The sequence below is a fragment of the Balaenoptera ricei genome, chromosome 16, assembly GCF_028023285.1.
Source record: "Balaenoptera ricei isolate mBalRic1 chromosome 16, mBalRic1.hap2, whole genome shotgun sequence".
NCBI classification, from domain to species: Eukaryota; Metazoa; Chordata; class Mammalia; order Artiodactyla; family Balaenopteridae; genus Balaenoptera; species Balaenoptera ricei.
The window spans coordinates 99,593,324-99,737,502 of NC_082654.1; positions in this window are offsets into that span (position 1 = coordinate 99,593,324).

Below are 144,179 nucleotides of genomic sequence, written 5' to 3' on the forward strand. Positions count from 1 at the left end.
TGCCGCTGGTCACCACAATGCTCCATGACTTCTGTCATCACAATGCTCCATGTCCCTTGTCATTAAAATGCTCCATGGCCCCTGTCATCACAATGCTGCAGGATCCTTATAATCTCAATGCTCCATGGTCCTCGTCATCACAAATCTCCATGCATTTGTCATCACAATGCTCCATGACCCCTGTCATCCCAATGCTCCATAGCACTTTTCATCACAATGCCACCTAACCACTTTTATCACAATGTTCCATGACCACTTTAATCACAGTGCTCCATGACCACTTTCATCACAATGCCCCATGACACCTGAAATCAAAATGCTCCATGGCCCTTGTCGCCACAATGCTCCAGGACCCGTCATCACAATTCTCCATGGCCCTTGTCATCACAATGCTCCATGGCGCTTGTCATCACAATGATCCAGAGCCTTAGTGCTTGAGTTGGGAGTAGTGTCATTGCCTCAGTTAGGGACACTGTCATTGCCTGAATTGGGAGTAGTGTCAGAGCCTTAGTTAGGGACAGCACCAGGGCGAGCTGGGAGTAGTGCCAGTGCCTTAGTTAGGGACAGCACCAGTGCTTGCGTTGGGAGTAGTGTCAGGGCCATAGTTAGGGACAGTGTCAGTGGCTGAGATGGGAATAGTGTCAGGGCCTTAGTTACGGACATTGTCAGTGCCTAAGTTGAGATTTTTGTCAGGGTCTTTATTATGGACAGTGTCAGGGCCTGAGTTAAGAGTAGTGTCAAGGCCTTAATTTGGAAGAGTGTCAGTGTCTCAGTTTGGAGTAGTGTCAGACCCTTAGTTAGGAACAGCGTCAGTGCCTGAGTTGGGAGTAGTGACATGGCCTAAGTTATGGACAGTGTCAGGGTCTGAGGTAGAAATAGTCTCAGGACCTTAGTTAGGGACAGTGTCAGTGACTGTGTTAGGAATAGTGTCAGGGCCTAAGATAGGAGTAGTCTGAGACCAGTAGTTAGGAACAGTGTCAGGGCCTGAGTTGTGAGTAGTTTCAGGGACTTAGTTAGAGAAAGTGTCAGTGCCGGGTTTGGGAGTTATGTCAGGGCCTTAGTTAGGGACAGTGTCTGTGCCTGAGTTGGGAGTAGTGTCAGGGCCTAGTTAGGGACAGGGTCAGTGCCTGAGCTGTGAGTAGTTTCAGGGCCTTAGTTAGAGAAAGTGTCAGTGCCGGAGTTGGGAGTTATGTCAGGGCCTTAGATAGGGACAGTGTCAGTGCCTGAGTTGGGAGTAGTGTCAGGGCCTAGTTAGGGACAGGGTCAGTGCCTGAGTTGGGAGTAGTTTCAGGGCCTTAGTTAGAGAAAGTGTCAGTGCCGGAGTTGGGAGTTATGTCAGGGCCTTAGTTAGGGACAGTGTCAGGGCCTGAATTGGGAGTAGTGTCAGGGCCTAGTTAGGGACAGTGTCAGTGCCTGAGTTGGAAGTAGTGTCAGGGCATTAGGGACAGTGTCAGTGGCTGCAATGGGAGTAGTGTCAGGGTCTTAGTTAGGGAGAGTGTCAGTGCCTGATTTGGGAATAGTCTCAGGGTCTTTTTTGGGGACAGCATCAGGGCATGAGTTAAAAGTAGTGTCAAGGCCTTAGTTAGGGAGAGTGTCAGTGCCTGTGCTGGGAGTAGTATCAGGCCCTTCGTTAGGGACAGTGTCAGGGTCTGAGGTAGAAGTAGTCTCAGGGCCTTAGTTAGGTAGCGTGTCAATGCCTAAGTAAGTAGTAGTGTGAGGGCCTTAGTTAGGGACAGTGTCAATGCCTGTGTTGGGAGTAGTGTCAGAGACTTAGTAAGGGACAGCGTCAGTGCCTGCGTTGGGAGTAGTGTCAGGGCCTTACTTAGGGACAGCGTCAATGCCTGAGTTAGGAGTAGTGTGATGGCCGTAGTTAGGGACACTCTCAGTGCCAGAGTTGTGGGTAGTGGCAGGCCTTTGTTAAGGATTGTGCCAGGGCCTGAGTTAAGAGTAGTGTCAAGTCCTTAGTTAGGGAAAGTGTTAGTGCCTGAGTTGAGAGTAATGTCAAGGCCTTAGTTAGGGACAATGTCAGTGCCTAGTTTGGGAGTAGTGTCAGGGCCTTAGTTAGGGACAGTGTCAGTGCCTGAGTTGGGAGTACTGTCAGGGAGTATTTAGGGACAGTCTCAATGCCTATTTTGGGAGTAGTGTCATGGCCTTAGTTAGTGACATTGTCAGTGCCTGAGTAAGGAGTAATGTCCGGGCCTTAGTTAGGGACAGTGTCAGTTGCTTAGTTAGGAGTAGCATCACGGCCTAAGTTAGGGCCAGTGTCAGTGCCTGAGTCAGGAGTAGAGTCAGGGCCTAAGTTAGGGACAATGTCATTGCTTGAGATAGGAGTAGTGTCAGGGCCTTAGTTAGGGACATTGTCAGGGCATGATTTAGGAGATGTGTTAGGGCGTGAGCTATGAATAGTGTCAGGGCCTTAGTTAGTGACAGTGTCAGTGCTGAGTTTGGAGTAGTATCAGGGACTTAGTTAGAGACAGTGTCAGGGCCTGAGTTAGGTGTATGTCAGGGCCTTAGTTAGGGACAGTGTCAGAGCCTGATTTAGGAGTAGTGTCAGAGGCTTTGTTAGGGACAGTGTCAGGGCCTGAGTTAAGAGTAGTGTCACAGCTTTAGTTAGGACCAGTGTCAGGGCCTTAGTTAACTCCAACATCAGCGCCTGTGATAGGAATCAGATCAGGACCTGTGTTCCAGGTAATGTCAGGGCCTTACTTAAGAACAGTGTCAGGGCCTGAGTCCTGACTTACTCCTTACTCTCCTCACTAAGGACTTTGGACACTACTGCTAATTCAGGCCCTGATAATGTCCCTAACTAAGGCCCTGACACTTTCCCTGGCTAAGGCCCTGAACTTCTCCTAAGTCAGGCCCGCCTACTGTCCCTAACAATGGCCCTGACACTACACCTAACTGAGGCCCTGACATGATACTTAACAAAGGCTTTGTTGCTAGTCCAAACTAAAGCCCTAAAACTGGTCCTAAATAAGGCCTTGACACTAATCCTAACTCAGGCCCTAAAACTGTCCCTAACTAGGTCTCAGACAGTACACCTAAATCAGACCCTGACACTGTCCCTAAGCAAGGCCCTGACACTACTCCTAACTCAGTCCCTTACACTGTACCTAACAAAGTCTCTGATGCTAGGCCTAACTTAGGCCCTGACACTGCCTCTAACTAAGGCCCTGCTGCCGTCAATATCTGAACACCTGATATTATCCTGAGCTAATAGCCTGACCCATGTCTTACCAAGGGCCTGAAACTTTCCCAAAGTAAGTCCTGACACTGTCCCTAAGTGAGGCCTTGAGGCTATCCCTAACGGAGGCCCTGATAATAGCTTTAACGAAGACCCTAATGCTGATCCTACAGAGGCCTTTATGCTGCTCCTAAGTCATGCCCTGATACTGTCCCTTACTCAGGCCCTAAAGATAGGCCTCACTTAAGCCCTGTTGCTGTACCTCAGTTAGGCTCTGACGCTGTCCGTACATCAAGCCCTGGCGCTTGTCCTGATTAAGGCGCTCACGCTGCTGCTAACTAAGGCCCTGATGCTCTCAATAACTAAGGTCTTCTCGTTATCCCTTGGTCATTTCCTTTCACTATCTCTGGCCTGGGACCTGACTCTGTCCCGAGATAATCTCCTGCATCTTCTGCTAACTGAAACCCTAATGCTCTCCCTAACTAAGGCCCTGACTACTCCTAACGAAGGCCATGACACTGAATCTAACAAAGGCCCGGAATCTGTCCTTAATATAGGCCCTGCTGCCAGCAATAACTAAAATCCTGACACTCTCCTGAGCTAATATCCTGACTCATTTCTCACCAAGGTCCTGACACTGTCCCTAAGAAAGCCCTGTCGCTGTCTTTAAGCGAAGACCTGAGGCTGTCTGTAACTCAGACCCTGAAGCTTTCCCTAACTGAGGCCTTGACGCTGTGACTAACTTGGGCTCCGGTCATGTCTTTAACTAAGAGCCTAAAGCTGATCCAACAAAGGCACTGGTTCTGCTCCTAAGTCGTTTCCTGACAGTGTCCCCAGCTAAGGGCCTGACATTAGGCCTCACTCAGGCCCTGTCGCTCTCCCTAAGTCAGGCCCTGATGCTGTGCCTACCTGAAGCCCTAACACTGCTTCTGAATAAGTCCCTGAGAGTCTCAGTAACAAAGGTCTTCACACTCTCCTTAGGTCATTTCCTGACACGATTCCAAGCCTTTACCCTAACCCTGTCCCGAGCTAATGTCCTACCTCTTAAGCTAACAAAAGACCTTATGCTGTGCCTAATTCAGGCACTGAATTTAGTCCCAAGGCCGCTAGACTGTCCCTAACTCGGCTCGATGCCCTTATCGTCACAATGTTCCATGACCACTGTCATCACAATGCTCCACGCCCTTGTCATCACAATGCTCCATAACCCCTGTCATCACAATGCTCCATGACCTTTGTCATCGCAATGCTACATGCCATTGTCCTCGCAATGCTCCATGCCCTTATCATCACAATGCTCCATGACCCCTTTCATCACAATGCTCCATGACCCTTGTCTAAAATGCTACATGTCTGTGAAATCACAAAGCTCCATGCCCCCTGTCATCACAAGTCTCCATGACTCTTGTCATCACAATGCTCCATGACCCTTGTCATCACAATGCTCCATGATCCTTGTAATCAAAATGCTCCTTGACCCTTTCTTCACAATGTTACAGTACCCCTTTCTTCACAATGCTCCATGCCGCTGGTCACCACAATGCTCCATGACTTCTGTCATCACAATGCTCCATGTCCCTTGTCATTAAAATGCTCCATGGCCCCTGTCATCACAATGCTGCAGGATCCTTATAATCTCAATGCTCCATGGTCCTCGTCATCACAAATCTCCATGCATTTGTCATCACAATGCTCCATGACCCCTGTCATCCCAATGCTCCATAGCACTTTTCATCACAATGCCACCTAACCACTTTTATCACAATGTTCCATGACCACTTTAATCACAGTGCTCCATGACCACTTTCATCACAATGCCCCATGACACCTGAAATCAAAATGCTCCATGGCCCTTGTCGCCACAATGCTCCAGGACCCGTCATCACAATTCTCCATGGCCCTTGTCATCACAATGCTCCATGGCGCTTGTCATCACAATGATCCAGAGCCTTAGTGCTTGAGTTGGGAGTAGTGTCATTGCCTCAGTTAGGGACACTGTCATTGCCTGAATTGGGAGTAGTGTCAGAGCCTTAGTTAGGGACAGCACCAGGGCGAGCTGGGAGTAGTGCCAGTGCCTTAGTTAGGGACAGCACCAGTGCTTGCGTTGGGAGTAGTGTCAGGGCCATAGTTAGGGACAGTGTCAGTGGCTGAGATGGGAATAGTGTCAGGGCCTTAGTTACGGACATTGTCAGTGCCTAAGTTGGGATTTTTGTCAGGGTCTTTATTATGGACAGTGTCAGGGCCTGAGTTAAGAGTAGTGTCGAGGCCTTAATTTGGAAGAGTGTCAGTGTCTCAGTTTGGAGTAGTGTCAGACCCTTAGTTAGGAACAGCGTCAGTGCCTGAGTTGGGAGTAGTGACATGGCCTAAGTTATGGACAGTGTCAGGGTCTGAGGTAGAAATAGTCTCAGGACCTTAGTTAGGGACAGTGTCAGTGACTGTGTTAGGAATAGTGTCAGGGCCTAAGATAGGAGTAGTCTGAGACCAGTAGTTAGGAACAGTGTCAGGGCCTGAGTTGTGAGTAGTTTCAGGGACTTAGTTAGAGAAAGTGTCAGTGCCGGGTTTGGGAGTTATGTCAGGGCCTTAGTTAGGGACAGTGTCTGTGCCTGAGTTGGGAGTAGTGTCAGGGCCTAGTTAGGGACAGGGTCAGTGCCTGAGCTGTGAGTAGTTTCAGGGCCTTAGTTAGAGAAAGTGTCAGTGCCGGAGTTGGGAGTTATGTCAGGGCCTTAGATAGGGACAGTGTCAGTGCCTGAGTTGGGAGTAGTGTCAGGGCCTAGTTAGGGACAGGGTCAGTGCCTGAGTTGGGAGTAGTTTCAGGGCCTTAGTTAGAGAAAGTGTCAGTGCCGGAGTTGGGAGTTATGTCAGGGCCTTAGTTAGGGACAGTGTCAGGGCCTGAATTGGGAGTAGTGTCAGGGCCTAGTTAGGGACAGTGTCAGTGCCTGAGTTGGAAGTAGTGTCAGGGCATTAGGGACAGTGTCAGTGGCTGCAATGGGAGTAGTGTCAGGGTCTTAGTTAGGGAGAGTGTCAGTGCCTGATTTGGGAATAGTCTCAGGGTCTTTTTTGGGGACAGCATCAGGGCATGAGTTAAAAGTAGTGTCAAGGCCTTAGTTAGGGAGAGTGTCAGTGCCTGTGCTGGGAGTAGTATCAGGCCCTTCGTTAGGGACAGTGTCAGGGTCTGAGGTAGAAGTAGTCTCAGGGCCTTAGTTAGGTAGCGTGTCAATGCCTAAGTAAGTAGTAGTGTGAGGGCCTTAGTTAGGGACAGTGTCAATGCCTGTGTTGGGAGTAGTGTCAGAGACTTAGTAAGGGACAGCGTCAGTGCCTGCGTTGGGAGTAGTGTCAGGGCCTTACTTAGGGACAGCGTCAGTGCCTGAGTTAGGAGTAGTGTGATGGCCGTAGTTAGGGACACTCTCAGTGCCAGAGTTGTGGGTAGTGGCAGGCCTTTGTTAAGGATTGTGCCAGGGCCTGAGTTAAGAGTAGTGTCAAGTCCTTAGTTAGGGAAAGTGTTAGTGCCTGAGTTGAGAGTAATGTCAAGGCCTTAGTTAGGGACAATGTCAGTGCCTACTTTGGGAGTAGTGTCAGGGCCTTAGTTAGGGACAGTGTCAGTGCCTGAGTTGGGAGTACTGTCAGGGAGTATTTAGGGACAGTCTCAATGCCTATTTTGGGAGTAGTGTCACGGCCTTAGTTAGTGACATTGTCAGTGCCTGAGTAAGGAGTAATGTCCGGGCCTTAGTTAGGGACAGTGTCAGTTGCTTAGTTAGGAGTAGCATCACGGCCTAAGTTAGGGCCAGTGTCAGTGCCTGAGTCAGGAGTAGAGTCAGGGCCTAAGTTAGGGACAATGTCATTGCTTGAGATAGGAGTAGTGTCAGGGCCTTAGTTAGGGACATTGTCAGGGCATGATTTAGGAGATGTGTTAGGGCGTGAGCTATGAATAGTGTCAGGGCCTTAGTTAGTGACAGTGTCAGTGCTGAGTTTGGAGTAGTATCAGGGACTTAGTTAGAGACAGTGTCAGGGCCTGAGTTAGGTGTATGTCAGGGCCTTAGTTAGGGACAGTGTCAGAGCCTGATTTAGGAGTAGTGTCAGAGGCTTTGTTAGGGACAGTGTCAGGGCCTGAGTTAAGAGTAGTGTCACAGCTTTAGTTAGGACCAGTGTCAGGGCCTTAGTTAACTCCAACATCAGCGCCTGTGATAGGAATCAGATCAGGACCTGTGTTCCAGGTAATGTCAGGGCCTTACTTAAGAACAGTGTCAGGGCCTGAGTCCTGACTTACTCCTTACTCTCCTCACTAAGGACTTTGGACACTACTGCTAATTCAGGCCCTGATAATGTCCCTAACTAAGGCCCTGACACTTTCCCTGGCTAAGGCCCTGAACTTCTCCTAAGTCAGGCCCGCCTACTGTCCCTAACAATGGCCCTGACACTACACCTAACTGAGGCCCTGACATGATACTTAACAAAGGCTTTGTTGCTAGTCCAAACTAAAGCCCTAAAACTGGTCCTAAATAAGGCCTTGACACTAATCCTAACTCAGGCCCTAAAACTGTCCCTAACTAGGTCTCAGACAGTACACCTAAATCAGACCCTGACACTGTCCCTAAGCAAGGCCCTGACACTACTCCTAACTCAGTCCCTTACACTGTACCTAACAAAGTCTCTGATGCTAGGCCTAACTTAGGCCCTGACACTGCCTCTAACTAAGGCCCTGCTGCCGTCAATATCTGAACACCTGATATTATCCTGAGCTAATAGCCTGACCCATGTCTTACCAAGGGCCTGAAACTTTCCCAAAGTAAGTCCTGACACTGTCCCTAAGTGAGGCCTTGAGGCTATCCCTAACGGAGGCCCTGATAATAGCTTTAACGAAGACCCTAATGCTGATCCTACAGAGGCCTTTATGCTGCTCCTAAGTCATGCCCTGATACTGTCCCTTACTCAGGCCCTAAAGATAGGCCTCACTTAAGCCCTGTTGCTGTACCTCAGTTAGGCTCTGACGCTGTCCGTACATCAAGCCCTGGCGCTTGTCCTGATTAAGGCGCTCACGCTGCTGCTAACTAAGGCCCTGATGCTCTCAATAACTAAGGTCTTCTCGTTATCCCTTGGTCATTTCCTTTCACTATCTCTGGCCTGGGACCTGACTCTGTCCCGAGATAATCTCCTGCATCTTCTGCTAACTGAAACCCTAATGCTCTCCCTAACTAAGGCCCTGACTACTCCTAACGAAGGCCATGACACTGAATCTAACAAAGGCCCGGAATCTGTCCTTAATATAGGCCCTGCTGCCAGCAATAACTAAAATCCTGACACTCTCCTGAGCTAATATCCTGACTCATTTCTCACCAAGGTCCTGACACTGTCCCTAAGAAAGCCCTGTCGCTGTCTTTAAGCGAAGACCTGAGGCTGTCTGTAACTCAGACCCTGAAGCTTTCCCTAACTGAGGCCTTGACGCTGTGACTAACTTGGGCTCCGGTCATGTCTTTAACTAAGAGCCTAAAGCTGATCCAACAAAGGCACTGGTTCTGCTCCTAAGTCGTTTCCTGACAGTGTCCCCAGCTAAGGGCCTGACATTAGGCCTCACTCAGGCCCTGTCGCTCTCCCTAAGTCAGGCCCTGATGCTGTGCCTACCTGAAGCCCTAACACTGCTTCTGAATAAGTCCCTGAGAGTCTCAGTAACAAAGGTCTTCACACTCTCCTTAGGTCATTTCCTGACACGATTCCAAGCCTTTACCCTAACCCTGTCCCGAGCTAATGTCCTACCTCTTAAGCTAACAAAAGACCTTATGCTGTGCCTAATTCAGGCACTGAATTTAGTCCCAAGGCCGCTAGACTGTCCCTAACTCGGCTCGATGCCCTTATCGTCACAATGTTCCATGACCACTGTCATCACAATGCTCCACGCCCTTGTCATCACAATGCTCCATAACCCCTGTCATCACAATGCTCCATGACCTTTGTCATCGCAATGCTACATGCCATTGTCCTCGCAATGCTCCATGCCCTTATCATCACAATGCTCCATGACCCCTTTCATCACAATGCTCCATGACCCTTGTCTAAAATGCTACATGTCTGTGAAATCACAAAGCTCCATGCCCCCTGTCATCACAAGTCTCCATGACTCTTGTCATCACAATGCTCCATGACCCTTGTCATCACAATGCTCCATGATCCTTGTAATCAAAATGCTCCTTGACCCTTTCTTCACAATGTTACAGTACCCCTTTCTTCACAATGCTCCATGCCGCTGGTCACCACAATGCTCCATGACTTCTGTCATCACAATGCTCCATGTCCCTTGTCATTAAAATGCTCCATGGCCCCTGTCATCACAATGCTGCAGGATCCTTATAATCTCAATGCTCCATGGTCCTCGTCATCACAAATCTCCACGCATTTGTCATCACAATGCTCCATGACCCCTGTCATCCCAATGCTCCATAGCACTTTTCATCACAATGCCACCTAACCACTTTTATCACAATGTTCCATGACCACTTTAATCACAGTGCTCCATGACCACTTTCATCACAATGCCCCATGACACCTGAAATCAAAATGCTCCATGGCCCTTGTCGCCACAATGCTCCAGGACCCGTCATCACAATTCTCCATGGCCCTTGTCATCACAATGCTCCATGGCGCTTGTCATCACAATGATCCAGAGCCTTAGTGCTTGAGTTGGGAGTAGTGTCATTGCCTCAGTTAGGGACACTGTCATTGCCTGAATTGGGAGTAGTGTCAGAGCCTTAGTTAGGGACAGCACCAGGGCGAGCTGGGAGTAGTGCCAGTGCCTTAGTTAGGGACAGCACCAGTGCTTGCGTTGGGAGTAGTGTCAGGGCCATAGTTAGGGACAGTGTCAGTGGCTGAGATGGGAATAGTGTCAGGGCCTTAGTTACGGACATTGTCAGTGCCTAAGTTGGGATTTTTGTCAGGGTCTTTATTATGGACAGTGTCAGGGCCTGAGTTAAGAGTAGTGTCGAGGCCTTAATTTGGAAGAGTGTCAGTGTCTCAGTTTGGAGTAGTGTCAGACCCTTAGTTAGGAACAGCGTCAGTGCCTGAGTTGGGAGTAGTGACATGGCCTAAGTTATGGACAGTGTCAGGGTCTGAGGTAGAAATAGTCTCAGGACCTTAGTTAGGGACAGTGTCAGTGACTGTGTTAGGAATAGTGTCAGGGCCTAAGATAGGAGTAGTCTGAGACCAGTAGTTAGGAACAGTGTCAGGGCCTGAGTTGTGAGTAGTTTCAGGGACTTAGTTAGAGAAAGTGTCAGTGCCGGGTTTGGGAGTTATGTCAGGGCCTTAGTTAGGGACAGTGTCTGTGCCTGAGTTGGGAGTAGTGTCAGGGCCTAGTTAGGGACAGGGTCAGTGCCTGAGCTGTGAGTAGTTTCAGGGCCTTAGTTAGAGAAAGTGTCAGTGCCGGAGTTGGGAGTTATGTCAGGGCCTTAGATAGGGACAGTGTCAGTGCCTGAGTTGGGAGTAGTGTCAGGGCCTAGTTAGGGACAGGGTCAGTGCCTGAGTTGGGAGTAGTTTCAGGGCCTTAGTTAGAGAAAGTGTCAGTGCCGGAGTTGGGAGTTATGTCAGGGCCTTAGTTAGGGACAGTGTCAGGGCCTGAATTGGGAGTAGTGTCAGGGCCTAGTTAGGGACAGTGTCAGTGCCTGAGTTGGAAGTAGTGTCAGGGCATTAGGGACAGTGTCAGTGGCTGCAATGGGAGTAGTGTCAGGGTCTTAGTTAGGGAGAGTGTCAGTGCCTGATTTGGGAATAGTCTCAGGGTCTTTTTTGGGGACAGCATCAGGGCATGAGTTAAAAGTAGTGTCAAGGCCTTAGTTAGGGAGAGTGTCAGTGCCTGTGCTGGGAGTAGTATCAGGCCCTTCGTTAGGGACAGTGTCAGGGTCTGAGGTAGAAGTAGTCTCAGGGCCTTAGTTAGGTAGCGTGTCAATGCCTAAGTAAGTAGTAGTGTGAGGGCCTTAGTTAGGGACAGTGTCAATGCCTGTGTTGGGAGTAGTGTCAGAGACTTAGTAAGGGACAGCGTCAGTGCCTGCGTTGGGAGTAGTGTCAGGGCCTTACTTAGGGACAGCGTCAGTGCCTGAGTTAGGAGTAGTGTGATGGCCGTAGTTAGGGACACTCTCAGTGCCAGAGTTGTGGGTAGTGGCAGGCCTTTGTTAAGGATTGTGCCAGGGCCTGAGTTAAGAGTAGTGTCAAGTCCTTAGTTAGGGAAAGTGTTAGTGCCTGAGTTGAGAGTAATGTCAAGGCCTTAGTTAGGGACAATGTCAGTGCCTAGTTTGGGAGTAGTGTCAGGGCCTTAGTTAGGGACAGTGTCAGTGCCTGAGTTGGGAGTACTGTCAGGGAGTATTTAGGGACAGTCTCAATGCCTATTTTGGGAGTAGTGTCACGGCCTTAGTTAGTGACATTGTCAGTGCCTGAGTAAGGAGTAATGTCCGGGCCTTAGTTAGGGACAGTGTCAGTTGCTTAGTTAGGAGTAGCATCACGGCCTAAGTTAGGGCCAGTGTCAGTGCCTGAGTCAGGAGTAGAGTCAGGGCCTAAGTTAGGGACAATGTCATTGCTTGAGATAGGAGTAGTGTCAGGGCCTTAGTTAGGGACATTGTCAGGGCATGATTTAGGAGATGTGTTAGGGCGTGAGCTATGAATAGTGTCAGGGCCTTAGTTAGTGACAGTGTCAGTGCTGAGTTTGGAGTAGTATCAGGGACTTAGTTAGAGACAGTGTCAGGGCCTGAGTTAGGTGTATGTCAGGGCCTTAGTTAGGGACAGTGTCAGAGCCTGATTTAGGAGTAGTGTCAGAGGCTTTGTTAGGGACAGTGTCAGGGCCTGAGTTAAGAGTAGTGTCACAGCTTTAGTTAGGACCAGTGTCAGGGCCTTAGTTAACTCCAACATCAGCGCCTGTGATAGGAATCAGATCAGGACCTGTGTTCCAGGTAATGTCAGGGCCTTACTTAAGAACAGTGTCAGGGCCTGAGTCCTGACTTACTCCTTACTCTCCTCACTAAGGACTTTGGACACTACTGCTAATTCAGGCCCTGATAATGTCCCTAACTAAGGCCCTGACACTTTCCCTGGCTAAGGCCCTGAACTTCTCCTAAGTCAGGCCCGCCTACTGTCCCTAACAATGGCCCTGACACTACACCTAACTGAGGCCCTGACATGATACTTAACAAAGGCTTTGTTGCTAGTCCAAACTAAAGCCCTAAAACTGGTCCTAAATAAGGCCTTGACACTAATCCTAACTCAGGCCCTAAAACTGTCCCTAACTAGGTCTCAGACAGTACACCTAAATCAGACCCTGACACTGTCCCTAAGCAAGGCCCTGACACTACTCCTAACTCAGTCCCTTACACTGTACCTAACAAAGTCTCTGATGCTAGGCCTAACTTAGGCCCTGACACTGCCTCTAACTAAGGCCCTGCTGCCGTCAATATCTGAACACCTGATATTATCCTGAGCTAATAGCCTGACCCATGTCTTACCAAGGGCCTGAAACTTTCCCAAAGTAAGTCCTGACACTGTCCCTAAGTGAGGCCTTGAGGCTATCCCTAACGGAGGCCCTGATAATAGCTTTAACGAAGACCCTAATGCTGATCCTACAGAGGCCTTTATGCTGCTCCTAAGTCATGCCCTGATACTGTCCCTTACTCAGGCCCTAAAGATAGGCCTCACTTAAGCCCTGTTGCTGTACCTCAGTTAGGCTCTGACGCTGTCCGTACATCAAGCCCTGGCGCTTGTCCTGATTAAGGCGCTCACGCTGCTGCTAACTAAGGCCCTGATGCTCTCAATAACTAAGGTCTTCTCGTTATCCCTTGGTCATTTCCTTTCACTATCTCTGGCCTGGGACCTGACTCTGTCCCGAGATAATCTCCTGCATCTTCTGCTAACTGAAACCCTAATGCTCTCCCTAACTAAGGCCCTGACTACTCCTAACGAAGGCCATGACACTGAATCTAACAAAGGCCCGGAATCTGTCCTTAATATAGGCCCTGCTGCCAGCAATAACTAAAATCCTGACACTCTCCTGAGCTAATATCCTGACTCATTTCTCACCAAGGTCCTGACACTGTCCCTAAGAAAGCCCTGTCGCTGTCTTTAAGCGAAGACCTGAGGCTGTCTGTAACTCAGACCCTGAAGCTTTCCCTAACTGAGGCCTTGACGCTGTGACTAACTTGGGCTCCGGTCATGTCTTTAACTAAGAGCCTAAAGCTGATCCAACAAAGGCACTGGTTCTGCTCCTAAGTCGTTTCCTGACAGTGTCCCCAGCTAAGGGCCTGACATTAGGCCTCACTCAGGCCCTGTCGCTCTCCCTAAGTCAGGCCCTGATGCTGTGCCTACCTGAAGCCCTAACACTGCTTCTGAATAAGTCCCTGAGAGTCTCAGTAACAAAGGTCTTCACACTCTCCTTAGGTCATTTCCTGACACGATTCCAAGCCTTTACCCTAACCCTGTCCCGAGCTAATGTCCTACCTCTTAAGCTAACAAAAGACCTTATGCTGTGCCTAATTCAGGCACTGAATTTAGTCCCAAGGCCGCTAGACTGTCCCTAACTCGGCTCGATGCCCTTATCGTCACAATGTTCCATGACCACTGTCATCACAATGCTCCACGCCCTTGTCATCACAATGCTCCATAACCCCTGTCATCACAATGCTCCATGACCTTTGTCATCGCAATGCTACATGCCATTGTCCTCGCAATGCTCCATGCCCTTATCATCACAATGCTCAATGACCCTTGTCTAAAATGCTACATGTCTGTGAAATCACAAAGCTCCATGCCCCCTGTCATCACAAGTCTCCATGACTCTTGTCATCACAATGCTCCATGACCCTTGTCATCACAATGCTCCATGATCCTTGTAATCAAAATGCTCCTTGACCCTTTCTTCACAATGTTACAGTACCCCTTTCTTCACAATGCTCCATGCCGCTGGTCACCACAATGCTCCATGACTTCTGTCATCACAATGCTCCATGTCTCTTGTCATTGAAATGCTCCATGGCCCCTGTCATCACAATGCTGCATGATGCTTATAATCTCAATGCTCCATGGTCCTCGTCATCACAAATCTCCACGCATTTGTCATCACAATGCTCCATGACCCCTGTCATCCCAATGCTCCATAGCACTTTTCATCACAATGCTACATGACCACTTTTATCACAATGTTCCATGACCACTTTAATCACAGTGCTCCATGACCACTTTCATCACAATGCCCCATGACCCCTGTAATCAAAATGCTCCATGGCCCTTGTCACCACAATACTCCAGGACCCGTCATCACAATTCTCCATGGCCCTTGTCATCACAATGCTCCATGGCGCTTGTCATCACAATGATCCAGAGCCTTAGTGATTGAGTTGGTAGTAGTATCATTGCCTCAGTTAGGGACACTGTCATTGCCTGAATTGGGAGTAGTGCCAGTGCCTTAGTTAGAGACAGCGCCAGTGCTTGCATTGGGAGTAGTGTCAGGGCCATAGTTAGGGACAGTGTCAGTGGCTGAGATGGGAATAGTGTCAGGGCCTTAGTTACGGACATTGTCAGTGCCTAAGTTGGGATTTTTGTCAGGGTCTTTATTATGGACAGTGTCAGGTCCTGAGATAAGAGTAGTGTCAAGGTCTTAATTTGGAAGAGTGTCAGTGTCTCAGTTTGGAGTAGTGTCAGACCCTTAGTTATTAACAGCATCAGTGCCTGAGTTGGGAGTAGTGACATGGCTTAAATTATGGACAGTGTCAGGGTCTGAGTTAGGAATAGTCTCAGGACCTTAGTTAGGGACAGTGTCAGTGACTGTGTTAGGAATAGTGTCAGGGCCTAGGTTAGGAGTAGTCTGAGACCGGTAGTTAGGAACAGTGTCAGGGCCTGAGTTGTGAGTACTTTCAGGGCCTTAGTTAGAGAAAGTGTCAGTGCTGGAGTTGGGAGTTATGTCAGGGCCTTAGTTAGGGACAGTGTAAGTGCGTGAGTTGGGAGTAGTGTCAGGGCCTAGTTAGGAACAGGGTCAATGCCTGAGTTGTGAGTAGTTTCAGGGCCTTAGTTAGAGAAAGTGTCAGTGCCGGAGTTGGGAATTATGTCAGGGCCTTAGTTAGGGACAGTGTCAGTGCCTGAGTTGTGACTAGTGTCAGGGCCTAGTTATGGAGAGTGTCAGTGCCTGAGTTGGAAGTAGTGTCAGGGCATTAGGGACAGTGTCAGTGGCTGCGATGGGAGTAGTGTCAGGGTCTTAGTTAGGGAGAGTGTCAGTGCCTGAGTTGGGAATAGTCTCAGGGTCTTTTTTGGGGACAGCATCAGGGCATGAGTTAAAAGTAGTGTCAAGGCCTTAGTTAGGGAGAGTGTCAGTGCCTGTGTTGGGAGTAGTATCAGGCCCTTCGTTAGGGACAGTGTCAGGGTCTGAGGTAGAAGTAGTCTCAGGGCCTTAGTTAGGTAGCGTGTCAGTGCCTAAGTAATTAGTAGTGTGAGGGCCTTAGTTAGGGACAGTGTCAATGCCTGTGTTGGGAGTAGTGTCAAGGCCTTACTTAGGGACAGCGTCAGTGACTGAGTAAGGAGTAGTGTGATGGCCGTAGTTAGGGACACTCTCAGTGCCAGAGTTGGGGGTAGTGGCAGGTCTTTGTTAGAGACTGTGCCAGGGCGTGAGTTAAGAGTAGCGTCAAGTCCTTAGTTAGGGACAGTGTTAGTGCCTGAGTTGAGAGTAATGTCAAGGCTTTAGTTAGGGACAAAGTCAGTGCCTAGTTTGGGAGTAGTGTTAGGGCCTTAGGGACAGTGTCAGTGCCTGATTTGGGAGTACTGTCAGGGCGTATTTCGGGACAGTCTCAGTGCCTATTTTGGGAGTAGTGTCACGGCCGTAGTTAGTGACATTGTCAGTGCCTGAGTAAGGAGTAGTGTCCGAGCCTTAGTTAGGGACAGTGTCAGTTGCTTAGTTAGGAGTAGTGTCAGTGCCTGAGTCAGGAGTAGAGTCAGGGCTTAAGTTAAGGACAGTGTCATTGCTTGAGATAGGAGTAGTGTCAGGGCCTTAGTTAGGGACATTGTCAGGGCATGATTTAGGAGTTGTGTTAGGGCGTGAGCTATGAAGAGTGTCAGGGCCTTAGTTAGTGACAGTGTCAGTGCTGAGTTTGGAGTAGTATCAGGGCCTTAGATAGAGACAGTGTTAGGGCCTGAGTTAGGTGTATGTCAGGGCCTTAGTTAGGGACTGTGTCAGTGCCTGATTTAGGAGTAGTGTCAGAGGCTTTGTTAGGGACAGTGTCAGGGCCTGAGTTAAGAGTAGTGTCACAGCTTTAGTTAGGACCAGTGTCAGGGCCTTAGTTAAGTCCAACATCAGCGCCTATGATAGGAATCAGATCAGGACCTGTGTTCCAGGTAATGTCAGGGCCTTATTTAAGAACAGTGTCAGGGCCTGAGTCCTGACTTACTCCTTACTCTCCTCACTAAGGACTTTGGACACTACTGCTAATTCAGGCCCTGATATTGTCCCTAACTAAGGTCCTGACACTTTCCTTGGCTAAGGCCCTGAACTTCTCCTAAGTCAGGCCCTCATACTGTCCCTAACAATGGCCCTGACACTACACCTACCTGACGCCCCGACATGATACCTAACAAAGGCTTTGTTGCTAGTCCAAACTAAAGCCCTAAAATTGGTCCTAAATAAGGCCTTGACACTAATCCTAACTCAGGCCCTAAAACTGTCCCTAACTAAGGCCCTGATAGTATGCCTAACTCAGGCCCTCATACGATTCCTAACAATGGCTCTGATGCTAGTCCAAACTAAGGCCCTGAAATTGGTCCTAAATAAGGCCTTGACACTAATCCTAACTCAGGCCCTAGCACTGTCCCTAACTAGGTCTCAGACAGTACACCTAAATCAGACCCTGACACTGTCCCTAAGCAAGGCCCTGACACTACTCTTAACTCAGTCCCTTACACTGTACCTAACAAAGTCTCTGATGCTAGGCCTAACTCAGGCCCTGAAACCGTCTGTAACTAAGACCCTGCTGCCATCACTATCAAAAGTCCTGACATTATCCTGAGCTAATATCCTGACCTATGTCTTTCCAAGGTCCTGAAACTGTCCCAAAGTAAGCCCTGATGCTGTCCCTAAGTGAAGACCTGAGGCTGTCCCTAACTCAGGCCCTGAAGCTTTCCTGAACTGAAGCCTTGAAGCTGTGACTAATTCAGGCCCTGATCATGTACCTAACGAAGACCTTAATGCTGATCCAGCAAAGACGCTGATGCTGCTCCAAAGTCATGCCCTGAAAGTGTGCCCAGCTAAGGGCCTGATGCTAAGCCTCACTCAGGCCCTGTCGCTCTCCCTAAGTCAGGCCCTGACACTGTCACTAACTAAGGCCCTGACTCTACTCCTAATTCAGTCCCGTACATTGTATCTAACAAAGGCTCTGATGCTAGTCGTAACTCAGGGCCTGACACTGTCTCTAACTAAGGGCTGCTGCCATCAACATCTAAAGTCCTGACATTATCCGGAGCTAATAACCTGACCCATGTCTTACCAAGGTCCTGAAACTGTCCCAAAGTAAGCCCTGACGCTGTCCCTAAGTGAGGCCCTGAAGCTTTCCCTACCTAACTCAGGCCTTGATGCTGTGACTAACTCAGACCCTGATCATGTCTTTAACTAAGACCCTAAGGCTGATCCAACAGAAGCCCTGATGCTGCTCCTAAGTCATGCCCCGATAGTGTCCCCCACTAAGTGTCTGATGCTAGGCCTCACTCAAACCCTAACGCTCTCCCTAAGTCAGGCTCTGATGCTCTCCCTACCTGAAGCCCTAACACTGGTTCTGAATAAGGCCCTGAGAGTCTCCGTAACAAAGGTCTTCACACTTTCCTTAGGTCATTTCCTGACACTATCCCTAGATGTTAAACTGACACGGTCACTAGCTAATGTCCTGCCTCTTATGCTAACTGAAGCCCTTAGGCTGTGCCTACCTCAGGCACTGAATTTAGTCCCAAGACCATGAAACTGTCCCGAACTAAGGCCTAGATGCTCGCCCTACATCCGGCCCTGACACTGTCCCTAACTAAGGCCCTAACACTATTGCTAACTGAGGATCTGACACTGGACCTATCAGAGGCCCTCTACTCCTAACTAACGCCTTGAAACTTTCCCTAACGTAGGCGCTGCTACCATCAATATCTAAAGTCCTGACATTATCCTGAGCTAATATCCTGACCCATGTCTTACCAAGGTCCTGAAACTCTCCCAACGTTAGCCCTGACACTGTCCCTAAGTGAGGCCCTGAGGCTGTCCCTCACAGAGGTCCTGATAATGTCTTTAACTAAACTCTAATGCTGATCTTACAGAGACCCTTATGTTGATCCTATGTCATGCCCTGACGCTGTCCGTAGCTAAGGCCCTGACTCTAGGCATCACTCAGGCCCTGTCGCTCTCCCTACGTCAGGCTAAGACTCTGTCCCTACCTGAAGCCCGGACACTGGGCCTAAATTAGGCACTGATGCTCTAATTAGCTATGGTCTTGACACTATCCCTAGGTCATTTCCTGACACTATCCCTAGATCTTAACCTAAACTTGTCTTTAGCTATTGTCGAGCCTCTTATGCTAAGTAAATCCCTGATGCTGTCTCTAACTAAGAGCCTGAAATTAGTCCCGAGGCCGTCAACCTGTCCCTAACTGAGGTTGGAGGCTCATCCTAACTGAGGCGCTGACACTGTCCCTAACTAAAGCCCTGACACTACACCTAACTCAGTCCCTGACACTGTACTTTACAAGGGCTCTGATGCTAGTCCTAACTCAGGCCCTGACACTGTCTCTAAGTAAGGCTCAGAATTTGCCCCTAATATAGGCCCTGCTGTCAGCAATAACTAAAAACTGGACACTAGCCTGAGCTAATATCCTGACATATTTCTAACCAAGGTGCTGACACTGTCCCTAAGAAAGCCCTGTCGCTGTCCCTATGTTAAGAACTGAGGCTGTCCCTAACTCAGGTGCTGAAGCTTTCCCTAACTGAGGCCTTGAAGCTGTGACTAAGTCAGGCCCTGATCATATCTGTAACAAAGACGCTAAGGCTGATCCAACAGAGGCGCTGATTCTGTTCCTAAGTCATACCCTGACAGTATCCTCAGCTAAGGGCCAGACGCTAGGCCTCACTCAGGCCCTGTCGCTCTCCCTAAGTCAGGCTCTGATGCTGTCCCTACCTGAAGCCCTGACACTGGTTCTAAATAAGGATCTGATACTCTCAGTAACTAAGGTTTTGACACTATGCTTAGGTCCTTTCCTGACACTATCCCTAGACCATAACCTGACCCTGTCCCTAGCAAATGTCGTGCCTCTTATGCTAACTACAGCCCTGCTGCTGTCCTTAACTAAGGGCCTAAAATTACTCTCGAGGCTGTGACCCTGTCCGTACCTAAGGCCTCGATGTTCGTCCTAATTCAGGGCCTGACACTGTCCCTAACTAAGGCCCTGCTGCCGTCAGTATCTAAAGTCCTGACACTATCCTGAGCTAATTTCTTGACCCATCTCTTACCAAGGTCCTGAAACTGTCCCTAAGGAAGCCCTGATGCTGTCTCTAAGTGAGGCCTTGAGGCTGTCCCTAACAGAGGCCCTGATAATATCTTTCACATAGCCCCTGAGGCTGATCCTACCGGGGCTCTTAGGCTGCTCCTAAGTCATGCCCTGACACTGTCTCTAGCTAAGGCCCTGACGCTAGGCCTCACTCAGGCCCTGTCCCACTCCCTAAGTCAGGCTCTGACGCTGTTCCTACCCGAAGCCCTGACACTCACTGCTCCTAAATTAGGTCCTGATGTGCTAAGTAACTAAGGTCTTGACACTATCCCTAGGTCATTTCCTGACACTCTCCCTAGATCTTAACCTAACTTTCTCTTTAGCTAATGTCGAGATTAGCTAAAGAGATTCTGTAGAACGAGATTCTTTCATCTTCTGAATATAGTTTTCTTCAAAACATAATTTTTATAGTGTTACTAACTTTAAACAAAATGTACTCAACTGCTGTGGAATATTCCTTCATAGGAGCGTGCATGGTTCACTTCTGCATCTGCTTGTGGTGGTGTTCAGGTTGCTTTCAGCTGTAGATCCCCTTATGCTAGCTAAATCCCTGATTCTGTCCCTAAATGAGGCCCTGAATTTAGGTCCGAGGCCGTGAACCTGTCCCTAACTGAGGCCTGGAGGCTCGTCCTAATGCAGGCCCTGACACTGTCCCTAACTAAGGCTCTGACACTATACCTAACTCAGTCACTGACACTGTACCTAACAAAGGCTCTGATGCTAGTCCTAACTTAGGCCCTGACACTGCCTCTAACTACGGCCCTGCTGCCGTCAATATCTGAACACCTGATATTATCCTGAGCTAATAGCCTGACCCATGTCTTACCAAGGGCCTGAAACTTTCCCAAAGTAAGTCCTGACACTGTCCCTAAGTGAGGCCTTGAGGCTATCCCTAACGGAGGCCCTGATAATAGCTTTAATGAAGACCCTAATGCTGATCCTACAGAGGCCTTTATGCTGCTCCTAAGTCATGCCCTGATACTGTCCCTTACTCAGGCCCTAAAGATAGGCCTCACTTAGGCCCTGTTGCTGTACCTCAGTTAGGCTCTGACGCTGTCCATACATCAAGTCCTGGCGCTGGTCCTGATTAAGGCGCTCACGCTGCTGCTAACTAAGGCCCTGATGCTCTCAATAACTAAGGTCTTCTCGTTATGCCTTGGTCATTTCCTTTCACTATCTCTGGCCTGGGACCTGACTCTGTCCCGAGATAATCTCCTGCATCTTATGCTAACTGAAACCCTAATGCTCTCCCTAACTAAGGCCCTGACTACTCCTAACAAAGGCCATGACACTGAATCTAACAAAGGCCCGGAATCTGTCCTTAATATAGGCCCTGCTGCCAGCAATAACTAAAATCCTGACACTCTCCTGAGCTAATATCCTGACTCATTTCTAACCAAGGTCCTGACACTGTCCCTAAGAAAGCCCTGTCGCTGTCTTTAAGTGAAGACCTGAGGCTGTCTGTAACTCAGACCCTGAAGCTTTCCCTAACTGAGGCCTTGACGCTGTGACTAACTTGGGCTCCGGTCATGTCTTTAACTAAGAGCCTAAAGCTGATCCAACAAAGGCACTGGTTCTGCTCCTAAGTCGTTTCCTGACAGTGTCCCCAGCTAAGGGCCTGATATTAGGCCTCACTCAGGCCCTGTCGCTCTCCCTAAGTCAGGCCCTGATGCTGTGCCTACCTGAAGCCCTAACACTGCTTCTGAATAAGTCCCTGAGAGTCTCAGTAACAAAGGTCTTCACACTCTCCTTAGGTCATTTCCTGACACGATTCCAAGCCTTTACCCTAAACCTGTCCCGAGCTAATGTCCTACCTCTTAAGCTAACAAAAGACCTTATGCTGTGCCTAATTCAGGCACTGAATTTAGTCCCAAGGCCGCTAGACTGTCCCTAACTCGGCTCGATGCCCTTATCGTCACAATGTTCCATGACCACTGTCATCACAATGCTCCACGCCCTTGTCATCACAATGCTCCATAACCCCTGTCATCACAATGCTCCATGACCTTTGTCATCGCAATGCTACATGCCATTGTCCTCGCAATGCTCCATGCCCTTATCATCACAATGCTCCATGACCCCTTTCATCACAATGCTCCATGACCCTTGTCTAAAATGCTACATGTCTGTGAAATCACAAAGCTCCATGCCCCCTGTCATCACAAGTCTCCATGACTCTTGTCATCACAATGCTCCATGACCCTTGTCATCACAATGCTCCATGATCCTTGTAATCAAAATGCTCCTTGACCCTTTCTTCACAATGTTACAGTACCCCTTTCTTCACAATGCTCCATGCCGCTGGTCACCACAATGCTCCATGACTTCTGTCATCACAATGCTCCATGTCCCTTGTCATTAAAATGCTCCATGGCCCCTGTCATCACAATGCTGCAGGATCCTTATAATCTCAATGCTCCATGGTCCTCGTCATCACAAATCTCCACGCATTTGTCATCACAATGCTCCATGACCCCTGTCATCCCAATGCTCCATAGCACTTTTCATCACAATGCCACCTAACTACTTTTATCACAATGTTCCATGACCACTTTAATCACAGTGCTCCATGACCACTTTCATCACAATGCCCCGTGACCCCTGTAATCAAAATGCTCCATGGCCCTTGTCGCCACAATGCTCCAGGACCCGTCATCACAATTCTCCATGGCCCTTGTCATCACAATGCTCCATGGCGCTTGTCATCACAATGATCCAGAGCCTTAGTGCTTGAGTTGGGAGTAGTGTCATTGCCTCAGTTAGGGACACTGTCATTGCCTGAATTGGGAGTAGTGTCAGAGCCTTAGTTAGGGACAGCACCAGGGCGAGCTGGGAGTAGTGCCAGTGCCTTAGTTAGGGACAGCACCAGTGCTTGCGTTGGGAGAAGTGTCAGGGCCATAGTTAGGGACAGTGTCAGTGGCTGAGATGGGAATAGTGTCAGGGCCTTAGTTACGGACATTGTCAGTGCCTAAGTTGGGATTTTTGTCAGGGTCTTTATTATGGACAGTGTCAGGGCCTGAGTTAAGAGTAGTGTCAAGGCCTTAATTTGGAAGAGTGTCAGTGTCTCAGTTTGGAGTAGTCTCAGAACCTTAGTTAGGAACAGCGTCAGTGCCTGAGTTGGGAGTAGTGACATGGCCTAAGTTATGGACAGTGTCAGGATCTGAGGTAGAAATAGTCTCAGGACCTTAGTTAGGGACAGTGTCAGTGACTGTGTTAGGAATAGTGTCAGGGCCTAAGTTAGGAGTAGTCTGAGACCGGTAGTTAGGAACAGTGTCAGGGCCTGAGTTGTGAGTAGTTTCAGGGCCTTAGTTAGAGAAAGTGTCAGTGCCGGAGTTGGGAGTTATGTCAGGGCCTTAGATAGGGACAGTGTCAGTGCCTGAGTTGGCAGTAGTGTCGGGTCCTAGTTAGGGACAGGGTCAGTGCCTGAGTTGGGAGTAGTTTCAGGGCCTTAGTTAGAGAAAGTGTCAGTGCCGGAGTTGGGAGTTATGTCAGGGCCTTAGTTAGGGACAGTGTCAGGGCCTGAGTTGGGAGTAGTGTCAGGGCCTAGTTAGGGACAGTGTCAGTGCCTGAGTTGGAAGTAGTGTCAGGGCATTAGGGACAGTGTCAGTGGCTGCGACGGGAGTAGTGTCAGGGTCTTAGTTAGGGAGAGTGTCAGTGCCTGAGTTGGGAATAGTCTCAGGGTCTTTTTTGGGGACAGCATCAGGGCATGAGTTAAAAGTAGTGTCAAGGCCTTAGTTAGGGAGAGTGTCAGTGCCTGTGTTGGGAGTAGTATCAGGCCCTTCGTTAGGGACAGTGTCAGGGTCTGAGGTAGAAATAGTCTCAGGGCCTTAGTTAGGTAGCGTGTCAATGCCTAAGTAAGTAGTAGTGTGAGGGCCTTAGTTAGGGACAGTGTCAATGCCTGTGTTGGGAGTAGTGTCAGAGACTTAGTAAGGGACAGCGTCAGTGCCTGCATTGGGAGTAGTGTCAGGGCCTTACTTAGGGACAGCGTCAGTGCCTGAGTTAGGAGTAGTGTGATGGCCGTAGTTAGGGACACTCTCAGTGCCAGAGTTGGGGGTAGTGGCAGGCCTTTGTTAGGGACTGTGCCAGGGCCTGAGTTAAGAGTAGTGTCAAGTCCTTAGTTAGGGAAAGTGTTAGTGCCTGAGTTGAGAGTAATGTCAAGGCCTTAGTTAGGGACAATGTCAGTGCCTAGTTTGGGAGTAGTGTCAGGGCCTTAGTTAGGGACAGTGTCAGTGCCTGAGTTGGGAGTACTGTCAGGGAGTATTTAGGGACAGTCTCAATGCCTATTTTGGGAGTAGTGTCACGGCCTTAGTTAGTGATATTATCAGTGCCTGAGTAAGGAGTAGTGTCCGGGCCTTAGTTAGGGACAGTGTCAGTTGCTTAGTTAGGAGTAGCGTCACGGCCTAAGTTAGGGCCAGTGTCAGTGCCTGAGTCAGGAGTAGAGTCAGGGCCTAAGTTAGGGACAGTGTCATTGCTTGAGATAGGAGTAGTGTCAGGGCCTTAGTTAGGGACCTTGTCAGGGCATGATTTAGGAGATGTGTTAGGGCGTGAGCTATGAATAGTGTCAGGGCCTTAGTTAGTGACAGTGTCAGTGCTGAGTTTGGAGTAGTATCAGGGCCTTAGTTAGAGACAGTGTCAGGGCCTGAGTTAGGTGTATGTCAGGGCCTTAGTTAGGGACAGTGTCAGAGCCTGATTTAGGAGTAGTGTCAGAGGCTTTGTTAGGGACAGTGTCAGGGCCTGAGTTAAGAGTAGTGTCACAGCTTTAGTTAGGACCAGTGTCAGGGCCTTAGTTAACTCCAACATCAGCGCCTGTGATAGGAATCAGATCAGGACCTGTGTTCCAGGTAATGTCAGGGCCTTACTTAAGAACAGTGTCAGGGCCTGAGTCCTGACTTACTCCTTACTCTCCTCACTAAGGACTTTGGACACTACTGCTAATTCAGGCCCTGATATTGTCCCTAACTAAGGTCCTGACACTTTCCTTGGCTAAGGCCCTGAACTTCTCCTAAGTCAGGCCCTCATACTGTCCCTAACAATGGCCCTGACACTACACCTAACTGACGCCCCGACATGATACCTAACAAAGGCTTTGTTGCTAGTCCAAACTAAAGCCCTAAAATTGGTCCTAAATAAGGCCTTGACACTAATCCTAACTCAGGCCCTAAAACTGTCCCTAACTAAGGCCCTGAGAGTATGCCTAACTCAGGCCCTCATACGATTCCTAACAATGGCTCTGATGCTAGTCCAAACTAAGGCCGTGAAATTGGTCCTAAATAAGGCCTTGACACTAATCCTAACTCAGGCCCTAGCACTGTCCCTAACTAGGTCTCAGACAGTACACCTAAATCAGACCCTGACACTGTCCCTAAGCAAGGCCCTGACACTACTCCTAACTCAGTCCCTTACACTGTACCTAACAAAGTCTCTGATGCTAGGCCTAACTCAGGCCCTGAAACCGTCTGTAACTAAGGCCCTGCTGCCATCACTATCAAAAGTCCTGACATTATCCTGAGCTAATATCCTGACCTATGTCTTTCCAAGGTCCTGAAACTCTCCCAACGTTAGCCCTGACACTGTCCCTAAGTGAAGACCTGAGGCTGTCCCTAACTCAGGCCCTGAAGCTTTCCTGAACTGAAGCCTTGAAGCTGTGACTAATTCAGGCCCTGATCATGTACCTAACGAAGACCTTAATGCTGATCCAGCAAAGACGCTGATGCTGCTCCAAAGTCATGCCCTGACAGTGTGCCCAGCTAAGGGCCTGACGCTAAGCCTCACTCAGGCCCTGTCGCTCTCCCTAAGTCAGGCCCTGACACTGTCACTAACTAAGGCCCTGACTCTACTCCTAATTCAGTCCCGTACATTGTATCTAACAAAGGCTCTGATGCTAGTCGTAACTCAGGGCCTAACACAATCTTTAACTAAGGGCTGCTGCCATCAACATCTAAAGTCCTGACATTATCCGGAGCTAATAACCTGACCCATGTCTTACCAAGGTCCTGAAACTGTCCCAAAGTAAGCCCTGACGCTGTCCCTAAGTGAGGCCCTGAAGCTTTCCCTAACTAACTCAGGCCTTGATGCTGTGACTAACTCAGACCCTGATCATGTCTTTAACTAAGACCCTAAGGCTGATGCAACAGAGGCCCTGATGCTGCTCCTAAGTCATGCCCCGATAGTGTCCCCCACTAAGTGTCTGATGCTAGGCCTCACTCAGACCCTATCGCTCTCCCTAAGTCAGGCTCTGATGCTGTCCCTACCTGAAGCCCTAACACTGGTTCTGAATAAGGCCCTGAGAGTCTCCGTAACAAATGTCTTCACACTATCCTTAGGTCATTTCCTGACACTATCCCTAGATGTTAAACTGACACGGTCACTAGCTAATGTCCTGCCTCTTATGCTAACTGAAGTCCTTAGGCTGTGCCTACCTCAGGCACTGAATTTAGTCCCAAGACCATGAAACTGTCCCGAACTAAGGCCTAGATGCTCGCCCTACATCCGGCCCTGACACTGTCCCTAACTAAGGCCCTAACACTATTGCTAACTGAGGATCTGACACTGGACCTATCAGAGGCCCTCTACTCCTAACTAACGCCTTGAAACTTTCCCTAACGTAGGCGCTGCTACCATCAATATCTAAAGTCCTGACATTATCCTGAGCTAATATCCTGACCCATGTCTTACCAAGGTCCTGAAACTCTCCCAACGTTAGCCCTGACACTGTCCCTAAGTGAGGCCCTGAGGCTGTCCCTCACAGAGGTCCTGATAATGTCTTTAACTAAACTCTAATGCTGATCTTACAGAGACCCTTATGTTGATCCTATGTCATGCCCTGACGCTGTCCGTAGCTAAGGCCCTGACTCTAGGCATCACTCAGGCCCTGTCGCTCTCCCTACGTCAGGCTAAGACTCTGTCCCTACCTGAAGCCCGGACACTGGGCCTAAATTAGGCACTGATGCTCTAATTAGCTATGGTCTTGACACTATCCCTAGGTCATTTCCTGACACTATCCCTAGATCTTAACCTAAACTTGTCTTTAGCTATTGTCGAGCCTCTTATGCTAAGTAAATCCCTGATGCTGTCTCTAACTAAGAGCCTGAAATTAGTCCCGAGGCCGTCAACCTGTCCCTAACTGAGGTTGGAGGCTCATCCTAACTGAGGCGCTGACACTGTCCCTAACTAAAGCCCTGACACTACACCTAACTCAGTCCCTGACACTGTACTTTACAAGGGCTCTGATGCTAGTCCTAACTCAGGCCCTGACACTGTCTCTAAGTAAGGCTCAGAATTTGCCCCTAATATAGGCCCTGCTGTCAGCAATAACTAAAAACTGGACACTAGCCTGAGCTAATATCCTGACATATTTCTAACCAAGGTGCTGACACTGTCCCTAAGAAAGCCCTGTCGCTGTCCCTATGTTAAGAACTGAGGCTGTCCCTAACTCAGGTCCTGAAGCTTTCCCTAACTGAGGCCTTGAAGCTGTGACTAAGTCAGGCCCTGATCATATCTGTAACAAAGACGCTAAGGCTGATCCAACAGAGGCGCTGATTCTGTTCCTAAGTCATACCCTGACAGTATCCTCAGCTAAGGGCCAGACGCTAGGCCTCACTCAGGCCCTGTCGCTCTCCCTAAGTCAGGCTCTGATGCTGTCCCTACCTGAAGCCCTGACACTGGTTCTAAATAAGGATCTGATACTCTCAGTAACTAAGGTTTTGACACTATGCTTAGGTCCTTTCCTGACACTATCCCTAGACCATAACCTGACCCTGTCCCTAGCAAATGTCGTGCCTCTTATGCTAACTACAGCCCTGCTGCTGTCCTTAACTAAGGGCCTAAAATTACTCTCGAGGCTGTGACCCTGTCCGTACCTAAGGCCTCGATGTTCGTCCTAATTCAGGGCCTGACACTGTCCCTAACTAAGGCCCTGCTGCCGTCAGTATCTAAAGTCCTGACACTATCCTGAGCTAATTTCTTGACCCATCTCTTACCAAGGTCCTGAAACTGTCCCTAAGGAAGCCCTGATGCTGTCTCTAAGTGAGGCCTTGAGGCTGTCCCTAACAGAGGCCCTGATAATATCTTTCACATAGCCCCTGAGGCTGATCCTACCGGGGCTCTTAGGCTGCTCCTAAGTCATGCCCTGACACTGTCTCTAGCTAAGGCCCTGACGCTAGGCCTCACTCAGGCCCTGTCCCACTCCCTAAGTCAGGCTCTGACGCTGTTCCTACCCGAAGCCCTGACACTCACTGCTCCTAAATTAGGTCCTGATGTGCTAAGTAACTAAGGTCTTGACACTATCCCTAGGTCATTTCCTGACACTCTCCCTAGACCTTAACCTAACCTTCTCTTTAGCTAATGTCGAGATTAGCTAAAGAGATTCTTTAGAACGAGATTCTTTCATCTTCTGAATATAGTTTTCTTCAAAACATAATTTTTATAGTGTTACTAACTTTAAACACAATGTACTCAACTGCTGTGGAATATTCCTTCATAGGAGCGTGCATGGTTCACTTCTGCATCTGCTTGTGGTGGTGTTCAGGTTGCTTTCAGCTGTAGATCCCCTTATGCTAGCTAAATCCCTGATTCTGTCCCTAAATGAGGCCCTGAATTTAGGTCCGAGGCCGTGAACCTGTCCCTAACTGAGGCCTGGAGGCTCGTCCTAATGCAGGCCCTGACACTGTCCCCAACTAAGGCTCTGACACTACACCTAACTCATTCACTGACACTGTACCTAACAAAGTCTCTGATGCTAGTCCTAACTTAGGCCCTGACACTGCCTCTAACTACGGCCCTGCTGCCGTCAATATCTGAACACCTGATATTATCCTGAGCTAATAGCCTGACCCATGTCTTACCAAGGGCCTGAAACTTTCCCAAAGTAAGCCCTGACGCTGTCCCTAAGTGAGGCCTTGAGGCTATCCATAATGGAGGCCCTGATAATAGCTTTAACGAAGACCCTAATGCTGATCCTACAGAGGCCTTTATGCTGCTCCTAAGTCATGCCCTGATACTGTCCCTTACTCAGGCCCTAAAGATAGGCCTCACTTAGGCCCTGTTGCTGTACCTCAGTTAGGCTCTGACGCTGCCCGTACATCAAGTCCTGGCGCTGGTCCTGATTAAGGCTCTCACGCTGCTGCTAACTAAGGCCCTGATGCTCTCAATAACTAAGGTCTTCTCGTTATCCCTTGGTCATTTCCTTTCACTATCTCTGGCCTGGGACCTGACTCTGTCCCGAGATAATCTCCTGCATCTTCTGCTAACTGAAACCCTAATGCTCTCCCTAACTAAGGCCCTGACTACTCCTAACGAAGGCCATGACACTGAATCTAACAAAGGCCCGGAATCTGTCCTTAATATAGGCCCTGCTGCCAGCAATAACTAAAATCCTGACACTCTCCTGAGCTAATATCCTGACTCATTTCTAACCAAGGTCCTGACACTGACCCTAAGAAAGCCCTGTCGCTGTCTTTAAGTGAAGACCTGAGGCTGTCTGTAACTCAGACCCTGAAGCTTTCCCTAACTGAGACCTTGACGCTGTGACTAACTTGGGCTCCGGTCATGTCTTTAACTAAGAGCCTAAAGCTGATCCAACAAAGGCACTGATGCTGCTCCTAAGTCATTCCTTTACAGTGTCCCCATATAAGGGCCTGACATTAGGCCTCACTCAGGCCCTGTCGCTCTCCCTAAGTCAGGCCCTGATGCTGTGCCTACCTGAAGCCCTAACACTGCTTCTGAATAAGTCCCTGAGAGTCTCAGTAACAAAGGTCTTCACACTCTCCTTAGGTCATTTCCTGACACGATTCCAAGCCTTTACCCTAACCCTGTCCCGAGCTAATGTCCTACCTCTTAAGCTAACAAAAGACCTTATGCTGTGCCTAATTCAGGCACTGAATTTAGTCCCAAGGCCGCTAGACTGTCCCTAACTCGGCTCGATGCCCTTATCGTCACAATGTTCCATGACCACTGTCATCACAATGCTCCACGCCCTTGTCATCACAATGCTCCATAACCCCTGTCATCACAATGCTCCATGACCTTTGTCATCGCAATGCTACATGCCATTGTCCTCGCAATGCTCCATGCCCTTATCATCACAATGCTCAATGACCCTTGTCTAAAATGCTACATGTCTGTGAAATCACAAAGCTCCATGCCCCCTGTCATCACAAGTCTCCATGACTCTTGTCATCACAATGCTCCATGACCCTTGTCATCACAATGCTCCATGATCCTTGTAATCAAAATGCTCCTTGACCCTTTCTTCACAATGTTACAGTACCCCTTTCTTCACAATGCTCCATGCCGCTGGTCACCACAATGCTCCATGACTTCTGTCATCACAATGCTCCATGTCTCTTGTCATTGAAATGCTCCATGGCCCCTGTCATCACAATGCTGCATGATGCTTATAATCTCAATGCTCCATGGTCCTCGTCATCACAAATCTCCACGCATTTGTCATCACAATGCTCCATGACCCCTGTCATCCCAATGCTCCATAGCACTTTTCATCACAATGCTACATGACCACTTTTATCACAATGTTCCATGACCACTTTAATCACAGTGCTCCATGACCACTTTCATCACAATGCCCCATGACCCCTGTAATCAAAATGCTCCATGGCCCTTGTCACCACAATACTCCAGGACCCGTCATCACAATTCTCCATGGCCCTTGTCATCACAATGCTCCATGGCGCTTGTCATCACAATGATCCAGAGCCTTAGTGATTGAGTTGGTAGTAGTATCATTGCCTCAGTTAGGGACACTGTCATTGCCTGAATTGGGAGTAGTGCCAGTGCCTTAGTTAGAGACAGCGCCAGTGCTTGCATTGGGAGTAGTGTCAGGGCCATAGTTAGGGACAGTGTCAGTGGCTGAGATGGGAATAGTGTCAGGGCCTTAGTTACGGACATTGTCAGTGCCTAAGTTGGGATTTTTGTCAGGGTCTTTATTATGGACAGTGTCAGGTCCTGAGATAAGAGTAGTGTCAAGGTCTTAATTTGGAAGAGTGTCAGTGTCTCAGTTTGGAGTAGTGTCAGACCCTTAGTTATTAACAGCATCAGTGCCTGAGTTGGGAGTAGTGACATGGCTTAAATTATGGACAGTGTCAGGGTCTGAGTTAGGAATAGTCTCAGGACCTTAGTTAGGGACAGTGTCAGTGACTGTGTTAGGAATAGTGTCAGGGCCTAGGTTAGGAGTAGTCTGAGACCGGTAGTTAGGAACAGTGTCAGGGCCTGAGTTGTGAGTACTTTCAGGGCCTTAGTTAGAGAAAGTGTCAGTGCTGGAGTTGGGAGTTATGTCAGGGCCTTAGTTAGGGACAGTGTAAGTGCGTGAGTTGGGAGTAGTGTCAGGGCCTAGTTAGGAACAGGGTCAATGCCTGAGTTGTGAGTAGTTTCAGGGCCTTAGTTAGAGAAAGTGTCAGTGCCGGAGTTGGGAATTATGTCAGGGCCTTAGTTAGGGACAGTGTCAGTGCCTGAGTTGTGACTAGTGTCAGGGCCTAGTTATGGAGAGTGTCAGTGCCTGAGTTGGAAGTAGTGTCAGGGCATTAGGGACAGTGTCAGTGGCTGCGATGGGAGTAGTGTCAGGGTCTTAGTTAGGGAGAGTGTCAGTGCCTGAGTTGGGAATAGTCTCAGGGTCTTTTTTGGGGACAGCATCAGGGCATGAGTTAAAAGTAGTGTCAAGGCCTTAGTTAGGGAGAGTGTCAGTGCCTGTGTTGGGAGTAGTATCAGGCCCTTCGTTAGGGACAGTGTCAGGGTCTGAGGTAGAAGTACTCTCAGGGCCTTAGTTAGGTAGCGTGTCAGTGCCTAAGTAATTAGTAGTGTGAGGGCCTTAGTTAGGGACAGTGTCAATGCCTGTGTTGGGAGTAGTGTCAAGGCCTTACTTAGGGACAGCGTCAGTGACTGAGTAAGGAGTAGTGTGATGGCCGTAGTTAGGGACACTCTCAGTGCCAGAGTTGGGGGTAGTGGCAGGTCTTTGTTAGAGACTGTGCCAGGGCGTGAGTTAAGAGTAGCGTCAAGTCCTTAGTTAGGGACAGTGTTAGTGCCTGAGTTGAGAGTAATGTCAAGGCTTTAGTTAGGGACAAAGTCAGTGCCTAGTTTGGGAGTAGTGTTAGGGCCTTAGGGACAGTGTCAGTGCCTGATTTGGGAGTACTGTCAGGGCGTATTTCGGGACAGTCTCAGTGCCTATTTTGGGAGTAGTGTCACGGCCGTAGTTAGTGACATTGTCAGTGCCTGAGTAAGGAGTAGTGTCCGAGCCTTAGTTAGGGACAGTGTCAGTTGCTTAGTTAGGAGTAGTGTCAGTGCCTGAGTCAGGAGTAGAGTCAGGGCTTAAGTTAAGGACAGTGTCATTGCTTGAGATAGGAGTAGTGTCAGGGCCTTAGTTAGGGACATTGTCAGGGCATGATTTAGGAGTTGTGTTAGGGCGTGAGCTATGAAGAGTGTCAGGGCCTTAGTTAGTGACAGTGTCAGTGCTGAGTTTGGAGTAGTATCAGGGCCTTAGATAGAGACAGTGTTAGGGCCTGAGTTAGGTGTATGTCAGGGCCTTAGTTAGGGACTGTGTCAGTGCCTGATTTAGGAGTAGTGTCAGAGGCTTTGTTAGGGACAGTGTCAGGGCCTGAGTTAAGAGTAGTGTCACAGCTTTAGTTAGGACCAGTGTCAGGGCCTTAGTTAAGTCCAACATCAGCGCCTATGATAGGAATCAGATCAGGACCTGTGTTCCAGGTAATGTCAGGGCCTTATTTAAGAACAGTGTCAGGGCCTGAGTCCTGACTTACTCCTTACTCTCCTCACTAAGGACTTTGGACACTACTGCTAATTCAGGCCCTGATATTGTCCCTAACTAAGGTCCTGACACTTTCCTTGGCTAAGGCCCTGAACTTCTCCTAAGTCAGGCCCTCATACTGTCCCTAACAATGGCCCTGACACTACACCTACCTGACGCCCCGACATGATACCTAACAAAGGCTTTGTTGCTAGTCCAAACTAAAGCCCTAAAATTGGTCCTAAATAAGGCCTTGACACTAATCCTAACTCAGGCCCTAAAACTGTCCCTAACTAAGGCCCTGATAGTATGCCTAACTCAGGCCCTCATACGATTCCTAACAATGGCTCTGATGCTAGTCCAAACTAAGGCCCTGAAATTGGTCCTAAATAAGGCCTTGACACTAATCCTAACTCAGGCCCTAGCACTGTCCCTAACTAGGTCTCAGACAGTACACCTAAATCAGACCCTGACACTGTCCCTAAGCAAGGCCCTGACACTACTCTTAACTCAGTCCCTTACACTGTACCTAACAAAGTCTCTGATGCTAGGCCTAACTCAGGCCCTGAAACCGTCTGTAACTAAGACCCTGCTGCCATCACTATCAAAAGTCCTGACATTATCCTGAGCTAATATCCTGACCTATGTCTTTCCAAGGTCCTGAAACTGTCCCAAAGTAAGCCCTGATGCTGTCCCTAAGTGAAGACCTGAGGCTGTCCCTAACTCAGGCCCTGAAGCTTTCCTGAACTGAAGCCTTGAAGCTGTGACTAATTCAGGCCCTGATCATGTACCTAACGAAGACCTTAATGCTGATCCAGCAAAGACGCTGATGCTGCTCCAAAGTCATGCCCTGAAAGTGTGCCCAGCTAAGGGCCTGATGCTAAGCCTCACTCAGGCCCTGTCGCTCTCCCTAAGTCAGGCCCTGACACTGTCACTAACTAAGGCCCTGACTCTACTCCTAATTCAGTCCCGTACATTGTATCTAACAAAGGCTCTGATGCTAGTCGTAACTCAGGGCCTGACACTGTCTCTAACTAAGGGCTGCTGCCATCAACATCTAAAGTCCTGACATTATCCGGAGCTAATAACCTGACCCATGTCTTACCAAGGTCCTGAAACTGTCCCAAAGTAAGCCCTGACGCTGTCCCTAAGTGAGGCCCTGAAGCTTTCCCTACCTAACTCAGGCCTTGATGCTGTGACTAACTCAGACCCTGATCATGTCTTTAACTAAGACCCTAAGGCTGATCCAACAGAAGCCCTGATGCTGCTCCTAAGTCATGCCCCGATAGTGTCCCCCACTAAGTGTCTGATGCTAGGCCTCACTCAAACCCTAACGCTCTCCCTAAGTCAGGCTCTGATGCTCTCCCTACCTGAAGCCCTAACACTGGTTCTGAATAAGGCCCTGAGAGTCTCCGTAACAAAGGTCTTCACACTTTCCTTAGGTCATTTCCTGACACTATCCCTAGATGTTAAACTGACACGGTCACTAGCTAATGTCCTGCCTCTTATGCTAACTGAAGCCCTTAGGCTGTGCCTACCTCAGGCACTGAATTTAGTCCCAAGACCATGAAACTGTCCCGAACTAAGGCCTAGATGCTCGCCCTACATCCGGCCCTGACACTGTCCCTAACTAAGGCCCTAACACTATTGCTAACTGAGGATCTGACACTGGACCTATCAGAGGCCCTCTACTCCTAACTAACGCCTTGAAACTTTCCCTAACGTAGGCGCTGCTACCATCAATATCTAAAGTCCTGACATTATCCTGAGCTAATATCCTGACCCATGTCTTACCAAGGTCCTGAAACTCTCCCAACGTTAGCCCTGACACTGTCCCTAAGTGAGGCCCTGAGGCTGTCCCTCACAGAGGTCCTGATAATGTCTTTAACTAAACTCTAATGCTGATCTTACAGAGACCCTTATGTTGATCCTATGTCATGCCCTGACGCTGTCCGTAGCTAAGGCCCTGACTCTAGGCATCACTCAGGCCCTGTCGCTCTCCCTACGTCAGGCTAAGACTCTGTCCCTACCTGAAGCCCGGACACTGGGCCTAAATTAGGCACTGATGCTCTAATTAGCTATGGTCTTGACACTATCCCTAGGTCATTTCCTGACACTATCCCTAGATCTTAACCTAAACTTGTCTTTAGCTATTGTCGAGCCTCTTATGCTAAGTAAATCCCTGATGCTGTCTCTAACTAAGAGCCTGAAATTAGTCCCGAGGCCGTCAACCTGTCCCTAACTGAGGTTGGAGGCTCATCCTAACTGAGGCGCTGACACTGTCCCTAACTAAAGCCCTGACACTACACCTAACTCAGTCCCTGACACTGTACTTTACAAGGGCTCTGATGCTAGTCCTAACTCAGGCCCTGACACTGTCTCTAAGTAAGGCTCAGAATTTGCCCCTAATATAGGCCCTGCTGTCAGCAATAACTAAAAACTGGACACTAGCCTGAGCTAATATCCTGACATATTTCTAACCAAGGTGCTGACACTGTCCCTAAGAAAGCCCTGTCGCTGTCCCTATGTTAAGAACTGAGGCTGTCCCTAACTCAGGTCCTGAAGCTTTCCCTAACTGAGGCCTTGAAGCTGTGACTAAGTCAGGCCCTGATCATATCTGTAACAAAGACGCTAAGGCTGATCCAACAGAGGCGCTGATTCTGTTCCTAAGTCATACCCTGACAGTATCCTCAGCTAAGGGCCAGACGCTAGGCCTCACTCAGGCCCTGTCGCTCTCCCTAAGTCAGGCTCTGATGCTGTCCCTACCTGAAGCCCTGACACTGGTTCTAAATAAGGATCTGATACTCTCAGTAACTAAGGTTTTGACACTATGCTTAGGTCCTTTCCTGACACTATCCCTAGACCATAACCTGACCCTGTCCCTAGCAAATGTCGTGCCTCTTATGCTAACTACAGCCCTGCTGCTGTCCTTAACTAAGGGCCTAAAATTACTCTCGAGGCTGTGACCCTGTCCGTACCTAAGGCCTCGATGTTCGTCCTAATTCAGGGCCTGACACTGTCCCTAACTAAGGCCCTGCTGCCGTCAGTATCTAAAGTCCTGACACTATCCTGAGCTAATTTCTTGACCCATCTCTTACCAAGGTCCTGAAACTGTCCCTAAGGAAGCCCTGATGCTGTCTCTAAGTGAGGCCTTGAGGCTGTCCCTAACAGAGGCCCTGATAATATCTTTCACATAGCCCCTGAGGCTGATCCTACCGGGGCTCTTAGGCTGCTCCTAAGTCATGCCCTGACACTGTCTCTAGCTAAGGCCCTGACGCTAGGCCTCACTCAGGCCCTGTCCCACTCCCTAAGTCAGGCTCTGACGCTGTTCCTACCCGAAGCCCTGACACTCACTGCTCCTAAATTAGGTCCTGATGTGCTAAGTAACTAAGGTCTTGACACTATCCCTAGGTCATTTCCTGACACTCTCCCTAGACCTTAACCTAACCTTCTCTTTAGCTAATGTCGAGATTAGCTAAAGAGATTCTTTAGAACGAGATTCTTTCATCTTCTGAATATAGTTTTCTTCAAAACATAATTTTTATAGTGTTACTAACTTTAAACACAATGTACTCAACTGCTGTGGAATATTCCTTCATAGGAGCGTGCATGGTTCACTTCTGCATCTGCTTGTGGTGGTGTTCAGGTTGCTTTCAGCTGTAGATCCCCTTATGCTAGCTAAATCCCTGATTCTGTCCCTAAATGAGGCCCTGAATTTAGGTCCGAGGCCGTGAACCTGTCCCTAACTGAGGCCTGGAGGCTCGTCCTAATGCAGGCCCTGACACTGTCCCCAACTAAGGCTCTGACACTACACCTAACTCATTCACTGACACTGTACCTAACAAAGTCTCTGATGCTAGTCCTAACTTAGGCCCTGACACTGCCTCTAACTACGGCCCTGCTGCCGTCAATATCTGAACACCTGATATTATCCTGAGCTAATAGCCTGACCCATGTCTTACCAAGGGCCTGAAACTTTCCCAAAGTAAGCCCTGACGCTGTCCCTAAGTGAGGCCTTGAGGCTATCCATAATGGAGGCCCTGATAATAGCTTTAACGAAGACCCTAATGCTGATCCTACAGAGGCCTTTATGCTGCTCCTAAGTCATGCCCTGATACTGTCCCTTACTCAGGCCCTAAAGATAGGCCTCACTTAGGCCCTGTTGCTGTACCTCAGTTAGGCTCTGACGCTGCCCGTACATCAAGTCCTGGCGCTGGTCCTGATTAAGGCTCTCACGCTGCTGCTAACTAAGGCCCTGATGCTCTCAATAACTAAGGTCTTCTCGTTATCCCTTGGTCATTTCCTTTCACTATCTCTGGCCTGGGACCTGACTCTGTCCCGAGATAATCTCCTGCATCTTCTGCTAACTGAAACCCTAATGCTCTCCCTAACTAAGGCCCTGACTACTCCTAACGAAGGCCATGACACTGAATCTAACAAAGGCCCGGAATCTGTCCTTAATATAGGCCCTGCTGCCAGCAATAACTAAAATCCTGACACTCTCCTGAGCTAATATCCTGACTCATTTCTAACCAAGGTCCTGACACTGACCCTAAGAAAGCCCTGTCGCTGTCTTTAAGTGAAGACCTGAGGCTGTCTGTAACTCAGACCCTGAAGCTTTCCCTAACTGAGACCTTGACGCTGTGACTAACTTGGGCTCCGGTCATGTCTTTAACTAAGAGCCTAAAGCTGATCCAACAAAGGCACTGATGCTGCTCCTAAGTCATTCCTTTACAGTGTCCCCATATAAGGGCCTGACATTAGGCCTCACTCAGGCCCTGTCGCTCTCCCTAAGTCAGGCCCTGATGCTGTGCCTACCTGAAGCCCTAACACTGCTTCTGAATAAGTCCCTGAGAGTCTCAGTAACAAAGGTCTTCACACTCTCCTTAGGTCATTTCCTGACACGATTCCAAGCCTTTACCCTAACCCTGTCCCGAGCTAATGTCCTACCTCTTAAGCTAACAAAAGACCTTATGCTGTGCCTAATTCAGGCACTGAATTTAGTCCCAAGGCCGCTAGACTGTCCCTAACTCGGCTCGATGCCCTTATCGTCACAATGTTCCATGACCACTGTCATCACAATGCTCCACGCCCTTGTCATCACAATGCTCCATAACCCCTGTCATCACAATGCTCCATGACCTTTGTCATCGCAATGCTACATGCCATTGTCCTCGCAATGCTCCATGCCCTTATCATCACAATGCTCAATGACCCTTGTCTAAAATGCTACATGTCTGTGAAATCACAAAGCTCCATGCCCCCTGTCATCACAAGTCTCCATGACTCTTGTCATCACAATGCTCCATGACCCTTGTCATCACAATGCTCCATGATCCTTGTAATCAAAATGCTCCTTGACCCTTTCTTCACAATGTTACAGTACCCCTTTCTTCACAATGCTCCATGCCGCTGGTCACCACAATGCTCCATGACTTCTGTCATCACAATGCTCCATGTCTCTTGTCATTGAAATGCTCCATGGCCCCTGTCATCACAATGCTGCATGATGCTTATAATCTCAATGCTCCATGGTCCTCGTCATCACAAATCTCCACGCATTTGTCATCACAATGCTCCATGACCCCTGTCATCCCAATGCTCCATAGCACTTTTCATCACAATGCTACATGACCACTTTTATCACAATGTTCCATGACCACTTTAATCACAGTGCTCCATGACCACTTTCATCACAATGCCCCATGACCCCTGTAATCAAAATGCTCCATGGCCCTTGTCACCACAATACTCCAGGACCCGTCATCACAATTCTCCATGGCCCTTGTCATCACAATGCTCCATGGCGCTTGTCATCACAATGATCCAGAGCCTTAGTGATTGAGTTGGTAGTAGTATCATTGCCTCAGTTAGGGACACTGTCATTGCCTGAATTGGGAGTAGTGCCAGTGCCTTAGTTAGAGACAGCGCCAGTGCTTGCATTGGGAGTAGTGTCAGGGCCATAGTTAGGGACAGTGTCAGTGGCTGAGATGGGAATAGTGTCAGGGCCTTAGTTACGGACATTGTCAGTGCCTAAGTTGGGATTTTTGTCAGGGTCTTTATTATGGACAGTGTCAGGTCCTGAGATAAGAGTAGTGTCAAGGTCTTAATTTGGAAGAGTGTCAGTGTCTCAGTTTGGAGTAGTGTCAGACCCTTAGTTATTAACAGCATCAGTGCCTGAGTTGGGAGTAGTGACATGGCTTAAATTATGGACAGTGTCAGGGTCTGAGTTAGGAATAGTCTCAGGACCTTAGTTAGGGACAGTGTCAGTGACTGTGTTAGGAATAGTGTCAGGGCCTAGGTTAGGAGTAGTCTGAGACCGGTAGTTAGGAACAGTGTCAGGGCCTGAGTTGTGAGTACTTTCAGGGCCTTAGTTAGAGAAAGTGTCAGTGCTGGAGTTGGGAGTTATGTCAGGGCCTTAGTTAGGGACAGTGTAAGTGCGTGAGTTGGGAGTAGTGTCAGGGCCTAGTTAGGAACAGGGTCAATGCCTGAGTTGTGAGTAGTTTCAGGGCCTTAGTTAGAGAAAGTGTCAGTGCCGGAGTTGGGAATTATGTCAGGGCCTTAGTTAGGGACAGTGTCAGTGCCTGAGTTGTGACTAGTGTCAGGGCCTAGTTATGGAGAGTGTCAGTGCCTGAGTTGGAAGTAGTGTCAGGGCATTAGGGACAGTGTCAGTGGCTGCGATGGGAGTAGTGTCAGGGTCTTAGTTAGGGAGAGTGTCAGTGCCTGAGTTGGGAATAGTCTCAGGGTCTTTTTTGGGGACAGCATCAGGGCATGAGTTAAAAGTAGTGTCAAGGCCTTAGTTAGGGAGAGTGTCAGTGCCTGTGTTGGGAGTAGTATCAGGCCCTTCGTTAGGGACAGTGTCAGGGTCTGAGGTAGAAGTAGTCTCAGGGCCTTAGTTAGGTAGCGTGTCAGTGCCTAAGTAATTAGTAGTGTGAGGGCCTTAGTTAGGGACAGTGTCAATGCCTGTGTTGGGAGTAGTGTCAAGGCCTTACTTAGGGACAGCGTCAGTGACTGAGTAAGGAGTAGTGTGATGGCCGTAGTTAGGGACACTCTCAGTGCCAGAGTTGGGGGTAGTGGCAGGTCTTTGTTAGAGACTGTGCCAGGGCGTGAGTTAAGAGTAGCGTCAAGTCCTTAGTTAGGGACAGTGTTAGTGCCTGAGTTGAGAGTAATGTCAAGGCTTTAGTTAGGGACAAAGTCAGTGCCTAGTTTGGGAGTAGTGTTAGGGCCTTAGGGACAGTGTCAGTGCCTGATTTGGGAGTACTGTCAGGGCGTATTTCGGGACAGTCTCAGTGCCTATTTTGGGAGTAGTGTCACGGCCGTAGTTAGTGACATTGTCAGTGCCTGAGTAAGGAGTAGTGTCCGAGCCTTAGTTAGGGACAGTGTCAGTTGCTTAGTTAGGAGTAGTGTCAGTGCCTGAGTCAGGAGTAGAGTCAGGGCTTAAGTTAAGGACAGTGTCATTGCTTGAGATAGGAGTAGTGTCAGGGCCTTAGTTAGGGACATTGTCAGGGCATGATTTAGGAGTTGTGTTAGGGCGTGAGCTATGAAGAGTGTCAGGGCCTTAGTTAGTGACAGTGTCAGTGCTGAGTTTGGAGTAGTATCAGGGCCTTAGATAGAGACAGTGTTAGGGCCTGAGTTAGGTGTATGTCAGGGCCTTAGTTAGGGACTGTGTCAGTGCCTGATTTAGGAGTAGTGTCAGAGGCTTTGTTAGGGACAGTGTCAGGGCCTGAGTTAAGAGTAGTGTCACAGCTTTAGTTAGGACCAGTGTCAGGGCCTTAGTTAAGTCCAACATCAGCGCCTATGATAGGAATCAGATCAGGACCTGTGTTCCAGGTAATGTCAGGGCCTTATTTAAGAACAGTGTCAGGGCCTGAGTCCTGACTTACTCCTTACTCTCCTCACTAAGGACTTTGGACACTACTGCTAATTCAGGCCCTGATATTGTCCCTAACTAAGGTCCTGACACTTTCCTTGGCTAAGGCCCTGAACTTCTCCTAAGTCAGGCCCTCATACTGTCCCTAACAATGGCCCTGACACTACACCTACCTGACGCCCCGACATGATACCTAACAAAGGCTTTGTTGCTAGTCCAAACTAAAGCCCTAAAATTGGTCCTAAATAAGGCCTTGACACTAATCCTAACTCAGGCCCTAAAACTGTCCCTAACTAAGGCCCTGATAGTATGCCTAACTCAGGCCCTCATACGATTCCTAACAATGGCTCTGATGCTAGTCCAAACTAAGGCCCTGAAATTGGTCCTAAATAAGGCCTTGACACTAATCCTAACTCAGGCCCTAGCACTGTCCCTAACTAGGTCTCAGACAGTACACCTAAATCAGACCCTGACACTGTCCCTAAGCAAGGCCCTGACACTACTCTTAACTCAGTCCCTTACACTGTACCTAACAAAGTCTCTGATGCTAGGCCTAACTCAGGCCCTGAAACCGTCTGTAACTAAGACCCTGCTGCCATCACTATCAAAAGTCCTGACATTATCCTGAGCTAATATCCTGACCTATGTCTTTCCAAGGTCCTGAAACTGTCCCAAAGTAAGCCCTGATGCTGTCCCTAAGTGAAGACCTGAGGCTGTCCCTAACTCAGGCCCTGAAGCTTTCCTGAACTGAAGCCTTGAAGCTGTGACTAATTCAGGCCCTGATCATGTACCTAACGAAGACCTTAATGCTGATCCAGCAAAGACGCTGATGCTGCTCCAAAGTCATGCCCTGAAAGTGTGCCCAGCTAAGGGCCTGATGCTAAGCCTCACTCAGGCCCTGTCGCTCTCCCTAAGTCAGGCCCTGACACTGTCACTAACTAAGGCCCTGACTCTACTCCTAATTCAGTCCCGTACATTGTATCTAACAAAGGCTCTGATGCTAGTCGTAACTCAGGGCCTGACACTGTCTCTAACTAAGGGCTGCTGCCATCAACATCTAAAGTCCTGACATTATCCGGAGCTAATAACCTGACCCATGTCTTACCAAGGTCCTGAAACTGTCCCAAAGTAAGCCCTGACGCTGTCCCTAAGTGAGGCCCTGAAGCTTTCCCTACCTAACTCAGGCCTTGATGCTGTGACTAACTCAGACCCTGATCATGTCTTTAACTAAGACCCTAAGGCTGATCCAACAGAAGCCCTGATGCTGCTCCTAAGTCATGCCCCGATAGTGTCCCCCACTAAGTGTCTGATGCTAGGCCTCACTCAAACCCTAACGCTCTCCCTAAGTCAGGCTCTGATGCTCTCCCTACCTGAAGCCCTAACACTGGTTCTGAATAAGGCCCTGAGAGTCTCCGTAACAAAGGTCTTCACACTTTCCTTAGGTCATTTCCTGACACTATCCCTAGATGTTAAACTGACACGGTCACTAGCTAATGTCCTGCCTCTTATGCTAACTGAAGCCCTTAGGCTGTGCCTACCTCAGGCACTGAATTTAGTCCCAAGACCATGAAACTGTCCCGAACTAAGGCCTAGATGCTCGCCCTACATCCGGCCCTGACACTGTCCCTAACTAAGGCCCTAACACTATTGCTAACTGAGGATCTGACACTGGACCTATCAGAGGCCCTCTACTCCTAACTAACGCCTTGAAACTTTCCCTAACGTAGGCGCTGCTACCATCAATATCTAAAGTCCTGACATTATCCTGAGCTAATATCCTGACCCATGTCTTACCAAGGTCCTGAAACTCTCCCAACGTTAGCCCTGACACTGTCCCTAAGTGAGGCCCTGAGGCTGTCCCTCACAGAGGTCCTGATAATGTCTTTAACTAAACTCTAATGCTGATCTTACAGAGACCCTTATGTTGATCCTATGTCATGCCCTGACGCTGTCCGTAGCTAAGGCCCTGACTCTAGGCATCACTCAGGCCCTGTCGCTCTCCCTACGTCAGGCTAAGACTCTGTCCCTACCTGAAGCCCGGACACTGGGCCTAAATTAGGCACTGATGCTCTAATTAGCTATGGTCTTGACACTATCCCTAGGTCATTTCCTGACACTATCCCTAGATCTTAACCTAAACTTGTCTTTAGCTATTGTCGAGCCTCTTATGCTAAGTAAATCCCTGATGCTGTCTCTAACTAAGAGCCTGAAATTAGTCCCGAGGCCGTCAACCTGTCCCTAACTGAGGTTGGAGGCTCATCCTAACTGAGGCGCTGACACTGTCCCTAACTAAAGCCCTGACACTACACCTAACTCAGTCCCTGACACTGTACTTTACAAGGGCTCTGATGCTAGTCCTAACTCAGGCCCTGACACTGTCTCTAAGTAAGGCTCAGAATTTGCCCCTAATATAGGCCCTGCTGTCAGCAATAACTAAAAACTGGACACTAGCCTGAGCTAATATCCTGACATATTTCTAACCAAGGTGCTGACACTGTCCCTAAGAAAGCCCTGTCGCTGTCCCTATGTTAAGAACTGAGGCTGTCCCTAACTCAGGTGCTGAAGCTTTCCCTAACTGAGGCCTTGAAGCTGTGACTAAGTCAGGCCCTGATCATATCTGTAACAAAGACGCTAAGGCTGATCCAACAGAGGCGCTGATTCTGTTCCTAAGTCATACCCTGACAGTATCCTCAGCTAAGGGCCAGACGCTAGGCCTCACTCAGGCCCTGTCGCTCTCCCTAAGTCAGGCTCTGATGCTGTCCCTACCTGAAGCCCTGACACTGGTTCTAAATAAGGATCTGATACTCTCAGTAACTAAGGTTTTGACACTATGCTTAGGTCCTTTCCTGACACTATCCCTAGACCATAACCTGACCCTGTCCCTAGCAAATGTCGTGCCTCTTATGCTAACTACAGCCCTGCTGCTGTCCTTAACTAAGGGCCTAAAATTACTCTCGAGGCTGTGACCCTGTCCGTAGTTAAGGCCTCGATGTTCGTCCTAATTCAGGGCCTGACACTGTCCCTAACTAAGGCCCTGCTGCCGTCAGTATCTAAAGTCCTGACACTATCCTGAGCTAATTTCTTGACCCATCTCTTACCAAGGTCCTGAAACTGTCCCTAAGGAAGCCCTGATGCTGTCTCTAAGTGAGGCCTTGAGGCTGTCCCTAACAGAGGCCCTGATAATATCTTTCACATAGCCCCTGAGGCTGATCCTACCGTGGCTCTTAGGCTGCTCCTAAGTCATGCCCTGACACTGTCTCTAGCTAAGGCCCTGACGCTAGGCCTCACTCAGGCCCTGTCCCACTCCCTAAGTCAGGCTCTGACGCTGTTCCTACCCGAAGCCCTGACACTCACTGCTCCTAAATTAGGTCCTGATGTGCTAAGTAACTAAGGTCTTGACACTATCCCTAGGTCATTTCCTGACACTCTCCCTAGACCTTAACCTAACCTTCTCTTTAGCTAATGTCGAGATTAGCTAAAGAGATTCTTTAGAACGAGATTCTTTCATCTTCTGAATATAGTTTTCTTCAAAACATAATTTTTATAGTGTTACTAACTTTAAACAAAATGTACTCAACTGCTGTGGGATATTCCTTCATAGGAGCGTGCATGGTTCACTTCTGCATCTGCTTGTGGTGGTGTTCAGGTTGCTTTCAGCTGTAGATCCCCTTATGCTAGCTAAATCCCTGATTCTGTCCCTAAATGAGGCCCTGAATTTAGGTCCGAGGCCGTGAACCTGTCCCTAACTGAGGCCTGGAGGCTCGTCCTAATGCAGGCCCTGACACTGTCCCCAACTAAGGCTCTGACACTACACCTAACTCATTCACTGACACTGTACCTAACAAAGTCTCTGATGCTAGTCCTAACTTAGGCCCTGACACTGCCTCTAACTACGGCCCTGCTGCCGTCAATATCTGAACACCTGATATTATCCTGAGCTAATAGCCTGACCCATGTCTTACCAAGGGCCTGAAACTTTCCCAAAGTAAGCCCTGACGCTGTCCCTAAGTGAGGCCTTGAGGCTATCCATAATGGAGGCCCTGATAATAGCTTTAACGAAGACCCTAATGCTGATCCTACAGAGGCCTTTATGCTGCTCCTAAGTCATGCCCTGATACTGTCCCTTACTCAGGCCCTAAAGATAGGCCTCACTTAGGCCCTGTTGCTGTACCTCAGTTAGGCTCTGACGCTGTCCGTACATCAAGTCCTGGCGCTGGTCCTGATTAAGGCTCTCACGCTGCTGCTAACTAAGGCCCTGATGCTCTCAATAACTAAGGTCTTCTCGTTATCCCTTGGTCATTTCCTTTCACTATCTCTGGCCTGGGACCTGACTCTGTCCCGAGATAATCTCCTGCATCTTCTGCTAACTGAAACCCTAATGCTCTCCCTAACTAAGGCCCTGACTACTCCTAACGAAGGCCATGACACTGAATCTAACAAAGGCCCGGAATCTGTCCTTAATATAGGCCCTGCTGCCAGCAATAACTAAAATCCTGACACTCTCCTGAGCTAATATCCTGACTCATTTCTAACCAAGGTCCTGACACTGACCCTAAGAAAGCCCTGTCGCTGTCTTTAAGTGAAGACCTGAGGCTGTCTGTAACTCAGACCCTGAAGCTTTCCCTAACTGAGACCTTGACGCTGTGACTAACTTGGGCTCCGGTCATGTCTTTAACTAAGAGCCTAAAGCTGATCCAACAAAGGCACTGGTTCTGCTCCTAAGTTATTTCCTGACAGTGTCCCCAGCTAAGGGCCTGACATTAGGCCTCACTCAGGCCCTGTCGCTCTCCCTAAGTCAGGCCCTGATGCTGTGCCTACCTGAAGCCCTAACACTGCTTCTGAATAAGTCCCTGAGAGTCTCAGTAACAAAGGTCTTCACACTCTCCTTAGGTCATTTCCTGACACGATTCCAAGCCTTTACCCTAACCCTGTCCCGAGCTAATGTCCTACCTCTTAAGCTAACAAAAGACCTTATGCTGTGCCTAATTCAGGCACTGAATTTAGTCCCAAGGCCGCTAGACTGTCCCTAACTCGGCTCGATGCCCTTATCGTCACAATGTTCCATGACCACTGTCATCACAATGCTCCACGCCCTTGTCATCACAATGCTCCATAACCCCTGTCATCACAATGCTCCATGACCTTTGTCATCGCAATGCTACATGCCATTGTCCTCGCAATGCTCCATGCCCTTATCATCACAATGCTCCATGACCCCTTTCATCACAATGCTCCATGACCCTTGTCTAAAATGCTACATGTCTGTGAAATCACAAAGCTCCATGCCCCCTGTCATCACAAGTCTCCATGACTCTTGTCATCACAATGCTCCATGACCCTTGTCATCACAATGCTCCATGATCCTTGTAATCAAAATGCTCCTTGACCCTTTCTTCACAATGTTACAGTACCCCTTTCTTCACAATGCTCCATGCCGCTGGTCACCACAATGCTCCATGACTTCTGTCATCACAATGCTCCATGTCCCTTGTCATTAAAATGCTCCATGGCCCCTGTCATCACAATGCTGCAGGATCCTTATAATCTCAATGCTCCATGGTCCTCGTCATCACAAATCTCCACGCATTTGTCATCACAATGCTCCATGACCCCTGTCATCCCAATGCTCCATAGCACTTTTCATCACAATGCTACCTAACCACTTTTATCACAATGTTCCATGACCACTTTAATCACAGTGCTCCATGACCACTTTCATCACAATGCCCCATGACACCTGAAATCAAAATGCTCCATGGCCCTTGTCGCCACAATGCTCCAGGACCCGTCATCACAATTCTCCATGGCCCTTGTCATCACAATGCTCCATGGCGCTTGTCATCACAATGATCCAGAGCCTTAGTGCTTGAGTTGGGAGTAGTATCATTGCCTCAGTTAGGGACACTGTCATTGCCTGAATTGGGAGTAGTGTCAGAGTCTTAGTTAGGGACAGCGCCAGGGCGAGCTGGGAGTAGTGCCAGTGCCTTAGTTAGGGACAGCACCAGTGCTTGCGTTGGGAGTAGTGTCAGGGCCATAGTTAGGGACAGTGTCAGTGGCTGAGATGGGAATAGTGTCAGGGCCTTAGTTACGGACATTGTCAGTGCCTAAGTTGGGATTTTTGTCAGGGTCTTTATTATGGACAGTGTCAGGGCCTGAGTTAAGAGTAGTGTCAAGGCCTTAATTTGGAAGAGTGTCAGTGTCTCAGTTTGGAGTAGTGTCAGACCCTTAGTTAGGAACAGCGTCAGTGCCTGAGTTGGGAGTAGTGACATGGCCTAAGTTATGGACAGTGTCAGGGTCTGAGGTAGAAATAGTCTCAGGACCTTAGTTAGGGACAGTGTCAGTGACTGTGTTAGGAATAGTGTCAGGGCCTAAGTTAGGAGTAGTCTGAGACCGGTAGTTAGGAACAGTGTCAGGGCCTGAGTTGTGAGTAGCTTCAGGGCCTTAGTTAGAGAAAGTGTCAGTGCCGGGTTTGGGAGTTATGTCAGGGCCTTAGTTAGGGACAGTGTCAGTGCCTGAGTTGGGAGTAGTGTCAGGGCCTAGTTAGGGACAGGGTCAGTGCCTGAGTTGTGAGTAGTTTCAGGGCCTTAGTTAGGGAAAGTGTCAGTGCCGGAGTTGGGAGTTATGTCAGGGCCTTAGATAGGGACAGTGTCAGTGCCTGAGTTGGCAGTAGTGTCGGGTCCTAGTTAGGGACAGGGTCAGTGCCTGAGTTGGGAGTAGTTTCAGGGCCTTAGTTAGAGAAAGTGTCAGTGCCGGAGTTGGGAGTTATGTCAGGGCCTTAGTTAGGGACAGTGTCAGGGCCTGAGTTGGGAGTAGTGTCAGGGCCTAGTTAGGGACAGTGTCAGTGCCTGAGTTGGAAGTAGTGTCAGGGCATTAGGGACAGTGTCAGTGGCTGCAATGGGAGTAGTGTCAGGGTCTTAGTTAGGGAGAGTGTCAGTGCCTGAGTTGGGAATAGTCTCAGGGTCTTTTTTGTGGACAGCATCAGGGCATGAGTTAAAAGTAGTGTCAAGGCCTTAGTTAGGGAGTATGTCAGTGCCTGTGTTGGGAGTAGTATCAGGCCCTTCGTTAGGGACAGTGTCAGGGTCTGAGGTAGAAATAGTCTCAGGGCCTTAGTTAGGTAGCGTGTCAATGCCTAAGTAAGTAGTAGTGTGAGGGCCTTAGTTAGGGACAGTGTCAATGCCTGTGTTGGGAGTAGTGTCAGAGACTTAGTAAGGGACAGCGTCAGTGCCTGCGTTGGGAGTAGTGTCAGGGCCTTACTTAGGGACAGCGTCAGTGCCTGAGTTAGGAGTAGTGTGATGGCCGTAGTTAGGGACACTCTCAGTGCCAGAGTTGGGGGTAGTGGCAGGCCTTTGTTAGGGACTGTGCCAGGGCCTGAGTTAAGAGTAGTGTCAAGTCCTTAGTTAGGGAAAGTGTTAGTGCCTGAGTTGAGAGTAATGTCAAGGCCTTAGTTAGGGACAATGTCAGTGCCTAGTTTGGGAGTAGTGTCAGGGCCTTAGTTAGGGACAGTGTCAGTGCCTGAGTTGGGAGTACTGTCAGGGAGTATTTAGGGACAGTCTCAATGCCTATTTTGGGAGTAGTGTCACGGCCTTAGTTAGTGACATTGTCAGTGCCTGAGTAAGGAGTAATGTCCGGGCCTTAGTTAGGGACAGTGTCAGTTGCTTAGTTAGGAGTAGCATCACGGCCTAAGTTAGGGCCAGTGTCAGTGCCTGAGTCAGGAGTAGAGTCAGGGCCTAAGTTAGGGACAATGTCATTGCTTGAGATAGGAGTAGTGTCAGGGCCTTAGTTAGGGACATTGTCAGGGCATGATTTAGGAGATGTGTTAGGGCGTGAGCTATGAATAGTGTCAGGGCCTTAGTTAGTGACAGTGTCAGTGCTGAGTTTGGAGTAGTATCAGGGCCTTAGTTAGAGACAGTGTCAGGGCCTGAGTTAGGTGTATGTCAGGGCCTTAGTTAGGGACAGTGTCAGAGCCTGATTTAGGAGTAGTGTCAGAGGCTTTGTTAGGGACAGTGTCAGGGCCTGAGTTAAGAGTAGTGTCACAGCTTTAGTTAGGACCAGTGTCAGGGCCTTAGTTAACTCCAACATCAGCGCCTGTGATAGGAATCAGATCAGGACCTGTGTTCCAGGTAATGTCAGGGCCTTACTTAAGAACAGTGTCAGGGCCTGAGTCCTGACTTACTCCTTACTCTCCTCACTAAGGACTTTGGACACTACTGCTAATTCAGGCCCTGATAATGTCCCTAACTAAGGCCCTGACACTTTCCCTGGCTAAGGCCCTGAACTTCTCCTAAGTCAGGCCCGCCTACTGTCCCTAACAATGGCCCTGACACTACACCTAACTGAGGCCCTGACATGATACTTAACAAAGGCTTTGTTGCTAGTCCAAACTAAAGCCCTAAAACTGGTCCTAAATAAGGCCTTGACACTAATCCTAACTCAGGCCCTAAAACTGTCCCTAACTAGGTCTCAGACAGTACACCTAAATCAGACCCTGACACTGTCCCTAAGCAAGGCCCTGACACTACTCCTAACTCAGTCCCTTACACTGTACCTAACAAAGTCTCTGATGCTAGGCCTAACTTAGGCCCTGACACTGCCTCTAACTAAGGCCCTGCTGCCGTCAATATCTGAACACCTGATATTATCCTGAGCTAATAGCCTGACCCATGTCTTACCAAGGGCCTGAAACTTTCCCAAAGTAAGTCCTGACACTGTCCCTAAGTGAGGCCTTGAGGCTATCCCTAACGGAGGCCCTGATAATAGCTTTAACGAAGACCCTAATGCTGATCCTACAGAGGCCTTTATGCTGCTCCTAAGTCATGCCCTGATACTGTCCCTTACTCAGGCCCTAAAGATAGGCCTCACTTAAGCCCTGTTGCTGTACCTCAGTTAGGCTCTGACGCTGTCCGTACATCAAGCCCTGGCGCTTGTCCTGATTAAGGCGCTCACGCTGCTGCTAACTAAGGCCCTGATGCTCTCAATAACTAAGGTCTTCTCGTTATCCCTTGGTCATTTCCTTTCACTATCTCTGGCCTGGGACCTGACTCTGTCCCGAGATAATCTCCTGCATCTTCTGCTAACTGAAACCCTAATGCTCTCCCTAACTAAGGCCCTGACTACTCCTAACGAAGGCCATGACACTGAATCTAACAAAGGCCCGGAATCTGTCCTTAATATAGGCCCTGCTGCCAGCAATAACTAAAATCCTGACACTCTCCTGAGCTAATATCCTGACTCATTTCTCACCAAGGTCCTGACACTGTCCCTAAGAAAGCCCTGTCGCTGTCTTTAAGCGAAGACCTGAGGCTGTCTGTAACTCAGACCCTGAAGCTTTCCCTAACTGAGGCCTTGACGCTGTGACTAACTTGGGCTCCGGTCATGTCTTTAACTAAGAGCCTAAAGCTGATCCAACAAAGGCACTGGTTCTGCTCCTAAGTCGTTTCCTGACAGTGTCCCCAGCTAAGGGCCTGACATTAGGCCTCACTCAGGCCCTGTCGCTCTCCCTAAGTCAGGCCCTGATGCTGTGCCTACCTGAAGCCCTAACACTGCTTCTGAATAAGTCCCTGAGAGTCTCAGTAACAAAGGTCTTCACACTCTCCTTAGGTCATTTCCTGACACGATTCCAAGCCTTTACCCTAACCCTGTCCCGAGCTAATGTCCTACCTCTTAAGCTAACAAAAGACCTTATGCTGTGCCTAATTCAGGCACTGAATTTAGTCCCAAGGCCGCTAGACTGTCCCTAACTCGGCTCGATGCCCTTATCGTCACAATGTTCCATGACCACTGTCATCACAATGCTCCACGCCCTTGTCATCACAATGCTCCATAACCCCTGTCATCACAATGCTCCATGACCTTTGTCATCGCAATGCTACATGCCATTGTCCTCGCAATGCTCCATGCCCTTATCATCACAATGCTCAATGACCCTTGTCTAAAATGCTACATGTCTGTGAAATCACAAAGCTCCATGCCCCCTGTCATCACAAGTCTCCATGACTCTTGTCATCACAATGCTCCATGACCCTTGTCATCACAATGCTCCATGATCCTTGTAATCAAAATGCTCCTTGACCCTTTCTTCACAATGTTACAGTACCCCTTTCTTCACAATGCTCCATGCCGCTGGTCACCACAATGCTCCATGACTTCTGTCATCACAATGCTCCATGTCTCTTGTCATTGAAATGCTCCATGGCCCCTGTCATCACAATGCTGCATGATGCTTATAATCTCAATGCTCCATGGTCCTCGTCATCACAAATCTCCACGCATTTGTCATCACAATGCTCCATGACCCCTGTCATCCCAATGCTCCATAGCACTTTTCATCACAATGCTACATGACCACTTTTATCACAATGTTCCATGACCACTTTAATCACAGTGCTCCATGACCACTTTCATCACAATGCCCCATGACCCCTGTAATCAAAATGCTCCATGGCCCTTGTCACCACAATACTCCAGGACCCGTCATCACAATTCTCCATGGCCCTTGTCATCACAATGCTCCATGGCGCTTGTCATCACAATGATCCAGAGCCTTAGTGATTGAGTTGGTAGTAGTATCATTGCCTCAGTTAGGGACACTGTCATTGCCTGAATTGGGAGTAGTGCCAGTGCCTTAGTTAGAGACAGCGCCAGTGCTTGCATTGGGAGTAGTGTCAGGGCCATAGTTAGGGACAGTGTCAGTGGCTGAGATGGGAATAGTGTCAGGGCCTTAGTTACGGACATTGTCAGTGCCTAAGTTGGGATTTTTGTCAGGGTCTTTATTATGGACAGTGTCAGGTCCTGAGATAAGAGTAGTGTCAAGGTCTTAATTTGGAAGAGTGTCAGTGTCTCAGTTTGGAGTAGTGTCAGACCCTTAGTTATTAACAGCATCAGTGCCTGAGTTGGGAGTAGTGACATGGCTTAAATTATGGACAGTGTCAGGGTCTGAGTTAGGAATAGTCTCAGGACCTTAGTTAGGGACAGTGTCAGTGACTGTGTTAGGAATAGTGTCAGGGCCTAGGTTAGGAGTAGTCTGAGACCGGTAGTTAGGAACAGTGTCAGGGCCTGAGTTGTGAGTACTTTCAGGGCCTTAGTTAGAGAAAGTGTCAGTGCTGGAGTTGGGAGTTATGTCAGGGCCTTAGTTAGGGACAGTGTAAGTGCGTGAGTTGGGAGTAGTGTCAGGGCCTAGTTAGGAACAGGGTCAATGCCTGAGTTGTGAGTAGTTTCAGGGCCTTAGTTAGAGAAAGTGTCAGTGCCGGAGTTGGGAATTATGTCAGGGCCTTAGTTAGGGACAGTGTCAGTGCCTGAGTTGTGACTAGTGTCAGGGCCTAGTTATGGAGAGTGTCAGTGCCTGAGTTGGAAGTAGTGTCAGGGCATTAGGGACAGTGTCAGTGGCTGCGATGGGAGTAGTGTCAGGGTCTTAGTTAGGGAGAGTGTCAGTGCCTGAGTTGGGAATAGTCTCAGGGTCTTTTTTGGGGACAGCATCAGGGCATGAGTTAAAAGTAGTGTCAAGGCCTTAGTTAGGGAGAGTGTCAGTGCCTGTGTTGGGAGTAGTATCAGGCCCTTCGTTAGGGACAGTGTCAGGGTCTGAGGTAGAAGTAGTCTCAGGGCCTTAGTTAGGTAGCGTGTCAGTGCCTAAGTAATTAGTAGTGTGAGGGCCTTAGTTAGGGACAGTGTCAATGCCTGTGTTGGGAGTAGTGTCAAGGCCTTACTTAGGGACAGCGTCAGTGACTGAGTAAGGAGTAGTGTGATGGCCGTAGTTAGGGACACTCTCAGTGCCAGAGTTGGGGGTAGTGGCAGGTCTTTGTTAGAGACTGTGCCAGGGCGTGAGTTAAGAGTAGCGTCAAGTCCTTAGTTAGGGACAGTGTTAGTGCCTGAGTTGAGAGTAATGTCAAGGCTTTAGTTAGGGACAAAGTCAGTGCCTAGTTTGGGAGTAGTGTTAGGGCCTTAGGGACAGTGTCAGTGCCTGATTTGGGAGTACTGTCAGGGCGTATTTCGGGACAGTCTCAGTGCCTATTTTGGGAGTAGTGTCACGGCCGTAGTTAGTGACATTGTCAGTGCCTGAGTAAGGAGTAGTGTCCGAGCCTTAGTTAGGGACAGTGTCAGTTGCTTAGTTAGGAGTAGTGTCAGTGCCTGAGTCAGGAGTAGAGTCAGGGCTTAAGTTAAGGACAGTGTCATTGCTTGAGATAGGAGTAGTGTCAGGGCCTTAGTTAGGGACATTGTCAGGGCATGATTTAGGAGTTGTGTTAGGGCGTGAGCTATGAAGAGTGTCAGGGCCTTAGTTAGTGACAGTGTCAGTGCTGAGTTTGGAGTAGTATCAGGGCCTTAGATAGAGACAGTGTTAGGGCCTGAGTTAGGTGTATGTCAGGGCCTTAGTTAGGGACTGTGTCAGTGCCTGATTTAGGAGTAGTGTCAGAGGCTTTGTTAGGGACAGTGTCAGGGCCTGAGTTAAGAGTAGTGTCACAGCTTTAGTTAGGACCAGTGTCAGGGCCTTAGTTAAGTCCAACATCAGCGCCTATGATAGGAATCAGATCAGGACCTGTGTTCCAGGTAATGTCAGGGCCTTATTTAAGAACAGTGTCAGGGCCTGAGTCCTGACTTACTCCTTACTCTCCTCACTAAGGACTTTGGACACTACTGCTAATTCAGGCCCTGATATTGTCCCTAACTAAGGTCCTGACACTTTCCTTGGCTAAGGCCCTGAACTTCTCCTAAGTCAGGCCCTCATACTGTCCCTAACAATGGCCCTGACACTACACCTACCTGACGCCCCGACATGATACCTAACAAAGGCTTTGTTGCTAGTCCAAACTAAAGCCCTAAAATTGGTCCTAAATAAGGCCTTGACACTAATCCTAACTCAGGCCCTAAAACTGTCCCTAACTAAGGCCCTGATAGTATGCCTAACTCAGGCCCTCATACGATTCCTAACAATGGCTCTGATGCTAGTCCAAACTAAGGCCCTGAAATTGGTCCTAAATAAGGCCTTGACACTAATCCTAACTCAGGCCCTAGCACTGTCCCTAACTAGGTCTCAGACAGTACACCTAAATCAGACCCTGACACTGTCCCTAAGCAAGGCCCTGACACTACTCTTAACTCAGTCCCTTACACTGTACCTAACAAAGTCTCTGATGCTAGGCCTAACTCAGGCCCTGAAACCGTCTGTAACTAAGACCCTGCTGCCATCACTATCAAAAGTCCTGACATTATCCTGAGCTAATATCCTGACCTATGTCTTTCCAAGGTCCTGAAACTGTCCCAAAGTAAGCCCTGATGCTGTCCCTAAGTGAAGACCTGAGGCTGTCCCTAACTCAGGCCCTGAAGCTTTCCTGAACTGAAGCCTTGAAGCTGTGACTAATTCAGGCCCTGATCATGTACCTAACGAAGACCTTAATGCTGATCCAGCAAAGACGCTGATGCTGCTCCAAAGTCATGCCCTGAAAGTGTGCCCAGCTAAGGGCCTGATGCTAAGCCTCACTCAGGCCCTGTCGCTCTCCCTAAGTCAGGCCCTGACACTGTCACTAACTAAGGCCCTGACTCTACTCCTAATTCAGTCCCGTACATTGTATCTAACAAAGGCTCTGATGCTAGTCGTAACTCAGGGCCTGACACTGTCTCTAACTAAGGGCTGCTGCCATCAACATCTAAAGTCCTGACATTATCCGGAGCTAATAACCTGACCCATGTCTTACCAAGGTCCTGAAACTGTCCCAAAGTAAGCCCTGACGCTGTCCCTAAGTGAGGCCCTGAAGCTTTCCCTACCTAACTCAGGCCTTGATGCTGTGACTAACTCAGACCCTGATCATGTCTTTAACTAAGACCCTAAGGCTGATCCAACAGAAGCCCTGATGCTGCTCCTAAGTCATGCCCCGATAGTGTCCCCCACTAAGTGTCTGATGCTAGGCCTCACTCAAACCCTAACGCTCTCCCTAAGTCAGGCTCTGATGCTCTCCCTACCTGAAGCCCTAACACTGGTTCTGAATAAGGCCCTGAGAGTCTCCGTAACAAAGGTCTTCACACTTTCCTTAGGTCATTTCCTGACACTATCCCTAGATGTTAAACTGACACGGTCACTAGCTAATGTCCTGCCTCTTATGCTAACTGAAGCCCTTAGGCTGTGCCTACCTCAGGCACTGAATTTAGTCCCAAGACCATGAAACTGTCCCGAACTAAGGCCTAGATGCTCGCCCTACATCCGGCCCTGACACTGTCCCTAACTAAGGCCCTAACACTATTGCTAACTGAGGATCTGACACTGGACCTATCAGAGGCCCTCTACTCCTAACTAACGCCTTGAAACTTTCCCTAACGTAGGCGCTGCTACCATCAATATCTAAAGTCCTGACATTATCCTGAGCTAATATCCTGACCCATGTCTTACCAAGGTCCTGAAACTCTCCCAACGTTAGCCCTGACACTGTCCCTAAGTGAGGCCCTGAGGCTGTCCCTCACAGAGGTCCTGATAATGTCTTTAACTAAACTCTAATGCTGATCTTACAGAGACCCTTATGTTGATCCTATGTCATGCCCTGACGCTGTCCGTAGCTAAGGCCCTGACTCTAGGCATCACTCAGGCCCTGTCGCTCTCCCTACGTCAGGCTAAGACTCTGTCCCTACCTGAAGCCCGGACACTGGGCCTAAATTAGGCACTGATGCTCTAATTAGCTATGGTCTTGACACTATCCCTAGGTCATTTCCTGACACTATCCCTAGATCTTAACCTAAACTTGTCTTTAGCTATTGTCGAGCCTCTTATGCTAAGTAAATCCCTGATGCTGTCTCTAACTAAGAGCCTGAAATTAGTCCCGAGGCCGTCAACCTGTCCCTAACTGAGGTTGGAGGCTCATCCTAACTGAGGCGCTGACACTGTCCCTAACTAAAGCCCTGACACTACACCTAACTCAGTCCCTGACACTGTACTTTACAAGGGCTCTGATGCTAGTCCTAACTCAGGCCCTGACACTGTCTCTAAGTAAGGCTCAGAATTTGCCCCTAATATAGGCCCTGCTGTCAGCAATAACTAAAAACTGGACACTAGCCTGAGCTAATATCCTGACATATTTCTAACCAAGGTGCTGACACTGTCCCTAAGAAAGCCCTGTCGCTGTCCCTATGTTAAGAACTGAGGCTGTCCCTAACTCAGGTGCTGAAGCTTTCCCTAACTGAGGCCTTGAAGCTGTGACTAAGTCAGGCCCTGATCATATCTGTAACAAAGACGCTAAGGCTGATCCAACAGAGGCGCTGATTCTGTTCCTAAGTCATACCCTGACAGTATCCTCAGCTAAGGGCCAGACGCTAGGCCTCACTCAGGCCCTGTCGCTCTCCCTAAGTCAGGCTCTGATGCTGTCCCTACCTGAAGCCCTGACACTGGTTCTAAATAAGGATCTGATACTCTCAGTAACTAAGGTTTTGACACTATGCTTAGGTCCTTTCCTGACACTATCCCTAGACCATAACCTGACCCTGTCCCTAGCAAATGTCGTGCCTCTTATGCTAACTACAGCCCTGCTGCTGTCCTTAACTAAGGGCCTAAAATTACTCTCGAGGCTGTGACCCTGTCCGTACCTAAGGCCTCGATGTTCGTCCTAATTCAGGGCCTGACACTGTCCCTAACTAAGGCCCTGCTGCCGTCAGTATCTAAAGTCCTGACACTATCCTGAGCTAATTTCTTGACCCATCTCTTACCAAGGTCCTGAAACTGTCCCTAAGGAAGCCCTGATGCTGTCTCTAAGTGAGGCCTTGAGGCTGTCCCTAACAGAGGCCCTGATAATATCTTTCACATAGCCCCTGAGGCTGATCCTACCGTGGCTCTTAGGCTGCTCCTAAGTCATGCCCTGACACTGTCTCTAGCTAAGGCCCTGACGCTAGGCCTCACTCAGGCCCTGTCCCACTCCCTAAGTCAGGCTCTGACGCTGTTCCTACCCGAAGCCCTGACACTCACTGCTCCTAAATTAGGTCCTGATGTGCTAAGTAACTAAGGTCTTGACACTATCCCTAGGTCATTTCCTGACACTCTCCCTAGACCTTAACCTAACCTTCTCTTTAGCTAATGTCGAGATTAGCTAAAGAGATTCTTTAGAACGAGATTCTTTCATCTTCTGAATATAGTTTTCTTCAAAACATAATTTTTATAGTGTTACTAACTTTAAACAAAATGTACTCAACTGCTGTGGGATATTCCTTCATAGGAGCGTGCATGGTTCACTTCTGCATCTGCTTGTGGTGGTGTTCAGGTTGCTTTCAGCTGTAGATCCCCTTATGCTAGCTAAATCCCTGATTCTGTCCCTAAATGAGGCCCTGAATTTAGGTCCGAGGCCGTGAACCTGTCCCTAACTGAGGCCTGGAGGCTCGTCCTAATGCAGGCCCTGACACTGTCCCCAACTAAGGCTCTGACACTACACCTAACTCATTCACTGACACTGTACCTAACAAAGTCTCTGATGCTAGTCCTAACTTAGGCCCTGACACTGCCTCTAACTACGGCCCTGCTGCCGTCAATATCTGAACACCTGATATTATCCTGAGCTAATAGCCTGACCCATGTCTTACCAAGGGCCTGAAACTTTCCCAAAGTAAGCCCTGACGCTGTCCCTAAGTGAGGCCTTGAGGCTATCCATAATGGAGGCCCTGATAATAGCTTTAACGAAGACCCTAATGCTGATCCTACAGAGGCCTTTATGCTGCTCCTAAGTCATGCCCTGATACTGTCCCTTACTCAGGCCCTAAAGATAGGCCTCACTTAGGCCCTGTTGCTGTACCTCAGTTAGGCTCTGACGCTGTCCGTACATCAAGTCCTGGCGCTGGTCCTGATTAAGGCTCTCACGCTGCTGCTAACTAAGGCCCTGATGCTCTCAATAACTAAGGTCTTCTCGTTATCCCTTGGTCATTTCCTTTCACTATCTCTGGCCTGGGACCTGACTCTGTCCCGAGATAATCTCCTGCATCTTCTGCTAACTGAAACCCTAATGCTCTCCCTAACTAAGGCCCTGACTACTCCTAACGAAGGCCATGACACTGAATCTAACAAAGGCCCGGAATCTGTCCTTAATATAGGCCCTGCTGCCAGCAATAACTAAAATCCTGACACTCTCCTGAGCTAATATCCTGACTCATTTCTAACCAAGGTCCTGACACTGACCCTAAGAAAGCCCTGTCGCTGTCTTTAAGTGAAGACCTGAGGCTGTCTGTAACTCAGACCCTGAAGCTTTCCCTAACTGAGACCTTGACGCTGTGACTAACTTGGGCTCCGGTCATGTCTTTAACTAAGAGCCTAAAGCTGATCCAACAAAGGCACTGGTTCTGCTCCTAAGTTATTTCCTGACAGTGTCCCCAGCTAAGGGCCTGACATTAGGCCTCACTCAGGCCCTGTCGCTCTCCCTAAGTCAGGCCCTGATGCTGTGCCTACCTGAAGCCCTAACACTGCTTCTGAATAAGTCCCTGAGAGTCTCAGTAACAAAGGTCTTCACACTCTCCTTAGGTCATTTCCTGACACGATTCCAAGCCTTTACCCTAACCCTGTCCCGAGCTAATGTCCTACCTCTTAAGCTAACAAAAGACCTTATGCTGTGCCTAATTCAGGCACTGAATTTAGTCCCAAGGCCGCTAGACTGTCCCTAACTCGGCTCGATGCCCTTATCGTCACAATGTTCCATGACCACTGTCATCACAATGCTCCACGCCCTTGTCATCACAATGCTCCATAACCCCTGTCATCACAATGCTCCATGACCTTTGTCATCGCAATGCTACATGCCATTGTCCTCGCAATGCTCCATGCCCTTATCATCACAATGCTCCATGACCCCTTTCATCACAATGCTCCATGACCCTTGTCTAAAATGCTACATGTCTGTGAAATCACAAAGCTCCATGCCCCCTGTCATCACAAGTCTCCATGACTCTTGTCATCACAATGCTCCATGACCCTTGTCATCACAATGCTCCATGATCCTTGTAATCAAAATGCTCCTTGACCCTTTCTTCACAATGTTACAGTACCCCTTTCTTCACAATGCTCCATGCCGCTGGTCACCACAATGCTCCATGACTTCTGTCATCACAATGCTCCATGTCCCTTGTCATTAAAATGCTCCATGGCCCCTGTCATCACAATGCTGCAGGATCCTTATAATCTCAATGCTCCATGGTCCTCGTCATCACAAATCTCCACGCATTTGTCATCACAATGCTCCATGACCCCTGTCATCCCAATGCTCCATAGCACTTTTCATCACAATGCTACCTAACCACTTTTATCACAATGTTCCATGACCACTTTAATCACAGTGCTCCATGACCACTTTCATCACAATGCCCCATGACACCTGAAATCAAAATGCTCCATGGCCCTTGTCGCCACAATGCTCCAGGACCCGTCATCACAATTCTCCATGGCCCTTGTCATCACAATGCTCCATGGCGCTTGTCATCACAATGATCCAGAGCCTTAGTGCTTGAGTTGGGAGTAGTATCATTGCCTCAGTTAGGGACACTGTCATTGCCTGAATTGGGAGTAGTGTCAGAGTCTTAGTTAGGGACAGCGCCAGGGCGAGCTGGGAGTAGTGCCAGTGCCTTAGTTAGGGACAGCACCAGTGCTTGCGTTGGGAGTAGTGTCAGGGCCATAGTTAGGGACAGTGTCAGTGGCTGAGATGGGAATAGTGTCAGGGCCTTAGTTACGGACATTGTCAGTGCCTAAGTTGGGATTTTTGTCAGGGTCTTTATTATGGACAGTGTCAGGGCCTGAGTTAAGAGTAGTGTCAAGGCCTTAATTTGGAAGAGTGTCAGTGTCTCAGTTTGGAGTAGTGTCAGACCCTTAGTTAGGAACAGCGTCAGTGCCTGAGTTGGGAGTAGTGACATGGCCTAAGTTATGGACAGTGTCAGGGTCTGAGGTAGAAATAGTCTCAGGACCTTAGTTAGGGACAGTGTCAGTGACTGTGTTAGGAATAGTGTCAGGGCCTAAGTTAGGAGTAGTCTGAGACCGGTAGTTAGGAACAGTGTCAGGGCCTGAGTTGTGAGTAGCTTCAGGGCCTTAGTTAGAGAAAGTGTCAGTGCCGGGTTTGGGAGTTATGTCAGGGCCTTAGTTAGGGACAGTGTCAGTGCCTGAGTTGGGAGTAGTGTCAGGGCCTAGTTAGGGACAGGGTCAGTGCCTGAGTTGTGAGTAGTTTCAGGGCCTTAGTTAGGGAAAGTGTCAGTGCCGGAGTTGGGAGTTATGTCAGGGCCTTAGATAGGGACAGTGTCAGTGCCTGAGTTGGCAGTAGTGTCGGGTCCTAGTTAGGGACAGGGTCAGTGCCTGAGTTGGGAGTAGTTTCAGGGCCTTAGTTAGAGAAAGTGTCAGTGCCGGAGTTGGGAGTTATGTCAGGGCCTTAGTTAGGGACAGTGTCAGGGCCTGAGTTGGGAGTAGTGTCAGGGCCTAGTTAGGGACAGTGTCAGTGCCTGAGTTGGAAGTAGTGTCAGGGCATTAGGGACAGTGTCAGTGGCTGCGACGGGAATAGTGTCAGGGTCTTAGTTAGGGAGAGTGTCAGTGCCTGATTTGGGAATAGTCTCAGGGTCTTTTTTGTGGACAGCATCAGGGCATGAGTTAAAAGTAGTGTCAAGGCCTTAGTTAGGGAGTGTGTCAGTGCCTGTGTTGGGAGTAGTATCAGGCCCTTCGTTAGGGACAGTGTCAGGGTCTGAGGTAGAAATAGTCTCAGGGCCTTAGTTAGGTAGCGTGTCAATGCCTAAGTAAGTAGTAGTGTGAGGGCCTTAGTTAGGGACAGTGTCAATGCCTGTGTTGGGAGTAGTGTCAGAGACTTAGTAAGGGACAGCGTCAGTGCCTGCGTTGGGAGTAGTGTCAGGGCCTTACTTAGGGACAGCGTCAGTGCCTGAGTTAGGAGTAGTGTGATGGCCGTAGTTAGGGACACTCTCAGTGCCAGAGTTGGGGGTAGTGGCAGGCCTTTGTTAGGGACTGTGCCAGGGCCTGAGTTAAGAGTAGTGTCAAGTCCTTAGTTAGGGAAAGTGTTAGTGCCTGAGTTGAGAGTAATGTCAAGGCCTTAGTTAGGGACAATGTCAGTGCCTAGTTTGGGAGTAGTGTCAGGGCCTTAGTTAGGGACAGTGTCAGTGCCTGAGTTGGGAGTACTGTCAGGGAGTATTTAGGGACAGTCTCAATGCCTATTTTGGGAGTAGTGTCACGGCCTTAGTTAGTGACATTGTCAGTGCCTGAGTAAGGAGTAATGTCCGGGCCTTAGTTAGGGACAGTGTCAGTTGCTTAGTTAGGAGTAGCATCACGGCCTAAGTTAGGGCCAGTGTCAGTGCCTGAGTCAGGAGTAGAGTCAGGGCCTAAGTTAGGGACAATGTCATTGCTTGAGATAGGAGTAGTGTCAGGGCCTTAGTTAGGGACATTGTCAGGGCATGATTTAGGAGATGTGTTAGGGCGTGAGCTATGAATAGTGTCAGGGCCTTAGTTAGTGACAGTGTCAGTGCTGAGTTTGGAGTAGTATCAGGGCCTTAGTTAGAGACAGTGTCAGGGCCTGAGTTAGGTGTATGTCAGGGCCTTAGTTAGGGACAGTGTCAGAGCCTGATTTAGGAGTAGTGTCAGAGGCTTTGTTAGGGACAGTGTCAGGGCCTGAGTTAAGAGTAGTGTCACAGCTTTAGTTAGGACCAGTGTCAGGGCCTTAGTTAACTCCAACATCAGCGCCTGTGATAGGAATCAGATCAGGACCTGTGTTCCAGGTAATGTCAGGGCCTTACTTAAGAACAGTGTCAGGGCCTGAGTCCTGACTTACTCCTTACTCTCCTCACTAAGGACTTTGGACACTACTGCTAATTCAGGCCCTGATAATGTCCCTAACTAAGGCCCTGACACTTTCCCTGGCTAAGGCCCTGAACTTCTCCTAAGTCAGGCCCGCCTACTGTCCCTAACAATGGCCCTGACACTACACCTAACTGAGGCCCTGACATGATACTTAACAAAGGCTTTGTTGCTAGTCCAAACTAAAGCCCTAAAACTGGTCCTAAATAAGGCCTTGACACTAATCCTAACTCAGGCCCTAAAACTGTCCCTAACTAGGTCTCAGACAGTACACCTAAATCAGACCCTGACACTGTCCCTAAGCAAGGCCCTGACACTACTCCTAACTCAGTCCCTTACACTGTACCTAACAAAGTCTCTGATGCTAGGCCTAACTTAGGCCCTGACACTGCCTCTAACTAAGGCCCTGCTGCCGTCAATATCTGAACACCTGATATTATCCTGAGCTAATAGCCTGACCCATGTCTTACCAAGGGCCTGAAACTTTCCCAAAGTAAGTCCTGACACTGTCCCTAAGTGAGGCCTTGAGGCTATCCCTAACGGAGGCCCTGATAATAGCTTTAACGAAGACCCTAATGCTGATCCTACAGAGGCCTTTATGCTGCTCCTAAGTCATGCCCTGATACTGTCCCTTACTCAGGCCCTAAAGATAGGCCTCACTTAAGCCCTGTTGCTGTACCTCAGTTAGGCTCTGACGCTGTCCGTACATCAAGCCCTGGCGCTTGTCCTGATTAAGGCGCTCACGCTGCTGCTAACTAAGGCCCTGATGCTCTCAATAACTAAGGTCTTCTCGTTATCCCTTGGTCATTTCCTTTCACTATCTCTGGCCTGGGACCTGACTCTGTCCCGAGATAATCTCCTGCATCTTCTGCTAACTGAAACCCTAATGCTCTCCCTAACTAAGGCCCTGACTACTCCTAACGAAGGCCATGACACTGAATCTAACAAAGGCCCGGAATCTGTCCTTAATATAGGCCCTGCTGCCAGCAATAACTAAAATCCTGACACTCTCCTGAGCTAATATCCTGACTCATTTCTCACCAAGGTCCTGACACTGTCCCTAAGAAAGCCCTGTCGCTGTCTTTAAGCGAAGACCTGAGGCTGTCTGTAACTCAGACCCTGAAGCTTTCCCTAACTGAGGCCTTGACGCTGTGACTAACTTGGGCTCCGGTCATGTCTTTAACTAAGAGCCTAAAGCTGATCCAACAAAGGCACTGGTTCTGCTCCTAAGTCGTTTCCTGACAGTGTCCCCAGCTAAGGGCCTGACATTAGGCCTCACTCAGGCCCTGTCGCTCTCCCTAAGTCAGGCCCTGATGCTGTGCCTACCTGAAGCCCTAACACTGCTTCTGAATAAGTCCCTGAGAGTCTCAGTAACAAAGGTCTTCACACTCTCCTTAGGTCATTTCCTGACACGATTCCAAGCCTTTACCCTAACCCTGTCCCGAGCTAATGTCCTACCTCTTAAGCTAACAAAAGACCTTATGCTGTGCCTAATTCAGGCACTGAATTTAGTCCCAAGGCCGCTAGACTGTCCCTAACTCGGCTCGATGCCCTTATCGTCACAATGTTCCATGACCACTGTCATCACAATGCTCCACGCCCTTGTCATCACAATGCTCCATAACCCCTGTCATCACAATGCTCCATGACCTTTGTCATCGCAATGCTACATGCCATTGTCCTCGCAATGCTCCATGCCCTTATCATCACAATGCTCCATGACCCCTTTCATCACAATGCTCCATGACCCTTGTCTAAAATGCTACATGTCTGTGAAATCACAAAGCTCCATGCCCCCTGTCATCACAAGTCTCCATGACTCTTGTCATCACAATGCTCCATGACCCTTGTCATCACAATGCTCCATGATCCTTGTAATCAAAATGCTCCTTGACCCTTTCTTCACAATGTTACAGTACCCCTTTCTTCACAATGCTCCATGCCGCTGGTCACCACAATGCTCCATGACTTCTGTCATCACAATGCTCCATGTCCCTTGTCATTAAAATGCTCCATGGCCCCTGTCATCACAATGCTGCAGGATCCTTATAATCTCAATGCTCCATGGTCCTCGTCATCACAAATCTCCACGCATTTGTCATCACAATGCTCCATGACCCCTGTCATCCCAATGCTCCATAGCACTTTTCATCACAATGCCACCTAACCACTTTTATCACAATGTTCCATGACCACTTTAATCACAGTGCTCCATGACCACTTTCATCACAATGCCCCATGACACCTGAAATCAAAATGCTCCATGGCCCTTGTCGCCACAATGCTCCAGGACCCGTCATCACAATTCTCCATGGCCCTTGTCATCACAATGCTCCATGGCGCTTGTCATCACAATGATCCAGAGCCTTAGTGCTTGAGTTGGGAGTAGTGTCATTGCCTCAGTTAGGGACACTGTCATTGCCTGAATTGGGAGTAGTGTCAGAGCCTTAGTTAGGGACAGCACCAGGGCGAGCTGGGAGTAGTGCCAGTGCCTTAGTTAGGGACAGCACCAGTGCTTGCGTTGGGAGTAGTGTCAGGGCCATAGTTAGGGACAGTGTCAGTGGCTGAGATGGGAATAGTGTCAGGGCCTTAGTTACGGACATTGTCAGTGCCTAAGTTGGGATTTTTGTCAGGGTCTTTATTATGGACAGTGTCAGGGCCTGAGTTAAGAGTAGTGTCGAGGCCTTAATTTGGAAGAGTGTCAGTGTCTCAGTTTGGAGTAGTGTCAGACCCTTAGTTAGGAACAGCGTCAGTGCCTGAGTTGGGAGTAGTGACATGGCCTAAGTTATGGACAGTGTCAGGGTCTGAGGTAGAAATAGTCTCAGGACCTTAGTTAGGGACAGTGTCAGTGACTGTGTTAGGAATAGTGTCAGGGCCTAAGATAGGAGTAGTCTGAGACCAGTAGTTAGGAACAGTGTCAGGGCCTGAGTTGTGAGTAGTTTCAGGGACTTAGTTAGAGAAAGTGTCAGTGCCGGGTTTGGGAGTTATGTCAGGGCCTTAGTTAGGGACAGTGTCTGTGCCTGAGTTGGGAGTAGTGTCAGGGCCTAGTTAGGGACAGGGTCAGTGCCTGAGCTGTGAGTAGTTTCAGGGCCTTAGTTAGAGAAAGTGTCAGTGCCGGAGTTGGGAGTTATGTCAGGGCCTTAGATAGGGACAGTGTCAGTGCCTGAGTTGGGAGTAGTGTCAGGGCCTAGTTAGGGACAGGGTCAGTGCCTGAGTTGGGAGTAGTTTCAGGGCCTTAGTTAGAGAAAGTGTCAGTGCCGGAGTTGGGAGTTATGTCAGGGCCTTAGTTAGGGACAGTGTCAGGGCCTGAATTGGGAGTAGTGTCAGGGCCTAGTTAGGGACAGTGTCAGTGCCTGAGTTGGAAGTAGTGTCAGGGCATTAGGGACAGTGTCAGTGGCTGCAATGGGAGTAGTGTCAGGGTCTTAGTTAGGGAGAGTGTCAGTGCCTGATTTGGGAATAGTCTCAGGGTCTTTTTTGGGGACAGCATCAGGGCATGAGTTAAAAGTAGTGTCAAGGCCTTAGTTAGGGAGAGTGTCAGTGCCTGTGCTGGGAGTAGTATCAGGCCCTTCGTTAGGGACAGTGTCAGGGTCTGAGGTAGAAGTAGTCTCAGGGCCTTAGTTAGGTAGCGTGTCAATGCCTAAGTAAGTAGTAGTGTGAGGGCCTTAGTTAGGGACAGTGTCAATGCCTGTGTTGGGAGTAGTGTCAGAGACTTAGTAAGGGACAGCGTCAGTGCCTGCGTTGGGAGTAGTGTCAGGGCCTTACTTTGGGACAGCGTCAGTGCCTGAGTTAGGAGTAGTGTGATGGCCGTAGTTAGGGACACTCTCAGTGCCAGAGTTGTGGGTAGTGGCAGGCCTTTGTTAAGGATTGTGCCAGGGCCTGAGTTAAGAGTAGTGTCAAGTCCTTAGTTAGGGAAAGTGTTAGTGCCTGAGTTGAGAGTAATGTCAAGGCCTTAGTTAGGGACAATGTCAGTGCCTAGTTTGGGAGTAGTGTCAGGGCCTTAGTTAGGGACAGTGTCAGTGCCTGAGTTGGGAGTACTGTCAGGGAGTATTTAGGGACAGTCTCAATGCCTATTTTGGGAGTAGTGTCACGGCCTTAGTTAGTGACATTGTCAGTGCCTGAGTAAGGAGTAATGTCCGGGCCTTAGTTAGGGACAGTGTCAGTTGCTTAGTTAGGAGTAGCATCACGGCCTAAGTTAGGGCCAGTGTCAGTGCCTGAGTCAGGAGTAGAGTCAGGGCCTAAGTTAGGGACAATGTCATTGCTTGAGATAGGAGTAGTGTCAGGGCCTTAGTTAGGGACATTGTCAGGGCATGATTTAGGAGATGTGTTAGGGCGTGAGCTATGAATAGTGTCAGGGCCTTAGTTAGTGACAGTGTCAGTGCTGAGTTTGGAGTAGTATCAGGGACTTAGTTAGAGACAGTGTCAGGGCCTGAGTTAGGTGTATGTCAGGGCCTTAGTTAGGGACAGTGTCAGAGCCTGATTTAGGAGTAGTGTCAGAGGCTTTGTTAGGGACAGTGTCAGGGCCTGAGTTAAGAGTAGTGTCACAGCTTTAGTTAGGACCAGTGTCAGGGCCTTAGTTAACTCCAACATCAGCGCCTGTGATAGGAATCAGATCAGGACCTGTGTTCCAGGTAATGTCAGGGCCTTACTTAAGAACAGTGTCAGGGCCTGAGTCCTGACTTACTCCTTACTCTCCTCACTAAGGACTTTGGACACTACTGCTAATTCAGGCCCTGATAATGTCCCTAACTAAGGCCCTGACACTTTCCCTGGCTAAGGCCCTGAACTTCTCCTAAGTCAGGCCCGCCTACTGTCCCTAACAATGGCCCTGACACTACACCTAACTGAGGCCCTGACATGATACTTAACAAAGGCTTTGTTGCTAGTCCAAACTAAAGCCCTAAAACTGGTCCTAAATAAGGCCTTGACACTAATCCTAACTCAGGCCCTAAAACTGTCCCTAACTAGGTCTCAGACAGTACACCTAAATCAGACCCTGACACTGTCCCTAAGCAAGGCCCTGACACTACTCCTAACTCAGTCCCTTACACTGTACCTAACAAAGTCTCTGATGCTAGGCCTAACTTAGGCCCTGACACTGCCTCTAACTAAGGCCCTGCTGCCGTCAATATCTGAACACCTGATATTATCCTGAGCTAATAGCCTGACCCATGTCTTACCAAGGGCCTGAAACTTTCCCAAAGTAAGTCCTGACACTGTCCCTAAGTGAGGCCTTGAGGCTATCCCTAACGGAGGCCCTGATAATAGCTTTAACGAAGACCCTAATGCTGATCCTACAGAGGCCTTTATGCTGCTCCTAAGTCATGCCCTGATACTGTCCCTTACTCAGGCCCTAAAGATAGGCCTCACTTAAGCCCTGTTGCTGTACCTCAGTTAGGCTCTGACGCTGTCCGTACATCAAGCCCTGGCGCTTGTCCTGATTAAGGCGCTCACGCTGCTGCTAACTAAGGCCCTGATGCTCTCAATAACTAAGGTCTTCTCGTTATCCCTTGGTCATTTCCTTTCACTATCTCTGGCCTGGGACCTGACTCTGTCCCGAGATAATCTCCTGCATCTTCTGCTAACTGAAACCCTAATGCTCTCCCTAACTAAGGCCCTGACTACTCCTAACGAAGGCCATGACACTGAATCTAACAAAGGCCCGGAATCTGTCCTTAATATAGGCCCTGCTGCCAGCAATAACTAAAATCCTGACACTCTCCTGAGCTAATATCCTGACTCATTTCTCACCAAGGTCCTGACACTGTCCCTAAGAAAGCCCTGTCGCTGTCTTTAAGCGAAGACCTGAGGCTGTCTGTAACTCAGACCCTGAAGCTTTCCCTAACTGAGGCCTTGACGCTGTGACTAACTTGGGCTCCGGTCATGTCTTTAACTAAGAGCCTAAAGCTGATCCAACAAAGGCACTGGTTCTGCTCCTAAGTCGTTTCCTGACAGTGTCCCCAGCTAAGGGCCTGACATTAGGCCTCACTCAGGCCCTGTCGCTCTCCCTAAGTCAGGCCCTGATGCTGTGCCTACCTGAAGCCCTAACACTGCTTCTGAATAAGTCCCTGAGAGTCTCAGTAACAAAGGTCTTCACACTCTCCTTAGGTCATTTCCTGACACGATTCCAAGCCTTTACCCTAACCCTGTCCCGAGCTAATGTCCTACCTCTTAAGCTAACAAAAGACCTTATGCTGTGCCTAATTCAGGCACTGAATTTAGTCCCAAGGCCGCTAGACTGTCCCTAACTCGGCTCGATGCCCTTATCGTCACAATGTTCCATGACCACTGTCATCACAATGCTCCACGCCCTTGTCATCACAATGCTCCATAACCCCTGTCATCACAATGCTCCATGACCTTTGTCATCGCAATGCTACATGCCATTGTCCTCGCAATGCTCCATGCCCTTATCATCACAATGCTCCATGACCCCTTTCATCACAATGCTCCATGACCCTTGTCTAAAATGCTACATGTCTGTGAAATCACAAAGCTCCATGCCCCCTGTCATCACAAGTCTCCATGACTCTTGTCATCACAATGCTCCATGACCCTTGTCATCACAATGCTCCATGATCCTTGTAATCAAAATGCTCCTTGACCCTTTCTTCACAATGTTACAGTACCCCTTTCTTCACAATGCTCCATGCCGCTGGTCACCACAATGCTCCATGACTTCTGTCATCACAATGCTCCATGTCCCTTGTCATTAAAATGCTCCATGGCCCCTGTCATCACAATGCTGCAGGATCCTTATAATCTCAATGCTCCATGGTCCTCGTCATCACAAATCTCCACGCATTTGTCATCACAATGCTCCATGACCCCTGTCATCCCAATGCTCCATAGCACTTTTCATCACAATGCCACCTAACCACTTTTATCACAATGTTCCATGACCACTTTAATCACAGTGCTCCATGACCACTTTCATCACAATGCCCCATGACACCTGAAATCAAAATGCTCCATGGCCCTTGTCGCCACAATGCTCCAGGACCCGTCATCACAATTCTCCATGGCCCTTGTCATCACAATGCTCCATGGCGCTTGTCATCACAATGATCCAGAGCCTTAGTGCTTGAGTTGGGAGTAGTGTCATTGCCTCAGTTAGGGACACTGTCATTGCCTGAATTGGGAGTAGTGTCAGAGCCTTAGTTAGGGACAGCACCAGGGCGAGCTGGGAGTAGTGCCAGTGCCTTAGTTAGGGACAGCACCAGTGCTTGCGTTGGGAGTAGTGTCAGGGCCATAGTTAGGGACAGTGTCAGTGGCTGAGATGGGAATAGTGTCAGGGCCTTAGTTACGGACATTGTCAGTGCCTAAGTTGGGATTTTTGTCAGGGTCTTTATTATGGACAGTGTCAGGGCCTGAGTTAAGAGTAGTGTCGAGGCCTTAATTTGGAAGAGTGTCAGTGTCTCAGTTTGGAGTAGTGTCAGACCCTTAGTTAGGAACAGCGTCAGTGCCTGAGTTGGGAGTAGTGACATGGCCTAAGTTATGGACAGTGTCAGGGTCTGAGGTAGAAATAGTCTCAGGACCTTAGTTAGGGACAGTGTCAGTGACTGTGTTAGGAATAGTGTCAGGGCCTAAGATAGGAGTAGTCTGAGACCAGTAGTTAGGAACAGTGTCAGGGCCTGAGTTGTGAGTAGTTTCAGGGACTTAGTTAGAGAAAGTGTCAGTGCCGGGTTTGGGAGTTATGTCAGGGCCTTAGTTAGGGACAGTGTCTGTGCCTGAGTTGGGAGTAGTGTCAGGGCCTAGTTAGGGACAGGGTCAGTGCCTGAGCTGTGAGTAGTTTCAGGGCCTTAGTTAGAGAAAGTGTCAGTGCCGGAGTTGGGAGTTATGTCAGGGCCTTAGATAGGGACAGTGTCAGTGCCTGAGTTGGGAGTAGTGTCAGGGCCTAGTTAGGGACAGGGTCAGTGCCTGAGTTGGGAGTAGTTTCAGGGCCTTAGTTAGAGAAAGTGTCAGTGCCGGAGTTGGGAGTTATGTCAGGGCCTTAGTTAGGGACAGTGTCAGGGCCTGAATTGGGAGTAGTGTCAGGGCCTAGTTAGGGACAGTGTCAGTGCCTGAGTTGGAAGTAGTGTCAGGGCATTAGGGACAGTGTCAGTGGCTGCAATGGGAGTAGTGTCAGGGTCTTAGTTAGGGAGAGTGTCAGTGCCTGATTTGGGAATAGTCTCAGGGTCTTTTTTGGGGACAGCATCAGGGCATGAGTTAAAAGTAGTGTCAAGGCCTTAGTTAGGGAGAGTGTCAGTGCCTGTGCTGGGAGTAGTATCAGGCCCTTCGTTAGGGACAGTGTCAGGGTCTGAGGTAGAAGTAGTCTCAGGGCCTTAGTTAGGTAGCGTGTCAATGCCTAAGTAAGTAGTAGTGTGAGGGCCTTAGTTAGGGACAGTGTCAATGCCTGTGTTGGGAGTAGTGTCAGAGACTTAGTAAGGGACAGCGTCAGTGCCTGCGTTGGGAGTAGTGTCAGGGCCTTACTTAGGGACAGCGTCAGTGCCTGAGTTAGGAGTAGTGTGATGGCCGTAGTTAGGGACACTCTCAGTGCCAGAGTTGTGGGTAGTGGCAGGCCTTTGTTAAGGATTGTGCCAGGGCCTGAGTTAAGAGTAGTGTCAAGTCCTTAGTTAGGGAAAGTGTTAGTGCCTGAGTTGAGAGTAATGTCAAGGCCTTAGTTAGGGACAATGTCAGTGCCTAGTTTGGGAGTAGTGTCAGGGCCTTAGTTAGGGACAGTGTCAGTGCCTGAGTTGGGAGTACTGTCAGGGAGTATTTAGGGACAGTCTCAATGCCTATTTTGGGAGTAGTGTCACGGCCTTAGTTAGTGACATTGTCAGTGCCTGAGTAAGGAGTAATGTCCGGGCCTTAGTTAGGGACAGTGTCAGTTGCTTAGTTAGGAGTAGCATCACGGCCTAAGTTAGGGCCAGTGTCAGTGCCTGAGTCAGGAGTAGAGTCAGGGCCTAAGTTAGGGACAATGTCATTGCTTGAGATAGGAGTAGTGTCAGGGCCTTAGTTAGGGACATTGTCAGGGCATGATTTAGGAGATGTGTTAGGGCGTGAGCTATGAATAGTGTCAGGGCCTTAGTTAGTGACAGTGTCAGTGCTGAGTTTGGAGTAGTATCAGGGACTTAGTTAGAGACAGTGTCAGGGCCTGAGTTAGGTGTATGTCAGGGCCTTAGTTAGGGACAGTGTCAGAGCCTGATTTAGGAGTAGTGTCAGAGGCTTTGTTAGGGACAGTGTCAGGGCCTGAGTTAAGAGTAGTGTCACAGCTTTAGTTAGGACCAGTGTCAGGGCCTTAGTTAACTCCAACATCAGCGCCTGTGATAGGAATCAGATCAGGACCTGTGTTCCAGGTAATGTCAGGGCCTTACTTAAGAACAGTGTCAGGGCCTGAGTCCTGACTTACTCCTTACTCTCCTCACTAAGGACTTTGGACACTACTGCTAATTCAGGCCCTGATAATGTCCCTAACTAAGGCCCTGACACTTTCCCTGGCTAAGGCCCTGAACTTCTCCTAAGTCAGGCCCGCCTACTGTCCCTAACAATGGCCCTGACACTACACCTAACTGAGGCCCTGACATGATACTTAACAAAGGCTTTGTTGCTAGTCCAAACTAAAGCCCTAAAACTGGTCCTAAATAAGGCCTTGACACTAATCCTAACTCAGGCCCTAAAACTGTCCCTAACTAGGTCTCAGACAGTACACCTAAATCAGACCCTGACACTGTCCCTAAGCAAGGCCCTGACACTACTCCTAACTCAGTCCCTTACACTGTACCTAACAAAGTCTCTGATGCTAGGCCTAACTTAGGCCCTGACACTGCCTCTAACTAAGGCCCTGCTGCCGTCAATATCTGAACACCTGATATTATCCTGAGCTAATAGCCTGACCCATGTCTTACCAAGGGCCTGAAACTTTCCCAAAGTAAGTCCTGACACTGTCCCTAAGTGAGGCCTTGAGGCTATCCCTAACGGAGGCCCTGATAATAGCTTTAACGAAGACCCTAATGCTGATCCTACAGAGGCCTTTATGCTGCTCCTAAGTCATGCCCTGATACTGTCCCTTACTCAGGCCCTAAAGATAGGCCTCACTTAAGCCCTGTTGCTGTACCTCAGTTAGGCTCTGACGCTGTCCGTACATCAAGCCCTGGCGCTTGTCCTGATTAAGGCGCTCACGCTGCTGCTAACTAAGGCCCTGATGCTCTCAATAACTAAGGTCTTCTCGTTATCCCTTGGTCATTTCCTTTCACTATCTCTGGCCTGGGACCTGACTCTGTCCCGAGATAATCTCCTGCATCTTCTGCTAACTGAAACCCTAATGCTCTCCCTAACTAAGGCCCTGACTACTCCTAACGAAGGCCATGACACTGAATCTAACAAAGGCCCGGAATCTGTCCTTAATATAGGCCCTGCTGCCAGCAATAACTAAAATCCTGACACTCTCCTGAGCTAATATCCTGACTCATTTCTCACCAAGGTCCTGACACTGTCCCTAAGAAAGCCCTGTCGCTGTCTTTAAGCGAAGACCTGAGGCTGTCTGTAACTCAGACCCTGAAGCTTTCCCTAACTGAGGCCTTGACGCTGTGACTAACTTGGGCTCCGGTCATGTCTTTAACTAAGAGCCTAAAGCTGATCCAACAAAGGCACTGGTTCTGCTCCTAAGTCGTTTCCTGACAGTGTCCCCAGCTAAGGGCCTGACATTAGGCCTCACTCAGGCCCTGTCGCTCTCCCTAAGTCAGGCCCTGATGCTGTGCCTACCTGAAGCCCTAACACTGCTTCTGAATAAGTCCCTGAGAGTCTCAGTAACAAAGGTCTTCACACTCTCCTTAGGTCATTTCCTGACACGATTCCAAGCCTTTACCCTAACCCTGTCCCGAGCTAATGTCCTACCTCTTAAGCTAACAAAAGACCTTATGCTGTGCCTAATTCAGGCACTGAATTTAGTCCCAAGGCCGCTAGACTGTCCCTAACTCGGCTCGATGCCCTTATCGTCACAATGTTCCATGACCACTGTCATCACAATGCTCCACGCCCTTGTCATCACAATGCTCCATAACCCCTGTCATCACAATGCTCCATGACCTTTGTCATCGCAATGCTACATGCCATTGTCCTCGCAATGCTCCATGCCCTTATCATCACAATGCTCCATGACCCCTTTCATCACAATGCTCCATGACCCTTGTCTAAAATGCTACATGTCTGTGAAATCACAAAGCTCCATGCCCCCTGTCATCACAAGTCTCCATGACTCTTGTCATCACAATGCTCCATGACCCTTGTCATCACAATGCTCCATGATCCTTGTAATCAAAATGCTCCTTGACCCTTTCTTCACAATGTTACAGTACCCCTTTCTTCACAATGCTCCATGCCGCTGGTCACCACAATGCTCCATGACTTCTGTCATCACAATGCTCCATGTCCCTTGTCATTAAAATGCTCCATGGCCCCTGTCATCACAATGCTGCAGGATCCTTATAATCTCAATGCTCCATGGTCCTCGTCATCACAAATCTCCACGCATTTGTCATCACAATGCTCCATGACCCCTGTCATCCCAATGCTCCATAGCACTTTTCATCACAATGCCACCTAACCACTTTTATCACAATGTTCCATGACCACTTTAATCACAGTGCTCCATGACCACTTTCATCACAATGCCCCATGACACCTGAAATCAAAATGCTCCATGGCCCTTGTCGCCACAATGCTCCAGGACCCGTCATCACAATTCTCCATGGCCCTTGTCATCACAATGCTCCATGGCGCTTGTCATCACAATGATCCAGAGCCTTAGTGCTTGAGTTGGGAGTAGTGTCATTGCCTCAGTTAGGGACACTGTCATTGCCTGAATTGGGAGTAGTGTCAGAGCCTTAGTTAGGGACAGCACCAGGGCGAGCTGGGAGTAGTGCCAGTGCCTTAGTTAGGGACAGCACCAGTGCTTGCGTTGGGAGTAGTGTCAGGGCCATAGTTAGGGACAGTGTCAGTGGCTGAGATGGGAATAGTGTCAGGGCCTTAGTTACGGACATTGTCAGTGCCTAAGTTGGGATTTTTGTCAGGGTCTTTATTATGGACAGTGTCAGGGCCTGAGTTAAGAGTAGTGTCAAGGCCTTAATTTGGAAGAGTGTCAGTGTCTCAGTTTGGAGTAGTGTCAGACCCTTAGTTAGGAACAGCGTCAGTGCCTGAGTTGGGAGTAGTGACATGGCCTAAGTTATGGACAGTGTCAGGGTCTGAGGTAGAAATAGTCTCAGGACCTTAGTTAGGGACAGTGTCAGTGACTGTGTTAGGAATAGTGTCAGGGCCTAAGATAGGAGTAGTCTGAGACCAGTAGTTAGGAACAGTGTCAGGGCCTGAGTTGTGAGTAGTTTCAGGGACTTAGTTAGAGAAAGTGTCAGTGCCGGGTTTGGGAGTTATGTCAGGGCCTTAGTTAGGGACAGTGTCTGTGCCTGAGTTGGGAGTAGTGTCAGGGCCTAGTTAGGGACAGGGTCAGTGCCTGAGCTGTGAGTAGTTTCAGGGCCTTAGTTAGAGAAAGTGTCAGTGCCGGAGTTGGGAGTTATGTCAGGGCCTTAGATAGGGACAGTGTCAGTGCCTGAGTTGGGAGTAGTGTCAGGGCCTAGTTAGGGACAGGGTCAGTGCCTGAGTTGGGAGTAGTTTCAGGGCCTTAGTTAGAGAAAGTGTCAGTGCCGGAGTTGGGAGTTATGTCAGGGCCTTAGTTAGGGACAGTGTCAGGGCCTGAATTGGGAGTAGTGTCAGGGCCTAGTTAGGGACAGTGTCAGTGCCTGAGTTGGAAGTAGTGTCAGGGCATTAGGGACAGTGTCAGTGGCTGCAATGGGAGTAGTGTCAGGGTCTTAGTTAGGGAGAGTGTCAGTGCCTGATTTGGGAATAGTCTCAGGGTCTTTTTTGGGGACAGCATCAGGGCATGAGTTAAAAGTAGTGTCAAGGCCTTAGTTAGGGAGAGTGTCAGTGCCTGTGCTGGGAGTAGTATCAGGCCCTTCGTTAGGGACAGTGTCAGGGTCTGAGGTAGAAGTAGTCTCAGGGCGTTAGTTAGGTAGCGTGTCAATGCCTAAGTAAGTAGTAGTGTGAGGGCCTTAGTTAGGGACAGTGTCAATGCCTGTGTTGGGAGTAGTGTCAGAGACTTAGTAAGGGACAGCGTCAGTGCCTGCGTTGGGAGTAGTGTCAGGGCCTTACTTAGGGACAGCGTCAGTGCCTGAGTTAGGAGTAGTGTGATGGCCGTAGTTAGGGACACTCTCAGTGCCAGAGTTGTGGGTAGTGGCAGGCCTTTGTTAAGGATTGTGCCAGGGCCTGAGTTAAGAGTAGTGTCAAGTCCTTAGTTAGGGAAAGTGTTAGTGCCTGAGTTGAGAGTAATGTCAAGGCCTTAGTTAGGGACAATGTCAGTGCCTAGTTTGGGAGTAGTGTCAGGGCCTTAGTTAGGGACAGTGTCAGTGCCTGAGTTGGGAGTACTGTCAGGGAGTATTTAGGGACAGTCTCAATGCCTATTTTGGGAGTAGTGTCACGGCCTTAGTTAGTGACATTGTCAGTGCCTGAGTAAGGAGTAATGTCCGGGCCTTAGTTAGGGACAGTGTCAGTTGCTTAGTTAGGAGTAGCATCACGGCCTAAGTTAGGGCCAGTGTCAGTGCCTGAGTCAGGAGTAGAGTCAGGGCCTAAGTTAGGGACAATGTCATTGCTTGAGATAGGAGTAGTGTCAGGGCCTTAGTTAGGGACATTGTCAGGGCATGATTTAGGAGATGTGTTAGGGCGTGAGCTATGAATAGTGTCAGGGCCTTAGTTAGTGACAGTGTCAGTGCTGAGTTTGGAGTAGTATCAGGGCCTTAGTGAGAGACAGTGTCAGGGCCTGAGTTAGGTGTATGTCAGGGCCTTAGTTAGGGACTGTGTCAGTGCCTGATTTAGGAGTAGTGTCAAAGGCTTTGTTAGGGACAGTGTCAGGGCCTGAGTTAAGAGTAATGTCACAGCTTTAGTTAGGACCAGTGTCAGGGCCTTAGTTAAGTCCAACATCAGCGCCTATGATAGGAATCAGATCAGGACCTGTGTTCCAGGTAATGTCAGGGCCTTACTTAAGAACAGTGTCAGGGCCTGAGTCCTGACTTACTCCTTACTCTCCTCACTAAGGACTTTGGACACTACTGCTAATTCAGGCCCTGATAATGTCCCTAACTAAGGCCCTGACACTTTCCCTGGCTAAGGCCCTGAACTTCTCCTAAGTCAGGCCCGCCTACTGTCCCTAACAATGGCCCTGACACTACACCTAACTCAGGCCCTGACATGATACTTAACAAAGGCTTTGTTGCTAGTCCAAACTAAAGCCCTAAAACTGGTCCTAAATAAGGCCTTGACAATAATCCTAACTCAGGCCCTAAAACTGGCCCTAACTAGGTCTCAGACAGTACACCTAAATCAGACCCTGACACTGTCCCTAAGCAAGGCCCTGACACTACTCCTAACTCAGTCCCTTACACTGTACCTAACAAAGTCTCTCATGCTCGGCCTAACTCAGGCCCTGAAACCGTCTGTAACTAAGGCCCTGCTGCCATCACTATCAAAAGTCCTGACATTATCCTGAGCTAATATCCTGACATATGTCTTTCCAAGGTCCTGAAACTGTCCCAAAGTAAGCCCTGACGCTGTCCCTTAGTGAAGACCTGAGGCTGTTCCTAACTCAGGCCCTGAAGCGTTCCTGAACTGAAGCCTTGAAGCTGTGACTAATTCAGGCCTTGATCATGTACCTAACGAAGACCTTAATGCTGATCCAGCAAAGACGCTGATGCTGCTCCAAAGTCATGCCCGGACAGTGTGCCCAGCTAAGGGCCTGATGCTAGGCCTCACTCAGGCCCTGTCCCACTCCCTAAGTCAGGCTCTGACGCTGTTCCTCCCCGAAGCCCTGACACTCACTGCTCCTAAATTAGGTCCTGATGTGCTAAGTAACTAAGGTCTTGACACTATCCCTAGGTCATTTCCTGACATTCTCCGTACACCTTAACCTAACCTTCTCTTTAGCTAATGTCGAGATTAGCTAAAGAGATTCTTTAGAACGAGATTCTTTCATCTTCTGAATATAGTTTTCTTCAAAACATAATTTTTATAGTGTTACTAACTTTAAACAAAATGTACTCAACTGCTGTGGAATATTCCTTCATAGGAGCGTGCATGGTTCACTTCTGCATCTGCTTGTGGTGGTGTTCAGGTTGCTTTCAGCTGTAGATCCCCTTATGCTAGCTAAATCCCTGATTCTGTCCCTAAATGAGGCCCTGAATTTAGGTCCGAGGCCGTGAACCTGTCCCTAACTGAGGCCTGGAGGCTCGTCCTAATGCAGGCCCTGACACTGTCCCTAACTAAGGCTCTGACACTACACCTAACTCAGTCACTGACACTGTACCTAACAAAGGCTCTGATGCTAGGCCTAACTTAGGCCCTGACACTGCCTCTAACTAAGGCCCTGCTGCCGTCAATATCTGAACACCTGATATTATCCTGAGCTAATAGCCTGACCCATGTCTTACCAAGGTCCTGAAACTTTCCCAAAGTAAGTCCTGACGCTGTCCCTAAGTGAGGCCTTGAGGCTATCCCTAACGGAGGCCCTGATAATAGCTTTAACGAAGACCCTAATGCTGATCCTACAGAGGCCTTTATGCTGCTCCTAAGTCATGCCCTGATACTGTCCCTTACTCAGGCCCTAAAGATAGTCCTCACTTAAGCCCTGTTGCTGTACCTTAGTTAGGCTCTGACGCTGTCCGTACATCAAGCCCTGGTGCTGGTCCTTTTTAAGGCGCTCACGCTGCTGCTAACTAAGGCCCTGATGCTCTCAATAACTAAGGTCTTCTCGTTATCCCTTGGTCATTTCCTTTCACTATCTCTGGCCTGGGACCTGACTCTGTCCCAAGATAATCTCCTGCATCTTATGCTAACTGAAACCCTAATGCTCTCCCTAACTAAGGCCCTGACTACTCCTAACGAAGGCCATGACACTGAATCTAAGAAAGGCCCGGAATCTGTCCTTAATATAGGCCCAGCTGCCAGCAATAACTAAAATCCTGACACTCTCCTGAGCTAATATCCTGACTCATTTCTAACCAAGGTCCTGACACTGTCCCTAAGAAAGCCCTGTCGCTGTCTTTAAGTGAAGACCTGAGGCTGTCTGTAACTCAGACCCTGAAGCTTTCCCTAACTGAGGCCTTGACGCTGTGACTAACTAGGGCTCCGGTCATGTCTTTAACTAAGAGCCTAAAGCTGATCCAACAAAGGCACTGATGCTGCTCCTAAGTCATTCCCTGACAGTGTCCCCAGCTAAGGGCCTGACTTTAGGCCTCACTCAGGCCCTGTCGTTCTCCCTAAGTCAGGCCCTGATGCTGTCCCTACCTGAAGCCCTAACACTGCTTCTGAATAAGTCCCTGAAAGTCTCCGTAACAAAGGTCTTCACACTCTCCTTAGGTCATTTCCTGACACGATTCCAAGCCTTTACCCTAAACCTGTCCTGAGGTAATGTCCTACCTCTTATGCTAACTAAAGACCTTATGCTGTGCCTAATTCAGGCACTGAATTTAGTCCCAAGGCCGCTAGACTGTCCCTAACTCGGCTCGATGCCCTTATCGTCACAATGTTCCATGACCACTGTCATCACAATGCTCCACGCCCTTGACATCACAATGCTCCATAACCCCTGTCATCACAATGCCCCATGACGCCTGCCATCACAATTCTCCACGGCCTCTCTTACCAAAAAGTTCCATGATCCCTGTCAGCACAATGTTCCATGACACTTTTCATCACAATGCTCCATGACCCCTGTCATCACAAAATTCTCTGCCCATATCATCACAATGCTCCTTGTCACCTTGAATCACAATGCTCCATGCCCTTTCATCACAATGCTCCAGAATTCTTGTCATCACAATGTTCCTTGACCGTGTCATCACAAAGCTCCTTAACCCTTGTATTCACAAAGCTCCATGTCCCCTGATATCACAATGATCCATGATTCCTTTCCTCACAGTGCTCCAGTAACCTTTTCATCACAATGCTCCATGCCATTGTCAGCACAATGCTCCTTGGACCCTGTCATTAAAATGCTCCATCCCCTTTTCATCACAATGCTCCATGCCATTGTCAGCATAATGCTCCTTGGACCCTGTCATCAAAATGCTCCATCCCCTTTTCATCACAATGCTCCTGATATCCTATCACTACAATGCTCCATGCCCGTGTCAACATAATGCTGCATGACCCCTGTCATCAAAATGCTTTATGAACCTTGCTATCAGAATGTTCCATGACCCCTGTCATCAAAATGATCCATAACCGTTGTCATCACAATGCTCCATGATACCTTTCATCCCAATTCTCTGTGACCGCTGTCATCACAAAGCTCCAGGACAATTTTCATCACAATGCTCCATGCCCCCTGTCATCACAGTGCCCCATAACCCCTGTAATCACAATGCTCCATGACCCTGTCATCACAATGCTACATGACCCCTGTCATCACATTGTTCCATGGCCTATGTATTCACAATGCTCCATGGACCCTGTAATCACACTGCTCCATGTCCCCTTTCAACACAATGCTCCATGACACCTGTAATCACAACGTTCCATGAAAGTTGTCATCAAAATGCTCCATGACCCCGGTCACCAAAAGGTTCCCTGCCCTTGTCATCACAATGCTCCATGACCCTTGTAATCACAATGGTAAATGGCCTTGTCATCACAATGGTCCATGGCCTCTGTCATCACCATGCTCCATGGTCTTTCTCATTACAATGCTCTATGACCCCTGTCATCACAATGCTTGATGACCATTGTCATCACAATGCTCCAAGGCCCCTGTCATCACAATGCCTCATGGTCTTTGTAATCACAATGCTCAATGACCCCTGTAATCACAATGCTCCATGCCCTTGTCATCACAATGCTCCAGAACACTTGTCATCATAATACTCCATTCCCATGTCATCCCATTGCTCAATGACACTTGTCATCACAATGCTCCATGATCCCTGGAATCACAATGATCCCTGCCAATGTCATCACAATGCTCCATGTCTCCTGTAATCACAATGCTCCATGCCCTTGTCATCACAATGCTCCAGGTGTGTTGTCATCACCATGCTTCATGCCCGTGTCATCACAATGCTCCATGAATCTTGTTTTCACAATGCTCCATGGACCATGTCTTCACAATGCTCCATGACCCCTGTCATCACAATGCTCTATGGGCTTTGTAATCACAATGCTCCGTGACCCCTGTCAACACAATGCCTGATGACCCCTGTCATCAAAATGCTAAATGGCACTTGTCATCACAATGCTCTATGACGCCTGTCATCACTCTTCTCCATGTCACTTGTTATCACAATGCTCCATGACCCCTGTAATCACATTACTCCATGACCCCACTCATCACAATGCCCAAGGCCACATCTCATCACAATTCTCCATGGCATTTGTCATCACGATGCTCCATGACACCTGTCATCACAATGCTCCATGACACTTGTCATCACAATGCTCGATGGCCCTTGTCATCACAATGTTCCTTGGTGCTTTTCATCACAATGCTCCATGACAACTTTCATCAAAATACTCCAAGATGTGTTTCATCACAATGCTCCATGGCCCTTGTCATTACAAATCCACATGATCCCTTTCATCACAATTCTCCATGGCAACTTACATAAAAAAGCTCCATGCCCCTGTCATCACAATGCCCAATGATACCTGTTTTTACAATGATCCATGACCCTTGTCATCACAATGCTCCATAGCACTTTTCATCGCAATGCTCCATGACCGCTTTCAGCACAATGCCCCATGACCCCTGTAATCACAATGCTCCATGGCCCTTGTCATCACAGTGCTCCAAGCCTTTGTCATCACACTGCTTCATGGCCCCTGTAATCACAATGCTCCATGCCCTTGTCATCACAAGGCTCCAGAACACTTGTCATTATAATGCTCCATGTCCATTTCATCACCATGCTCCATGACACTTGTCATCACAATGCTCCATGGCCCCTCTCATTACTGTTCTCCATAATAACTTTAATCACATTTCTAGATGACCGCTGCCATCACAATGCCCCATGACATTGTCATCACAATTCGCCATGACCACTGTTATCACAATGCTCCATGAACATGGTCATCACAAGGTCCCAGGACACTTGTCATCACAAGGATCCATTACCATTTTCATCACAATGCTCCATGACCACTGTCATCTCAATGCTCCATGGCCTCCATGGGTACTGTCACCATGGGCACTGTCACCATGCGTACTGTCACCATGGGTACTGTCACAATGGGCACTTTCAACAAGGGCACTGTCACCATGCGAACAGTCACCATGAGCACTAACACCATGAGCACTATCACCAAGGGCACTGTCACCATGAGCACTGTCACCGTGGGCACTGTCACCATGAGCACTGTCACCACAGGTACTTTCAACATGGCCACTGTCACCATGGGCACTGTCACCATGGACACTGTCATCATGAGCTCTGTTACCATGGTAAATGTCACCATGAGCACTGTCACTTTGGGATCTGCCACCATGGACACTGCCACCATGAGCACTATAACCATTGGCACTGCCACAGTGAGCACTGTCACCATGAGCAGTGTCACCATGGGAACTGCCACCATGTGCACTGTCACCATGGGAACTCTCACCAGGAGCACTGCCACCATGGAAAATGTCACTATGGGCAGTGTCACCATGGGCAATGTCACCATGGGCAGTGTCACCATGAGCACTACTACCATGAGCACTATCACCATGAGCACTATCACCATGGGCACTGTCACAGTGAGCACTATTACCATGGGTACTATCACCAAGGGCACTATCATCGTGAGCACTGTCACCATGAGCACTGTCACCGTGGGCATTGCCACTGTGAGCACTGTCATCATGGCCACTTTCACCATGTGAACTGCCACCATGAGCACTATCACAGTGGGCACTGTCACTATGAGCACTGTCACCATAGGCACTGTATCCATGAGAACTGTCACCATGGGCACTATCACGGTGAGCACTATCACCATGGGAAATGTCACCATTGGAACGGTCAACATGCGCACTGTAACCATTGGCACTGCCACAGTAAGCACTGTCAAAGTGAGCACTGTCACCATGGGAACTGTCACCATGTGCACTGTCACCATGGGAACTCTCACCATGAGCACTGTCACCATGGGAAATGTCACTATGGGCAGTGTCACCATGGGCACTGTCACCATGGGTAGTGTCACCATGAGCACTATTACCATGAGCACTATCACCATGAGCACTATCATCAAGGGCAGTGTCACCATGAGCACTATCACCGTGAGCACTATCACCATGGGCAGTGTCACCTTGAGCAATATCAACATGGGCACTGTCACCGTGAGCACTATTACAATGGGCATTATCACCATGAGCACTATCACCGAGAGCACTATCACCATGGGCAGTATCACCGTGAGCAATATCGCCATGGGCAGTGTCACCATGAGCACTATCACCATGAGCACTATCACCCTGAGCACTATCACTAAGGGCACAGTCACCATGAGCACTATCACCATATGCACTGTCACCATGGGCACTGTCAACATGGGAACTCTCATCATGAGCATTGTCACCATGGGCACTGTTGACCATGGACACTTTTACCATGGGCACTGTGAACATGAGCACTGTCACCATGGAAACTCTTACCATGAACACTGTCACCATGGGAAATGTCACCATGGGCACTGTCACCATTTGCACTGTCACCATTGACACTGTCACCAGGAACACTATCATTATGGGCAGTGCCACCATGAGGAATTTGAACATGGGAACACCAACCGTGTACACCGCCAGCATGAGCACAGTCACCATGGGCATTATCACCATGAGCACTGTCACCATGGGCACTTTCGACATGGGCACTGTCACCTTGAGCACTGCCACTGTGGGCACTATCACCGTGAGCACTGTCACCATGGGCACTGTCACCATGAGCACTATCACCATGGGCACTGCCACCATGAGTGCTGTTACCATGGGCAGTGTCACCATGAGCACTGTCACCATGGGAGCTGTCACCATGAGCACTCTCACCATGGACACGGTCACCATGAGCATTGTCACCTTGAGCACTGTCACCATGGGCACTGTCACCATGGGCACTGTCACCATGGACACTGTCACCTTGGGCACTGTCACCATGGGAAATGTCACCATGGGAAATGTCACTATGGGCACTGTCACCGTGGACACTGTCACCATGAGCACTATCATCATGGGCAGGACCACCATAAGGAATTTCACCATGGGAACTCCAAAAGTGTACACTGCCTACATGAGCACAGTCACCATGAACACTGTCACCATGAGCACTATCACCGTGAGCACTAACACCATTGGCAGTGTCACTGTGAGCAATATCACCATGGGACATGTCACGGTGAGCACTATTACCATTGACACTATCACCATGATCACTATCACCGTGAGCACTGTCACCGTGGGCACTGTCACCGTGTGCACTGTCACCATGGGCAGTATCACCATGAGCACTGTCACTGTGGCCAATATCACCATGAGCACTGTCACCATGGGGTCTGTCACCATGTGAACTCTCACCCTGAGCACTATCACCGTGAGCACTAACAGCATTGGCAGTGTCACCGTGAGCAATATCACCATGGGAACTGTCATGGTGAGCACTATTACCATGGGCCCTATCACCATTAGCACTATCACCATGAGCACTGTCACCGTGGGCACTGTCACCGTGTGCACTGTCACCATGGGCAGTGTCACCATGAGCACTGTTACTGTGGGCACTGTCATCATGGACACTGTCACCATGAGCACTATCATCATGAGCAGTGCCACCATGAGTAATTTCACCATGGGAACTCCAACCATGTACACCGCCAGCATGAGCACAGTCACCAGGAGCTGTGTCACCATGGACACTGTCACCATGCGCACAATCACAAAGGACACTGTCATCATGAGCTCTATTACCATGGGAACTGTCACCATGAGCACTGTCATCTTAGGAACTGCCAGCACGGACACTGCCACCATGAGCACTGTAACCATTGGCACTGCCACCGTAGGCACTGTCATCATGAGCACTGTCACCATGAGAACGTTCACCAGGGACACTGTCACCATGGGCACAATCACCCAGAGCACTGTCACCGTGAGCACTATCACTGTGAGCACTATCTCCCTGAGCACTGTCACCATGCGCACTGTCACCATGGGCACTGTCACGATGGGAACTGTCACCACGAGCACTATCACCGTGAGCACTATCATTAAGGGCACTGTCACTGTGAGCACTATCACCGTGAGCACTATCACCGTGAACACTTTCACCATGACTACTGTCACCGTGGGCACTATAAGCATGAGCACTATCACCATGAGCACTATCACTGCGGGCACTCTCACCGTGTTCACTGTCGCCATGAGCACTGTAACCATGAGCCCTATCACCATGGGAACTGTCACCATGGGAACGGTCACTATGGGCACTGCCACGATGAGCACTGTCACCATGGGAACTCTCACCATGAGCACTATCACCATGGGAAATGTCACCATGGGCACTGTCACCATGGGCGCTGTCACCATGGACACTGTCACCATGAGCACGATCATCATGGGCAGTGCCACCATAAGGAATTTCACCATTGTAACTCCAACCATGTACACCGCCAGCATGAGCACAGTCACCATGGGGACTGTCAACATGAGCACTGTCACCATGGGAAATGTCTCCATGAGCACTGTCACCATGAGCACTATCACCGTGAGCACTGTCACCATGGGAACTGTCACCATGTGCAATGTCACCATGGGAACTCTCACCATGAGCACTGTCACCATGAGAAATGTCACTATCGACAGTGTCACCATGGGCACTGTCACCATGGGGAGTGTCACCATGAGCATTATTACCATGAGCACTATCACCATGAGCACTATCACCAAGGGCAGTTTCACCATGAGCGCTATCACCGTGACCACTATCACCATGGGCAGTGTCACCGTCAGCAATATCAACATGGGCACTGTCACCGTGAACACCATTACAATGGGCACTATCTCCATGAGCACTATCACCGTGAGCACTGTCACTGTAGGCATTGTCAGCGTGTGCACGGTCACCATGAGCACTGTCACCATGAGCACTATCACCATGGGAACTGTCACCATGGGAACAGTCACCATGGGCAATGTCAACATGAGCACTCTCACCATGAGAACACTCACCATGAGCACTGTCACCATGGGAAATGTCACAATGGGCACTGTCACCATGGGTACTGTCACCATGGGCACATTCAACATGGGCACTATCACCATGCGAACTGTCACCATGAGCACTATCACCATGAGCACTATCACCAAGGGCACTGTCACCGTGAACACTGTCTCCGTGGGCACTGTCAACATGAGCACTGTCATGATGGGCACTGTCACCATAGGAACTGTCACCATGAGCACTGTCACTGTGGGCACTATCACCATGAGCACTATCACAATGGGCACTGTCACCATAGGCACTGTCACCATGGACACTGTCACCCTGAGCACTATCATCATGGGCAGTGCTACCATGAGGAATTTCACCATCGGAACTCCAACCATGTACACCGCCAGCATGAGCACAGTCACCATGGGCAGTGTCACCATGAGCACTGTCACCATGGGCACTTTCAACTTCGCCATGTCTACCATGCGAACTGTCACCATGAGCACTGTCACCATGAGCAATATCACCGTGAGAAGTTTCATCATGAGCATAGTCACCGTGGGCACTGTCACCATGAGCACTGTCAACATGGGCACTGTCAACATGAGCACTATCACCGTGAGCACTATCACCATGGGCAGTGTCACCGTGAGCAATATCACCATGGGCACTGTCACCGTGACCCCTATTACCATGGGTAATATCACCAAGGGCATTGTCATCGTGAGCACTGTCATCATGAGCAATGTCACCATGGGCACTGTCACCATGAGCACTGTCATCATGGGCAATGTCACCATGGCGACTGTCACCATTAGCACTGTCACTGTGGACACTATCACCGTGAGCACTATCACAATGGGCACTGTCACCATAGGCACTCTCACCTTGGACATTGTCACCATGAACACTATCATCATGGGCAGTGCCACCATAAGGAATTTCACCATGGGAACTCCAACTATGTACACCGCCAGCATGAGCACAGTCACCATGGGCAGTGTCACCATGATCACTGCCACCATGGGCACTTTCAACATGTGCACTGTCACCATGCGAACCGTCACCATGAGCACCATCACAATGAGCAGTATTACCATGAGCACTATCACCAAGGTCACTGTCAGCGGGAGCACTGTCACCGTGAGCACTATCACTGTGAGCATTGTCAACATGAGAATTGTCACCGTGGACACTGTCACCATGAGCACTGTCACCTTGGGCATTGTCAACATGAGCATTGTCACCATGGGAACTCTCACCATGAGCACTGTCACCATGAGAAATGTCACTATCGACAGTGTCACCATGGGCACTGTCACCATGGGGAGTGTCACCATGAGCACTATTACCATGAGCACTATTACCGTGAGCACTATCACCAAGGGCAGTGTCACCATGAGCACTATCACCGTGACCACTATCACCATGGGCAGTGTCACCGTCAGCAATATCAACATGGGCCCTGTCACCATGAGCACTATTACAATGGGCACTATCTCCATGAGCACTATCACCGTGAGCACTGTCACTGTGGGCATTGTCACCGTGTGCACGGTCACCATGAGCACTGTCACCATGAGCACTATCACCATGGGAACTGTCACCATGGGAACGGTCACCATGGGCAATGTCAACATGAGCACTCTCACCATGAGAACACTCACCATGAGCACTGTCACCATGGGAAATGTCACAATGGGCACTGTCACCATGGGCACTGTCATCATGGGTACTGTCACCATGGGCACTTTCAACATGGGCACTGTCACCATGCGAACTGTCACCATGAGCACTATCACCATGAGCACTATCACCAAGGGCACTGTCACCGTGAACACTGTCACTGTGGGCACTGTCACCATGAGCACTGTCATCATGGGCACTGTCACCATAGGCACTGTCACCATGGACACTGTCACCATGAGCACTATCATCATGGGCAGTGCTACCATGAGGAATTTCACAATCGGAACTCCAACCATGTACACCGCCAGCATGAGCACAGTCACCATGGGCAGTGTCACCTTGAGCACTATCACCATGAGCACTATCACCATGTGCACTATCACCACAGGCACTGTCACCGTGAGAACTATCACCGTGAGCACTGTCACCATGAGAACTGTCACCATGGGCACTGTAACCATGGGAACTGTCACCATGAGCACTATCACCGTGACCACTATCAACATGGGCAGTGTCACCGTGAGCACTATCACCATGGGCAGTGTCATCGTGAGCAATATCACTATGGGCACTGTCATGTGAGCAATATTACCATGGGTACTCTCACCAAGGGCACTGTCACCATGAGCACTGTCACCTTGGGTACTGTCACAATGACTACTGTCATCATGAGCACTGTCACCATGCGAACTGTCACCTTGAGCACTATCACAATGAGCACTATCACCATGAGCACTATCACCAAGGGAACTGTCCCCATGAGCACTATCACCATGAGCACAATCACCATGGGCACTGTCACCGTGAGCACTATTATCATGGGTACTATCACCAAGGGCACTGTCAAGGTGAGCACTGTCACCATGGGAACTCTCACCATGGGCACTGTCACCGTGAGCACTATTATCATGGGTACTATCACCAAGGGCACTGTCAAGGTGAGCACTGTCACCATGGGAACTCTCACCTTAAGCACTGTCACCGTTGGCCCTGTCCACATGAGCTCTGTCACCATGGACACCCTCACCATGGGCACTGTCAACATGAGCACTGTCACCATGAGCACTATTACCATGAGCACTATCACCAAGCGCACTATCACCAAGGGAAGTGTCACCATGAGCACTATCACCATGAGCAGTATTACCATGGGCAGTGTCACCTTGAGCAATATCAACATGGGCACTGCCAACGTAGGCACTCTTACAATAGGCACTATCACCATGAGCACTATCACTGTGAGCATTGTCACTGTGCGCATTGTCACCGTGTGCACTGTCACCATGGGCACTATCACCATGAGCACTATCACCATGGGAACTGTCACCATGGGAAAGGTCACCATGGGCAATGTCAACATGCGCACTGTCACCATGGTAACTCTCACCATGAGCACTGTCACCATGGGAAATGTCACCATGTGCACTGTCACCATGGGCACTGTCACCATGGGTACTGTCACCATGGGCACATTCAACTTGAGCACTGTCACCTTGCAAACTATCACCATGTGCACTATCACCAAGAGCGCTATCACCAAGGGCACTGTCACCGTGAGCACTATCACAGTGGGCACTGTCCCCATGAGCACTGTCATTATGAGCACTGTCACCATAGGAACGGTCACAATGAGCACTGTCAATGTGGGCACTATCACCGTGAGCACTATACCAATGAACCCTGTCACCATGTGCAATGTCACCATGGGAACTCTCACCATGAGCACTGTCACCATGATAAATGTCACTATCGACAGTGTCACCATAGGCACTGTCACCTTGGACACTGTCACCATGAGCACTAACATCATGGGCAGTGCTACCATGAGGAATTTCACCATCGGAACTCCAACCATGTACACCGCCGGCATGAGCACAGTCACCATCGGCAGTGCCACCATGAGCACTGTCACCGTGGGCACATTCAACATGCGCAGTGTCACCATGCGAACTGCCACCATCAGCACTATCACCATGAGAACTATCAACAAGGGCACTGTCCCCATGAGCACTGTCATCATGGGCACTGTCACCATGGGAACTGTCACCATTAGAACTGTCACTGTGGGCACTATCACCGTGAGCACTATCACAATGAACCCTGTCACCATGTGCAATGTCACCATGGGAACTCTCACCATGAGCACTGTCACCATGAGAAATGTCACTATCGAGAGTGTCACCATGGGCACTGTCACCATGGGGAGTGTCACCATGAGCACTATTACCATGAGCACTATCACCATGAGCACTATCACCAAGGGCAGTGTCACCATGAGCGCTATCACTGTGACCACTATCACCATGGGCAGTGTCACCGTCAGCAATATCAACATGGGGACTGTCACCATGAGCACTATTATAATGGGCACTATCTCCATGAGCCCTATCACCGTGAGCACTGTCACTGTGGGCATTGTCAGCGTGTGCACGGTCACCATGCGAACCGTCACCATGAGCACTATCACAATGAGCAGTATTACCATGAGCACTATCACCAAGGGCACTGTCAGCAGGAGCACTGTCACCGTGAGCACTATCACTGTGAGCATTGTCAACATGAGAATTGTCACCGTGGGCACTGTCACCATGAGCACTGTCACCATGGGAAATGTCACCATGGGCACTGTCACCATGCAAAGCGTCACCATGAGCACTATTATCATGAGCACTATCACCAAGGGCACTGTCAGCATGAGCAGTATTACCGTGAGCACTATCACCGTGAGCACTGTCACCATGAGCATTTTCACCGTGGGCACTGTCACCATGAGCATAGTCACCATGGGCATTGTCAACATGAGCATTGTCACCATGGGAACTCTCACCATGAGCACTGTCACCATGGGAAATGTCACCATGGGCACTGTCACCATAGGCACTGTCACCATGGACACTCTCAGCATGAGCACTATCATCATGTGCAATACCACCATAAGAAATGTCACCATGGGAACTCCAACCATGTACACAGCCAGCATGAGCACATTCACCATGGGCAGTGTCACCATGAGCACTATCACCATGAGCACTATCACCAGGGGAACTGTCACCGTGAGCACTATCACAGTGAGCACTGTCACCATGAGCACTGTCACCATGGGCACTATCACCTTGGGAACTGTCACCATGGGAATGGTCACCATGGACACTGTCAAGGTGAGCACTGTCACCATTGGAATTCTCACCATGAGCATTGTCACCGTGGGCACAGTCAACATGAGCACTGTCACCTTGGACACTGTCACCATGGGCACTCTCACCATGGGCACTGTCACCATGGACACTGTCACCATGGGCACTGTCAACATGAGCACTGTCACCATGGGAACTCTCACCATAAGCACTGTCACCATGGGAAATGTCACCATGGGCACTGTCACGATGGGCACTGTCACCATGGACACTGTCACCATGAGCACTATCGTCATGGGCATTGCCACCATAAGGAATTTCACCATGGGAACACCAAACATGTACACCACCAGCATGAGCACAGTCACCATGGGCAGTGTCACCATGAGCACTATCACCTTGAGCACTATCACCATGTGCACTATCACCACGGCACTGTCACCGTGAGAACTATCACCGTGAGCACTGTCACCATGAGAACTGTCACCATGGGCACTGTAACCATGGGAATTGTCACCATGAGCACTATCACTGTGAGCACTATCAACATGGGCAGTGTCACCGTGAGCACTGTCACCATGAGCACTGTCATCATGAGCACTGTCACCATGTGAACTGTCACCATGAGCACTATCACCATGAGCATTATCACCAAGGGAAGTGTCACCATGAGCACTATCACCGTGAGCACTATCACAATGGGCAGTGTCACCTTGCGCAATATCAACATGGGCACTGTCACCGTGAGCACTATTACAATAGGCACTATCACCATGAGCACTATCACCATGAGCAATGTCACCGTTGGCATTATCACCGTGTGCACAGTCACCATGAGCAATGTCACCATGAGCACTGTCATCATGGGTACTGTCACCATAGGAACTGTCACCATGAGCACTGTCACTGTGGGCACTCTCACCCTGAGCACTATCACAATGGGCACTGTCACCATGGACACTGTCACCATGAGCACTATCATCATGGGCAGTGCTACCATGAGCAATTTCACCATCGGAACTCCATCCATGTACACCGCCAGCGTGAGCACAGTCAACATGGGCAGTGTCACCATGAGCACTGTCCCCATGGGCACTTTCAACATGGGCCCTATCACCATGCGAACTGTCACCATGAGCACTATCACCATGAGCAATGTCACCATGAGCATAGTCACCATCGGGTCTGTCACCATGAGCACTATGAACGTGTGCACTATCACCATAGGTAGTGTCACGGTGAGCAATATCACCATGGGCACTGTCACCATGAGCACTATTACCATGGGCACTATCACCATGAGCACTATCACAGTGAGCACTGTCACCGTGGGCAATGTCACCATGTGCACTGTCACCATGAGCACTACCACCATGGGAAGTGTCAACATGGGAACGGTCACCATGGGCACTGTCAACGTGAGCACTGTCAGCATTGGAACTCTCACCAGGAGCACTGTTTCCATGGGAAATGTCACCCTGGACACTGTTCACTATGGGAAGTGTCACCATGAGCACTGTCACCATGGGCACTGTCACTATGGACACTGTCTCCATGGGCACTCTCACCATGGACACTGTCACTGTGGAAAATGTCACCATGGGCACTGTAACCATCTACACTGTCCCCAGGAGCACTATCACCATGGACACTGTATCCATCAGCATTGTCCCCATGGGCACTGTCAATATGAGCACTGTCACCATGGGAACTCTCACCATGAGCACTGTCACCATGGCCAGTGTCACCATGGCCACTGTCACCATAAGCACTGTCACAAAGGGAAATGTCACCATGGGCACTCTCACCATTTGCTCTGTCACCGTGGGCACTGTCACCATAAGCACTGTCACCATGAGCACTGTTCAACATGGGCACTGTCACCTAGAGCACTGCCACTGTGGGCACTATCACCGTGAGCACTGTCACCATGAGCACTGTCACCATGGACACTGTCACCATGAGCATTGTGACCTTGAGCACTGTCACCATGGGAACTTTCACCATGGGCACTGTAACCATGGGCACTGTCACCATGGACAATGTCACCTTGGGAACTGTCACCATGGAAAATGTCACCATGGGCACTGTAACCATGGACACTGTCACCAGGAGCACTATGACCATGGACACTCTTTCCATGAGCATTGTCCCCATGTACACTGTCAACATTGGAACTGTCATCATGGGCACTGTCCCCATGAGCACTGTCATTATGAGCACTGTCACCATAGGAACGGTCACAATGAGCACTGTCAATGTGGGCACTATCACCGTGAGCACTATACCAATGAACCCTGTCACCATGTGCAATGTCACCATGGGAACTCTCACCATGAGCACTGTCACCATGATAAATGTCACTATCGACAGTGTCACCATAGGCACTGTCACCTTGGACACTGTCACCATGAGCACTAACATCATGGGCAGTGCTACCATGAGGAATTTCACCATCGGAACTCCAACCATGTACACCGCCGGCATGAGCACAGTCACCATCGGCAGTGCCACCATGAGCACTGTCACCGTGGGCACATTCAACATGCGCAGTGTCACCATGCGAACTGCCACCATCAGCACTATCACCATGAGAACTATCAACAAGGGCACTGTCCCCATGAGCACTGTCATCATGGGCACTGTCACCATGGGAACTGTCACCATTAGAACTGTCACTGTGGGCACTATCACCGTGAGCACTATCACAATGAACCCTGTCACCATGTGCAATGTCACCATGGGAACTCTCACCATGAGCACTGTCACCATGAGAAATGTCACTATCGAGAGTGTCACCATGGGCACTGTCACCATGGGGAGTGTCACCATGAGCACTATTACCATGAGCACTATCACCATGAGCACTATCACCAAGGGCAGTGTCACCATGAGCGCTATCACTGTGACCACTATCACCATGGGCAGTGTCACCGTCAGCAATATCAACATGGGGACTGTCACCATGAGCACTATTATAATGGGCACTATCTCCATGAGCCCTATCACCGTGAGCACTGTCACTGTGGGCATTGTCAGCGTGTGCACGGTCACCATGCGAACCGTCACCATGAGCACTATCACAATGAGCAGTATTACCATGAGCACTATCACCAAGGGCACTGTCAGCAGGAGCACTGTCACCGTGAGCACTATCACTGTGAGCATTGTCAACATGAGAATTGTCACCGTGGGCACTGTCACCATGAGCACTGTCACCATGGGAAATGTCACCATGGGCACTGTCACCATGCAAAGCGTCACCATGAGCACTATTATCATGAGCACTATCACCAAGGGCACTGTCAGCATGAGCAGTATTACCGTGAGCACTATCACCGTGAGCACTGTCACCATGAGCATTTTCACCGTGGGCACTGTCACCATGAGCATAGTCACCATGGGCATTGTCAACATGAGCATTGTCACCATGGGAACTCTCACCATGAGCACTGTCACCATGGGAAATGTCACCATGGGCACTGTCACCATAGGCACTGTCACCATGGACACTCTCAGCATGAGCACTATCATCATGTGCAATACCACCATAAGAAATGTCACCATGGGAACTCCAACCATGTACACAGCCAGCATGAGCACATTCACCATGGGCAGTGTCACCATGAGCACTATCACCATGAGCACTATCACCAGGGGAACTGTCACCGTGAGCACTATCACAGTGAGCACTGTCACCATGAGCACTGTCACCATGGGCACTATCACCTTGGGAACTGTCACCATGGGAATGGTCACCATGGACACTGTCAAGGTGAGCACTGTCACCATTGGAATTCTCACCATGAGCATTGTCACCGTGGGCACAGTCAACATGAGCACTGTCACCTTGGACACTGTCACCATGGGCACTCTCACCATGGGCACTGTCACCATGGACACTGTCACCATGGGCACTGTCAACATGAGCACTGTCACCATGGGAACTCTCACCATAAGCACTGTCACCATGGGAAATGTCACCATGGGCACTGTCACGATGGGCACTGTCACCATGGACACTGTCACCATGAGCACTATCGTCATGGGCATTGCCACCATAAGGAATTTCACCATGGGAACACCAAACATGTACACCACCAGCATGAGCACAGTCACCATGGGCAGTGTCACCATGAGCACTATCACCTTGAGCACTATCACCATGTGCACTATCACCACGGCACTGTCACCGTGAGAACTATCACCGTGAGCACTGTCACCATGAGAACTGTCACCATGGGCACTGTAACCATGGGAATTGTCACCATGAGCACTATCACTGTGAGCACTATCAACATGGGCAGTGTCACCGTGAGCACTGTCACCATGAGCACTGTCATCATGAGCACTGTCACCATGTGAACTGTCACCATGAGCACTATCACCATGAGCATTATCACCAAGGGAAGTGTCACCATGAGCACTATCACCGTGAGCACTATCACAATGGGCAGTGTCACCTTGCGCAATATCAACATGGGCACTGTCACCGTGAGCACTATTACAATAGGCACTATCACCATGAGCACTATCACCATGAGCAATGTCACCGTTGGCATTATCACCGTGTGCACAGTCACCATGAGCAATGTCACCATGAGCACTGTCATCATGGGTACTGTCACCATAGGAACTGTCACCATGAGCACTGTCACTGTGGGCACTCTCACCCTGAGCACTATCACAATGGGCACTGTCACCATGGACACTGTCACCATGAGCACTATCATCATGGGCAGTGCTACCATGAGCAATTTCACCATCGGAACTCCATCCATGTACACCGCCAGCGTGAGCACAGTCAACATGGGCAGTGTCACCATGAGCACTGTCCCCATGGGCACTTTCAACATGGGCCCTATCACCATGCGAACTGTCACCATGAGCACTATCACCATGAGCAATGTCACCATGAGCATAGTCACCATCGGGTCTGTCACCATGAGCACTATGAACGTGTGCACTATCACCATAGGTAGTGTCACGGTGAGCAATATCACCATGGGCACTGTCACCATGAGCACTATTACCATGGGCACTATCACCATGAGCACTATCACAGTGAGCACTGTCACCGTGGGCAATGTCACCATGTGCACTGTCACCATGAGCACTACCACCATGGGAAGTGTCAACATGGGAACGGTCACCATGGGCACTGTCAACGTGAGCACTGTCAGCATTGGAACTCTCACCAGGAGCACTGTTTCCATGGGAAATGTCACCCTGGACACTGTTCACTATGGGAAGTGTCACCATGAGCACTGTCACCATGGGCACTGTCACTATGGACACTGTCTCCATGGGCACTCTCACCATGGACACTGTCACTGTGGAAAATGTCACCATGGGCACTGTAACCATCTACACTGTCCCCAGGAGCACTATCACCATGGACACTGTATCCATCAGCATTGTCCCCATGGGCACTGTCAATATGAGCACTGTCACCATGGGAACTCTCACCATGAGCACTGTCACCATGGCCAGTGTCACCATGGCCACTGTCACCATAAGCACTGTCACAAAGGGAAATGTCACCATGGGCACTCTCACCATTTGCTCTGTCACCGTGGGCACTGTCACCATAAGCACTGTCACCATGAGCACTGTTCAACATGGGCACTGTCACCTAGAGCACTGCCACTGTGGGCACTATCACCGTGAGCACTGTCACCATGAGCACTGTCACCATGGACACTGTCACCATGAGCATTGTGACCTTGAGCACTGTCACCATGGGAACTTTCACCATGGGCACTGTAACCATGGGCACTGTCACCATGGACAATGTCACCTTGGGAACTGTCACCATGGAAAATGTCACCATGGGCACTGTAACCATGGACACTGTCACCAGGAGCACTATGACCATGGACACTCTTTCCATGAGCATTGTCCCCATGTACACTGTCAACATTGGAACTGTCATCATGGGCACTGTCCCCATGAGCACTGTCATTATGAGCACTGTCACCATAGGAACGGTCACAATGAGCACTGTCAATGTGGGCACTATCACCGTGAGCACTATACCAATGAACCCTGTCACCATGTGCAATGTCACCATGGGAACTCTCACCATGAGCACTGTCACCAAGATAAATGTCACTATCGACAGTGTCACCATAGGCACTGTCACCTTGGACACTGTCACCATGAGCACTAACATCATGGGCAGTGCTACCATGAGGAATTTCACCATCGGAACTCCAACCATGTACACCGCCGGCATGAGCACAGTCACCATCGGCAGTGCCACCATGAGCACTGTCACCGTGGGCACATTCAACATGCGCAGTGTCACCATGCGAACTGCCACCATCAGCACTATCACCATGAGAACTATCAACAAGGGCACTGTCCCCATGAGCACTGTCATCATGGGCACTGTCACCATGGGAACTGTCACCATTAGAACTGTCACTGTGGGCACTATCACCGTGAGCACTATCACAATGAACCCTGTCACCATGTGCAATGTCACCATGGGAACTCTCACCATGAGCACTGTCACCATGAGAAATGTCACTATCGAGAGTGTCACCATGGGCACTGTCACCATGGGGAGTGTCACCATGAGCACTATTACCATGAGCACTATCACCATGAGCACTATCACCAAGGGCAGTGTCACCATGAGCGCTATCACTGTGACCACTATCACCATGGGCAGTGTCACCGTCAGCAATATCAACATGGGGACTGTCACCATGAGCACTATTATAATGGGCACTATCTCCATGAGCCCTATCACCGTGAGCACTGTCACTGTGGGCATTGTCAGCATGTGCACGGTCACCATGCGAACCGTCACCATGAGCACTATCACAATGAGCAGTATTACCATGAGCACTATCACCAAGGGCACTGTCAGCAGGAGCACTGTCACCGTGAGCACTATCACTGTGAGCATTGTCAACATGAGAATTGTCACCGTGGGCACTGTCACCATGAGCACTGTCACCATGGGAAATGTCACCATGGGCACTGTCACCATGCAAAGCGTCACCATGAGCACTATTATCATGAGCACTATCACCAAGGGCACTGTCAGCATGAGCAGTATTACCGTGAGCACTATCACCGTGAGCACTGTCACCATGAGCATTTTCACCGTGGGCACTGTCACCATGAGCATAGTCACCATGGGCATTGTCAACATGAGTATTGTCACCATGGGAACTCTCACCATGAGCACTGTCACCATGGGAAATGTCACCATGGGCACTGTCACCATAGGCACTGTCACCATGGACACTCTCAGCATGAGCACTATCATCATGTGCAATACCACCATAAGAAATGTCACCATGGGAACTCCAACCATGTACACAGCCAGCATGAGCACATTCACCATGGGCAGTGTCACCATGAGCACTATCACCATGAGCACTATCACCAGGGGAACTGTCACCGTGAGCACTATCACAGTGAGCACTGTCACCATGAGCACTGTCACCATGGGCACTATCACCTTGGGAACTGTCACCATGGGAATGGTCACCATGGACACTGTCAAGGTGAGCACTGTCACCATTGGAATTCTCACCATGAGCATTGTCACCGTGGGCACAGTCAACATGAGCACTGTCACCTTGGACACTGTCACCATGGGCACTCTCACCATGGGCACTGTCACCATGGACACTGTCACCATGGGCACTGTCAACATGAGCACTGTCACCATGGGAACTCTCACCATAAGCACTGTCACCATGGGAAATGTCACCATGGGCACTGTCACGATGGGCACTGTCACCATGGACACTGTCACCATGAGCACTATCGTCATGGGCATTGCCACCATAAGGAATTTCACCATGGGAACACCAAACATGTACACCACCAGCATGAGCACAGTCACCATGGGCAGTGTCACCATGAGCACTATCACCTTGAGCACTATCACCATGTGCACTATCACCACGGCACTGTCACCGTGAGAACTATCACCGTGAGCACTGTCACCATGAGAACTGTCACCATGGGCACTGTAACCATGGGAATTGTCACCATGAGCACTATCACTGTGAGCACTATCAACATGGGCAGTGTCACCATGAGCACTGTCACCATGAGCACTGTCATCATGAGCACTGTCACCATGTGAACTGTCACCATGAGCACTATCACCATGAGCATTATCACCAAGGGAAGTGTCACCATGAGCACTATCACCGTGAGCACTATCACAATGGGCAGTGTCACCTTGCGCAATATCAACATGGGCACTGTCACCGTGAGCACTATTACAATAGGCACTGTCACCATGAGCACTATCACCATGAGCAATGTCACCGTTGGCATTATCACCGTGTGCACAGTCACCATGAGCAATGTCACCATGAGCACTGTCATCATGGGTACTGTCACCATAGGAACTGTCACCATGAGCACTGTCACTGTGGGCACTCTCACCCTGAGCACTATCACAATGGGCACTGTCACCATGGACACTGTCACCATGAGCACTATCATCATGGGCAGTGCTACCATGAGCAATTTCACCATCGGAACTCCATCCATGTACACCGCCAGCGTGAGCACAGTCAACATGGGCAGTGTCACCATGAGCACTGTCCCCATGGGCACTTTCAACATGGGCCCTATCACCATGCGAACTGTCACCATGAGCACTATCACCATGAGCAATGTCACCATGAGCATAGTCACCATCGGGTCTGTCACCATGAGCACTATGAACGTGTGCACTATCACCATAGGTAGTGTCACGGTGAGCAATATCACCATGGGCACTGTCACCATGAGCACTATTACCATGGGCACTATCACCATGAGCACTATCACAGTGAGCACTGTCACCGTGGGCAATGTCACCATGTGCACTGTCACCATGAGCACTACCACCATGGGAAGTGTCAACATGGGAACGGTCACCATGGGCACTGTCAACGTGAGCACTGTCAGCATTGGAACTCTCACCAGGAGCACTGTTTCCATGGGAAATGTCACCCTGGACACTGTTCACTATGGGAAGTGTCACCATGAGCACTGTCACCATGGGCACTGTCACTATGGACACTGTCTCCATGGGCACTCTCACCATGGACACTGTCACTGTGGAAAATGTCACCATGGGCACTGTAACCATCTACACTGTCCCCAGGAGCACTATCACCATGGACACTGTATCCATCAGCATTGTCCCCATGGGCACTGTCAATATGAGCACTGTCACCATGGGAACTCTCACCATGAGCACTGTCACCATGGCCAGTGTCACCATGGCCACTGTCACCATAAGCACTGTCACAAAGGGAAATGTCACCATGGGCACTCTCACCATTTGCTCTGTCACCGTGGGCACTGTCACCATAAGCACTGTCACCATGAGCACTGTTCAACATGGGCACTGTCACCTAGAGCACTGCCACTGTGGGCACTATCACCGTGAGCACTGTCACCATGAGCACTGTCACCATGGACACTGTCACCATGAGCATTGTGACCTTGAGCACTGTCACCATAGGAACTTTCACCATGGGCACTGTAACCATGGGCACTGTCACCATGGACAATGTCACCTTGGGAACTGTCACCATGGAAAATGTCACCATGGGCACTGTAACCATGGACACTGTCACCAGGAGCACTATGACCATGGACACTCTTTCCATGAGCATTGTCCCCATGTACACTGTCAACATTGGAACTGTCATCATGGGCACTGTCACCATGAGAACTATCACCATGAGCACCGTCAATATGGGAACTGCCAATATGAGCACTGTCACGGTGAGCCCTGTCACCATGATCATTGTCACCAGGAGCATTGTCATCATGGGAAGTGTCACCATGAGTACTGTCACCATGGGCACTCTCACCATGGGCACTGTTGACCATGGAAACTGTCACCATGGGCACTGTGAACATGAGCACTGTCACCATGGTAACTCTTACCATGAACACTGTCACCATGGGAAATGTCACCATGGGCACTGTCAGCATGGGCATTGTTACCATGGACACTGTCACCATGAGCACTATCATCATGGGCAGTGCCACCTTGAGGAATTTCACCATGTCAACTCCAACCATGTACACCACCAGCATGAGCACAGTCACCATGGGCCGTGTCACCGTGAGCACTATTACCATGGGCACTTTCAACATGGGCACTGTCACCATGCGAACTGTCACCATGAACACTATCACTATGAGCACTATCACCATGAGCACTATCACAAAGGGCACTGTCACCGTGAGCTCTGTCACCATGAGCACTGTCACCGTGGGCAATGTCACCATGAGCACTGTCACCGTGGGCACTCTCACCCTGGAAACTGTCACCATGAGCACTATCACCGTGAGCACTAACACCATTTGCAGTGTCACCGTGAGCAATATCACCATGGGAAATGTCACAGTGAGCACTATTACCATGGGCACTATCACCATGAGCACTCTCACCGTGAGCACTGTCACCGTGGGCACTGTCACCGTGTGCACTGTCACCATGGGCAGTGTCACCATGAGCACTGTCACCGTGGGCTCTGTCATCATGGACACTGTCATCTTAGGAACTGCCACCATGGACACTGCCACCATGAGCACTGTAACCATTGGCACTGCCACAGTGAGCACTCTCACCATGAGCACTCTCACCATGGGAAATGTCACCATGAGCACGGTCACCAGGGACACTGTCACCATGGGCACTATCCACCAGAGCACTGTCACCGTGAGCACTATCACAATGGGCAGTATCACCGTGAGCAATATCGCCATGGGCAGTGTCACCATGAGCACTATAACCATGAGCACTATCACCCTGAGCACTATCACTAAGGGCACAGTCACCATGAGCACTATCACCATATGCACTGACACCATGGGCACTGTCAACATGGGAACTCTCATCATGATCACTGTCACCATGGGCACTGTCACCATGGGCACTCTCACCATGGGCACTGTTGGCCATGGACACTGTCACCATGGGCACTGTGAACATGAGCACTGTCACCATGGAAACTCTTACCATGAACACTGTCACCATGGGAAATGTCACCATGGGCACTGTCACCATGTGCACTGTCACCATGGACACTGTCAACATGTGCACTGTCACCATGGGAATTCTCACCATGAGCACTGTCACCATGGGAAATGTCACTATTGGCAGTGTCACCGTGGGCATTGTCACCATGGGCAGTGTCACCATGAGCACTATCACCAAGGGCACTGTCAACGTGAGCACTATCACTGTGAGCACTCTCACCATGAGCACTGTCACCATGAGCATTGTCACCATGGGCAATGTCATCATGAGCACTGTCACCATGGGCACTGTAACCATGGGAACGGTCACCATGAGCACTATCACCGTGAGCACTATCACCATGGGCAGTGTCACCGTGAGAAATATCAACATGGGCACTGTCACATTGAGTGCTATTACCATGGGTACTATCACCAAGGGCACTGTCACCGTGAGCACTGTCACCATGAGAACTGTCACCGTGGGCACTGTCAACATGAGCACTGTCATCATGGGCACTGTCACCATGGGAATTCTCACCATTAGCACTGGAACCATGGGAAATGTCACCATGGGCACTATCACTATGGGCACTGTGACCATGGGCAGTTTCACTATGAGCACTGTCACCGTGGGCAATGTCATCATGAGCAATGTCACAATGGGCACTGTAACCATGGGAACGGTCACCATGAGCACTATCACCATGAGCACTATCACCATGGGCAGTGACACCGTGAGAAATATCACCATGGGCACTGTCACATTGAGCGCTATTACCATGGGAACTATCACCAAGGGCACTGTCAAGGTGAGAACTGTCACCATGAGCACTGTCACCATGGACACTCTCACCATGGGCACTCTCACCATGGGCAATGTTACCATGGACAGTGTCACCATGGGCATGGTCAACATGAGCGTTGTCACCATGGGAACTCTCACCATGAGCTCTGTCACATGGGAAATGTCACCATGGGCACTGTCACCATAGGCACTCTCACCATGAGCACTATCATCATGGGCATGGCCAGCATAAGGAATTTCACCATGGGAACTCCAACCATGTACACCGCCAGCAGGAGCACAGTCACCATGGGCAGTGTCACCATGAGCACTATCACCATGAACACTATCACCGTGAGCACTATCACCGTGGGTAGTGTCACCGTGAACACTATCACCATGGGCAGTGTCACCGTGAGCAATATCACTATGGGCACTCTCATGTGAGCACTATTACCGTGGGTACTATCACCAAGGGCCCTCTCACCGTGAGCACTGTCACCATGAGCACTGTCACCATAGGCACTGTCACCATGGACACTCTCAGCATGAGCACTATCATCATGTGCAATACCACCATAAGGAATGTCACCATGGGAACTCCAACCATGTACACCGCCAGCATGAGCACATTCACCATGGGCAGTGTCAGCATGAGCACTATCACCATGAGCACTATCAGAGTGAGCAGTGTAACCGTGGGCAATGTCACCATGTGCACTGTCACCATGAGCACTGTCACCATGAGCACTATCACCATGGGAAGTGTCAACATGGGAACGGTCACCATGGGCACTGTCAACGTGAGCACTGTCAGCATGGGAACTCTCACCAGGAGCACTGTCTCCATGGGAAATGTCACCATGGACACTGTTCACCATGGGAAGTGTCACCATGAGCACTGTCACCATGGGCACTGTCTCCATGGGCACTCTCACCATGGGCACTGTCACTGTGGAAAATGTCACCATGGGCACTGTAACCATCTACACTGTCCCCAGGAGCACTATCACCATGGACACTGTATCCATCAGCATTGTCCCCATGGGCACTGTCAACATGAGCACTGTCACTATCGGCACATTCGCCATGGGAACTCTCACTATGAGCACTGTCACCATTGGAAATGTCACTGTGGACATTGTCACCAAGGGCACTGTCACCATGGGCACTGTCAACATGAGCACTGTCACCATGGGCACTGTCACCATGGGCACTATCACAAAGGACACTGTCACCATGAACACTCTTACCATGGCAAATGTCACAATGGGCACTGTCAACATTGGCACTGTCACCGTGGACACCATCTCCATGGGCACTGTCACCATGAGCACTGTTCACCATGGGAAGTGTCACCATGGACACTGTCGCCATGGGTACTGTCACCATGGGTATTGTCCTCATGGGAACTCTTAGCAAGAGCACAGTCACCATGGGCAATGTCACCATGGACAATGTCACCATGGGCAATGTCAACATGAGCACTCTCACCATGGAAAATGTCACCATGAGCACTATCACCGTGGGCAGTGTCACCGTGAGCACTATCACCATGGACACTGTCACCATGGGCCCTCTCACCATGGGCAATATCATCATGGACACTCTCACCATGAACACTGTCAACATGGGAAATGTCACCATGGTCACTGTCACCATGGGCACTTTCAACATGGGCAGTGTCACCGTGCGAAATGTCACCATGGGCAGTGTCACCATGAGCACTGTCACCATTGGCACTGTCACCATGGACACTGTCACCAGGAACACTATCATCATGGGCAGTGCCACCATGAGGAATTTCAACATGGGAACACCAACCCTGTACACCACCAGCGTGAGCACAGTCACCATGGGCATTATCACCATGAGCACTGTCACCATGGGAACTTTCAACATGGGCACTATCAGCATGCGAACTGTCACCATGGGCAGTGTCACCATGAGCACTATCACCAAAGGCACTGTTAACGTGAGCACTATCACCATGAGCACTATTACCATTGGCAGTGTCACCGTGAGCAATATCACCATGGGCAGTGTCACCATGGGCACTATCACCATGAACACTATCACCAAGGGAACTGTCACCGTAAGCACTATCATCGTGAGCACTATCACCCTGAGCACTGTCACCGTGGGTACTGTCACTATGAGCACGGTCCCTATGGGCAATGTCACCATGGGAACTGTCACCATGAGCACTATCACCGTGAGCACTATCACCATGGGCAGTGTCACCATGAGCAATATCACCATGGGCACTGTCAACATGAGCACTATTACCATGGGCAATATCACCATGAGCACTATCAACGTGAGCACTGTCACTGTGAGCACTGTCACCATAGACACTGTCACCAGGGAAACTGTCACCATGAGCACTCTTACCATCAGCACTGTCACTATGGGCAGTGTCATGGTGAGCAATATCACCATGGGCACAGTCACCATGGGCAATGTCACAATGAGCTGTGTCACCATGATCACTGTCACGATGGGAACTGTCACCATGGGAACTGTCACCATGAGAACCATCACCGTGAGCACTATCACCATGAACTGGGTCACCATGAGCAATATCACCATTGGCACTGTCACCGTGAGCACTATTACCATGGGCACTATCACCATGAGCACTATCACCGTTATCACTGTCACCGTGGGCACTGTCACCATGGGCACTGTCACAATGAGCACTGTGACCATGATCACTGTCACGATGGGCACTGTCACCATGGGAACTTTCACCATGGGAACTGCACCATGAGAACCATCACCGTGAGCACTATCACCATGAACAGGGTCACCATGAGCAATATCACCATTGGCACTGTCACCGTGAGCACTATTACCATGGGCACTATCACCATGAGCACTATCACCATTATCACTGTCACCGTGGGCACTGTCACCATGAGCACTATCACCATAAGCACTATCACCAAGGGCACTGTCACCGTGAGCACTATCACCATGGGCACTGTCACCATGGGCATTGTCAACATGGGAACTCTCATCATGAGCACTGTCACCATGGGAAATGTCACCATGGGGACTGTCACCAAGGGCACTGTCACCATGGGCACTTTCAACATGGGCCCTATCACCATGCGAACTGTCACCATGAGCACTATCATCATGAGCACTGTCACCATGAGCATTATAACCGTGAGCACTGTCTCCATGAGCATATTCACCATGGGCTCTGTCACCATGAGCACTATGACCGTATGCACTATCACCATAGGCAGTGTCACGGTGAGCAATATCACCATGGGCACTGTCACCGTGAGCACTATTACCATGGGCACTATCACCATGAGCACTATCAGAGTGAGCACTGTCACCGTGGGCAATGTCACCATGTGCACTGTCACCATGAGCACTGTCACCATGAGCACTATCACCATGGGAAGTGTCAACATGGGAACGGTCACCATGGGCACTGTCAACGTGAGCACTGTCAGCATGGGAACTCTCACCAGGAGCACTGTCTCCATGGGAAATGGCACCATGGACACTGTTCACCATGGGAGGTGTCACCATGAGAACTGTAACCATGGGCACTGTCACTCTGGACACTGTCTCCATGGGCACTCTCACCATGGGCACTTTCACTGTAGAAAATGTCAACATGGGCACTGTAACCATCTACACTGTCCCCAGGAGCACTATCACTATGGACACTGTATCCATCAGCATTGTCCCCATGGGCACTGTCAACATGAGCACTGTCACCATGGGCACTGTCACCATGGGCACTATCACAATGGACACTGTCACCATGAGCACTCTTACCATGGCAAATGTCACAATGGGCACTGTCAACATTGGCACTATAACCATGGACACCATCACCATGGGCACTGTCACCATGAGCACTGTTCACCATGGGAACTGTCACCATGGACACTGTCGCCATGGGTACTGTCACCATGGGTACTGTCCTCATGGGAACTCTTACCAAGAGCACAGTCACCATGGGCACTGTCACCATGGACAATGTCACCATGGGCAATGTCAACATGAGCACTCTCACCATGGGAAATGTCACCATGAGCACTATCACCGTGGGCAGTGTCACTGTGAGCAATATCACCATGGGCAGTGTCACCATGAGCACTATCACCATGGACACTGTCACCATGGGCACTCTCACCATGGGCAATGTCATCATGGACACTCTCACCATGAACTCTGTCACCATGGGAAATGTCACCATGGTCACTGTCACCATGGGCACTGTCACCATGAGCACTATTACCATAGGTACTATCACCAAGGGCACTGTCACCGTGAGCACTGTCACCATGAGCACTGTCACCGTAGACACTGTCACCATGAACAATCTCATCATGGGCAGTGCCACCATAAGGAATTTCAGCATGGGAACTCCAACCATCTATACCACCAGCATGAGCATAGTCACCATGGGCAGTGTCACCATGAGCACTGCCACCTTGGGCACTTTCAACATGGGCACAGTCACCATGCGAACTATCACCATGAGCACTATCACCATGAACAATATTACCATGAACACTATCACCAAGGGCACTGTCAACGTGAGCATTAGCACCGTGAGCACTATCACCGTGAGCACTGTCACCGTGGGCACTGTCACCGTGTGCACTGTCAACATGAGCACTGTCACCATGGGAAATGTCACCATGGGCACCGTCACCATGGGCAGTTCCACTATGAGCACTGTCACAATGGACACTGTATCTATGGGAACTGTCACCATGGGCACTATCACGGTGAGCACTATCACCATGGGAAATGTCACCATGGGAACGGTCGCCATGGGCATTGTCAAGATGATCACTGTCACCATGGGAACTGTCACCATGATCACTGTCACCGTGGGCACTGTCAACATGAGCACTATCACCATGGAAACGGTCACCATGGGAACTGTCACCATGGGCACTCTCACCATAGGCCCTGTCACCATGGGCACTGTCACCATGGACACTGTCACCATGAGCACTATCATCATGGGCAGTACCACCATAACACTTGTACCATGGGAACTCCAACCATGTACACCTCCAGCGTGAGCACAGTCACCATGGGCAGTGTCAACATGAGCACTGTCACCATGGGCAATTTCAACAGGGGCAGTGTCACCATGCAAACTGCCACCATGAGCACTATCACCATGAGCACTATCACCAAGGGCACTGTCACCGTGAGCACTATCACCGTGAGCACTATCACCATGGGCAGTGTCACCGTGAGCAATATCAACATGGGCAGTGTCACCATCAGCACTATTACCATGGGCACTATTACGTTGAGCACTATCACCTTGCGCAGTGTCACCGTGGGCACTGTCACCATGGGCACTCTCAACCTGAGCACTGTCAGCATGGGAACTCTCACCATGAGCACTGTCACCATGGGAAATTTCACCCTGGACACTGTTCACTATGGGAAGTGTCACCATGAGCACTGTCACCATGGGCACTGTCACTATGGACACTGTCTCCATGGGCACTCTCACCATGGACACTGTCACTGTGGAAAATGTCACCATGGGCACTGTAACCATCTACACTGTCCCCAGGAGCACTATCACCATGGACACTGTATCCATCAGCATTGTCCCCATGGGCACTGTCAATATGAGCACTGTCACCATGGGAACTCTCACCATGAGCACTGTCACCATGGCCAGTGTCACCATGGCCACTGTCACCATAAGCACTGTCACAAAGGGAAATGTCACCATGGGCACTCTCACCATTTGCTCTGTCACCGTGGGCACTGTCACCATGAGCACTGTTCAACATGGGCACAGTCACCTAGAGCACTGCCACTGTGGGCACTATCACCGTGAGCACTGTCACCATGAGCACTGTCACCATGGACACTGTCACCATGAGCACTATCATCATGGGCAATGCTACCATAAGGAATTTCACCATGGGAACTCCAACCATGGACACCGCCAGCATGAGCACAGCCACCATGGGCAGTGTCACCATGAGCACTGCCACCATGGGCACTATCAACATGGGCACTGTCACCATGCGAACTATCGCCATGAGCACTATCACCATGAGCAGTATTACCATGAGCACTATCCCCAAGGGCACTGTCAACGTGAGCACTATCACCGTGAGCACTATCACCATGGGCAGTGTCACCGTGAACAATATCACCATGGGCAGTGTCACCGTGAGCCCTATTACCATGGGCACTATCACCAAGGGCACTGTCATTGTGAGCAGTGTCACCATGAGCACTGTCACCGTGGGCACTATCAACATGAGCACTGTCACCATGGGCACTGTCACCATGAGAACTGTCACCGTGGGCAATGTCACCATGAGCACTGTCACCGTGGGCACTGTCACCATGGGAACTGTCACCATGAGCACTATCACCATGAGGACTATAACCATGGGCACTGTCACCGTGAGCAATATCACCATGAACACCGTAACCATGGGAAATGTCACCGTGGGCACTGTCACCATGTGCACTGTCAACATGAGCACTGTCAACATGAGCACTGTCACCATGGGCACTGTCACCATGGGCAGTGTCATCATGAGCACTGTCCACATGGGCACTCTCACGATGGACAATGTCACCTTGAGCACTATCATCATGGGCAGTGCCACCATGAGGAATTTCACCATGGGAACTCCAATCATGTACACCGCCAGCATGAGCACAGTCACCATGGCAGTGTCACCATGAGCAATGTCACCATGGGCACTTTCAACATGGGCACTGTCACCATGGACACTGTCATCATGAGCTCTGTTACCATGGGAAATGTCACCATGAGCACTGTCACCATGGGAATTGTCACCATGAGCACTATCAACGTGAGCACAATAACCATGGGCACTGTCACTGTGAGCAATATCACCATGAACACTGTCACCGTGTGCACTGTCAACATGGGAAATGTCACCATGGGAACTGTCACCATGGGCAGGGTCACCATGAGCACTGTCACCATGGGCACTCTCACGATGGACACTGTCACCATGAGCACTATCATCATGGGCACTGCCAGTATAAGGAATTTCACCATGGGAACTCCAGCCATGTACACCGCCAGCATGAGCACAGACACCATGGTCAGTGTTACCATGAGCACTATCACCATGAGAACTTTAACCATGAGCACTATCATCAAGGGCACTGTCACTGCGAGCATTATCACCGTGAGCACTATCACCGTGGGCACTGTCACCATGCGAACTGTCACCATGAGCACTGTCACCATGGGCAATGTCACCATGAGCACTGTCACCGTGAGCACTGTCACCATGAGAACTGTCTCCGTGGGCATTGTAACCATGAGCACTGTCGTCATGGGCACTGTCACCATGCGAAATGCCACCATGAGCTCTATCACCAAGGGCACTGTCACAATGAGCACTGTCACCATGGGCACTGGATCCATGGGAATTGTCACAAAGGGCACTATCACGGTGAGCACTATCACAGTGGGAACTTTCACCATGGGAACTCTCACCATGAGCACTGTCACCGTGGGCACTGTCAACATGAGCACTGTCACCATGGGCAGTGTCACCATGAGCACTATCAACGTGATCACTATCACCATGGGCAGTGTCACTGTGAGAAATATCACCATGGGCACTGTCACCGTGAGCACTATTACCATGGGTACTATCACCAAGGGCACTGTCACCATCAGCACTGTCACCATGAGCACTGTCACCGTGGGCACTGTCACCATGAGCACTGTCATAATGGGCAATGTCACCATGGGAACTCTCTCCATTAGCACTGTCACCATGGGAAATGTCACCATGGGCACTATCACTATAGGCACTGTCACCATGGGCAGTTTCATCATGGGCACTTTCAACATGGCCACTGTCACCATGGGCACTGTCACCATGGACACTGTCATTATGAGCTCTGTTACCATGGGAAATGTCACCATGAGCACTGTCATCTTGGAAACCGCCACCGTGGACACTGCCACCATGAACAATGTTACCATTGGCATTGCCACAGTGAGCACGGTCACCATGAGCACTGTCACCATGGGAACTGTCACCATGTGCACTGTCACCATGAGAAAAGTCACTATCGGCAGTGTCACCATGGGCACTCTCACCATGGGCAGTGTCACCATGAGCACTATTAACATGAGCACTATCACCGTGAGCACTATCACCATGGGCAGTGTCAACCGTGAGCAATATCACCATAGGCACTGTCACCGTGACCCCTATTACCATGGGTACTATCACCAAGGGCATTGTCACCGTGAGCACTGTCATCATGGGCACTGTCACCATGGGGACTGTCACCATTAGCACTGTCTCTGTGGACACTATCACCGTGAGCACTATCACAATGGGCACTGGCAGCATAGGCACTGTCACCATGGACTCTGTCACCATGAAAACTATCATCATGGGCAGTGCCACCATAAGGAATTTCACCATGGGAACTCCAACTATGTACACCGCCAGCATGAGCACAGTCACAATGGGCAGTGTCACCATGATCACTGCGACCATGGGCACTTTCAACATGGGCCCTGTCACCATGCGAACTATCTCCATGAGCACTATCACCATGAGCAATGTCACCATGAGCATAGTCACCATGGGCACTGTCACAATGAACACTGTCACAATGGGCACTGTAACCATGGGGACTTTCACCCTGAGCACTATCACCGTGAGCACTATCACCATGGGCAGGGTCACCGTGAGCAATATCACCATGGGCACTGTCACCGTGAGCACTATTAACATGTGTACTATCACCAAGGGCACTGTCACCATGAGCACTGTCATCATGGGCACTGTCACCATGGGAACTGTCACCATTAGAACTCTCACTGTAGGCATTATCAACATGAGCACTATCACAATGGGCACTGTCACCATAGGCACTGTCACCGTGCACACTGTCACCATGAACACTATCATCATAGGCAGTGCCACCATAAGGAATTTCACCATGGGAACTCCAACCATGTATACCACAAGCATGAGCATAGTCACCATGGGCAGTGTCACCATGAGCACTGCCACCATGGGCACTTTCAACATGGGCACAGTCACCATGCGAACTATCACCATGAGGACTATCACCATGAGTAATATTACCATGAACACTATCACCAAGGGCACTGTCAACATGAGCACTATCACCGTAAGCACTATCACCATGAGCACTGTCACCGTGAGCACTGTCACCGTGGGCACTGTCACTGTGTGCACTGTCACCATGGGCAATTTCAACATGGCCACTGTCACCATGGGCACTGTCACCATGGACACTGTCATCATGAGCTCTGTTACCAAGGGAAATGTCACCACGAGCACTGTCATCTTGGGAACTGCCACCATGGACACTGCCACCCTGAGCACTGTAACCATTGGCACTGCCACAGTGAGCACTGTCACCGTGAGCACTGTCACCATGGGCACTGTCACCATGTGCACTGTCACCATGGGAACTCTCACCATGAGCACTGTCACCATGGGAAATGTCACTATGGGCAGTGTCACGATGAGCACTGCCACCATGGGCACTTTCAACATGGGCACTGTCACCATGCGAACTGTCACCATGAGCACTATTACCATGAGCATTATCACCAAGGGCACTGTCAGCGTGAGCACTATCACCGTGAGCACTATCACCATGACCACTGTCACCATGAGGATTTTCACCGTGGGCACTGTCACCATGAGCACTGTCACCATGGGCATTGTCAACATAAGCATTGTCACCATGGGATCTCTCACCATGAGCACTGTCACCATGGGAAATGTCACCATGGGCACTGTCACCATAGGCATTGTCAACATGGACACTCTCACCATGAGCACTATCATCATAGGCATTGCCACCATAAAGAATTTCACCATCGGAACTCCAACCATGTACACCGCCAGCATGAGCACATTCACCATGGGCCGTGTCACCATGAGCACTATCACCATGAGCACTATCATTAAGGGCACTGTCACCGTGAGCACTATCACCGTGAACACTTTCACCATGACTACTGTCACCGTGGGCACTATAAGCATGAGCACTATCACCATGAGCACTGTCACTGTGGGCACTGTCACTGTGTTCACTGTCACCATGAGCACTGTAACCATGAGCCCTATCACCATGGGAACTGTCACCATGGGAACGGTCACTATGGGCACTGCCAAGATGAGCACTGTCACCATGGGAACTCTCACCATGAGCACTATCACCATGGGAAATATCACCATGGGCACTGTAACCATGGGGACTTTCACCCTGAGCACTATCACCCTGAGCACTATCACCATGGGCAGGGTCACCGTGAGCAATATCACCATGGGAACTGTCACCATGAGCACTATTAACATGTGTACTATCACCAAGGGCACTGTCACCATGAGCACTATTACCATGAGCACTGTCACCGTTGGCACTGTCACCATGAGCACTGTCATCATGGGCACTGTCACCATGGGAACTGTCACCATTAGAACTCTCACTGTAGGCATTATCAACATGAGCACTATCACAATGGGCACTGTCACCATAGGCACTGTCACCGTGCACACTGTCACCATGAACACTATCATCATGGGCAGTGCCACCATAAGGAATTTCACCATGGGAACTCCAACTATGTACACCGCCAGCATGAGCACAGTCACAATGGGCAGTGTCACCATGATCACTGCAACCATGGGCACTTTCAACATGGGCCCTGTCACCATGCGAACTATCTCCATGAGCACTATCACCGTGAGCAATGTCACCATGAGCATAGTCACCATGGGCACTGTCACAATGAGCACTGTCACCATGGGCACTGTAACCATGGGGACTTTCACCCTGAGCACTATCACCGTGAGCACTATCACCAAGGGCAGGGTCACCGTGAGCAATATCACCATGGGCACTGTCACCGTGAGCACTATTAACATGTGTACTATCACCAAAGGCACTGTCACCATGAGCACTATCACCATGAGCACTGTCACCGTTGGCACTGTCACCATGAGCACTGTCATCATGGGCACTGTCAACATGGGAACTGTCACCATTAGAACTCTCACTGTAGGCATTATCAACATGAGCACTATCACAATGGGCACTGTCACCATAGGCACTGTCACCGTGCACACTGTCACCATGAACACTATCATCATGGGCAGTGCCACCATAAGGAATTTCACCATGGGAACTCCAACCATGTATACCACAAGCATGAGCATAGTCACCATGGGCAGTGTCACCATGAGCACTGCCACCATGGGCACTTTCAACATGGGCACGGTCACCATGCGAACTATCACCATGAGGACTTTCACCATGAGCAATATTACCATGAACACTCTCACCAAGGGCACTGTCAACCTGAGAACTATCACCGTAAGCACTATCACCATGAGCACTGTCACCGTGAGCACTGTCACCGTGGGCACTGTCACCGTGTGCACTGTCACCATGGGCAATTTCAACATGGCCACTGTCACCATGGGCACTGTCACCATGGACACTGTCATCATGAGCTCTGTTACCAAGGGAAATGTCACCATGAGCACTGTCATCTTGGGAACTGCCACCATGGACACTGCCACCCTGAGCACTGTAACCATTGGCACTGCCACAGTGAGCACTGTCACCGTGAGCACTGTCACCATGGGCACTGTCACAATGTGCACTGTCACCATGGGAATTCTCACCATGAGCACTGTCACCATGGGAAATGTCACTATGGGCAGTGTCACCTTGGGCACTGTCACCATGGGCAGTGTCACCATGAGCACTATTACCATGAGCACTATCACCATGATCACTATCACCATGGGCACTGTCACCATGAGCACTATTACCATAGGTGCTATCACGAAGGGCACTCTCACCGTGAGCACTGTCACCATGAGCACTGTCACCGTGGACACTGTCACCATGAACACACTCATCATGGGCAGTGCCACCATAAGGAATTTCAGCATGGGAACTCCAACCATCTATACCACCAGCATGAGCATAGTCACCATGGGCAGTGTCACCATGAGCACTGCCACCTTGGGCACTTTCAACATGGGCACAGTCACCATGCGAACTATCACCATGAGCACTATCACCATGAGCAATATTACCATGAACACTATCACCAAGGGCACTGTCAACGTGAGCATTAGCACCGTGAGCACTATCACCATGAGCACTGTCACCGTGAGCACTGTCACCGTGGGCACTGTCACCGTGTGCACTGTCAACATGAGCACTGTCACCATGGGAAATGTCACCATGGGCACCGTCACCATGGGCAGTGCCACAGTGAGCACTGTCACCATGGACACTCTCATGACGGACACTGTCACCATGAGCACTATCATCATGGGCAGTGCTACCATGAGGAATTTCACCATCGGAACTCCATCCAAGTACACCGCCAGCATGAGCACCGTCACCATGGGCCGTTCCACTATGAGCACTGTCACCATGGACACTGTATCCATGGGAACTGTCACCATGGGCACTATCACGGTGAGCACTATCACCATGGGAAATGTCACCATGGGAACGGTCGCCATGGGCATTGTCAAGATGATCACTGTCACCATGGGAACTGTCACCATTAGCACTGTCACCGTGGGCACTGTCAACATGAGCACTATCACCATGGAAACGGTCACCATGGGAACTGTCACCATGGGCACTCTCACCATAGGCCCTGTCACCATGGGCACTGTCACCATGGACACTGTTACCATGAGCACTATCATCATGGGCAGTACCACCATAACACTTGTACCATGGGAACTCCAACCATGTACACCTCCAGCGTGAGCACAGTCACCATGGGCAGTGTCAACATGAGCACTGTCACCATGGGCAATTTCAACAGGGGCAGTGTCACCATGCGAACTGCCACCATGAGCACTATCACCATGAGCACTATCACCAAGGCCACTGTCACCGTGAGCACTATCACGGTGAGCACTATCACCATGGGCAGTGTCACCGTGAGCAATATCAACATGGGCAGTGTCAGCATCAGCACTATTACCATGGGCAGTATCAAGTTGAGCACTATCACCTTGCGCAGTGTCACCGTGGGCACTGTCACCATGGGCACTGTCAACATGAGCACAGTCACCATAGGAACTCTCACCATGAGCACTGTCACCATGGGAAATTTCACCATGGGCACTGTCACCATGAGCACTATCATCATGGGGAGTGCCACCATGAGGAATTTCATCATGGGAACTCCAACCATATACACTGCCAGCTTAGCACAGTCACCATGGTCTGTGTCACCATGAGCACTGTCACCGTGAGCACTGTCACCATGGGAACTGTCACCACGTGCACTGTCACCATGGGAACTCTCACCATGAGCTTTGTCACCATGACAAATATCACTATGGGCAGTGTCACCATGGGGACTGTCACCATAGGCAGTGTCTCCATGATCACTATTACCATGAGCACTATCACCATGAGCACTATCACCATGAGCAGTATTACCATGAGCACTATCACCAAGGGCACTGTCAACGTGAGCACTATCACCGTGAGCACTATCACCATGGGCACTGTCACCTTGAACAATATCACCATGCGCAGTGTCACCGTGAGCCCTATTACCATGGGAACTATCACCAAGGGCACTGTCACTGTGAGCACTGTCACCATGAGCACTGTCACCGTGGGCACTATCAACATGAGCACTGTCACCATGGGCACTGTCACCATGGGAACTGTCACCATGAGAACTGTCACCGTGGGCAATGTCACCATGATCACTGTCACCATGAGAACTGTCACCGTGGGCAATGTCACCATGAGCACTGTCACCGTGGACACTGTCACCATGGGAACTGTCACCATGAGCACTATCACCGTGAGGACTATAACCATGGGCACTGTCACCGTGAGCAATATCACCATGAACACTGTAACCATGGGAAATGTCACCGTGGGCACTGTCAGCATGTGCACTGTCAACATGAGCACTGTCACCATGGGAAATATCACCATGGGCACTGTCACCATAGGCAGTGTCATCATGAGCACAGTCACCATGGGCACTCTCACGATGGACACTGTCACCATGAGCACTATCATCATGGGCAGTGCCACCATGAGGAAATTCACCATGGGAACTCCAATCATGTACACCGCCAGCATGAGCACAGTCACCATGGCAGTGTCACCATGAGGACTGTCGCCATGGGCACTTTCAACATGGGCACTGTCACTATGGGAACTGTCACTAAAAGCACAGTCACCATGCGCACTGTCACCAGGGACACTGTCACCATGGGCACTCTCACCATGGGCAATGTCACCATGGACGCTGTCACCATGGGCATGGTCAGCATGATCATTGTCACCATGGGCAGTGTCACCATGAGCACTATTACCATGCGCACTATCACCATGAGCACTATCACCGTGAACACTGTCACCATGAGCACTGTCACCATGAACACTATCACCAATGGCACTGTCACTGTGAGCAGTGTCACCGTGAGCACTGTCACCGTGTGCACTGTCACAATGAGCACTATCACCATGGGAACTATGACCATAGGAATGATCACCATGGGCACTGTCAAGATGAGCACTGTCACCATGGGAACTCTCACCATGAGCACTGTCACCATGGGAAATGTCACCATGGGCACTATCGTCATGGGCAGGAGCCACCATGAGGAGTTTCACCATGAGAACTCCAACCATGTATACCGCCAGCTTTAGGACAGTAACCATGGGCTGTGTCACCGTGAGCGCTGTTACCATGGGCACTGTCACCAGGCGAACTGTCACCATGAGCACTGTCACCGTGGGCAATGTCACCATGAGAACTGTCACCGTGGGCAATGTCACCATGGGAACTGTCACCGTGAGCACTATCACCGTGAGCACTCTAACCATGGGCAGTGTCACCGAGAGCAATATCACCATGAACACTGTCACAGTGGGCACTGTTTCCGTGTGCACTGTCAACATGAGCACTGTCACTGTGTGCACTGTCACCATGAGCACTGTCATCATGGGCACTCTCACGATGGACACTGTCACCATGGGCAGTGCCACCATGAGGAATTTCACCTTGGGAACTCCAACCATGTACACTGCCAGCATGAGCATAGTCACCATGGGCACTGTCACCGTGAGCAGTGTCACCATGGGCACTTTCAACATGGCCACTCTCACCTGGGCACTGTCACCGTGGACACTGTTATCATGAACTCTGTTACAATGGGAAATGTCACCATGAGCACTGTCATCTTGGGAACTGCCACCATTGACACTGCCACCATGAGAACTGTAACCATTGGCACTGCCACAGTGAGCACTTTTACCGTGAGCACTGTCACCATGGGAACTGTCACCATGTGCACTGTCACCATGTGCACTGTCAACATGAGCACTGTCACCATGGGAAATGTCACCATGGGCAGTGTCACCATGGGCATTGTCACCATGGGAAGTGTCACCATGAGCACTATTACCATGAGCACTATCACCATGACCACTATCACCAAGGGCAGTGTCACTGTGTTCACTATCACCGTGAGCACTATCACCATGGGCAGTGTCACCGTGAGCACTGCCACCGTGGTGATTGTCACTATGTACACTGTCACCATGAGCACTGTCACCATGAGCACTATCATCATGGGCATTGCCACCATAAGGAATTTCCCCATGGGAACTCCAACCATGTACACTGCCAGCATGAGCAGAGTCACCATGGGCAGTGTCACCTTGAGCACTATCACCATGAGCACTGTCACCATGAGCACTGTCACCGTGGGCACTGTAACCATGGGAACTGTCACCATGAGCACAATCACCGTGAGCACTATCACCATGGGCAGTGTCACCATGAGAAATATCACCAAGGGCACTGTCACCGTGAGCACTGTTACCATGAGCACTGTCACCATGGGCACTGTCAACATGAGCACTGTCATCATGGGCACTGTCACCATGGGAACTATCACTATGGGCACTGTCACCATGGGTAGTGTCACTATGAGCACTGTCACCATGGGCACTGTCACCATGAACACTGTCACCATGAGCACTGTCACTGTGGGCACTGTCACCATGAGCACTGACACCATTGGCACTTTCAACATGGGCACAGTCACCATGCGAACTATCACCATGAGCACTATCACTATGAGCAATATTACCATGAACACTATCACCAAGGGCACTGTCAAAGTGAGCACTATCACTGTGAGCACTATCACCATGAGCACTGTCACCGTGAGCACTGTCACCGTGTGCACTGTCACCATGTGCACTGTCAACATGAGCACTGTCACTATGGGAAATGTCACCATGGGCAGAGTCACCATGGGCAGTGTCACCATGAGCACTGTCACCATGGGCACTCTCACAATGGACACTGTCACCTTGAGCACTATCATCATGGACAGTGCTATCATGAGGAATTTCACCATTGGAACTACAACCAAGTACACTGCCAGCATGAGCACAGTCACCATGGGCAGTGCCACTATGAGCACTGTCACCATGGGCACTCTCCACATGGGCACTGTCACCATGCCAACAGTCACCATGAGCACTATCACCATGAACACTATCACAAATGGCACTGTCACTGTGAGCACTGTCACCGTGAGCACTGTCACTGTGGGCACTGTCACCATGAGCACTGTCATCATGGGCAGTGTCAACATAGACACTGTCACCATGAGCACTATCATCATGGGCAGTGCTACCATAAGGAATTTCACCATCGGAACTCCAAACATGTACACTGCCAGCATGAGCACAGTCACCATGGGCAGTGTCACCATGAGCACGGCCACCATGGGCACTTTCAACATGGGCACTGTCACCATGGGAACTATCACCATGAGCACTATCACCATGAGCAGTATTACCATGAGCACTATCACCAAGGGCACTGTCAACATGAGCAGTATCACCGTGAGCACTATCACCATGGGCAGTGTCACCGTGAGCAATATCACCTTTGGCACTGTCACCATGAGCACTATTACCATGGGTACTATCACCAAGGGCACTGTCACTGTGAGCACTGTCACCATGAGCACTGCCACCGTCGGCAGTATCATCACGAGCACTATCACCATGGGCACCATCATCATGGGCATTGCCACCACAAGGAATTTCCCCATGGGAACTCCAACCATGTACACTGCCAGCATGAGCAGAGTCACCATGGGCAGTGCCACCATGAGCACTGTCACCATGGGCACTTTCAACATGGGCCCTGTCACCATGCGAACTGTCACCATGAGCACTATCACTGTGAGCACTGTCACCATGAGCATAGTCACCGTGGGCACTGTCACCATGAGCACTGTCACCATAGGTACTTTCAACAAGGCCATTTTCACCATGGCCACTGTCACCATGGACACTGTCATCATGAGCTCTGTTACCATGGGAAATGTCACCATGAGCACTGTCACTTTGGGAACTGCCACCATGGACACTGCCACCATGAGCACTTTAACCATTGGCACTGCCACAGTGAGCACTGTCACCATGAGCAGTGTCACCATGGGAACTGTCACCATGTGCACTGTCACCATTGGAACTCTCACCATGAGCACTGCGACAATGGGAAATGTCACTATGGGCAGTGTCACCATGGGCACTGTCACCATGGGCAGTGTCACTATGAGCACTATTACCATGAGCACTATCACCATGAGCACTATCACCATGGGCATTGTCACAGTGAGCACTATTACCATGGGTACTATCACCATGGGCAATGTCACCATGGACGCTGTCACCATGGGCATGGTCAACATGATCATTGTCACCATGGGCAGTGTCACCATGAGCACTATTACCATGCGCACTATCACCATGAGCACTATCACCGTGAACACTGTCACCATGAGCACTGTCACCATGAACACTATCACCAATGGCACTGTCACTGTGAGCAGTGTCACCGTGAGCACTGTCACAGTGGGCAGTGTCACCGTGTGCACTGTCACAATGAGCACTATCACCATGGGAACTATGACCATAGGAATGGTCACCATGGGCACTGTCAAGATGAGCACTGTCACCATGGGAACTCTCACCATGAGCACTGTCACCATGGGAAATGTCACTATGAGCACTGTCATCTTGGGAACTGCCACCATTGACAATGCCAGCATGAGAACTGTAACCATTGGCACTGCCACAGTGACCACTGTCACCGTGAGCACTGTCACCATGGGAACTGTCACCATGTGCACTGTCACCATGTGCACTGTCAACATGAGCACTGTCACCATGGGAAATGTCACCATGGGCAGTGTCACCATGGGCACTGTCACCATGGGCAGTGTCACCATGAGCACTATTACCATGAGCACTTTCACCATGAGCACTATCACCATGGGCAGTGTCACCATGAGAAATATCACCAAGGGCACTGTCACCGTGAACACTGTTACCATGAGCACTGTCACCGTGGGCACTGTCATCATGGGCACTGTCACCATGGGAACTCTCACCATAAGCACTGTCACCATGGGAAATGTCACCATGGGCACTGTCACCATGGGCAGTGTCACTATGAGCACTGTCACCATGGGCACTGTCACCAGGAACACTGTCACCATGAGCACTGTCACCGTGGGCACTGTCAACATGAGCACTGTCATCATGGGCACTGTCACCATGGGAACTCTCACCATGAGCACTGTCACCATGGGAAATGTCACCATGGGCACTATCAGTATGGGCACTGTCACCATGGGCTGTGTCACTATGAGCACTGTCACCATGGGCACTGTCACCATGAACACTGTCACCATGAGCACTGTCACCGTGGGCAGTGTCACCATGAGCACTGCCACCATTGGCACTTTCAACATGGGCACAGTCACCATGCGAACTATCACCATGAGCACTATCACCATGAGCAATATTACCATGAACACTATCACCAAGAGCACTGTCAAAGTGAGCACTATCACTGTGAGCACTATCACCATGAGCACTGTCACCGTGAGCACTGTCACCGTGTGCACTGTCACCATGTGCACTGTCTACATGAGCACTGTCAACATGGGCACTCTCACGATGGACAAGGTCAACATGAGCACTATCATCATGGGCAGTGCTACCATGAGGAATTTCACCATTGGAACTCTAACCAAGTACACTGCCAGCATGAGCACAGTCACCATTGGCAGTGCCACTATGAGCACTGTCACCTTGGGCAATCTCCACATGGGCACTGTCACCATGCCAACAGTCACCATGAGCACTATCACCCTGAACACTATCACAAATGGCACTGTCACTGTGAGAACTGTCACCGTGAGCATTGTCACTGTTGGCACTGTCACCATGAGCACTGTCATCATGGGCACTGTCACCATAGACACTGTCACCATGAGCACTATCATCATGGGCAGTGCTACCATAAGGAATTTCACCATCGGAACTCCAAACATGTACACTGCCAGCATGAGCACAGTCACCATGGGCAGTGTCACCATGAGCACTGCCACCATGGGCACTTTCAACATGGGCACTGTCACCATGCAAACTATCACCATGAGCACTATCACCATTAGCAGTATTACCATGAGCACTATCACCAAGGGCACTGTCAACGTGAGCAGTATCACCGTGAGCACGATCACGGTGAGCAGTGTCACCGTGAGCAATATCACCTTTGGCACTGTCACCATGAGCACTATAACCATGGGTACTATCACCAAGGGCACTGTCACAGTGAGCACTGTCACCATGAGCACTGCCACCGTCGGCAGTATCATCATGAGCACTGTCACCATGGGCACTATCATCATGGGCATTGCCACCATAAGGAATTTCCGAATGGGAACTCCAACCATGTACACTGCCAGCATGAGCAGAGTCACCATGGGCAGTGCCACCATGAGCACTGTCACCATGGGCACTTTCAACATGGGCCCTGTCACCATGCGAACTGTCACCATGAGCACTATCACTGTGAGCACTGTCACCATGAGCATAGTCACCGTGGGCACTGTCACCATGAGCACTGTCACCATAGGTACTTTCAACACGGCCATTTTCACCATGGATACTGTCATCATGAGCTCTGTTACCATGGGAAATGTCACCATGAGCACTGTCACTTTGGGAACTGCCACCATGGACACTGCCACCATGAGCACTTTAACCATTGGCACTGCCACAGTGAGCACTGTCACCATGAGCAGTGTCACCATGGGAACTGTCACCATGTGCACTGTCACCATGGGAACTCTCACCATGAGCACGGCGACAATGGGAAATGTCACTATGGGCAGTGTCACCATGGGCACTGTCACCATGGGCACTGTCACTATGAGCACTATTACCATGAGCACTATCACCATGGGCACTGTCACAGTGAGCACTAGTACCATGGGTACTATCACAAAGGGCGCTGTCATCGTGAGCACTGTCACCATGAGCACTGTTACCGTGGGCATTGCCACCATGAGCACTGTCATCATGGCCACAGTCACCATGCGAACTGCCACCATGAGCACTATCACAGTGGGCACTGTCACCATGAGCACTGTCACCATGGGCACTGTATCCATGGGAATTGTCACCATGGGCACTAACACGGTGAGCACTATCACCATGGGAACTGTCACCATCGGAACGGTCACCATGCGCACTGTAACCATTGGCACTGCCACAGTGAGCACTGTCACAGTGAGCACTGTCACCAAGGGAACTGTCACCATGTGCAGTGTCACCATGGGAACTCTCACCATGAGCACTGTCACCATGGGAAATTTCACTATGGGCAGTGTCACCATGGGCACTGTCACCATGGGAACTCTCACCATGAGCACTGTCACCATGGGAAATTTCACTATGGGCAGTGTCACCATTGACACTGTCACCATGAACACTATCGTCATGGGCAGAGCTCCCATAAGGAATTTCACCATGGGAACTCCAACCATGTACACCGCCAGCATGAGCACAGTCACCATGGGCAGTGTCACCATGAGCACTGCCACCATGGGAACTTTCAACATGGGCACTTTCAACATGGGCACTGTCACCATGCGAACTATCACCATGAGCACTATCACCATGAGCAGTATTACCATGAGCACTATCACCAAGGGCACTGTCAATGTGAGCACTATCACCATGAGCACTGTCACCATGAGCACTGTCACCATGGGCACTGTAACCATGGGAACTATCACCATGAGCACTATCACCGTTAGCACTATCACCCTGGGCAGTGTCACCGTGAACAATATCACCATGGGCACTGTCACTGTGAGCACTATTACCATGGGCACTATCACCAAGGGCACTGTCACTGTGAGTACTGCCACCATGGGCACTGTCAACATGAGCACTGTCACCATGGGCACTGTCACCATGAGAACTGTAACCGTTGGCACTATAACCATGGGCAGTGTCACATGAGCAATATTACCGTGGGCACTGTCACCATGAGCACTATTACCATGGGTACTATCACCAAGGACACTGTCACCATGAGCACTGTCACCGTGGGCAGTGTCAACATGAGCACTGTCACCATGGGCACTGCCACCATGGGAACTGTCACTATGAGCACTGTCACCAGGGGAAATGTCACCATGGGCACTGTCACCATAGGCACTGTCACCATGGACACATTCACCATGAGCACTAACATCATGGGCAGTGCCACCATAAGGAATTTCACCATGGGAACTCCAACCATGTACACCGTAAACATCAGCACAGTCACCATGGGCAGTGTCACCATGAGCACTGTCGCCATGAGCACTTTCAACGTGGGCACTGTCATTATGGGAACTGTCACTAAGAGCACAGTCACCATGCGCACTGTCACCAGGGACACTGTCACCATGAGCACTCTCACTATGGGCAATGTCACCATGGACGCTGTCACCATGGGCATGATCAACATGATCATTGTCACCATGGGCAGTGTCACCATGAGCACTATTACCATGCGCACTATCACCATGAGCACTATCACCGTGAACACTGTCGCCATGGGCACTGTCACCATGGGCACTGTCACCATGGGTATTCTCACCATGGTTACTGTCACCATGGGCACTCTCAACATGGGCATTGTCACCATGCGAACAGTCACCATGAGCAATGTGACCATGAACACTATCACCAATGGCACTGTCACTGTGAGCAGTGTCACCGTGAGCACTGTCACCGTGTGCACTGTCAAAATGAGCACTATCACCATGGGAAATATCACCATAGGAATGGTCACCATGGGCACTGTCAAAATGAGCACTGTCACCATGGGAACTCTCACCATGAGCACTGTCACCATGGGAAATGTCACCATGGGCACTATCATCATGGGCAGTGCCACCATGAGGAGTTTCACCATGAGAACTCCAACCATGTACACCGCCAGCTTTAGCACAGTCACCATGGGATGTGTCACCGTGAGTGCTGTCACCATGGGCACTGTCACCATGCGAACTGTCACTATGGGCACTGTCACCTTGGCAATGTCACCATGAGAACTGTCACTGTGGGCAATGTCACCATGGGAACTGTCACCCTGAGCACTATCACCGTGAGCACTATAACCATGGGCAGTGTCACCGTGAGCAATATCACCATGAACACTGTCACCGTGAGCACTTTCACTGTGGACACTGTCACCGTGTGCACTGTCAACATGAGCAATGTCACCATGGGCACTGTCACCATGGGCAGTGTTACCATGAGCACTGTAACCATGGGCTCTCTCACGATGGACACTGTCACCATGAGCACTATCATCATGGGCAGTGCCACCAAGAGGAATTTCACCATGGGAACTCCAACCATGTACACCGCCAGCATGAGCACAGTCACCATGGGAAGTGTCACCGTAATTACTGTCACCATGGACACTTTCAACTTGGCCGCTGTCACCATGGACATTGTCATCATGAGCTCTGTTACCATGGGAAATGTCACCATAAGCATGGTCATCTTGGGAACTGCCACCATGGACACTGCCACCATGAGCACTGTAACCGTTGGCACTGCCACAGTGAGCACTATTACCATGAGCAATATCACCATGAGCACTATCACCATTTGCACTGTTACCGTGAGCATTATTACCATGCGTACTATTACCAAGGACACTGTCACCATGAGCACTGTCTCCGTGGGCATTGTAACCATGAGCACTGTCATTATGGGCACTGTCACCATGCGAAATGCCACCATTAGCTCTATCACCGTGGGCACTATCACAATGAGCACTGTATCCATGGGAACTGTCACCATGGGCACTATCACGGTGAGCACTATCACAGTGGGAACTGTCACCATGGGCACTGTCAAGATGAGCACTGTCACCATGGGAACTCTCACCATGAGCACTATCACCATGGGCACTATCACCACGGGCACTGTCACCGTGAGAATTATCACCATGAGTACTCTCACCATGAGCACTGTCACCATGGGCACTGTGACCATTGGCAGTGCCACCATGAGCACTATCACCATGAGCACTATCACCAAGGGCACTGTCACCGTGAGCACTATCACCGTGAGCACTATCACCATGAGCACTGTCACCATGAGCACTGTCACCGTGGGCACGGTCACCAAGAGCACTGTCATCTTGGGAACTGCCACCATGGACACTGCCACCATGAGCACTGTGACCATTGGCAGTGCCACCATGAGCACTATCACCATGAGCACTATCACCAAGGGCACTGTCACCGTGAGCACTATCACCGTGAGCACTATCACCATGAGCACTGTCACCATGAGCACTGTCACCGTGGGCACGGTCACCATGAGCACTGTCACCGTGGGCACTGTCACCATGAGCACTGTCATCATGGGCAATGTCACCATGGGCACTGTCACGATTAGAACTGTCACTCTGGGTATTATCACCGTGAGCACTCTCACAATGGGCACTGTCACCATAGGCACTGTAAACATGGACAGCGTCACCATGAGCACTACTGTCATGGGCAGAACTCCCGTAAGGAATTTCACAATGGGAACTCCAACCATGTACACCGCCAGCATGAGCACAGTCACCAAGGGCTGTGTCACCATGGGCACTATCACAAAGGACACTGTCATCATGAGCTCTATTACCATGGGAACTGTCACCATGAGCACTGTCCTCTTACGAACTGCCAGCACGGACACTGCCACCATGACCACTGTAACCATTGGCACTGCCAACGTGGGCACTGTCATCATGAGCACTGTCACCATGAGAAAGGTCACCAGGGACACTGTCACCATGGGCACTATCAGCCAGAGCACTGTCACCATGAGCACTATCACTGTGAGCACTATCACCCTGAGCACTGTCACCGTGGGCACTGTCACCATGCGCACTGTCACCATGGGCACTGTCACCATGGGAACTGTCACCATGAGCAGCATCACCGTGAGTACTATCACCATGGACAGGGTCACCGTGAGCAATATCACCATGGGCACTGTCACCGTGAGCACTATTACCATGGGCACAATCACCATGAGCACTATCACCGTGATCACTGTCACCGAGGGCACTGTCACCATGAGCACTATCTCCATGAGCACTATCACCAGGGGCACTGTCACCGGGAGCACTATCATAATGGGCACTGTCACCATGGGCACTGTCACCATGGGTACTGTCACCATGGGCACTTTCAACATGGGAACTGTCACAATGCGAACTGTCACCATGAGCACTATCACCAAGAGCACTATCACCAAGGTCACTGTCACCGTGAGCACTTTCACCATGAGCACTATCACAGTGGGCACTGTCACCATGAGCACTGTCATCATGGGCACTGTCACCATAGGAACGGTCACAATGAGCACTGTCACTGTGGGCACTATCACCGTGAGCACTATCACAATGGGCACTGTCACCATAGGCACTGTCACCTTGGACACTGTCACCATGAGCACTAACATCATGGGGAGTGCTACCATGAGGAATTTCACCATCGGAGTTCCGACCACGTACACCGCCAGCATGAGCACAGTCACCATGGGCAGTGCAACCATGAGCACTGTCACCATGGGCACTTTCAACATGCGCGGTGTCACCATGCGAACTGCCATGATGAGCAGTATCACCATGAGAACTATCACCAAGGGTACTGTCACCATGAACACTGTCTCCGTGGGAACTCTCACCACAAGCACTGTCATCATGGGCACTGTCACCATGGGAACTGTCAACATTAGCACTGTCACTGTGGGCACTATCACCGTGAGCACTATCACAACGGACACTGTCACCATAGGTACTGTCACCATGGACACTGTCACCACGAACACTATCATCATGGGCAGTGCCACCATGAGGAATTTCACCTTGGGAACTCCAACCGTGTACATCGGCAGCGTTAGCACAGTCACCATGGGCTGTGTCACGATGAGCACTGCCACCATCGGCACTTTCAACATGGGCACTGTCACCATGCGAACCGTCACCATGAGCACTATTACCATGAGCATTATCACCAAGGCCACTGTCAGCATGAGCACTATCACCGTGAGCACTATCACCATGAGCACTGTCACCATGAGGATTTTCACCGTGGGCACTGTCACCATGAGCACTGTCACCATGGGCATTGTCAACATAAGCATTGTCACCATGGGATCTCTCACCATGAGCACTGTCACCATGGGAAATGTCACCATGGGCACTGTCACCATAGGCATTGTCAACATGGACACTCTCACCATGAGCACTATCATCATAGGCATTGCCACCATAAGGAATTTCACCATCGGAACTCCAACCATGTACACCGCCAGCATGAGCACATTCACCATGGGCCGTGTCACCATGAGCACTATCACCATGAGCACTATCACCATGAGCACTATCATTAAGGGCACTGTCACCATGAGCACTATCACCGTGAACACTTTCACCATGACTACTGTCACCGTGGGCACTATAAGCATGAGCACTATCACCATGAGCACTGTCACTGCGGGCACTGTCACTGTGTTCACTGTCACCATGAGCACTGTAACCATGAGCCCTATCACCATGGGAACTGTCACCATGGGAACGGTCACTATGGGCACTGCCAAGATGAGCACTGTCACCATGGGAACTCTCACCATGAGCACTATCACCATGGGAAATATCACCATGGGCACTGTCACCATGGGCGCTGTCACCATGGACACTGTCACCATGAGCACTATCATCATGGGCATTGCCACCATAAGGAATTTCACCATGGGAACTCCAACCATGTACACCACCAGCATGAGCACAGTCACCATGGGCAGTGCCACCATGAGCACTGTCACCATGGGCACTTTTAACATGGGCCCTGTCGCCATGCGAACTGTCACCATGAGCAGTATCTCTGTGAGCACTGTCACCATGAGCATAGTCACCGTGGTCACTGTCACCATGAGCACTGTCACCATGGGCACTGTAACAATGGGAACTTTCACCATGAGCACTATCACCGTGAGCACTATCACCATGGGCAGTGTCACCATGGGAACTCTCACAATGAGCACTGTCACTGTGGGCACTGTCAACATGAGCACTGTCACCATGGAAATGGTCATCATGGGCGCTGTCACCATGGGCACTGTCACCATGGACACTGTCACCATGAGCACTACCATCATGGGCAGTTCCACCATAACAGTTGTACCATGGGAACTCGAACCATGTACACCTCCAACATGAGCACGGTCACCATGGGCAGGGTCAACATGAGCACTGTCACCATGGGCACTTTCAACAGGGGCAGTGTCACCATGCAAACTGCCACCATGAGCACTATCACCATGAGCACTATCACCAAGGGCACTGTCACTGTGAGCACTATCACCATGGGCACTGTCACCATGGGCATTGTCACCATGAGCACTGTCATCATGGGCACTGTCACCATGGGGACTGTCACCATTAGCACTGTCTCTGTGGACACTATCCCCGTGAGCACTATCACAATGGGCACTGGCAGCATAGGCACTGTCACCATGGACACTGTCACCATGAAAACTATCATCATGGGCAGTGCCACCATAAGGAATTTCACCATGGGAACTCCAACTATGTACACCGCCAGCATGAGCACAGTCACAATGGGCAGTGTCACCATGATCACTGCCACCATGGGCACTTTCAACATGGGCCCTGTCACCATGCGAACTATCTCCATGAGCACTATCACCGTGAGCAATGTCACCATGAGCATAGTCACCATGGGCACTGTAACCATGGGGACTTTCACCCTGAGCACTATCACCCTGAGCACTATCACCATGGGCAGGGTCACCGTGAGCAATATCACCATGGGAACTGTCACCATGAGCACTATTAACATGTGTACTATCACCAAGGGCACTGTCACCATGAGCACTATCACCATGAGCACTGTCACCGTTGGCACTGTCACCATGAGCAGTATTACCATGAGCACTATCACCAAGGGCACTGTCAATGTGAGCACTATCACCGTGAGCACTATCACCATGGGCACTGTCTCTGTGAACAATATCACCATGCGCAGTGTCATCGTGAGCCCTATTACCATGGGAACTATCACCAAGGGCACTGTCACTGTGAGCACTGTCACCATGAGCACTGTCACCGTGGGCACTATCAACATGAGGACTATAACCATGGGCACTGTCACCGTGAGCAATATCACCATGAACACTGTAACCATGGGAAATGTCACCATGGGCAGTGCCACCATGAGCACTGTCACCATGGGCACTTTCAACATGGGCCCTGTCACCATGCGAACTGTCACCATGAGCACTATCCCTGTGAGCACTCTCACCATGAGCATAGTCACCGTGGGCACTGTCACCATGAGCACTGTCACCATAGGTACTTTCAACACGGCCATTTTCACCATGGATACTGTCATCATGAGCTCTGTTACCATGGGAAATGTCACCATGAGCACTGTCACTTTGGGAACTGCCACCATGGACACTGCCACCATGAGCACTTTAACCATTGGCACTGCCACAGTGAGCACTGTCACCATGAGCAGTGTCACCATGGGAACTGTCACCATGTGCACTGTCACCATGGGAACTCTCACCATGAGCACGGCGACAATGGGAAATGTCACTATGGGCAGTGTCACCATGGGCACTGTCACCATGGGCACTGTCACTATGAGCACTATTACCATGAGCACTATCACCATGGGCACTGTCACAGTGAGCACTAGTACCATGGGTACTATCACAAAGGGCGCTGTCATCGTGAGCACTGTCACCATGAGCACTGTTACCGTGGGCATTGCCACCATGAGCACTGTCATCATGGCCACAGTCACCATGCGAACTGCCACCATGAGCACTATCACAGTGGGCACTGTCACCATGAGCACTGTCACCATGGGCACTGTATCCATGGGAATTGTCACCATGGGCACTAACACGGTGAGCACTATCACCATGGGAACTGTCACCATCGGAACGGTCACCATGCGCACTGTAACCATTGGCACTGCCACAGTGAGCACTGTCACAGTGAGCACTGTCACCAAGGGAACTGTCACCATGTGCAGTGTCACCATGGGAACTCTCACCATGAGCACTGTCACCATGGGAAATTTCACTATGGGCAGTGTCACCATGGGCACTGTCACCATGGGAACTCTCACCATGAGCACTGTCACCATGGGAAATTTCACTATGGGCAGTGTCACCATTGACACTGTCACCATGAACACTATCGTCATGGGCAGAGCTCCCATAAGGAATTTCACCATGGGAACTCCAACCATGTACACCGCCAGCATGAGCACAGTCACCATGGGCAGTGTCACCATGAGCACTGCCACCATGGGAACTTTCAACATGGGCACTTTCAACATGGGCACTGTCACCATGCGAACTATCACCATGAGCACTATCACCATGAGCAGTATTACCATGAGCACTATCACCAAGGGCACTGTCAATGTGAGCACTATCACCATGAGCACTGTCACCATGAGCACTGTCACCATGGGCACTGTAACCATGGGAACTATCACCATGAGCACTATCACCGTTAGCACTATCACCCTGGGCAGTGTCACCGTGAACAATATCACCATGGGCACTGTCACTGTGAGCACTATTACCATGGGCACTATCACCAAGGGCACTGTCACTGTGAGTACTGCCACCATGGGCACTGTCAACATGAGCACTGTCACCATGGGCACTGTCACCATGAGAACTGTAACCGTTGGCACTATAACCATGGGCAGTGTCACATGAGCAATATTACCGTGGGCACTGTCACCATGAGCACTATTACCATGGGTACTATCACCAAGGACACTGTCACCATGAGCACTGTCACCGTGGGCAGTGTCAACATGAGCACTGTCACCATGGGCACTGCCACCATGGGAACTGTCACTATGAGCACTGTCACCAGGGGAAATGTCACCATGGGCACTGTCACCATAGGCACTGTCACCATGGACACATTCACCATGAGCACTAACATCATGGGCAGTGCCACCATAAGGAATTTCACCATGGGAACTCCAACCATGTACACCGTAAACATCAGCACAGTCACCATGGGCAGTGTCACCATGAGCACTGTCGCCATGAGCACTTTCAACGTGGGCACTGTCATTATGGGAACTGTCACTAAGAGCACAGTCACCATGCGCACTGTCACCAGGGACACTGTCACCATGAGCACTCTCACTATGGGCAATGTCACCATGGACGCTGTCACCATGGGCATGATCAACATGATCATTGTCACCATGGGCAGTGTCACCATGAGCACTATTACCATGCGCACTATCACCATGAGCACTATCACCGTGAACACTGTCGCCATGGGCACTGTCACCATGGGCACTGTCACCATGGGTATTCTCACCATGGTTACTGTCACCATGGGCACTCTCAACATGGGCATTGTCACCATGCGAACAGTCACCATGAGCAATGTGACCATGAACACTATCACCAATGGCACTGTCACTGTGAGCAGTGTCACCGTGAGCACTGTCACCGTGTGCACTGTCAAAATGAGCACTATCACCATGGGAAATATCACCATAGGAATGGTCACCATGGGCACTGTCAAAATGAGCACTGTCACCATGGGAACTCTCACCATGAGCACTGTCACCATGGGAAATGTCACCATGGGCACTATCATCATGGGCAGTGCCACCATGAGGAGTTTCACCATGAGAACTCCAACCATGTACACCGCCAGCTTTAGCACAGTCACCATGGGATGTGTCACCGTGAGTGCTGTCACCATGGGCACTGTCACCATGCGAACTGTCACTATGGGCACTGTCACCTTGGCAATGTCACCATGAGAACTGTCACTGTGGGCAATGTCACCATGGGAACTGTCACCCTGAGCACTATCACCGTGAGCACTATAACCATGGGCAGTGTCACCGTGAGCAATATCACCATGAACACTGTCACCGTGAGCACTTTCACTGTGGACACTGTCACCGTGTGCACTGTCAACATGAGCAATGTCACCATGGGCACTGTCACCATGGGCAGTGTTACCATGAGCACTGTAACCATGGGCTCTCTCACGATGGACACTGTCACCATGAGCACTATCATCATGGGCAGTGCCACCAAGAGGAATTTCACCATGGGAACTCCAACCATGTACACCGCCAGCATGAGCACAGTCACCATGGGAAGTGTCACCGTAATTACTGTCACCATGGACACTTTCAACTTGGCCGCTGTCACCATGGACATTGTCATCATGAGCTCTGTTACCATGGGAAATGTCACCATAAGCATGGTCATCTTGGGAACTGCCACCATGGACACTGCCACCATGAGCACTGTAACCGTTGGCACTGCCACAGTGAGCACTATTACCATGAGCAATATCACCATGAGCACTATCACCATTTGCACTGTTACCGTGAGCATTATTACCATGCGTACTATTACCAAGGACACTGTCACCATGAGCACTGTCTCCGTGGGCATTGTAACCATGAGCACTGTCATTATGGGCACTGTCACCATGCGAAATGCCACCATTAGCTCTATCACCGTGGGCACTATCACAATGAGCACTGTATCCATGGGAACTGTCACCATGGGCACTATCACGGTGAGCACTATCACAGTGGGAACTGTCACCATGGGCACTGTCAAGATGAGCACTGTCACCATGGGAACTCTCACCATGAGCACTATCACCATGGGCACTATCACCACGGGCACTGTCACCGTGAGAATTATCACCATGAGTACTCTCACCATGAGCACTGTCACCATGGGCACTGTGACCATTGGCAGTGCCACCATGAGCACTATCACCATGAGCACTATCACCAAGGGCACTGTCACCGTGAGCACTATCACCGTGAGCACTATCACCATGAGCACTGTCACCATGAGCACTGTCACCGTGGGCACGGTCACCAAGAGCACTGTCATCTTGGGAACTGCCACCATGGACACTGCCACCATGAGCACTGTGACCATTGGCAGTGCCACCATGAGCACTATCACCATGAGCACTATCACCAAGGGCACTGTCACCGTGAGCACTATCACCGTGAGCACTATCACCATGAGCACTGTCACCATGAGCACTGTCACCGTGGGCACGGTCACCATGAGCACTGTCACCGTGGGCACTGTCACCATGAGCACTGTCATCATGGGCAATGTCACCATGGGCACTGTCACGATTAGAACTGTCACTCTGGGTATTATCACCGTGAGCACTCTCACAATGGGCACTGTCACCATAGGCACTGTAAACATGGACAGCGTCACCATGAGCACTACTGTCATGGGCAGAACTCCCGTAAGGAATTTCACAATGGGAACTCCAACCATGTACACCGCCAGCATGAGCACAGTCACCAAGGGCTGTGTCACCATGGGCACTATCAAAAAGGACACTGTCATCATGAGCTCTATTACCATGGGAACTGTCACCATGAGCACTGTCCTCTTACGAACTGCCAGCACGGACACTGCCACCATGACCACTGTAACCATTGGCACTGCCAACGTGGGCACTGTCATCATGAGCACTGTCACCATGAGAAAGGTCACCAGGGACACTGTCACCATGGGCACTATCAGCCAGAGCACTGTCACCATGAGCACTATCACTGTGAGCACTATCACCCTGAGCACTGTCACCGTGGGCACTGTCACCATGCGCACTGTCACCATGGGCACTGTCACCATGGGAACTGTCACCATGAGCAGCATCACCGTGAGTACTATCACCATGGACAGGGTCACCGTGAGCAATATCACCATGGGCACTGTCACCGTGAGCACTATTACCATGGGCACAATCACCATGAGCACTATCACCGTGATCACTGTCACCGAGGGCACTGTCACCATGAGCACTATCTCCATGAGCACTATCACCAGGGGCACTGTCACCGGGAGCACTATCATAATGGGCACTGTCACCATGGGCACTGTCACCATGGGTACTGTCACCATGGGCACTTTCAACATGGGAACTGTCACAATGCGAACTGTCACCATGAGCACTATCACCAAGAGCACTATCACCAAGGTCACTGTCACCGTGAGCACTTTCACCATGAGCACTATCACAGTGGGCACTGTCACCATGAGCACTGTCATCATGGGCACTGTCACCATAGGAACGGTCACAATGAGCACTGTCACTGTGGGCACTATCACCGTGAGCACTATCACAATGGGCACTGTCACCATAGGCACTGTCACCTTGGACACTGTCACCATGAGCACTAACATCATGGGGAGTGCTACCATGAGGAATTTCACCATCGGAGTTCCGACCACGTACACCGCCAGCATGAGCACAGTCACCATGGGCAGTGCAACCATGAGCACTGTCACCATGGGCACTTTCAACATGCGCGGTGTCACCATGCGAACTGCCATGATGAGCAGTATCACCATGAGAACTATCACCAAGGGTACTGTCACCATGAACACTGTCTCCGTGGGAACTCTCACCACAAGCACTGTCATCATGGGCACTGTCACCATGGGAACTGTCAACATTAGCACTGTCACTGTGGGCACTATCACCGTGAGCACTATCACAACGGACACTGTCACCATAGGTACTGTCACCATGGACACTGTCACCACGAACACTATCATCATGGGCAGTGCCACCATGAGGAATTTCACCTTGGGAACTCCAACCGTGTACATCGGCAGCGTTAGCACAGTCACCATGGGCTGTGTCACGATGAGCACTGCCACCATCGGCACTTTCAACATGGGCACTGTCACCATGCGAACCGTCACCATGAGCACTATTACCATGAGCATTATCACCAAGGCCACTGTCAGCATGAGCACTATCACCGTGAGCACTATCACCATGAGCACTGTCACCATGAGGATTTTCACCGTGGGCACTGTCACCATGAGCACTGTCACCATGGGCATTGTCAACATAAGCATTGTCACCATGGGATCTCTCACCATGAGCACTGTCACCATGGGAAATGTCACCATGGGCACTGTCACCATAGGCATTGTCAACATGGACACTCTCACCATGAGCACTATCATCATAGGCATTGCCACCATAAGGAATTTCACCATCGGAACTCCAACCATGTACACCGCCAGCATGAGCACATTCACCATGGGCCGTGTCACCATGAGCACTATCACCATGAGCACTATCACCATGAGCACTATCATTAAGGGCACTGTCACCATGAGCACTATCACCGTGAACACTTTCACCATGACTACTGTCACCGTGGGCACTATAAGCATGAGCACTATCACCATGAGCACTGTCACTGCGGGCACTGTCACTGTGTTCACTGTCACCATGAGCACTGTAACCATGAGCCCTATCACCATGGGAACTGTCACCATGGGAACGGTCACTATGGGCACTGCCAAAATGAGCACTGTCACCATGGGAACTCTCACCATGAGCACTATCACCATGGGAAATATCACCATGGGCACTGTCACCATGGGCGCTGTCACCATGGACACTGTCACCATGAGCACTATCATCATGGGCATTGCCACCATAAGGAATTTCACCATGGGAACTCCAACCATGTACACCACCAGCATGAGCACAGTCACCATGGGCAGTGCCACCATGAGCACTGTCACCATGGGCACTTTTAACATGGGCCCTGTCGCCATGCGAACTGTCACCATGAGCAGTATCTCTGTGAGCACTGTCACCATGAGCATAGTCACCGTGGTCACTGTCACCATGAGCACTGTCACCATGGGCACTGTAACAATGGGAACTTTCACCATGAGCACTATCACCGTGAGCACTATCACCATGGGCAGTGTCACCATGGGAACTCTCACAATGAGCACTGTCACTGTGGGCACTGTCAACATGAGCACTGTCACCATGGAAATGGTCATCATGGGCGCTGTCACCATGGGCACTGTCACCATGGACACTGTCACCATGAGCACTACCATCATGGGCAGTTCCACCATAACAGTTGTACCATGGGAACTCGAACCATGTACACCTCCAACATGAGCACGGTCACCATGGGCAGGGTCAACATGAGCACTGTCACCATGGGCACTTTCAACAGGGGCAGTGTCACCATGCAAACTGCCACCATGAGCACTATCACCATGAGCACTATCACCAAGGGCACTGTCACTGTGAGCACTATCACCATGGGCACTGTCACCATGGGCATTGTCACCATGAGCACTGTCATCATGGGCACTGTCACCATGGGGACTGTCACCATTAGCACTGTCTCTGTGGACACTATCCCCGTGAGCACTATCACAATGGGCACTGGCAGCATAGGCACTGTCACCATGGACACTGTCACCATGAAAACTATCATCATGGGCAGTGCCACCATAAGGAATTTCACCATGGGAACTCCAACTATGTACACCGCCAGCATGAGCACAGTCACAATGGGCAGTGTCACCATGATCACTGCCACCATGGGCACTTTCAACATGGGCCCTGTCACCATGCGAACTATCTCCATGAGCACTATCACCGTGAGCAATGTCACCATGAGCATAGTCACCATGGGCACTGTAACCATGGGGACTTTCACCCTGAGCACTATCACCCTGAGCACTATCACCATGGGCAGGGTCACCGTGAGCAATATCACCATGGGAACTGTCACCATGAGCACTATTAACATGTGTACTATCACCAAGGGCACTGTCACCATGAGCACTATCACCATGAGCACTGTCACCGTTGGCACTGTCACCATGAGCAGTATTACCATGAGCACTATCACCAAGGGCACTGTCAATGTGAGCACTATCACCGTGAGCACTATCACCATGGGCACTGTCTCTGTGAACAATATCACCATGCGCAGTGTCACCGTGAGCCCTATTACCATGGGAACTATCACCAAGGGCACTGTCACTGTGAGCACTGTCACCATGAGCACTGTCACCGTGGGCACTATCAACATGAGGACTATAACCATGGGCACTGTCACCGTGAGCAATATCACCATGAACACTGTAACCATGGGAAATGTCACCGTGGGCACTGTCACCATGTGCACTGTCAACATGAGCACTGTCACCATGGGAAATGTCACCATGGACGCTGTCACCATGGGCATGGTCAACATGATCATTGTCACCATGGGCAGTGTCACCATTAGCACTATTACCATGCACACTATCACCATGAGCACTATCACCGTGAACACTGTCACCATGAGCACTGTCACCATGAACACTATCACCAATGGCACTGTCACTGTGAGCAGTGTCACCGTGAGCACTGTCACAGTGGGCAGTGTCACCGTGTGCACTGTCACAGTGAGCACTATCACCATGGGAACTATGACCATAGGAATGGTCACCATGGGCACTGTCAAGATGAGCACTGTCACCATGGGAACTCTCACCATGAGCACTGTCATCTTGGGAACTGCCACCATTGACAATGCCAGCATGAGAACGGTAACCATTGGCACTGCCACAGTGAGCACTGTCACCGTGAGCACTGTCACCATGGGAACTGTCACCATGTGCACTGTCACCATGTGCACTGTCAACATGAGCACTGTCACCATGGGAAATGTCACCATGGGCAGTGTCACCATGGGCACTGTCACCATGGGCAGTGTCACCATTAGCACTATTACCATGAGCACTTTCACCATGAGCACTATCACCATGGGCAGTGTCACCATGAGAAATATCACCAAGGGCACTGTCACAGTGAACACTGTTACCATGAGCACTGTCACCGTGGGCACTGTCATCATGGGCACTGTCACCATGGGAACTCTCACCATAAGCACTGTCACCATGGGAAATGTCACCATGGGCACTATCACTATGGGCACTGTCACCATGGGCAGTGTCACTATGAGCACTGTCACCATGGGCATTGTCACCAGGAACACTGTCACCATGAGCACTGTCACCGTGGGCACTGTCAACATGAGCACTGTCATCATGTGCACTGTCACCATGGGAACTCTCACCATGAGCACTGTCACCATGAGGATTTTCACCATGGGCACTGTCACCATGAGCACTGTCACCATGGGCATTGTCAACATAAGCATTGTCACCATGGGATCTCTCACCATGAGCACTGTCACCATGGGCACTGTCACCATGAACACTGTCACCATGAGCACTGTCACCGTGGGCAGTGTCACCATGAGCACTGCCACCATTGGCACTTTCAACATGGGCACAGTCACCATGCGAACTATCACCATGAGCACTATCACCATGAGCAATATTACCATGAACACTATCACCAAGAGCACTGTCAAAGTGAGCACTATCACTGTGAGCACTATCACCATGAGCACTGTCACCGTGAGCACTGTCACCGTGTGCACTGTCACCATGTGCACTGTCCACATGAGCACTGTCACCATGGGCACTCTCACGATGGACAAGGTCAACATGAGCACTATCATCATGGGCAGTGCTACCATAAGGAATTTCACCATCGGAACTCCAACCAAGTACACTGCCAGCATGAGCACAGTCACCATTGGCAGTGCCACTATGAGCACTGTCACCTTGGGCACTCTCCACATGGGCACTGTCACCATGCCAACAGTCACCATGAGCACTATCACCCTGAACACTATCACAAATGGCACTGTCACTGTGAGAACTGTCACCGTGAGCATTGTCACTGTTGGCACTGTCACCATGAGCACTGTCATCATGGGCACTGTCACCATAGACACTGTCACCATGAGCACTATCATCATGGGCAGTGCTACCATAAGGAATTTCACCATCGGAACTCCAAACATGTACACTGCCAGCATGAGCACAGTCACCATGGGCAGTGTCACCATGAGCACTGCCACCATGGGCACTTTCAACATGGGCACTGTCACCATGCAAACTATCACCATGAGCACTATCACCATTAGCAGTATTACCATGAGCACTATCACCAAGGGCACTGTCAACGTGAGCAGTATCACCGTGAGCACGATCACGGTGAGCAGTGTCACCGTGAGCAATATCACCTTTGGCACTGTCACCATGAGCACTATAACCATGGGTACTATCACCAAGGGCACTGTCACTGTGAGCACTGTCACCATGAGCACTGCCACCGTCGGCAGTATCATCATGAGCACTGTCACCATGGGCACTATCATCATGGGCATTGCCACCATAAGGAATTTCCGAATGGGAACTCCAACCATGTACACTGCCAGCATGAGCAGAGTCACCATGGGCAGTGCCACCATGAGCACTGTCACCATGGGCACTTTCAACATGGGCCCTGTCACCATGCGAACTGTCACCATGAGCACTATCACTGTGAGCACTGTCACCATGAGCATAGTCACCGTGGGCACTGTCACCATGAGCACTGTCACCATAGGTACTTTCAACACGGCCATTTTCACCATGGATACTGTCATCATGAGCTCTGTTACCATGGGAAATGTCACCATGAGCACTGTCACTTTGGGAACTGCCACCATGGACACTGCCACCATGAGCACTTTAACCATTGGCACTGCCACAGTGAGCACTGTCACCATGAGCAGTGTCACCATGGGAACTGTCACCATGTGCACTGTCACCATGGGAACTCTCACCATGAGCACGGCGACAATGGGAAATGTCACTATGGGCAGTGTCACCATGGGCACTGTCACCATGGGCACTGTCACTATGAGCACTATTACCATGAGCACTATCACCATGGGCACTGTCACAGTGAGCACTAGTACCATGGGTACTATCACCAAGGGCGCTGTCATCGTGAGCACTGTCACCATGAGCACTGTTACCGTGGGCATTGCCACCATGAGCACTGTCATCATGGCCACAGTCACCATGCGAACTGCCACCATGAGCACTATCACAGTGGGCACTGTCACCATGAGCACTGTCACCATGGGCACTGTATCCATGGGAATTGTCACCATGGGCACTAACACGGTGAGCACTATCACCATGGGAACTGTCACCATCGGAACGGTCACCATGCGCACTGTAACCATTGGCACTGCCACAGTGAGCACTGTCACAGTGAGCACTGTCACCAAGGGAACTGTCACCATGTGCAGTGTCACCATGGGAACTCTCACCATGAGCACTGTCACCATGGGAAATTTCACTATGGGCAGTGTCACCATGGGCACTGTCACCATGGGAACTCTCACCATGAGCACTGTCACCATGGGAAATTTCACTATGGGCAGTGTCACCATTGACACTGTCACCATGAACACTATCGTCATGGGCAGAGCTCCCATAAGGAATTTCACCATGGGAACTCCAACCATGTACACCGCCAGCATGAGCACAGTCACCATGGGCAGTGTCACCATGAGCACTGCCACCATGGGAACTTTCAACATGGGCACTTTCAACATGGGCACTGTCACCATGCGAACTATCACCATGAGCACTATCACCATGAGCAGTATTACCATGAGCACTATCACCAAGGGCACTGTCAATGTGAGCACTATCACCATGAGCACTGTCACCATGAGCACTGTCACCATGGGCACTGTAACCATGGGAACTATCACCATGAGCACTATCACCGTTAGCACTATCACCCTGGGCAGTGTCACCGTGAACAATATCACCATGGGCACTGTCACTGTGAGCACTATTACCATGGGCACTATCACCAAGGGCACTGTCACTGTGAGTACTGCCACCATGGGCACTGTCAACATGAGCACTGTCACCATGGGCACTGTCACCATGAGAACTGTAACCGTTGGCACTATAACCATGGGCAGTGTCACATGAGCAATATTACCGTGGGCACTGTCACCATGAGCACTATTACCATGGGTACTATCACCAAGGACACTGTCACCATGAGCACTGTCACCGTGGGCAGTGTCAACATGAGCACTGTCACCATGGGCACTGCCACCATGGGAACTGTCACTATGAACACTGTCACCAGGGGAAATGTCACCATGGGCACTGTCACCATAGGCACTGTCACCATGGACAAATTCACCATGAGCACTAACATCATGGGCAGTGCCACCATAAGGAATTTCACCATGGGAACTCCAACCATGTACACCGTGAACATCAGCACAGTCACCATGGGCAGTGTCACCATGAGCACTGTCGCCATGAGCACTTTCAACATGGGCACTGTCACTATGGGAACTGTCACTAAGAGCACAGTCACCATGCGCACTGTCACCAGGGACACTGTCACCATGAGCACTCTCACTATGGGCAATGTCACCATGGACGCTGTCACCATGGGCATGATCAACATGATCATTGTCACCATGGGCATTGTCACCATGAGCACTATTACCATGCGCACTATCACCATGAGCACTATCACCGTGAACACTGTCACCATGGGCACTGTCACCATGGGCACTGTCACCATGGGTATTCTCACCATGGTTACTGTCACCATGGGCACTCTCAACATGGGCATTGTCACCATGCGAACAGTCACCATGAGCAATGTGACCATAAACACTATCACCAATGGCACTGTCACTGTGAGCAGTGACACCGTGAGCACTGTCACCGTGTGCACTGTCAAAATGAGCACTATCACCATGGGAAATATCACCATAGGAATGGTCACCATGGGCACTGTCAAAATGAGCACTGTCACCATGGGAACTCTCACCATGAGCACTGTCACCATGGGAAATGTCACCATGGGCACTATCATCATGGGCAGTGCCACCATGAGGAGTTTCACCATGAGAACTCCAACCATGTACACCGCCAGCTTTAGCACACTCACCATGGGATGTGTCACCGTGAGTGCTGTCACCATGGGCACTGTCACCATGCGAACTGTCACTATGGGCACTGTCACCTTGGCAATGTCACCATGAGAACTGTCACTGTGGGCAATGTCACCATGGGAACTGTCACCATGAGCACTATCACCGTGAGCACTATAACCATGGGCAGTGTCACCGTGAGCAATATCACCATGAACACTGTCACTGTGAGCACTTTCACTGTGGACACTGTCACCGTGTGCACTGTCAACATGAGCAATGTCACCATGGGCACTGTCACCATGGGCAGTGTTACCATGAGCACTGTAACCATGGGCTCTCTCACGATGGACACTGTCACCATGAGCACTATCATCATGGGCAGTGCCACCAAGAGGAATTTCACCATGGGAACTCCAACCATGTACACCGCCAGCATGAGCACAGTCACCATGGGAAGTGTCACCGTAATTACTGTCACCATGGACACTTTCAACTTGGCCGCTGTCACCATGGACATTGTCATCATGAGCTCTGTTACCATGGGAAATGTCACCATAAGCATGGTCATCTTGGGAACTGCCACCATGGACACTGCCACCATGAGCACTGTAACCGTTGGCACTGCCACAGTGAGCACTATTACCATGAGCAATATCACCATGAGCACTATCACCATTTGCACTGTTACCGTGAGCATTATTACCATGCGTACTATTACCAAGGGCACTGTCACCATGAGCACTGTCTCCGTGGGCATTGTAACCATGAGCACTGTCATCATGGGCACTGTCACCATGCGAAATGCCACCATTAGCTCTATCACCGTGGGCACTATCACAATGAGCACTGTATCCATGGGAACTGTCACCATGGGCACTATCACGGTGAGCACTATCACAGTGGGAACTGTCACCATGGGCACTGTCAAGATGAGCACTGTCACCATGGGAACTCTCACCATGAGCACTATCACCATGGGCACTATCACCACGGGCACTGTCACTGTGAGAATTATCACCATGAGTACTCTCACCATGAGCACTGTCACCATGGGCACTGTAACCAGGGGAACTGTCACCATGAGCAGTATCACCATGAGCACTATCAACATGGGCAGTGTCACCGTGAGCACTATCACCATGGGCAGCGTCACCGTGAGCAATATCAACATGGGCACTGTCACCGTGAGCACTACTACAGTAGGCACTATCACCATGAGCACTGTCACCGTGAGCACTGTCACCGTGGGCATTGTCACTGTGTGCACTGTCACCAGGAGCACTGTCACCATGAGCACTATCACCATGGGAACTGTCACCATGGGAAAGGTCACCATGGGCAATGTCAACATGAACAATGTCACCATGGGAACTCTTACCATGAGCACTGTCACCATGGGAAATATCACAATGGGCACTATCACCATGGGCACTGTCACCATGGGTACTGTCACCATGGGCACTTTCAACATGGGAACTGTCACAATGCGAACTGTCACCATGAGCACTATCACCAAGAGCACTATCACCAAGGTCACTGTCACCGTGAGCACTTTCACCATGAGCACTATCACAGTGGGCACTGTCACCATGAGCACTGTCATCATGGGCACTGTCACCATAGGAACGGTCACAATGAGCACTGTCACTGTGGGCACTATCACCGTGAGCACTATCACAATGGGCACTGTCACCATAGGCACTGTCACCTTGGACACTGTCACCATGAGCACTAACATCATGGGGAGTGCTACCATGAGGAATTTCACCATCGGAGTTCCGACCACGTACACCGCCAGCATGAGCACAGTCACCATGGGCAGTGCAACCATGAGCACTGTCACCATGGGCACTTTCATCATGCGCGGTGTCACCATGCGAACTGCCATGATGAGCAGTATCACCATGAGAACTATCACCAAGGGTACTGTCACCATGAACACTGTCTCCGTGGGAACTCTCACCACGAGCACTGTCATCATGGGCACTGTCACCATGGGAACTGTCAACATTAGCACTGTCACTGTGGGCACTATCACCGTGAGCACTATCACAACGGACACTGTCACCATAGGTACTGTCACCATGGACACTGTCACCACGAACACTATCATCATGGGCAGTGCCACCATGAGGAATTTCACCTTGGGAACTCCAACCGTGTACATCGGCAGCGTTAGCACAGTCACCATGGGCTGTGTCACGATGAGCACTGCCACCATGGGCACTTTCAACATGGGCACTGTCACCATGCGAACCGTCACCATGAGCACTATTACCATGAGCATTATCACCAAGGGCACTGTCAGCGTGAGCACTATCACCGTGAGCACTATCACCATGAGCACTGTCACCATGAGGATTTTCACCGTGGGCACTGTCACCATGAGCACTGTCACCATGGGCATTGTCAACATAAGCATTGTCACCATGGGATCTCTCACCATGAGCACTGTCACCATGGGAAATGTCACCATGGGCACTGTCACCATAGGCATTGTCAACATGGACACTCTCACCATGAGCACTATCATCATAGGCATTGCCACCATAAAGAATTTCACCATCGGAACTCCAACCATGTACACCGCCAGCATGAGCACATTCACCATGGGCCGTGTCACCATGAGCACTATCACCATGAGCACTATCATTAAGGGCACTGTCACCGTGAGCACTATCACCGTGAACACTTTCACCATGACTACTGTCACCGTGGGCACTATAAGCATGAGCACTATCACCATGAGCACTGTCACTGTGGGCACTGTCACTGTGTTCACTGTCACCATGAGCACTGTAACCATGAGCCCTATCACCATGGGAACTGTCACCATGGGAACGGTCACTATGGGCACTGCCAAGATGAGCACTGTCACCATGGGAACTCTCACCATGAGCACTATCACCATGGGAAATATCACCATGGGCACTGGCACCATGGGCGCTGTCACCATGGACACTGTCACCATGAGCACTAT